A 106627-nucleotide genomic window follows, 5' to 3' on the forward strand; every position below is an offset into this window, starting at 1 on the left:
TCAATGTGGCAGGCACCAAGAGATTTCTTTAGGCAGTCCTTGTACCTTTTCTTTGGTGCACCTCTGTCACGGTGGCCAGTGGAGAGCTCGCCATATAACACGATCTTGGGAAGGCGATGGTCCTCCATTCTGGAGACGTGACCCATCCAGCGCAGCTGGATCTTCAGCAGCGTGGACTCGATGCTGTCGACCTCTGCCATCTCGAGTACTTCGACGTTAGGGATGTAAGCGCTCCAATGGATGTTGAGGATGGAGCGGAGACAACGCTGGTGGAAGCGTTCTAGGAGCCGTAGGTGGTGCCGGTAGAGGACCCATGATTCGGAGCCGAACAGGAGTGTGGGTATGACAACGGCTCTGTATACGCTTATCTTTGTGAGGTTTTTCAGTTGGTTGTTTTTCCAGACTCTTTTGTGTAGTCTTCCAAAGGCGCTATTTGCCTTGGCGAGTCTGTTGTCTATCTCATTGTCGATCCTTGCATCTGATGAAATGGTGCAGCAATTTATATAGCAAAAGATTTAATGCACCAACTGGACCATAACAGGTTCACCTTTGTTGTTGAATGGTATTCAATCATTAACTAGTTTACCCAACATTTCAGATGTGAGTGAGCAATTCCTTTGCAAAAAAATCCTGCACACAGCACTCTTACCCTCAGGATTAGAGCTAATTATTCACATTGTCAGGATTCTCATTTATTATAACCAAAACAAGTGTACACAAGATGCCATGTATCAAAAAAGGGGGGGGGGGGGGGGGGATGGTGATGAATACTGCGTTAATTTGTAGGTCTAAAGTAGCATGTTGTACTAGTGGCAGTCTGAAGTAATCAAATAATGGAATGGAATTCTCTGAAGTAGTGACAAGTAGGCAAGATATAGTGGATGTTGCTCATTTGAATTTTCAGAAAGCTTTTGACAAGGTGCTGCATGCAAGGTTAACAAGACAGGAGCCCATGGTATAACAGGAAACATACTAGGATGGGTAAAGCATTTGCCAGCTGTTCATTATGTTCCACAGGTGTTAATGTTGGACCTCTTTATATTGTTCCTCAATAATTTAGTTTATGGTATGAATAATGGAGGAGCAGTTAGTGTTGAGGAAACAGGGAGACTGCAGAAGTACTTCAGATTAGGAAAATGAACAGAGAAGTGGCAAATAATATAAAGTGTACAGTCATGCACTTTGATAGAGAGACAGACTATTTTCTAAAAAGAGGAAAAATTTCCCAGATGCAAAGGAATCTGGGAGTCCTTGCACAGGATACCCTGAAAGTTAACTTGCAGGTTGAGTCAGTGGTGAAGGCAAGTACAATGCTGGCATTCATTTCAAGAGGAAGAGATTACAAGAGCAGGGATGAGAGAGCTCAGGAGATTCACAAGGATGATTTGGAGAATGAAAGGGTCATCACGTGAGGAATACTTGACAGCTCTTGGCATGTACTCATTAGCATTTAGAATGAGGGGATCCCATTGAAACATTTTGACTGTTGAAAGGCAAGGACAGTAGATGTAGGAAAGAGGTTTCCCCATGATGGGAGAACTGAGCTCAAGGCGCAACTTCAGGATCAAAAAGAGCCACTTAGAACATTTGTATTTCTTTAGTCCGAGGATCGTGAATCTGTGGAATTTGTTGCCATAGATAGTTGTGCAGGCCAAGTCACTGGGCGGATTTAAGGCAAAGTTTGTTAGGTTCTTGATTAGCCAGGACATCAAACCTTTGAACAATTCTATTAATTTTGATGTACGAATGCTTTAAATAAATGGTCACACCCCAAATTTGCTATAGGGCTTTATGCATTTTGACTAGTCAATTGGCATCCTATTAAATTTCATTGGGATTGCTTACACATTCAATAAAAGCTGACATGTTTGAAATACAAATTGTTCTACTTGTACAGAAAGTTTAGAGTAAAAAGTTAGTTTCTGTAAGTATAATTTTTCACCTTTTGAAAGTGATTAAAAGTACGTTAGTGGTTGCGCAATTCTGGAGATTAATGCAAAAGTCAGGATTAAGACCCAAGTATACACCAGACAGATCCTGAAACTATTCCACTTGTTTAAAAAAAAAGACAAGGACACAGTTCTAAGGCTCAATAATTTCATGAAACAAATTCACTCTCATCTGAATTTCATCAAGAGTGAAAACCTGCTAGTACAGCGAGAGCAAGGTTTAAAATGGATCACAGCACCAGCTTTATCACAAGGGCAATACAGATTTCCACTTTGACGAATGCTGCAGTGCCCACAATATATGGTGAATGAGCAATTTGGCATCGGTTCTAAAGTAGTTACATCTTACTTTTATGAAGTTCCTGAGAAACCATTCATAAACCAAAAATTCAAAGCAAAGACCCATTGACAATCAGAGACTATTTACAGAAAAGCAAAAATGGGTTTCTTCGTACAAGCAAATTTTTGTAATTCTAGTGTTTGCAAAGCAGGGTTTACCCGAATTCTCATTTTGAATTTGTACATTAGAAGTCCATAAATGCCAGTAAAGGGAAATGTCAAGACCCAAATGTAAATTAGAAAGACTGAGGGAGAGGCTACCTTTTTGAAATTAACTTTATTTTACAGCAATTATTACAATATCAATTGAAATTCATTGTACACATTACAAAAAAACAAACAAGTTTATACTTTGGGTCAAGAAATGACAGAAAATTAATACAAAGTATGGTTTAGAAACTGAAATCTTGCTATGTGGATCCATCAGCAATTGTCTTATACACACTGTTGATGGAATGTATATTTGGAAATATTGGATTATTTCGACAACAGCAGAATATAGTCAAGTTATTTGTGCAACCTGAGGTAAATTAACCGAAGTGAACAATCCAAAGAACTGACTTCAAACTATGTAAAATAAATTAGTGGGGAAAATAAACACCATACATAACAGATTCTCCCCTTCTTAACCAGTCCAAGTCAGAATTCAACTCCAATTTTAAGGTCAGGTCACAAATGAGAACTGATACAATCATCCATACTTTTTGAACAGCAATATCATTTTTGGAATTCAGGGTCACAATTTCATTTGCTGGTAGAAATGTTTATAGTACACATGAACACCATACAAGTTGCAGTCTTTAAAAAGGCTACCATGCTATTAGTGGGGCTGTAGGGAACCTAACATAATCACAGATTAAAAAGGGCAAATTGAGAAATTCACCAATTTTCTACAAGCCCAAGTTGAAATAGTAACACCAACATTCCAGCATCCAGAACCAGACAAAGTGGTGGCTGCAGGCAGTCAGAAGAATGGTTATTGCACTGCAATGACTCAAAAATAGCACCTTTTCCATTCCTTTCTGGCTTAAAGATTGGGATTAGATGAAGTTGAAGGTTCCTTTTTATAACTCCCTGTAGTTGGTTTAGTGGAATTTTTAACCACCCAGGAATGTTCAAGAACACCTGTCAGAGCTAGCCGTTGATTGGGGTTGTGTTTAAGCAATCTACTAATGAGATCCTTTGCACCCTCTGAGAGGAATGATGGAAAGTCAAGGTCAACCTGAAAAAAAAAGTTTTACCTGTTAGCAATCTTTGAAAAGTAATACAAAATATTCCTGCACCATCAATTAAACAACTTATTTTTTCCATGACTAATGTTTGCCACTGAATTCTTCTTTTAATCATCCAAAGACCTCAATTCTTGAATTTTCATGCAACTTCATTGACAACTCAAATGAGCATATTGCACATTAGATTTGGATATGTACAGAAAATAACATACCATTAAGTACTATTCAAACAAATTCAAACAGAAAAAAAACCACACTCCAATTTCCCCCTTTCTGGTCAGGAATATCAAGAATCCACCCAAAGCAGGTTTCTGATTCAGTCCCTTAACTGCAAGAGGAGCATCCATTGAAACAAAGTTAATGAGATGTGGCCTTAAAGCATGAAATGTAACACTGTGTATTTGAAATGAAATCAAAGTGCAATTATTATCAAGCCTGCTCTACCATTCAATGCAATCATAGCTGATCTGATACACCAACCTTTTCCTCATATCCCTTAATTCCCTTACTATATAGAAATCTATCCAAGCTTGTCAAATATATTTACTGAGGTCACTCCATTACTTCAATGGGCAGGAAATTCCACAGAATCACCATCCTCCATCTGAAATTTACTACCCTGAATTTTGAGGCTTTGTCCCTGGTTCTGGTCTCCCCTACCAATGGAAGCAATTTTCAAAATTGTGTTTCATCAAATCCCAGTGAGTATAATCCCAGACAACTCAATTTTTCATCTGTCCAACTCCATCCCTGGAATCAACCTGGTGGAATCAACCTGGTGAACCTCTTCACTGCCTCCAAACCCAGTACATCCTTCCTCAAGCAAGGAGACCAGAACTGAACACAGTACTCGAGATGCAGTCTCACCAGTACTTTCTACAGTTGCAGTACAGGTACACAATCCTTTATCCGGAACCCTTGGGGGACAGTGTGCTCCGAATTTTGGATTTTTCCAGATTTCGGAAAGCCCACCCGAATTGTGCTGCTGTATCCACCCCCACCTCCTTCCAGTCGCCTGACCGCCTATCTCCCCACTTACTGGATTTTGGGGCTTTCTGGATTTTAGATGTCTGAATAAAGGATCATGTATCTGTACAACCTGTTCCCAAATTCAATCCCTCTCACAATAAAGGCCAACATTCCATTTGCCTTCTTGATAGCTTGCTGTGCCTGCAAACCAACCTTTTGTGATTCATGCACAAGACATTCCAAGTCCTTCTGCACGTCAACACGCTTCAATTTCTTGCTATTTCAATATCCTGACCTTCCATTCTTCCTTCCAAAGTGGATAACCTCCCATCTGCCAACATTGTACTCCATCTGCCAGACCCTTGCCCACTCACTTAACCTATCTATTTCTGAAGACTTTCCACATCTTCTGTTCAATTTGCTTTTCCAATCAATTTAGTGTCATCAGCAAACTTTGATTCCTTCCATTCTGTCCCCTCATCCTGATACGGCAAAAAGTTGCGGGCCCAGCACCAACCCTTGCAGCACACTGCTCACCACTAATTGCCAACCAGAAATGCATTCTTGCACCCCAACTCTGCTTTCTTTTAACAAATCCTCTATCCATGCTAATCCATGACCACAAATTCCACATATCCTCATCTTCTGTTTTAAAGTGTGTTTAAAAAAAAAAATGCAGCACCTTATCGAACACTTGAAAATCCAGGAAAACAATTTCGACCTGCTCTCCTTTATCTACCATGCTTATTATATCCTCCAGTAAATTTGTCAAACAGAAGATGCCCATTTCTTTTTTAGTGGTAACTTCTAGCATTTTCCCAACAACAGATGCTAAACTGGCCTTTAGTTCCTTGGCTTTTGCCTACATCCTTTTCCTTGGCTTTTGCCTACATCCTTTTCCTTGGCTTTTGCCTACATCCTTTGAATTTGCATGGCATTCACCATCTTCCAATCCACCAGGACCTGCCCAGAGTAGAGAATTCTGGTAAATCACTACCAAAGCCTCAACTGTAACTTCTGCCATTTCTTTACCCTGGGATGCAACCCATCAGGACCAGAGGATTTATTTATCTTTAGACACAAGTTTTCTGAGTACGACCTCTTTAGTAAGTTATTACATCCAGGTCCTCACCTCCCATCTAGTACATCTGTTCTTAGCATGTTCAACATGTCTTCCACTGTGAAGACTGACAAAATAGTCATTCAAAGCCTCAGCCATTTCCTCATTATCCAATATCAATTCTCTTTTCTCAACTTCCAAGGGTCTTTACAGTCAGTTTTTATATTTTGTGCTAATCTTTTCTCAGTCTACCTTCCTTTTCTTTATAGCTTGTTTTGTGGTTCCTTGTTGCTTCTTAAAGGTTTCCCAATCTTCTGGTTTTCCACTGCTCTTGGTGACTTTGAACCCACAAGCTTTAAGTTTGATGCCTTCCTTTATCACCTTGGTTATCAAAGGCTGGCAGTTACTGTCCTTTTTTTTTAATATAAAAAGAATACAATTTTGTTGAGCACCATGAAAAATGTTTTTTAAGATCCTCCACATAGCCCATGTTCTCAGTCTACCCTAGCCAACTCCTCCCACATTCCCATGTCATTTCCTTTGTTTAGATATAACACTTGTTTTAAACCAAACTATTGTACCCTCTATTTGTATAATAAATTCATTCATACTGTGATCACTCTTTCCAAGAGGATCCCCAACTATAAGATCGATAAATTTTACTGTCTCATTGCACAGCACCAGATCTGGTTCAGTAACATGCTGTTCAAGAAACCCATCATGTATGCATTCTATGAAGTCCTCCTCAAGGTTGTCTCGACCAACTGGATTCACCCAATCTATATGCATGTTAACATCTTCTGCAGTAACTGTTCCTTCTTTACGTGCCTTCGATATTTCTTGGTTTATTGCATGTGCCATTGCAAGCTCACACCAAGACACAAGAGCAACTTGTCCATGAACTACTCTTTGCAGACAATGCCGCTTTAGTTGCCCATTCAGAGCCAGCTCTTCAGCGCTTGACGTCCTGTTTTGCGGAAACTGCCAAAATGTTTGGCCTGGAAGTCAGCCTGAAGAAAACTGAGGTCCTCCATCAGCCAGCTCCCCACCATGACTACCAGCCTCCCCACATCTCCATCGGGCACATAAAACTCAAAACAGTCAACCAGTTTACCTATCTCGGCTGCACCATTTCATCGGATGCAAGGATCGACAATGAGATAGACAACAGACTCGCCAAGGCAAATAGCGCCTTTGGAAGACTACACAAGAGTCTGGAAAAACAACCAACTGAAAAACCTCACAAAGATTAGCGTATACAGAGCCGTTGTCATACCCACACTCCTGTTCGGCTCCTCTACCGGCATCACCTACAGCTCCTAGAACGCTTCCACCAGCATTGTCTCCGCTCCATCCTCAACATTCATTGGAGCGGCTTCATCCCTAACATCGAAGTACTCGAGATGGCAGAGGCCGACAGCATCGAATCCACGCTGCTGAAGATCCAACTGCGCTGGGTAGGTCACGTCTCCAGAATGGAGGACCATCGCCTTCCCAAGATCGTGTTATATGTCGAGCTCTCCACTGGCCACCGTGACAGGTGCACCAAAGAAGAGGTACAAGGACTGCCTAAATAAATCTCTTGGTGCCTGCCCCATTGACCACCGCCAGTGGGCTGATATCGCCTCCAACCGTGCATCTTGGCGCCTCACAGTTTGGCGGGCAGCAACCTCCTTTGAAGAAGACCGCAGAGCCCACCTCACTGACAAAAGACAAAGGAGGAAAAACCCAACACCCAACCCCAACCCACCAATTTTCCCCTGCAACCGCTGCAAACGTGCCTGCCTGTCCCGCATCGGACTTGAAAGCCACCAACGAGCCTGCAGCTGACGTGGACATTACCCCTCCATAAATCTTCGTCCGCGAAGCCAAGCCAAAGAAGGCATGTGCCATTGTAATGTTATTGGGTGACCTATAGATAAATCTCATTTTTTCTCTATTGTTCTTAATCTCTACCCAAATAGACTGAACATTTTCCTCCCAAGATCTTGATTCATCTTTCACTTTTGCTGCAATCTCATCCTTAACTAAGAGTGCTACCCCACCTCCCTTATTACCCAATACCCTTGGATATTTAATTCCAAATCTGCTCCACTCAACAATAGTGTTTCTGTAATGGCCATTAAATCATACCCCCCTTGTACTATTTGTACCACAAGTCCACTGACCTTTTGTATTCAGATAAAAGTGCCCTTATACACAATGAGCTTCTAAAATTTGGTAATCTTTGCCTCTTTTGCACTCGACTTATTCTCTACTCATTTATCTCTAACTTTTGTTTTTTTACCTACCCTCCTCATTTACTTCATCCATCTCTCTAATCTGTTAAACCCACTCCCCTACTATTTAAAGTTCTGTCCACAGATCTAGTTGTTCGATTTGCCAGGATCCAGGTTTCATCACTGTTCAGATGGAGCCTGTCCCTTTTTAATGCCACAATTAAAATTAACCATACTTTAATCTAATCCCATTTATGGGAAACTGAATACAAAATTATCTGAGAACTCATGGGTTTGGTCAATGAGAAGATATCCAAATACTGCAAAACCATTTGTCCCATTTACTTACTTTAGAAATTTTCCGAAAGGTTGTCTGACGATCAACTGCTTCAAATGGAGGATGACCAACTAAAAATTCATAACATAGAACACCAAGGCTCCAAAGGTCAACATTCTCATCATGCATTTTGCCCTCAATCATCTCTGGTGGCAGATAGTCCAAAGTGCCACACAGTGTTGATCTCCTAGAAGTAGGAAAAATAGGTTTCAAACAAAGGACAAAAATAATTAGGCCAAATGATAAGCAATTCACTTTTCTTATTTGGCACAAATATCAAGACACAATTCAATAATTCTGACTTCCAAATCTGAAACTCTTAAATTAGTAGCAGAAGTTGCAAAGCAGAAGTTTCCATTTTTCTCTCATATCCAGCTAAAGTAAATTACAAGTCAAATTCAGTAAAAGAACTGAAATTAGTCTGATCCTTGAACAAAATCCTACATGCGCAACAGCATAGCAGGTGATGTTTTAGTTCTTATCATCTACACAGAAGAGTTCAATAGAATAAAATTAATGAGTGAAGTTGTACAATTTTTAAAACTGATTAGCCAAGGCAATAATAGTCCAGTAGCTATGGAAATCTACCACAAAAGGTAGCCTTGGAAATTGGTCAGCAAAAAGCCAATCACACAGCATTAATAGCATGGATCACTCAAGGTAAGGAATTACTAAGTGCAGATGCTGGGATCTTGAGCAAATAATGAGAAGCTGGAAGGATTGGGGTCAGGCAGCATCCATGGAGAGAATGTCAACTATTTGGGTCAGGAACTTTTATCAAGACCAAGCAGAAAAGGATGATATCAAATACAAAGAAAAAATGGGAAATATGTGATCGGAGAGAAGGCAAGAGCAGAGAGGTTAGAGAAAAATAAGATGGGAATACAAAAATGGAAAACTAGAACCAGATAGAGATTACTGAAAATTGAAGAAAGTTTATGCTGCTCTTCAAATATATACACTGAGGGGGGTGGAAGAAGCTCAAGCCTGAAATGTTGGTAATGTATATCTTTTCTGTTTGACCAAAGTTTTTCCAGCTTTGCGTTTGTGCTTCCATCACAGTGCCTGCAGACTTTCAGGTTTTACTCACTCAAATTTACAATTGAGGTGCTTTTTTTCTTCAATGCAGAGCTCTCTAGTTCCCGTCAGCTTTGTGGAATTTATCCTTTACATTAGACTTCATTTCTTCCAGATCTTGAGAGTAGCCATAGGCAAACAGGGGAGGTGTTGAAACTTTCTTTGGTACCAGTCCCAAGCACTTCCTGTTGTACTTTTCAAATTTGACAATTTGCTGCTAACTACCATCCTTACCTTAAATTTACCTGGACTCCTAATCATGAATCCTGTCTCCATCTCAAGATTATAAACTAGCCACATGCAATTATTACAAACTCACCAACTACCTGGATTATATTTTCCAAATCCTAAGCCAAATTTGCTTCTGGATAAGGCTTTCCACTCAACATCTGTAAATGTTCTCAATAAAATTGCATTCCTCCAACTGCCACTGATGAAGTCCTTGCTTACAGCTTCTCCAGATCAGGGACAGAGTCCCTTTGGCCTTCGCAACCCACCTGTCTCTACATCCCACAAATACCTCAACTTCAGTGCAATTGCATCACTAGCCACATCTTCTCCTCACTGCTATCAGCTTTGAAGAATCAGTCTCCCCATTCTGCTCTTTCAATCCTCTTTCCTTCCTTCTAGACATTGGTACTTGTGATTACAGCAGTAAGTGCCCAGTCTTGTCCCCACAATTTCCCCCTCACCTTCAGCCATGGCCATGAATTGACCTTGAAGGTGAGGCAGAGCTTCATCTCACAATCTACTGCACCTCTTCTCTCTTTTTGGCTTGGCTTCGCGGACAAAGATTTATGGAGGGGGTAAATGTCCACGTCAGCTGCAGGCTCATTTGTGGCTGACAAGTCCGATGCGGGACAGGCAGACACGGTTGCAGGGGAAAATTGGTTGGTTGGGGTTGGGTGTTGGGTTTTTCCTCCTTTGCCTTTTGTCAGTGAGGTGGGCTCTGCGGTCTTCTTCAAAGGAGGTTGCTGCCCGCCAAACTGTGAGGCGCCAAGATGCACGGTTTGAGGCGATATCAGCCCACTGGCGGTGGTCAATGTGGCAGGCACCAAGAGATGCACCTCTTCTACACCGATGCAAATTAGTCAACCACTTTGCCAATCACCTGTTACAAGTCCAGCTAGAACCATTCCAATTCTCTTTCCCCACCCTCCCCACCCCCATGTGTTTGCTCTGCCTCATTCATTGCCAAGTAAGGCCAAACTAGAGGAAATTGTTCTAAAGCAAAGAGCATGATGACTTCCCCCACCCCCCAAATTTTAGGTAAACACCTCTATATGGTTCTATTGCTTTTTACACTCATCCTTGTTTTTCCTGCTTTCACCCCCTTCCAGTGGTCTCACCTTGTTGCTATATTTCCTCTTCCATTGAATTCCCTATCACATTACCCCCTCCCAAACTTCCTCTACCCTTTTCTCCCCAATAAACGTACTTTCGTCTAAAGGGCCCAGACCTAAATCACTGAACAATTTTCTCCATGGATGCTGCCTGACCAAGTCCTGTCAACTTCCCATTGCTTATTAAAAAGATTCCACCAACTACATTTGGTTTCTGCTATGCAATTCCATGGATAGTGTCTGGCCCACTTTCCCTCCAACATCTCAGAATTAGATAATGTTGGAAAATTCCTATATTATTTAAAGCTCATTCATTTTCAGATGGCTTGTATATACATGAGGACTAGTGCCTCAGTTTGAGGTAAAGGAATTACTATAAAGGAAATAGGGAAGTCAGAAATCTCCTGGGGCCATGGAAAGAGAAAATAGAATTTGCCCAATTATGACAAGCATGAAATATTGCAAATGAGCCATATTAGAATATCAATCCCTGCAATTATTTGGAAATTAACTGGAGCACACAAGCTCCAAACCAGAACAAATGCTGAATCTCCTTTAAGAACAGAATTGAACATAACCTGATTGAAATGGTTACACTAAGATACATTTTTCATCCACGCATTCATGATCTAGAGAAATTTCATAAATGCTATATACATACACTCACACATACAAGTGCACAACAGATTAAAACATTTGCTTAGTGCAAGATACAATATTGTTTTAGAAGATGTCAAGTTTCTCTGGAAAGGATTACAGTAGAAAAACTGAATGACAAATTTAAATACAATACTGCACCTGGACCCTGGAGCATGCACAGACCATCCAAAATCTGCAATTTTCAGTTCTCCATTCACTCCAAGCAGCAAATTTTCTGGCTTAATATCCCTATGAATCACTTTCTTTGAATGGCAATATAGAAGTGCATCAGCCAATTCTGACATATACTGCAAAGAAAAAAATCAATTATCCCACCAATACCAAGTAGCCACAAACATTTACAAGTACTTTAAAATCCGTTATCCAAACAAGCAACCAGCAAAAATTGTAGAAAAGAAATGGCTAAAAATATGTAAGTTTAGAATTAGCGCCCCCAAGTGGTCAGTTCACTAATCAAGAAACCATAAAATTTACCAGTCCCCATAGGTGCTGGATATTGGGGGTTTACTGTATTTGAATCATTCAAGAAAAATGAAAACACATTTGGTTCACTCACTGTGATTAAAGGTGAACCTTTTCTGGTATCATGATTATTACACATTACAAAAACAGAACAATTTGATGTTAGTCAGATCAGAATCCAAAGCAAAAATTGCCTGCAGACAAGGCATAAAATAACTAATTCAGTTCCATTTTCGTTGAATGGAAACCCAGAATATTTTACTTAAAGGGATTTGTACACTTCTTGAAGTATGCCAACCAGAAATGAACAATGGTCCATCTATTAGATGATGGCAAAGATTTATCATTAATTTCAAATATTGCAGGAGTTAATAAAGTCATCCATCCCATGAATTTAAGTATCAATTTACTCACATAGGTCTCTGCTCCTGCAGTGTTCAGAATAGCAAGTAATCTTTGTACTTTATTTATGTTCTACCACAATGGACTACTATATTACCAATAATTTTGTCTACCATTTAAATGACCATCCCTCTATCCTATACAGTCATGCTGCATCATTATCCATCTGCTAATCCTGATCAAGGGGTTAACTCAAAACATTGACCAACCATCTTTGTATGGATTCTACCAAATCCAGAGTCCCCTCAGCTCTTTTGTTCACATCATACTCTAGTCCAGTGGTTCTCAACCTTTTTCTTTCCACTCACAAACCACTGTATTCCCTATGCCATAGGAAATAAATCTGTGATTAGTAAGGGATTGCTTAAGGTGGTATGTGGAAGAAAAAGTTTGAAAGCCACTTCGAATCGTACCTAATCGACTCGTTATGAGCAGCTTCGTTACTCCAAAGGAAATGGGCCAATGACCATTTTTCTCAAGCAAAATATTTCAGTAACAATTGGGTCTAGAGCACACATACCACCTTAAGCAATCCCTTCTCATCAGAGCACCAATGGCATAGCGATAACAAAGTGGTATGTGAGTGGAAAGAAAAAGGTTGAGAACCATTGCTCTAGTCCTTATTTGCATATTTCAAAATGTCCTTGGTGCTCCTGAAGTTAGGAAACTGAGGAAATCTTCACCTCGCTTCATTAAAAATCAACCAATTGCTCAAATGTTGAGATCAAGAGCATTCACGACGAAGTACATGAAGATCCTCTTCCAAAGCTAACATGCATATGGATCAGGCAAATTGTATGTTTGGTTTTATTCAGAGGATTTAACTACAATCTAAAATTGCTTACAAGAAATACCTAAACAATTATGTTTTAGCTTTGGTGTCACACCACAGGGTTTATTGGATTGGGCAAGGAGAGGTGAGTAATTCATCATTATGTACAGAGGGACTGCTGTGAAAATTTCGGCTGGTTTCTGGAAATCATGGGTGATCAGCAACCAAGTTACACAAAGGATAGAATATCGATCTATTCCAGAGGATAGAATAGCAGGGAACTTCAATGAAATGCACAAAATTCATGCACTTGACAAGGATGCAGCAAGGAGATTTTCCCTGGCCAAGTTGGGGTCACTCTTAAAATGTGGGATAAATTTCCAAATTGGTAACCCTTAATTCTCTACCTCAGCATATTAAATAATTTAGGGATACAAGATAGGGCAGGAAAATGTCATTGATCTTCCGCCATCTTGTTGAACAGGCCTATCTATGTCTGCACCCACATTTTAATCCATGCTGTTTAAACATAAAGAGACACCAAATACATTTTGAAAATCTTTTTAAACACAAATCTGAATTCCTAGGCATCAAAATATTGCATCCCATTTTACTAATGCTGTTTATCTTCCAATTTGAAGAGTTTGTAGATTACGAATTCATTTTTCTCTACCACATTAAACAATGCCGAAAATGCCCGTTAGTAGAGCAAACATTACCTTCAACTGGTGATTACTCAAATTACAGCAACTTTAAATTTGCCGAATAACTGAATGTCCAATGAGATATCTGAATCCCATGAAATCAAATCTGACTGCATTTTTCCAGGTTATTTTAATTAGTAATGTGCCTCAAACAGGTTTAGGCATTGAACCTTGCAAATTTCCAAACCAAGCCCCTTAGCACTGTACTAAAGCTCAAGCTGGATTTAATTTATGACCAGTTGCTCAAAGGCCCAAAAACATACCACTGAAGCATTTAGTGAGCAAAGGAACCAAAAGAATGTAGTTGCCATGCAGTGCCATCTGCATCCAGCCATGATCCAGCTCAGGAGTGATGACACCATGAATATTTAAGCTTGCTTCCAGAATAGTTTAAAAATCAAATACATCTGATCATAAAACACAAAACATGAGAAAAATGCAATCTTGTCTTAGCCAATTGCTTTAATAGCAAGCACATGTATCAGTCCAACAATTGCTCAAATACAAATGGTCAACTCGTACCGTAGCACTTCGCCCATCATCAAATTTTCCACATTTCTGCAGCTGTTTGTAAAGTTCACCATGAGGAGCATACTCCAAGATCAAATAAACTTTGGAAACATCATGGAAGTAGCCAAAGAGTCTTAAAATATTGGGATGCCTGTGGATAGAAAATCGTCATGACTAAAATGTCAAACTGAGGGCAAGATCGAAGTATGCAAAAATACAAAGGGAAAGTGTTTAATGGATGAGGCAGGAACAATGTAATTTGGAACAGATTCACAGAAAAAAGCACAGATGTGTAGGATGTTTAGGGACCACTTCCACAGGGTTCTGGATAGGACTGGATAGGTTCTGGATAGGACTTCATTAGCAAGCACGTGTCCCATCTATGTGCAAGCACGTGTCCCATCTATGTGCAAGCACGTGTCCCATCTATGTGCAAGCACGTGTCCCATCTATGTGCAAGCACGTGTCCCATCTATGTGCAAGCACGTGTCCCATCTATGTGCAAGCACGTGTCCCATCTATGTGCAAGCACGTGTCCCATCTATGTGCAAGCACGTGTCCCATCTATGTGCAAGCACGTGTCCCATCTATGTGCAAGCACGTGTCCCATCTATGTGCAAGCACGTGTCCCATCTATGTGCAAGCACGTGTCCCATCTATGTGCAAGCACGTGTCCCATCTATGTGCAAGCACGTGTCCCATCTATGTGCAAGCACGTGTCCCATCTATGTGCAAGCACGTGTCCCATCTATGTGCAAGCACGTGTCCCATCTATGTGCAAGCACGTGTCCCATCTATGTGCAAGCACGTGTCCCATCTATGTGCAAGCACGTGTCCCATCTATGTGCAAGCACGTGTCCCATCTATGTGCAAGCACGTGTCCCATCTATGTGCAAGCACGTGTCCCATCTATGTGCAAGCACGTGTCCCATCTATGTGCAAGCACGTGTCCCATCTATGTGCAAGCACGTGTCCCATCTATGTGCAAGCACGTGTCCCATCTATGTGCAAGCACGTGTCCCATCTATGTGCAAGCACGTGTCCCATCTATGTGCAAGCACGTGTCCCATCTATGTGCAAGCACGTGTCCCATCTATGTGCAAGCACGTGTCCCATCTATGTGCAAGCACGTGTCCCATCTATGTGCAAGCACGTGTCCCATCTATGTGCAAGCACGTGTCCCATCTATGTGCAAGCACGTGTCCCATCTATGTGCAAGCACGTGTCCCATCTATGTGCAAGCACGTGTCCCATCTATGTGCAAGCACGTGTCCCATCTATGTGCAAGCACGTGTCCCATCTATGTGCAAGCACGTGTCCCATCTATGTGCAAGCACGTGTCCCATCTATGTGCAAGCACGTGTCCCATCTATGTGCAAGCACGTGTCCCATCTATGTGCAAGCACGTGTCCCATCTATGTGCAAGCACGTGTCCCATCTATGTGCAAGCACGTGTCCCATCTATGTGCAAGCACGTGTCCCATCTATGTGCAAGCACGTGTCCCATCTATGTGCAAGCACGTGTCCCATCTATGTGCAAGCACGTGTCCCATCTATGTGCAAGCACGTGTCCCATCTATGTGCAAGCACGTGTCCCATCTATGTGCAAGCACGTGTCCCATCTATGTGCAAGCACGTGTCCCATCTATGTGCAAGCACGTGTCCCATCTATGTGCAAGCACGTGTCCCATCTATGTGCAAGCACGTGTCCCATCTATGTGCAAGCACGTGTCCCATCTATGTGCAAGCACGTGTCCCATCTATGTGCAAGCACGTGTCCCATCTATGTGCAAGCACGTGTCCCATCTATGTGCAAGCGAAGAAATGAAGGGTAATGAAAGTAATGAGATAATGAGATCAGTTTAAGGGTAAAGGAGGCAATGTGTGCCTAGAGACAGAGAAGGTTCTAAATTAATACTTTCCTTCCTATTCAGAGAAAAGGAACTTGGTCAAGATGAGGTCAGTACAGAATAAGCTTGGGTATTGGCCCATGTTGAGATGTGGAAAGAGGAATTGCTGGATGGTCTTGAAAAGATTAACACTGACAAGTCCCTAGGGCTAGACAAGCTATACCCAAGGTTGCTGTGGGAAGAGGAAAGAGATAGCTTGGGCTTTGGGATGATCTTTCCATCCTCCACCACAGGGGAGGTGTCAGAGGATTGGAGAATGGCAAATGTAGGGAGAATCCTGGGAATTCTTTACTAGCGAGTCTTAACTCAGTGGTGGAAAAACTATTTGAGAGGATTCTCAAGAACAGGATGTATGAGCATTTAGAGAGGTCGTCTTCTCAGGAAGAGTCAGCATGACTTTGTGAGGGGCAAGGTCATGCATGCCTCATGAGCTTAATGGAGTTTTTTTGAAGCATTACTAAAATAAATTGATAAAGGTAGAGCGATGATACCATGTATATGAATTTTAGGAAGGCATTGGACAAGGTCCCCAATGATAGACTCGTTCTGAAAGTAGTGAAGTACAGGATCCATGGAACCTCGGCTATGTGGGTTTAGAAATAGCTTGCCTTCAGAAAGCAGAGTAGTAGTGGATGGAAAGTGTTGTGTGTGGAGGTCTGCAGGAATCTGTTCTGGGACCACTACTCTGATTTTTAAAATAAATGACCTCAATGAAACAGAAGGAAGGGTCAGTTTGTTTGCAGAGGATATGAAGGTTGGAAGAGTTGTGGATAGTATTGCAGGTTACAAAAGAAAAAGGATGTAGCGTTGGGTTGAAAATTTAGAGGAACACCATCCAAATCCATGCATCTCTCAATATTACAGCACAGGTTGATAGGATAGTTGAGGCCTTTGGGACACTGGGCTTCATTAGTCAGTTCCAGAGCCTTGTCATGTTGGAACTCTGCAAATCTCTAGGGACCACAGTATTGTGTTCAGTTCTAGTCGCCTCATTAAAGGAAGGATGTGGAAACTAAGGAGTGGCTACAGAGGAGAATTACCAGGATGTTGCTTTGATTGGCCTTTTGAGGCCTTTTCACTTTGGAGTGAAGGAGGAGAGGTGACTTAAGAGGCATGTCTACAAGATTCTGAGAAGTATGGAGAAGGACAACCCCAGCAAACACCAGAGGACATCTGTACAAAGTGAAGGGAGGAAGGTTTAGAGGAGACACAAGGGCTATTTTTTGTTTCATTTTATTTATTTAAACATTTGTGGGTGCCTCAAATGCCTTGCCAGGGGTGGTGGTGGAGGCTGAAACATTGGAGACATTTATGACAGTCATATGGATTAAAAAAAACAGGATTATAAGATAGGAAGGGTTTAGTGTTTTTGGTAGTAATATACTGTATAGGTCAGCACAACATTGAGGGTGAAGGGCCTGTACTGTGCTGTTGTGTTCTACGAGATAGTCTTTCTAACCCCTCTCCCCTTCCCAGTTGAATGCCAAATACTCAAGACGATTTCAAGGCAACAGCAGAATGTCTAATAAAATGTACAAGGCAATCTTCTCTTTGGGTTATGTGAGGTGTCTGAAACATGCCATGGGTGGCAGAAGTAGATATGATAGCAAAAGTTAAGAGGCATTGAAACAGGAAGAGAATAGAGGGACACAGATCATGTGCAAGACGATAGAATAATTTTATTGGCATCCTGGTCAGCAGACTTGGGCTATGCGGTTCTGACCCAAAATTTCAATTTGCAAGAGATTCCTTTTTGACCAGAAAGCTTCCTTTAAAGTGGGAAATTTTCAAATTTAGTTTAGAAATGTAGCTGGGTGTAAAAATGGCAACCTTATTGAAGATATCCAGTAATCTAATAAACTACAAGCACAGCTATCCAGAGATTTGTGTGAGAAGCAGACTATGCCAGTAAACAAATGATACTCCAAGTTCACCACAACCCATCAAACAGTGTATATGGAGACTTTTTAAACTCTTAAAATCAACAGAAACTATAATTCTACAATTCAATGGTCAATATTGTTTTAACAGGAAGAATTTATGGAAATGTACAGATTTTAAAAATGAAACAGCATCTACTGCAAACTTTCAGTGAGACTTGCTAACTAGCATTAGCCATGATATCAAAGTTTCCATACAAGACAACAATCTGTTTGATCCAAACAATATTATGCATAGTACCTCCTCCATACCAGTCAAGCAGATTTTTAAAACTTGAATGTTGCTGTTCTGTCATCATTTCCAGTTCTTTGCAAACCCAGTTGAAGGAATATATCCAAGAAATTAACAGTTTAAACAAGATTAAAAGGGACAAACCAGTTGTAAGAAGTAGGCATTCAATTCTCAAATTGCACTGGAAATTCAAATCAACATTGCTTCCACTGATTTCTGGTGTTTTAGGTTAAAAAAAACAAAAATCTTCACCCTACTCCATTTAACAGTACGGATATCCTGATCTCTAACATTGCAGTACTCTATTTCACCATCGGGTGCTGGATTACAGAAGGTTTTGAACATGCAGAACAGACGAAATGAAACTAAATTTCTCAGATAAACAGATTAGCATTACAGAATCTGAAAACAGTTAGCTACAATGGATCACGAGTAGCAGGTAATACAACTGATTGCTGGTCAATTATAAATCAACATGGACTAGCTAATACAAATGACTGCTCGAGATTAGAAGGAATTATTTTAAGTATTACTCAAGGATAAACAAATAGAGACAAGTTTTCTGAACTCTGCACAGACTCCTTAATTGGAGTTTAGGTATTGATAAAATAGGCCCCAACACGAAGATGTCACCCAATGCATTTTAAAAAAAAACTTTCCAGCAGTAAATTCTCAGAAACAAGATCCACTTTGAAAAATATTCAAATACAAATTGAATAGTTCATATCCACTTAAGATAAAAACATGCCAGCAGTTTTTTTTCTACATAGTTCATTAAATGATCTCTGCAGAAAACTATATGGAACTTGTGGATCTTAGTATTTAGATGGCAAAACAATTCCAGAAGTGTACCTTCTGGAAGACATTGGGGATGTGAGTTTTAGACTGATCCAAATATCAAATTCAGCTTGTGAAGACTACCTTGTCAGTAGCCAGGAAGTGTACAGCATTTATATGGCAGTCCAACTACCAACTATTACTCGATGGAATATGGAAATACAGAGCTGCGTTCCCCTGAAGAAAATAATGTATAATTTAAGGAGGAAATATGACATTCATTAGAGTGTGGCAACCTTATCTGAAGGACATAGGTACAAAGATATAATTTCACTCCTTCAGAATAAAGAAAATTAAAACAATCTATCCCAGCAGGGAAACGGTTGATTTTTTTTGACCCTTGGCCCCTTTTTATTTAAGTACCTGCGGTTTTTAGTTTTTCACAAGGGTCATTGACCTCAATATTTTGTATTTGCACAATTTCTCTAACTTTATTCTCTGTTCTATTGGGTCTTGGGGAGGAGAAAAATGGACTGTTATACACAAGTGTTGAAATAAAGTGCATTGTTGTCTGAATCTACGAGTCTTTGAAAATCAAAACTAAAATATTCAAAAAAAGCAAAACGTCTAGATATGTTGTAATTTATAACAATCGTACAACCTCAGAACTATACCTGAGATGTGATTGAATTTCAACTTCTCTTCTGAGTTGGTGTTCCACACCAGCTTTCTCAAGTTGAGATTTGAAAAGCACTTTTAGCGCCAAGATAAATCTGGACTGTCGTTCACGTGCCAAGTACACATTTCCAAATTTACCTTTTCCAAGTGGACGCCCAATATCAAAGTCATCCAAGCACCACTGTTTTCTTTAAAAAAAAAAGCATTGATCATAATTTGGAATTGTACAACACTGCTTTAATTGTGTTACTGAGAATAAATTTTTATCTCAAAATTAGAGGCATAATCCACTGAGTACTGAGTATCCACATTTGAGAAAGGTCTTAAAACATCAACAAAGTATATCAATGGGCCCCACAGGAATTACTGAATAATCACCCATTATTTCATTCACATTAGCATCCATCTTTGCAAATACACCAACATTTCAAACATCAACTCTTAAATTATTAAACTGCAGTGTCCCAAGAATGCATTACACAAACTTCGTTGAACCAGTTTCCCAATAACTTATTCCAATGAAGTAAAAAATTGATTTTCTGAACGCATAGTCTACAACCAATGCTTTTTTTGAATCTACAATCCGATTGGACTTGGCTGCAGTGGGTGTAATAATTTGATGACAGGTTTCGAGCCATGTTAGAGAATGTTAAGTTGGTAATTTACATTGAAAATACAGTGATCAAGGTTGTTTTAAACATGGTTAAAAAAGAGAACAGAAGTGCTGAATTATGGAGAAAGATCAGTCATGGAACAACAGCAACAATTTTAATCTTTTGATATTCATTCAAGTGTTTGATAACCGTAGGAAAGAAACTGTTGTGCGATTTCAAACATGAGAATGTTCTTCCTGATAGGACCTTTGACATGTTGACTGTTTTCCTGAGGCAATACGTATAGACATAGTCAATAGAGGAGATAATGGTTTACGCAATGACCCAAGCTGTATTCAGAGCTCACTACATTTTCTTACAGTTCTGGACAAAGCAGAAGTTGAGACACATCTACACAGGACAATTTCTATGGTGCATCTCTCAGAAGTGGCAAGAGACATTGGGGACATGCTAAATTTTTAGGGTTGAAGTGGAGGTGTTGGCTCACCTTGGCTGTAAGCTTCAACACAATTGAACTAGGACAGACTGATATCAAAAACAAAATTCTCCATCTTTCTCTTCTAAAATGAAACTGGTTGGTGGGGTGGCAAATTACAGTAGGTTAATATTCTCCTTCCACAATCACTTACAATGCAGGAAAGATACAGCATGATCTACAAGGTGGGAAGACAGACGATGAAATCACACCACAAAGATAACTCACTTTTTCTTTTCACTTCCATTTTGACGATCAACCGATTTATTCTCTGCATTTTTACCTATTTAAAAAATTCAGAGGAAGCTCAGAAGTAATTCACAAAAGTGCCTAGAAAATTAGATTCTTTAATCTCCTTCCAAAATAAAATCTTAAATCTTCATTAGATCTTTATTTGCATATCAAAAGGAAAAAGCATCTTCACATGCACTCAAGCAGGTACCATTTAGAAGCTAGTTCAGACCAAATACACAAATTTTAAACAATGGTTCTACTGACCATTGCCACTTAATTATATCAGATAAAAATTCAACTATTTGAATACCTCAACCCATAAAGGTTATCTGGCCTATGCATTTGCAGCATAGTTTTAAAATGAGAATTCCAACATCCACAGCATTTTGCTTTTGTATTAACACTGAGCTTTTTTTAATAACAAAATTATTTTCCACTCCAGGACATATGAAGTGGCTAAAATTTGAGGATAAGGTTTTACAAATCAAAATGGGTCCCAATTGCTAGAGCAGTTAAACACCAAAATATAAACAACATTTGGCTTCCTGTAAGAATACAATGCAACACTGCTTCGAAGCAACAGGTACTAACTTTTGAAACAGGCATCCATGACCAAACTACTTTGATTCAGAATCCTAATGCTTCTGATAAAGTATATTTAAAAAATAATGTAGACTACAATAGAGGCCAACACAATGGAATCACAGTCAGCTAGATTTATGGAACACTGCCCTGCAGTCAATAGACTATTTAAATTTGTATAACTACGAAGTTAGATTCAGTTTATATTCAGTCACTTACAAGTAAAAGACTTCCATTCATTGGAACATTAGAAATAAGTTATAAAACTTAAGGATGTCCTGGTTAGCAGAGTGGCTCGCACAGCACTGTTACAGCGCCAGCAATCAGGACTCGCATCCTGCACTGTCTGTAAGGAGTCTTGTGTCTAAGTGAGTTTCCTCCCACCATTCAAAAAAAAATGTACTGGGTGGGGCAAAAGGACCTGTTACTATACATCTAAAAATTTTTGAAATTGATCAATGCTCAGATAGCTTGTTTTAAATAATTGAATTCCTAATCAGAAATGGGAAATCAGTTAGCTTATCAGACAAAAAATATAAAACATTAGAGAACAGTCAAACACCAAGGGGAAAAAAATCAAATTAATGCAAGCCTGTAAACTCAGTATGGTTTTAGGAAACTAAATTCATGTTTAGTAAAATGTTTGAGAAAACGTTGTGGAGAAGAGAATCAGATTCCCAGAAGACATTGGATTAAGAACCTCAAACTATTTTGCAAAATTGAATCTTGGATGCAAAGATAGATTGATGTGCAAAGATGGGCTGATTTACAATTAACATTATATCTTCAGGTTAAGATGCAACCAAAAGTAATAAAGATCAATACTGCTGCACTGTAGCATGCGAGCTAACTGAATGAACAAATGAGACCAGCAGTCAGTGGGCTCATTAGAACGGAGGTTTATCGAGTCTAGCATGCTGCCCTTTAAGGTCTTCAAAGGTCCCAACCCCCACCTATGCACCAGAAGCCATGCAGACCCCGAGCCTGTCGGAAAAGACCAACTGCGCAACACCATCTTTGACGCAGCTGCTTCACGTTGCACGCGTTCACCCCGACCAACTATGTCCGCTGCCACAGAACCAACCATTTGCAATTCAAGTGACAATTCAAGGTCTGGTTGCTGAATCTGTGACAAAGCTAGGAAACGAGTCCTCAAATGGCCTACAGGTAGGTTAAGGAGATGATCGATATCTGGCACACGTAATAAAAGCAGGAAAAATTCAAGTTGTGCATCTCGCTGGAAACTAAATGTCTAAAAATGTTGATGAGCTACAAGAAAATGGCAGTGCTGTCAGAGCACTTAACAGCAGTGTTACTGCAGACCCATGGGGAGTTAGGAGCAGAGATAGTGCTCCCGCTGGGTCTAACCAGCCAGTCAACTACCGCCAGCTCCGCATAGGCCTTAAGCAGCCCGTTAAAGGAGCAGATAGTAGTTTTATTTAAAACCCCATGACCATGGGGCCTGTGCCCATGGTCAGCAGCAGCCTGAGGGGTTGTAGACTTCAGCAGAGAAGACTGACGCAGGGCACCAGATAAGAGGAAGTCTGATAAGAAGCAGAGAACAAAACCCACAAGACTGTGACCACTGCAGTGGACCAGTGAGGGGTTCTACAGCTGAAAGTCCCATGCACGCAGTGGGCTGCTGGCAACTCGAGGCGAAGAGCCCATGAAAGCTTTGGGCCGCTGAAGACTGGCTCGAAACTAGTTGAAGGGATATTGAAACCTGGTTGCAAGGGAATGCCAATGGCACTGAAGGGAGTGAGAGATTCGGATCTGGAGCTCAGGTTGCAAACGGTTTTGACTGTAACCGTGTGGCTGTGGAGGCTGCAGAAACGCTGGAGGTGAATCTATCGACACAGTGACTCTTTTGCTTCTCTGACTGTAAGAGGCGCTTCCGGCAATTTCTGCCAATGGTGAATCTGCCTGCCTTACAGCAGACAAAAACAATTTCATGAACTATTACACTGCTTTATTACTATGACAATAAATTGAATCTCGAGATGGTTACATCCAAATGCTCCCCCTCTTCCACATCCCCCTGCCTCATTTCCTCAGCACAACGTCAAGGACTGAAGGGTCCGTACTGAACCAACACACACATAGCTAAGAAAAATAGAGGGTTATGGGTGTGAAGTAGGGAAGACTTAGATTGTTAGAAGATATTGTGGGCCAAAGGGCTTGTTCTCTACTGTAATACTCCACGTTCTAAAGCAGTGCTTTCATACTCCTGCCGCATCACCAAAAAGCTGCAAACCTGGAAAAAACTATTTCCTGCAATCTCATGTAAACAATCATTGCAGAATAAACAGGGCCAAATTTGACACAAATAAACAAGATTTTTCTCACAACCACCATGTAAAGGTGGAACACGACCTTTCCCTTGTCGCTGACAAGGCACTTGGCAAGTACGACCTCCATATATCCCAGAGTATTGCAGTCTTCATTGGAAGGCAGATCCAATCACAGCATTAAATCGAGGCACTGTGGATCATCCACAAACACAATAGTTATTGCAAATTTTTGGGCCTATAAGTGTGTTATTTAGAGAGGGACTTTATTGAAACAGATCTTGAGTAACCTTGACAGAAACTGGATGCAGAAAGATAAAACCATATTACACAAGAACAGGCTCTTAGGCCAACACATCCATTTCAGCTCCTGGCATATATTCTCCACATTCCTGTTCCCTGCATATTCAGGTTTATTCGGCAGCCTCTAAAAGGGAGCTGAAAATAAGTCACCTTTTTAATAAAATGGTCCAATTTGTTTTAATGGATGACAAAATATTGTCCTGTTAGTTTTAGAAACTGCCTAGAAGGGTGAGGAGTCTTTGAAAAGCAGAGGTAGATAGCTTCTCAAAAAGGTGTAAATTATCAACAAAGTATCTCACAGAGAAAGGACAGGGCCAAGAGACCCAATTTTGTTACATGCATAACCATTCAAATTATATTCTATTGCATGATCTCAGGCAAGGCAAGAATGTCACCTTTACTCCTCTCCTTCCCACCCTCTACCTGTTCAAACCATAAATGGATAAGATAAAGTCCCATTAACTGCTGTCAAAGACACTCCCCACCTGCTCAAACCTATGTTTCTTGGCCAAGTTCATATCCATATCATCAATGCCTGTTGTGCAATGTGCTTCAGCTTTCAGGCTAAACAGAGTATTATCAAAATCATACTCAAAATTCAGTAGACATTGCCCTCATTAATCATATCCATTACCTTAAGAAATAATCAAATTAAATTTTTCCCTTTAAACTATTTTCCCTCAATTTCACAATTTCCAAAAGCTTTCCCATCAGTGAGATTAAATTTATTTTATTTAGACATACAACATAGTAACAGAATCTTTAGCTCATGAGCCCTTGTTGCCCAATTATACCCAAATAACACACCCCCCCTCCCCCGTACATTTTGAACAGGAGGAAACCCAGGGACACTTTGAACACAAACTCCTTACCGACAGCACCAGATTAGAACATTGGTTGCTGGCGCTGTAACAACATCGTGCTAATCATGACGTAAACCATCCCACCGAAATGCCAGTTACTGGATTTATCCTTAATGAATTGAATATGTGTTGCTCTCATCCTGTGGTACCACCTCCTCCTTAAACAAGTATTGCAAGATCAATCAATATTTCATTTCAGTGTTTTGTAAAAGTCCAAAAATGCATCCTATCCAACCCTAATGACTTATCAAGTCCAGCCAATTTCTTCCATCACCTCAGTGAATTAAAGCATCTAGATATTAATTACCTTCATTCTTGCTTTGAACCACTTTCTTCTTCAGCAAAGGAAATATATACCAGTTCATTAACACCACCATCAGCATTCATGTGCAGCTTCCTATGAATGGACTGGACTATTGCCTTAACCATTAAGAAAAATTTGAATCCCCACATTGGCCCCTCATTTTTCCTTTTTTTGCAATTTGCTTGGACATCACTGGTATTTACCACTAAATGCCAGTTTTTTGTTTCACCTTGAACCTATCATCCAGAGAGCTCTATATTTGTCCCTCGTTTTTCCATGAGGCTATGCCTCAACTCTACTTCAAACAGCTAGGCCTGTCATTTTTTTTTTAATCCAAAATTACCAAAGTCATTCTTGTCCCATTGAAAGTGGTGTTCCTCTGCATCACTTACTTTGGATTGGTCCTTTATTTCCATCCTTTATTGAAGTACCCAACCCACCACATTCCCCAATCCAGAAGTATTCCTCATTGGAGCATAAATATACTCTTCCAGAAAGTTATCTGGGACACATTTCAAGTTTTTCACCTTTGACCTCCAACCCACTCCCATTTTATTTTAAACTCTTAATTCTCCTGGACTTTCACTTCTCCAGAGATATACCACTAGAAGATTTCCTTTCCTATTCTCTAACAGCTGTTGTAACATCCCCTCTCTAGCATTAATTCCTCAATCAATCTGTCTGCAAGGAGTTTGTTCTCCCCGTGTCTGCATGGGTTTTCTCCAGGAGTCCAGTTTCCTCACGCCCAACAAAACCAAACCAGGGTGTAGGTTAATTGGGTGTAAGTGAGCAGCATAGACTCGAGGCCCAAAGTGGCCTGTTACCTTGCTGTATGTCTAAATAAAAGTAAATAGCACATATTAGGGTATTTCTTGCCCTTACCTTTCTAAAGTACCAATCATCCTGAACACCTGACAAGCACCACTCATACACAAGTCAACCTCAAAGCCCTTCACAAATTTGGGCAATACACAATTTGGCAGATATTCCAATACTGATTTTGCTGTTTTAAGCTACATTTGATACAAGAATGCCTTTTTTCCCCCCAAACATTAACATCTGATTTAATAATGTAGGTTAATTTTTCCAGCAGATTGCCATTTTGCTGCAATATTCCCGTAGCACAAAGCAGATAGCTCCATTGTGCACATCTCTGGACTTTTTGTACCCTACACTTATAAAAGAGCAATGTCAGGCTTAAAACACCCATACAATTTTTCTTAGCTGAATCTATGAAAAAGGCATTCATTTCACTCAAAAAAAAATCATGTGCTAACCCACACTTACATGAAAAAATATACATCAATTTATAAAAACATCAGAACTAACTGAAATGTTGGATCACAATGAATTAGCTCCAAAGAACAATGCTCAACTGGATAAATATCCAAGTTGTAACACAAGTTGATACAAAACATCTTATTCCACTTTTAACAAGGAGAAATATACTCACCATTATTTGGAACTTCAACAGACTGCGTGGTGGTTGGATTTCTCGTTGGTTCACAAATTTGCTGAACCTTTTGGCAAGCCTGCTTCAAGTGTGGAGTTACTTGCATGACATGTTTCATTTGATCAGCTGGCACTTGGCCCTTGGTTGAAACTGGATTGGCAGGTAAATTTCGTGCTCTAAGAGGTGGACGTTGCTGGCCTACATTACAAGTAGAGACCTTTTGTTGAGCTGGCAAACTCTCCAAGGGTGGTTGATTCTGCAAATTTCGCTGAGATTCCACAAAACGTTTTGCTGTCATCTTTCAAAAATAAAAATATTTTTGCTGAGAATGATGCACAATTACACTTAAATACCAGCTCCTCCTACTACTCAAGTGACAGGGTGTTGATCAAAAATAATTTTATGGAGCACTTGCTGAAAAACCCCAAGGAGCAGTCTCTTCACAGCTCTTAATAAATTTGTTCAATGTTTGTCAATGTGGTAGGAATGACATGACTCGAAAGGAGAGATAACAATAACTATTTACTACTATTTTCAGACAAGCGGGAGCTCTGTACAGGGGGGGGCCGTACAGCACCTGGATTCCGCTGAACTCAAGCCTGCCAATCTGGAACTCACGCACGAGCAGACCACTATCGCAAATAGTGGCTGTAGCACAATTGCAGCAGGTGCTGAGGAACTAGTTGACAAACAGATTTCACAAATTTGAACTCGTATTGTCAAAAATGGAATGCAAAAGAACCATTCTTGATCCCACAATGCAATTGCCATCCAGAACTCAAATTGCCTTGGCTATGATGGTATCCCAAAAATGCAAATCTTCACCTTGTAGAAAATCATTAACAGATAAAGTAATCCCATTCATCTCTCTTAAATCAAGCCAAGAAACTAAATGCACTTCACTCTACCAGTGAGCTTTGATGGCCAAGATATCAGAAAGGAATATTAATTAAATGATACCCCACACGAATTTATCAACAGCTTATGTAAAAAAAATACCTTGCCAGCTCCTTGTGTTGCGAGTTTCTCCATCTGTCATCAAAAAATCCTACAAAAAACAGGAATTTGCAATTATTCCTTACAAGACCCAAAAATCAGCATTTATTTTTAAAATAAACAGACTACATTCTTTATATCGATCAGTTTAAAGTTGATAGTTATGGTAAACAAGCCAGCAGTTTCGAGTGCAAATCAGCATGCTGAAGATTAAAAAAGGTAACCTGAGATTTTAAAATTAATTGGTATGTTTTTGATGGAGCTGCTGACATTTAATTGATAGCCAATCCATACTGTTTGGAAGAAAAATGTATGTTATTTTATTCATTAAAAGGAAAAGCATATAGACAAAAGATTTGTTGGAAAAGTACATCGTCAGTACAGAGTCAACAGATTCAAATAGATCAAGTGGGCAAGAGTCTGGCAGATAGAGTACATCAGTAAATTCAAGGCCATCCATTTTGGAAAAAAAAAGGCCAAAGATCTGCTTCCCCCAGAGTGGAAAATCTTGTGCAATTCTCTCCTCAGGTAGTAGAGGCCACCTCAATGTATACCTTTAAGACGAGCCAAACGCACACAAGATCAGCCAGAATTTTATTGAATGGTAGACTAGACTCAACAGAGTAAATGGTCTATTCCATATCTTATGCTTCTTACGTAATCTGGAAAGGAGTAATATAAACTGGAATGGGCTTTAGAATTCTTAAATTCTACAAGATTAAAACTACATAATAGTCAGTTTTGATCAACAAGGTAACAAAAAAAATATGGTTATAATATTCAGCTATTTATTCAAAGCCAAGCAAATAAAGGTTAAAGCCTACTAAATACTATACTGACTCAATAAGTTGACATTTCAAAGTTAGAAAGGCCAAGGAAAAAGGATAAGTGGAAGATCATGCATTTCAGAAAGTCAAACCCAAAGGCTGAGAACAGTTAATTGTCAGATAGGTAATAGTGTAGAGCAGGGGTTCCCAACCTGGGGTACATGTAACCCCAGTGGTACTTTTGCACTTTTCAAGGGGTACACTGGGTCTGAGATAATAACCACGACTGCACAATACATGGTGTTGTAATCTGCAGTCAGATTGCACAATGTTTTTTTTAATCCTTAATTTTTAGGGGTACACAGGAACCTATAAAAATGCCCAAGGGGTACAGAGGAACAAAAAGGTTGGGAACCCCTGGTAGAGGGATGTTGGGGATTTTTCTCTTTGAAACAGAGAAGGTGACTTGGAGGTGTGAGAGATGGGAAAACTGATCTAAAATTATGAACATGAAGGAAACTAAAATTCATACATCAGTTAATGGCTGTAACAAGTACAAACAGGATGAACTTGGGGATTAGGATGCAGGAAAGCAGTCAGCACGATTAACATAAGAATCTTCTAGTCTTTGTGACAAGACCATAAGACTAAGATAAGGAGTGGTAAGGAACAATAGAATGTAGGAAGTTGAGGTAACAGAGGTCTACAAGATTCTGAGAGGCATAGAGAGTGGTCAGTTTCCCCCAGGGTACCAATAGCTCTCTGAACCCTTCTCCATTAACAATGGCGTGAAGCAAGGCTGTGTTCTCGCACCAACCCTCTTTTCAATCTTCTTCAGCATGATGCTGAACCAAGCCATGAAAGACCCCAACAATGAAGACGCTGTTTACATCCGGTACCGCACAGATGGCAGTCTCTTCAATCTGAGGCGCCTGCAAGCTCACACCAAGACACAAGAGAAACTTGTCCGTGAACTACTCTTTACAGACGATGCCGCTTTAGTTGCCCATTCAGAGCCAGCTCTTCAGCGCTTGACGTCCTGCTTTGCGGAAACTGCCAAAATGTTTGGCCTGGAAGTCAGCCTGAAGAAAACTGAGGTCCTCCATCAGCCAGCTCCCCACCATGATTACCAGCCCCCCCACATCTCCATCGGGCACACAAAACGGTCAACCAGTTTACCTATCTCGGCTGCACCATTTCATCAGATGCAAGGATCGACAATGAGATAGACAACAGACTCGCCAAGGCAAATAGCGCCTTTGGAAGACTACACAAAAGAGTCTGGAAAAACAACCAACTGAAAAACCTCACAAAGATAAGCGTATACAGAGCCGTTGTCATACCCACACTCCTGTTCGGCTCCGAATCATGGGTCCTCTACCGGCACCACCTACGGCTCCTAGAACGCTTCCACCAGCGTTGTCTCCGCTCCATCCTCAACATCCATTGGAGCGCTTACATCCCTAACGTCGAAGTACTCGAGATGGCAGAGGTCGACAGCATCGAGTCCACGCTGCTGAAGATCCAGCTGCGCTGGATGGGTCACGTCTCCAGAATGGAGGACCATCGCCTTCCCAAGATCGTGTTATATGGCGAGCTCTCCACTGGCCACCGTGACAGAGGTGCACCAAAGAAAAGGTACAAGGACTGCCTAAAGAAATCTCTTGGTGTCTGCCACATTGACCACCGCCAGTGGGCTGATAACGCCTCAAACCGTGCATCTTGGCGCCTCACAGTTTGGCAGGCAGCAACCTCCTTTGAAGAAGACCGCAGAGCCCACCTCACTGACAAAAGGCAAAGGAGGAAAAACCCAACACCCAACCCCAACCAACCAATTTTCCCCTGCAATCGTGTCTGCCTGTCCCGCATCGGACTTGTCAGCCACAAACGAGCCTGCAGCTGACGTGGACTTTTTACCCCCTCCATAAATCTTCGTCCGCGAAGCCAAGCCAAAGAAAGAACCAATAGCAAACACACAAGGACATCTGCACAGTGAAGGAATTAAAATTTAGGGGAGACGTCAAGGGTGTTTTTATTCTGCCCTTCCCCCTCCCCCTCCCCCTCCTCATGGGTACCTGAAATGCTTTGCCGGTGGCTGAGATTAAGGGGACTTAAAGCAACTCATACAGGCACATGGAGGAATCAGAATTTATTGCCACGAACAAGCCACAAAATTCAGTGTGGTGAAAGAAAAATGGAGCATTACAAGATAAAGAGGGTAGGAATATGGCAGCACAACATCAAAGTTTCTATGAAGAACTGAAATGCATTTAAACTTCAGCAAGCCACTGACATGCACAGATCTGCAGAATCTTGAGCAGCTAACGACAACTGTCATTTATTTGGAATTTCGAGTCACAAGGGATATTTAAAAGGGACATTATTGGGTCAAAGGTTATGGGGCAGGAGGAGGGGAAACCCCATCAGCCATGACTGGAACAGCAAAACAGGGCCTCATTCTGCTCCTACGAAGCAAGGAATAGGATACAACAATGTCGAGACAGTATTAGAAGGGGCCACTCGGTAATAATTATTCCTGCCTAAAGAGTGGCCCACAGGCGAGGGTTTTTACAAACCCACTAAACCTAATCACAGCCCCGGCCCCCCCCCCTCTCTCCCCCGCCCCCCCCCTCTCTCCCCCGCCCCCCCCCTCTCTCCCCCGCCCCCCCCCTCTCTCCCCCGCCCCCCCCTCTTTCCCCCGCCCCCCCTCTCTCTCCCCGCCCCCCCCTCTCTCTCCCCGCCCCCCCCTCTCTCTCCCCGCCCCCCCCTCTCTCTCCCCGCCCCCCCCCACTCTCTCCCCCTCTCTCTCCCCGCCCCCCCCACTCTCTCCCCCGGCCCCCCCTCTCTCCCCCGGCCCCCCCTCTCTCTCCCCGCCCCCCCCACTCTCTCCCCCGCCCCCCCTCTCTCTCCCCGCCCCCCCCACTCTCTCCCCCGCCCCCCCCCACTCTCTCCCCCGGCCCCCCCCTCTCCCCCGGCCCCCCCCCTCTCCCCCGGCCCCCCCCCTCTCCCCCGGCCCCCCCCCTCTCCCCCGGCCCCCCCCTCTCTCCCCCGGCCCCCCCCTTTCCCTCTCCCCTCCCCCCGAGATGAGCCGAGTGATGCTGAGACCGGGCCGCTAGCCTGTTTCGTTAGGCCGGAGTCGGTTGGGATGTGGTAGGCAGAGGAGGGAGCCTCTCGACCACGCAGCGAGCGAAACAAACCCCCCCCCCCCCCTTACCCCTTCCCCCTTCCCCTCACGGGAGGGGGGGGGGGGGGGGGGCGCCAGGCCCACCGCGTCCAATGGAAGCCCAAGCCCCACCGCCGCTTACCGCCCGCCGCTCCGTCTGTCGTTTAAATTCAAACCCGCCGCACTTTCAACCCATTTAACAAGCCTCGCGCTCCCATTGGACGGAGCCGCCGCTTTGTCCGCCGGCGATTGGTTGCTCCGAACGTCCGCGTCCGCCGGCGAGAGGGCCGTCAGACCACGTGATTGGCTTAACTCGTTCCGGCCCGGAACAGTTGCAAATTGTTACTCTCCCCGGACTGTTGGTCGCCTGCGATAAAACTGCCGCGACTCGTCAGGATGGTACTGGGTCCAAAAAGGCAGCCCCCACCAACCCCTACCCCTTACCTTAACTGTTCTCCTTGGGTAACAGGTTAATCAAGCAATGAACATTTTCCAAATGGAAATAAAACTAAGGGAAGTACAATCAAAGTCACGAAGTTGTCAATTAACTTTCGCACTGGTTTATTTGCCTGGATTTCTGTGACTTTTTTTAATGTCTCTGATTGCCTGAAGTGTTATCTGACTGACAGTGATCCACCATTTTGTTTTTGAAAACTTACTTTAGTTTTGCAAGTTCATTTCCATGATCACCACAAAAAAAAATCCTAGAATCTGACCATACATAAGCTTATTTTCACTTTAATCAGCATTCTCTTGTGAAATCCAGGACTCGATTTTACCTCTTTTAAAATTATTATTGAATACTAATCTCCTCATCCCCAAGTCTACAAGGTAAAGTAGGAAAGCCTGATTGATAGTTGAAAGCATGAAAAGCAAGATATAAATGTAACTTTTAAAAAACATTTAGAGATACAGCACATCATACTACTATGTAGAACAAAGTATACAATACAGGCCCTTTGGCCTACCATGGTAAGCTGAGCTATGAACACCTACTTCACAACAATCAAATCCTTCCCTACCTCACACCCATAATCCTCCATTTGTCTACCATCCATGCACCTATCTAAGAGTCTTTTGAATGCCCCAGTTGTACTGGCCTTCACTACCCTGGTCAATGTCAGAAATAAAACTTCTCACACATGAGTCTCTTTAAAACTGATGACATGACAAGCTTTATTTACAAGTCTGCAGAGTTGGACTCAACTGGTTTCTCACCAGTTAAGCCCCGATACATACAGTGCATTGATTTTTATACCCTTATTATTTGCCCTTCCCCTTCTTATTAATACTGTTTTAATTGGTTAGTATTACAAAAACATTCTAAGTATAACTGCATTATTAATTATTACGTTCGTTACGTACGCTGTGAACTCTACATTCACTAAATTCTGTTTCTCACACTTCTTATCAATCCTTTGTCTCCTGCATGTCTCTCACTATGACCATGAAAAGATAGGTTTAAAAAAACATATTCAGCAGATCCTTCTGTCCTTGACTGCTAGTAAACTCTCTGTCCGTTCTGGCTTCCCTGTTTATGATTAATCATCACATTTTAACTTAAGTCTTTTTAACCTAAATTCTCTATATCACAATCCACCCCTTTCTCTCTTTAAAATGTGTTGAATATATGTATAGATATGAATGGGGATTCTAAGCTAGGGAAGAGAAATGTTTTATGATACATTAATCTCACGCTGAAATAAAAGTCTTACAGGGTCTCCCATTCCCCCTGGTTGCATAGCTTGTTCGACCATGGAAATCACCAGGCTGCGTAGACAGGGAATAATACAGGGCAAAATAAGTAGGAGGAATAAAATACCTCCGATGACCCACAAGAAGGTACGCCACCAGGTTCCTCCAAACCATTTGTCCATCCAATTAAATTGTGGGAAAGGATGCCAGGTTTGAACCGGTACATGGGACAATGTACGAATATCATCAGCGATTTTACGAACGGCTTTTCCATTATCATCAATCTGTAAGCAGCAGTTAGTCAAATTAAGCTTGCCACATACACCTCCTTCCATGGCTAGGAGATAGTCTAGGGCTAGACGGTTCTGATATATAGCAGAGCGCATTTGACCTTGCTGGGATGCAAGTAATTGCAGGGCTATAGCTGTTTGATTTGTAACAATTTCAAGCACTGCTTGTAAGCGAATTATACGATTTAACATATATATAGTAGTACGATAACCCCAAGATCCATCTTGAGCCCATGTAGCGGGACCATAATATTGAATTATGCGCTCTGGAGGCCAATCATCTCTCCATTCTCCCAAATGTACCGTGGTAGAGCGGGGTTGACGATGTAATGTATCAAAGACCTTCACGCCTAATTTATGACCGTGATCGTGGGGTAGAAGGAAAAATTCTGGGCGGATTATTCCTAGGAAACAAGTTCCACTCCACTGTGAGGGAAGACGAGTATAAGCTTTATTACCACATACCCAGAATAATCCATTTGGGGATACTCCATACCCCCTTTCCCAAACTCTTTTAAGAATGGGATTTGATTGGTATGGTCCTGTGATGGTGGAAGTGGTACAATTCCAAAACTGAATACTGCTATTAGACAGGGGTAGGCAATTAGTTTTAAAAACAGTGGATAAGAACCAAGTCTGAGGTTTAGGAAACCAAGTGAAAACACCAGGCGAAATGCGAATCCATACAGCCTTGCAGGGACTTTCTCCTACTGGGTATTTGCCGGCTCGTGAGAGACAATAAAAACCAGAGGGGACGTTAGAGAGAGACCAGGTTTCTCTTGATCTCGTTCGGTTAGTTGTCCAAATCCGGGAAATCATGGTCAATGAATTGAGGGGTTCTCCCCACCAAGGCCATTGTTCTGACATCCGTGGACCCCCGCAGACCCAACAATTGGTTACATTAAAAGTTCCTGCAATTTTAGTTGCCAGATCTACAAAAAGGTTATCTCCCCCAATTGCATTACCGAAACTTACATGGTTATTTGGATGGACTCGAACTAAGTCCGGCTGTCTTAAAGGGACAGGCAATTTCGAGTGTGGAGTGTAACTTTTCATTGGAACAGTACGTTGGTGTATGCAAAACCAGAGTCCATCAGGGCATGGTGGGCTTGAGTCACCTTTCCAACCGTTAAGAGGGAAAGGAGTGGTATTAGGAATCTGTATATAATGACCTATATTATTTCCTTCTTTTTCCACACAAGGGATATATGGATGTTGGGTGGTATTTTCTGCCCAGCATTTCTCAGGAACTGAGGTATGGGAAATGAAATTACCTTCCTTTCTTCCCCAAATGTGGTCCTGAAACAGGACCACTGTATCTCTGCATTTCTTACATTTCACACCTGATAAAGACATAGGCAAACTAAGAAAAATCAAAGAATATAACAATAACATTGTGAATTAAGTCTTTTTGCGAAATCGTAAGGTAAGAGGTTTTTCTCCAGGAATACAAGTCCAATCTGAGTTCGTATCAGGGTCCTGAGGCGCCTCTACAGGTCCCTTAAATCTGGATGCGTGTGTCCACCCCTTCTCTCTTGTTCGTGCTGCAGCTTCTGTAGTTAAGAGAACTTGGTATGGACCTTCCCACTGGGGCTGGAGTTTTTCAGTCTTCCAGGTCTTGATGAGAATCCAGTCTCCTGGTTCCACTTTGTGTAAAGAAAAGTCTAGAGGCGGTGTTTGTGCCAATAGTCCTCTCTTTCGTAAATCTGTAAGAGAGCGTGACAGTGCCTGTAAATAGTTCCTAACAAATATATCCCCTTCCCCCAAGGTGGGACACCCCTCAACTGTACTCCAGAAGGGAAGCCCAAACATCATTTCATAAGGGGACAGCCCTACATCTTTTCGTGGGGCAGTACGAATTCTCAATAAGGCCAGGGGCAGACACTTTATCCAAGGCATTTTAGTTTCCACCATTAACTTTGTCAATTGGATTTTTAGTGTTCCATTCATACGTTCGACCTTCCCTGAGCTTTGTGGATGCCAAGGGGTATGTAATTTCCAAGAGACCTGTAATGCATCACAAATCAATTGCTGGATTTTTGAAGAAAAATGTGGACCCCTGTCTGAGTCTATAGAATCCATTATACCATATCTGGGGATTATCTGCTCTAGGAGGAGGCGAGCTACTGTAGAGGCTGTAGTATTTATTGTTGGGAAGGCTTCTACCCATCGGGTAAAGTGATCTATTATCACCAACAGATATTTCCATCTTTGAACTTGAGGTAACTCTGTGAAGTCGATCTGGATACGTTGAAAAGGGCGTATGGCTAATGGTTGACCTCCCATGGTCCCTGTCCTCATTATCTTCTTATTAATTTTTGTGCATAGGTAACAATTTTGCACCTCTTGTTGGGCCAAGGTGTAGATTCCCTTACACACATATTCTCGAAGCACTGTGTCACATAAGGCTTGGGTGCCCCAGTGGCTCTGATGATGCAGGTGTTTTAAAATATTGCGAGTTATTTCTTTATTTAGAACCATTCTTCCATCTGGTGTTTTCCACGTTCCATCAGGTAACTGGCTTGCGCCCAGCTGATCCATGTTCTTTTCTTCCTTAGCAGTGAAAATGGGAGCTGTCTTTATGCCTTGCCTTATTGGGATTAAAGTCAGCAAACGGACTTCTTGTTGCATGGCTGCTCTTTTGGCTTCTTCATCAGCCAGTCTGTTTCCAATTGCTGTCGGGTTATCTCCCCTTTGATGGCTTGGTATGTAGACCACTGCTATTTCTTGGGGTAATGTTAAGGCTTCTAAAGTCAGAGTAATCATCTGTTCGTGTGCCAATTCCTTTCCTCTTGATGTAATTAGACCACGCTCCTTCCAGATCTTACCAAAGGTATGCACTACCCCGTATGCGTATTTGGAATCTGTGTAAATCGTTCCAATTTTCTTTGCCAGTATTCTGAGGGCTCTCTGCAAGGCATATAGTTCACAGGATTGTGCTGACCAGCTTCCGGGTAGTCTCGTGGATTCTACTACTTTCCAAGTATTTCCTTCTATTATAGCATACCCATTTCTTCTCATTCCGTCAACACATCTGGCGGAGCCGTCAATGTAGAATTCATATCCTTCTCCCAGCGGAGTATCGCAAAGGTCTTCTCGGGTCTTGGTCTGAAGATCTGTCAACTCGACACAGTCATGCTCCACCTCTTTCTCTGTTTCACTGCCGTATAAAAACTGAGCTGGGTTGCAGCTATTAATTTTTGCAAACTGTAAATCTTCTCCAACCATTAAAATGGTTTCATACTTTAATATGCGAGAATCAGTCAGCCATCGATGGGCAGTTTGTGTTAATAAAACACTCACAGAATGGGAGGTGTACACAGTCATCTTTCCTCCAAAAGTAAGTTTACGTGCTTCCTCTACCAACAGAGCAGCAGCCGCTACTCCCTGGATACACGTCGGCCATCCGCGAGACACTGGGTCCATCATTTTGGAAAGGAAAGCCACTGGGTGTCGCTGACCGCCTTTTTCCTGTGTTAAAACTCCCACAGCTGTCCCTTGGTTATGAGTGACAAATAGCTGGAAGGGCTGTTTTAAAGAGGGCAGAGTGAGCACTGGGGCTCGTGTTAGGCGATGTTTCAAGTCCTCGAACCATCCCTCCTCCTCCTGGGTCCATTTCAATGGATAGTCATTTTCATTTGTCAGTTTATCATACATAAACTTCACCAAAGCTGAGTAGTCCTCTATCCATAACCTACAGTATCCTAAGAGTCCCAGGAATTGTCTTATTTCCTTCTTATTACGGGGTAAAGGCATTCTAGTGATTCCCGCAATTCGTTCAGGGGTAATCCGTTTCTGTCCTTTACTTATCTGGTGTCCCAGATATATCACAGTTTTCTCAACAAACTGTAACTTGTTTCTGGACACCCGTAGACCCTTTTTCCCCAGATAATTCAAGAGTCTAATGGTCTCTCCCCTCATTTCTTGTTCCTTGGGTCCTGATAATAGTAAATCATCCACATACTGCATTAGTTGGGAATCATCAGATTGTGGATAGTCCATCAGGATTTGTTCTAGCATTTGTCCAAATAGGTTTGGAGATTCAGTGAACCCTTGGGGCAATACAGTCCACCGAAACTGTCTCCGTCTACCTGTCCATGGATTTTCCCATTCAAACGCAAACATATCTCTACTTTCCTCTTCTAACGGACAAGTCCAGAAGGCATCCTTCAAGTCGATAACACTAAACCACTCATGGTCTGGGGGAATCCGACTCATAATAGTATAGGGATTAGGCACCACTGGGTGGCGGGTCTGAACAATAGCATTCAAACTTCTTAGATCCTGAACTAGGCGATAGGATCCATCTGACTTTTTTACTGGGAGTATAGGGGTGTTATAAGGTGACATGCATTCTTCTAATAGTCCGTCTCGTATTAAAGTCTCAATTACCGGCTGTAGCCCTTTTCTCCCTTCCAAAGAAATAGGATACTGACGTTTCCTTACCGGCTGATGACCTGGTATTAATGTGACATGTAAAGGTGGGATGTCCAGACCTCCTCGATTTCCCTCCTTATACCAGACTCTCTCGTCAATCTGCCGTTCATCCTCTTCCTTTAAAGCGCAGAGGTGGACTCGCACTTCTCCGTCCACAGGGAGAGCACCCAAACCTAGGAGAGCCTGTAAGTCCCTTCCTAGGAGGTTAAATCCAGCCGAAGGTAATAACAAGAGGTCTTGTACCCCTTCTCTCTCTTCCAGTTTCACTGTTACTTGGGGAATTATTGATACCATTCTGGGAGCCCCTTCTATCCCAGAAATTGTCAAATTACTTTTTATAGGCTCAGTTCCGATTGGTACAGTTATTACACTACTTCGTTCCGCTCCTGTGTCCACCATAAACACCACCTCTTCTCCCTTGGGACCAATTTTTAGTTTTACCAGGGGTTCCCTCTTATATTTGGTCCCTAACATTTGGAACCCCTGACACCCCTAATCTTCTTCCATAAGTTCGAGGGCACGCAATTCCCTCTTGTATCGGGGGCATTCCCTCTTAAAGTGTCCTTCCTCATTGCAGTAATAGCACTTAACGAACCTCCGGGGTCTTCCCTCTCTTGGATATTTTGGATTGTTTAGAGGAAGGTTTTGTTTTCTTTCCCCTCTGGATTCAGCATTCATCTGTCGGATAGTCTGTACCATAACCTTTGTCGCCTTCTTTTGATCTTCTTCTTCTCTCTGCACATATACTTTTTGTGCCTTTTTTAACAGTTCATTTAGGGGTTTTTCACTCCAGTCCTCCTCCTTTTCTAGTTTCTTTCTAATGTCTTGCCATGATTTGGAAACAAATTCAATTCGAATAAGCTGTTCACCCATTGGTGTACTAGGGTCCACACCAGCATACTGTTGGACATTCTTTCTCACCCTCTCCAAAAAATCAGTAGGGGACTCATCTTTCCCCTGGTGGTTCCCAAATGCCTTGGTAAAATTGTGACCCTTTGGCACAGCCTCCCGTATCCCTTTAATTGTCTACTCTCTATATTGTCTCATACTTGCCAATCCCTCGGGTGTTCGTTTGTCCCACCTGGGTTCATTTAAGGGATATTTTTGTTCATGGGGTCTAGGGTCCCCAGGTTGTTCATATTCCCACATGAGGAGGGCAGCCCGTCGAATCATCTGCCTCTCCTGGGGTGAAAATAATGTTCCCATTATTGCCTGCATCTCTTCCCACGTATATGTGTTTGGTCCCAAGAATTGGTCAAGCTGTTCAGCCAGTCCTATAGGATCTTCCAATAACTTTTTCATTTCTTTCTTAAATCCCCGCACCTCTGTACTAGTTAGGGGAACATTCACATATCCCGTTCCCCCTCCCGGTCCTCCCATAGGAACTTCTCTCAGGGGATTTAGGTTTATTGAAAACTTTGATGGTCCTGGACCAGTCTGGGATCTTGTCCAGGGTCGGTTTACCGGTGGAAGTTTAGGGTCCGACTCCCTTAATTCATCTTTTTTTTTCCCGGCCCCCTTCGGGGCAATCAGATTCATCACCTTTCCCCTCCGGTAATAAGCTTTCCTCGGGCGCAGTAGGCACCGGGGGAATATAAGGAGGGGGAAGGTTGTCCAGAGGTTCCCATTTCTTTTCTCCTGCCACTCTCAATTTAAAACATTCTGTTAAGGATCCTGGCCAGGGAACCCAACAAAATGCATATGCTGACTCTTCTTGATTCACCTTTGGTCTCGAATTTACATATATGTTTAATGCTTGTCTAACCCAATCCTCATCAGATCCAAATTTCGGCCACCAAACCGAGGAACCTTTAATAGGTTGTTTTGACCAAAGGAGACAATATTGGACCATCTTTTTCTTGTTTTTGTCCCGATATCTTTTACTATCCCAATTTTCAAACATTCTCCCCAAAGGGCTGTCAAGGGGTACTCCCAGGAATTGTCCTGAATTTTCAGATGAGCCCTTAGATTTTGATCCTCCCATTTTCCCACCTAGATCTGTTTATCGTTGCTGAGGACCCTCTCGTTCTGGACCCTACTCCCTTCCTCTCAGACGCCTCGTCGGAGGTGCTGTCCCTCCTTCGGTTACCACTGAGGTTTTCCTGGGGTTGACCCCTCTCTTCTCGGCACTTCGTCGGAGGTGCTGTCCCTCCTTCGGTTACCGCCGAGGTTTCCCTGGGGTCTATCCTAGAGTCCCGCGACAGGGTCCTCACACCATGACAAAAGATCTATACTTAATCTATTCCGTTAGGTTTTTATCCAAACAGGTGTATCCCGTTACACCTGTTACCCAATCCCCACACCACAATCGTAAGTCGTCACTTACCGGTGTCTTCCCGGGGATTGAATCGTCACCCTTCTCCTCTCCGTCTTGTCGTGTCACCCTGTCCGGATACCACTCGCTCAAGCCGCCCGAAGCGACGAGCAAGGGACTAGGAGCCGCTGAACTCAGCGGGGTGCACCGCCTCCGATGTCCCTCTTCTCGCCTCCCCTCACGGCCGGAGTGTAGATCCCGGACGAGCCCCCATTTGTCAGAAATAAAACTTCTCACACATGAGTCTCTTTAAAACTGATGACACGACAAGCTTTATTTACAAGTCTGCAGAGTTGGACTCAACTGGTTTCTCACCAGTTAAGCCCCGATACATACAGTGCATTGATTTTTATACCCTTATTATTTGCCCTTCCCCTTCTTATTAATACTGTTTTAATTGGTTAGTATTACAAAAACATTCTAAGTATAACTGCATTATTAATTATCACGTTCGTTACGTACGCTGTGAACTCTACATTCACTAAATTCTGTTTCTCACACTTCTTATCAATCCTTTGTCTCCTGCATGTCTCTCACTATGACCATGAAAAGATAGGTTTAAAAAAACATATTCAGCAGATCCTTCTGTCCTTGACTGCTAGTAAACTCTCTGTCCGTTCTGGCTTCCCTGTTTATGATTAATCATCACATTTTAACTTAAGTTTTTTTAACCTAAATTCTCTATATCACAGTCAATGCATCCAGACACCAACCACTCCGTGTGGGGGTGGGAGAACCTTACTTCTGACATCTCCCCTAGACTTTAGTCCATTCATCTTAACAGATGTCCTCTGGCATTTGCTATTATTGTCATATCTATGCCCTTCATAAGCTCCTTTCACGCTTAAAATTAATGCACCAGAAATTAGCAGCTCATCGGCCTAAGAATGGTCTAGTGTGAAAGAAAAATTGAATTGTTCCGATATCAGATTTTCAAACATCAGATCATAATACATTGATTTAGGGCAGGTCCACCATCGCTTGATGCGTTGTGATGTCACCAGGGGAGGGTTGAATAGTCCTAATCCCGGGATGCTTCCTTGCAAGCGTGAATGCGTGCCAATGTCCCAGTTAAGAGTGGTCAAGTGTGAACAGCAAAAATGCCATTCCTATCCTGGGACACTGAGCGACCGATCTAGTGGGATGCAAGTGTAAAAGGGGCTATCTTCTTGTATACCTCTATTAAATCATACCATATTTATACTGCCTCTGCTTGATGTTCTTTGTGTTTAGAAATCTATCCATTTCTTTCCAGTGATTTGACCAACAAAACCCAATGTAACCTTAAGGAGTAACATCTTGTTTTCTGAGCACATTGCAAGCTTGATATCAAAATCAACAACTTCATGAAGCTTGATTTCTCCTCATCTCAGACCTACATATTTCAACGCATACCCTCAGACTGTGATCTCGGATTCTTTACCTCACATTTACCTCCTCCCCAGCCAGAAGAACCATGCTACTCGCATTTAGTCCTGTCATACTTTTGAATGTTTCAGTGAGATCCTCTCTCATTCTTCTGTCCAATGAATAGTTGCTTAGTAATTCAGTAATTCCTCATATAAAATCCCTGCCATCTCAGGATAAAAATAAAGCTGAAGATGCTGGAAATCAGAAATAAGTGGAATCTGTTAATTTTCTTAAATTTTCTAGTCCATGTTCAAACTGACAGAACTATCTTTGGCTTCCTCAATTGTTCCAACAAGCCCCAATGGAAGCTTGAGGGAAAATCTCCTTGACTTTGTTAATGTATATGACAATCTTTATGACGCAAAATCAAATCCAACAACTTTAGGAAATTTGCATTCCTTGCCAGTTCCTGTAACATTCACAGTGTTTTTCCTTCTACATGCACGGCCTGATCTGCTGGACATCTCCTGTAGCTCTAAATCTTACAGATCTTACATATTCAATTGCTTGTGTGCTCTCTCTCTCTCTCTCTCTTCCTTCATCAACAGCTTAAAACTTTGGTTCACTTGACCATAGATATTCCCTTTATCCTACCCATCCTCTCCCTCCCATTCTTTCTGTAGCTTAAAATTAACTTGTTTTTGATTTTTTCCAGTTTTATTAACAGTTTTTTGATTGGAATCATATGCTCTATCTTTCCACAGAGGCAGCTTGATCTGTTTTTATTCCATAATCCCAGGAATCAATCTGGAACCTTTCTTCAGTAAGGAAAGCAAAAGAATGCACAATATTCCACAATATTTAAGAGGGAATTAGATATATTTCTTCAGTATAAGGGTATTAAAGGTTACGGAGAGAAGGCAGGGACGAGGTACTGAACTTTAAGAGCAGCCATGATCTCGTTGAATGGCGGAGCAGGCTCGAAAGGTCGAATGACCTACTCCTGCTCCTATCTTCTGTTTCTATGTGTGACTTTACCAAGGCCCTATGTAACTGTAGTGACATTTTTACAATGGGTTCAAAACATATTGCAATGAAGATGAATATTACATTTGCTTTTGTAAGAGCTTTCAATATCTGCATTTGTGTTTTATATTAACATTTCCCAACCCACTATGATTTCAACAAATACTCTGGTTTTCCTACTGAGTAAATAAATTCACAGCTGATGAGATGTGCACCCCAGGAAGGATAAAATCAATAAAGAGGATGAGAACAGACTGGCAAATGCAAACAGCGCATTCAGCAGGGCTGTACAAGAGTAAGGAACAACAAGCATCTGAAGAAAGGCACAAAGTCACTGGAGTGACCACCCTCCTGTACAGCTCCAAGTCGTGAGTCACCCACCATCACCACTTACAACTCCTTGAGTGCTTCCACCAACGCTGCCTCCGCACCATCCTCAACCCCCATCGGAGTTACTTCATCACCAACACTGAAGTCCTCGAACAGGTGGGGGTTACCAGCCAAAAAAGAGGTACAAGGACTCTCTGAACAAATCCCTTGGTGCCTGTCCCATGAACCATGACCAGTGGTCTGCTCTAGCCTCCGATTGCGGGGCCTGGCAACGCACCATTTTCCAGTTTGTCTCCTCCGAGAACCCACGTAGGGCTGGCCTTGACAAAAGGAGATGGAGGAAGAACCGTGATACACCATCACCAAATCCAGAATAGAATTTCCCTTGCAGCCGCTGCAACCGGGCACGTCTGACCTCCACTGGCCTCATCAGACACCAGTGAACCTGCAGCAGATGTAGACGGCCCCTTCCTAAACCTTCGTTCGTGAAGCCAAGAAATCACATTTAACAAAGTTATACTGCACCTGCCCTGTGTTTACGCAGTGATTCATTCACCTTAAAGTACCTCTGTATCTGTATTAATCCAACCCTGTTTTGTGCTGTTTAATACATTCGAATCCCGTGTAATAATCATTGATATGCAGTGCGAACAGCTGGATCTCAAACCCTGATTCCAGTGCTACCCCACGAGTCACTGCCTGTCACTTGAAGTCCCACTTGTTTCTATTTTCTGTTTCTCTTCTTTATTTTTCAATGAATGCAATTATTCCCCCAATCCCATCAGCTTTTTGTATGCCAAGCTCTTGTGTGTGAATTTGTTGAAGACCTTCTGAAAATTCAAATAAACCACATCCATAGATTCTCCTATTGCAACCTCAAGAAAAGGTCCATCCAGTAGGTTTAACAAGCACAATTTTCCTTCTCCCTGAACTCTGGTTGCAACTTATCGTTGTTTATAGATTCTGTTATATAGAGAATTTAGGTTAAAATGACTCAAGTTAAAATGTGATGATTAATCATAAAAAGGGAAGCCAGAACGGACAGGGAGCTTACTAGCAGCCAAGGACAAAAGCTGAATATGTTTTTTTAAAAACCTATCTTTTCATGGTCATAGTGAGAGACATGCAGGAGACAAAGGATTGATAAGAAGGGTGAGAAACAGAATTTAGTGTATGTAGAGTTCACAGCGTACGTAACGAACGTGATAATTAAAAATGCAGTTATACTTAGAATGCTTTTGCAATACTAACCAATTAAAACAGTATTAATAAGAAGGGGAAGGGCAAACAATAAGGGTATAAAAATCAATGCACTGTATGTATCGGGGCTTAACTGGTGAGAAACCAGTTGAGTCCAACTCTGCAGACTTGTAAATAAAGCTTGTCGTGTCATCAGTTTTAAAGAGACTCATGTGTGAGAAGTTTTATTTCTGACAGATTCTTAACTGTAAAAACTGTTGCTGCATTTTCTATATTATCACGGTGACAGACTGAATAATGTAATTCATCATTGCCATTTGGTTTAGGATGGGCGCCAATATAATTGACCACCATTTGTTTATTGCATAGCCTTTCAAAATAATTGGAGATTATTACTTGTTTGTCGAGCCGGATTTTGTCCTGATGTTACAAAACTTTAAATGGGTATAGATCAAGCATTTACTTCTTTTCTTGGATTTTGCAATTATGTTTCCCCCCCACAAAGTCAATTTTGGATAAAACTCTTGCATTTCCCAATTCTTGGTTGAATAAATCTCCTGCCAACATGAAGACAGCGGCTCGGCGTCAGCTTCTGCAGAGATGGGATCCGCCTTTAACGAATGAAAACCGAAACTGACGAGGACAGGAAGTGGCGAACGGGCGTCGCATTATAAAGGAGGGCGAACCGGGAGGCTGAGCTGTCGCAGCGAGAGGACCTTTTACAATCCACCCAGCGGGCGGAGCGACAGTCTTGTGCTTTGTTGACTTCTCGCTCGTTCAGTTCCATCCCCGTCTCCCATCCCCAGGCGATGCAGAAGTGAGGGAGGCAGAAACTCAAGGAGGTGAGCGTCTATCGCCGCATCGCGACCACTCGGACGGGCGAGAGACTGTGTTGCCTCCCGGAGCGGGGAGGCTCGTGTTAGGCGAACCGAACGTCGGGAACAGTGTAGTGAATGGATACATTTTCGTCTTTTCACGGGCAGCGAGGAACTCCTCCCTTCCCCACTGGTCAATCCCCTCTGGGCAAAGTCCTTCAGGAAGTAAAATTACACCAACATAATCCGGAAGGGGATCTTTCGATCGAAGAAACTGGAGCGAAAGGCTGGTTCCTATCAGGCGAATTGCTTTACCGTCTCATGTATCACCCCCACCCCCCAAGCTCTTCCTTCCTCAGTGACGACCATATCTTCCCTAACACGGGAAAGCCTTTATTTCGAGAGATTGTTTGGCTCCTTTCCTTGCTTGTCCGTCTCTTCTCAAAGTGATGTCACAAGGTGGGCGGAGATGAGTGACCTATTTATTTCCGAAATGCTCACCCATTTTCCATCGTATCTTTAAAAGAAAGATCAAGTTTTGCGAAATAGTCTTGTGCAAAAAAAAACCCTAAAATTGCTTTGACCTGATTCAGCATGCACCCAAAACCAGAGGGAGGTCTGCACTTCTGAATTTATACCCTCGTACCAAGTGCTTTGCACGTTTTTAAAAAAAACCTCATCTCATCTTGAAACGAGGGAGGGGGTGACACCTTTCGCTGTTGAAGATTTTCTTGATAGACCACATTTTCAACCCAGCGGAATGTTGCTCCAAAGTTACTCAATTCCATGCCTGACCTAATATCGTGGTGAGTTCGTTAGTAAAAAGCATGGACGTAACGTGACCGATAATTCCGTCTTTGACTTCGAAACTCACTGGCCTTTCCTGCCCGTTTGCTTTGAGGACGATTTGGAGAGAGCCACCAGGAGGTAACGGGTCGAGACCGATCTGTCACTTCAAAGTGGATGCAAAGTTGTGATTGGGCGAGCAATGCTAATCCATACATTGTTACCATGGTAAAAATCACCATGTTACTTATCCCATTGTGATGCACGGTGGGGACAGTAAGCAGACACACTGAACAACAGGCTTTATTCTACCCAAAGACTTCTGCTGCAGTCAGCTGCAACTCCCAGTGACTGACCTCGAGGGGCTGGATGTGGCTTACAGCCCAACGGATGATTGGCAGCCCACCCCTGCAGTAGGCCAGAGGTGTATCACCACATTCACCCCCTTCTGTAAAATTGTCCCGGGTGGGGGGGGTGGCAGGAGTTACCTCCAATGTTCCACAAGCCACAAATGTATGTCCTTTATTTACAAATTTAGAAGGTTTGGCAGCCTTCGGAGTCTCTGTGACCATTACAGGGTTGGCTCCTGGTCAAAGGTCAAAGGTAAGCGGGGGCTAGTCGGGGAGGGGGGCAGGGGCTGGAGTGGCTGGCATGGTGCAGCGTGGTGGGGTGGCTGGGGCGGCTGGAGTTGGAGTATGTGTGAGGCGTTGGATGGGTGGGTGGGTGGGGCCGGATGGGGCCAGCCCCCAAGGTTTGAATGTGTTCGGGGTGGGGAAGGCGCGGCAGGCTGACGTGGCCCTGGGTGCCCCACAGCTGTCTGGGGCAGGGGAGGTGCGTCGTGCCGGCGTGGTCCTGGCGTGATGAAGGCTGCAGTGGGTGCTCTATTGGTGCCAGGTCTCTGGTTGAGATTGTGTCCTCCCTGCCGCTGGGGTACCTAATACAGGCGTAATTATGGTTGGCATGTAGGAGGAACACCTGCTCGACCAGGGGGATGGCCTTGAGGGCCCACATGTGTCCACGCTGGAGCACTGGTCCTGGGGACATGAGCCATGCTGGGAGTGAGATCCCTATCGCCGATATCCTGGGAAATGAAAACAGGCTTGTGTGAGGATCTCATTGGTAGCTGCGCACATGAGTGGCTTGATGGCATGCAGCACCTCGGGGAGGGTGTCCTTGGACCAGTCCTTGGAGCAGTCCTTGGACTTGAGGGCAAGGAGGACTGCCTTCCATATTACCCCATTTTCGCATTCTAACTGCCCATTACCCCTCGGGTTGTAAATAGTCATGCGACTAGTTGCGATGCCCCTTGCAGTCAGGTGCTGGTACAGCTCCTCGGTCATGAAGTTGTGGATGAACGCGGGGTAGCCGAACATGGTGAAGATTTGCATCAGCGCCCTGATGATAGTGGCTAAGGAGGTGTCTGGGCATGGGATGGTGAAGGAAAAATGGGAGTACTCGTCTATGACAGCGAGGAAATAGACGTTCTGATTCGTGGAAGGCAGGGGACCCTTGAAGTGTATGCTGAGGCTTTTGAAGGGCCGGGTGGCCTTTATGACATGGGCCTGGGACAGGCAGAAGAAGCGGGGCTTGCATTCCGTGTAGACCTGGCATGCCTCAGTTATGGTCCTGATGTCCTGGACGGTGTATGGGAGGTGTTGGGACTCGATGAAGTGATAAAGGCGAGTGACACCCAGGTGGCAGAGGGACTCGTGCAGGGCTTGCAGCTGGTCATTGTGGAGCGATGTACATGTCTGGGAGAAGGCGACAGGGGAGTTGTTAAACTTTCCCAGTTGATACTGGATGTTGTAGCTGTACGTTGCTAGCTCAACTCTCCAGCGCAAGATCTTATCATTCTTGATCTTGCTTTTGTGGGTGATGTTAAACATGAACGCTAGTCAGTGTGGAGGGTGAATCTCCTGCCAGTCAGGTAGTGTCGTCAGTGGCGGACTGCTTCCACGATTGCCTGGGCCACCTTTTCAAAGGTGGAGTGCCCCAGCTCAGAACTGTGGAGGGTCCTGGAGAAGAAGGTGACAGGGTGCCCCTCCTGGTTAAGGGTAGCGGCGAGGGCCATATCGAGGCATCGCCCTCCACCTGGAAGGGGAGTCCTCGTCCACGGCATGCATCATGGCATCCGTGATGTCCTGCCTGATGCGCGAGAAGGCTGCCTGCGCCTCAGGTGGGAGGAGAAAGGTGGTGGCCTGGACCAGTGGGCGGACCTTGTCCGAAAAGCAGAGATCCCACTGTGAGTAGTATAAGAAAGGCCAAGGCACCTGCGGAGGGCCTTGAGCATGTGGGGGAGGTGTAGCTCCATTAATTGGTGCTCCATTAATCTGTCGGCTGCGCAATAGAGCCTACTTCTGGTGGTTATCAGCTCGCAGACTGGTGTGAGGTGTGCAAAGAGGATGGGGGGACGATGTGCATCGTGGAGAGGCTGCAGGTTGGCCGGGGCTGGTTGAACAGCACACTGTGGGGGTAGGGGTAGGGCCCCCCCGAAGGCAAGGGTGATGCTCTGCAATGGCATTGAAAGTAAGCCCAGGAGGACTGGGGTGCAAAGTTTTGACGTGACCAGGACCCTGAACCTGGTGTATGTCTCTTTCCGCCCCCCCACCCACAGTCAGATTGGCGGAGCAGCACCTGAGGGTATTGATGGTTCAGTCCTGGGCGGCGAAGGCGATAGAGAAGGTGGTGGGTGGATTTTGAGTTTCAGAGAGCGGGCCACGTTCGGGTGAATTAAGCTCTCAGTGCTGCCTCTGTCGAGTAGGCACATTGATCTCCATCATGGAGCACCCGAAGTCGTAAGGGATGTCTCTGGACAGCGTGGTGGCTGCGAGGACCATCTCCGGGTCCGGGTCGCAGTTCCTCGACGGTGGAGGCAAGTTGCGGCTGGTGTTGTCCTCTGCAGGCGTGGAGTCCGTCAAGAGAGGTGAGTGTAGGCTGGTGGCGTTCTCCATCGGTGTGGGGTGCGGTGATTGATGATTGGCAGAGTCCACAGGCATGGGGTGCATCGGGAGGGTGGCCTTGCCAGCGCCTGTGTTGACCACATCGTCGTCAGTGCTGGTGGGGTCAGCAGTTTGCGCGCTGTAAGCCTGGGAAGCCTTGAGTGGCTGTGGGGCCTGCCCCCGCCCGGCCCAAGGTGGCGGTGCCACGTGGCGATGGATGGCGACGGCATCGCTGGCCACCTTTGGCTGCGCAGGTCGCGCCAGAGGAAGTGATGTCGTTGCGGGCGGCGGAGGTGATGTCACTCTGCAAAGTGGAAGTAACATCATTGTAGTCCGTGGATGTGGCATCTTAGTGGGGCAGACCTTGTGCGGCTCGGGGCTGGTCTGGACACGTGAGCATGTGGCGATCGTTGCCGGTGAGGTCGGAAGTAGGGCTGCTGAGGCTGGGGAGGCCAGAAGTAGCTGCGGGGGCAATAGCATCACCCTGCAATTGCACATGGCTAGGACCAGGATGGAGGGGTGTTGGTCGTAGAGGGCCGCTGAGCTGTCGGCAGGCTTGGAAAGGCATACTCTAGCATAGTGGCCTTTCTTGCCGCAACTCGAGCAGAATTGGTTCATGGCCGGCAATTTCATCGCGACCGCCGATCTGACCTACATTGAAACCCACAGTATTTACAAGAGTGTGGGGTGCCCTCTTCAGCGATGCACTCATCCACCAGCTGGTTTTGGGCCACGCTGCGGTCATAGTTGTCCACGAGGAGACCTGGGGGAGTCTGGAGTTGAAGGCTTCAGTGTGTAGGACTGCTGCCTCTAGGGCTCAGATTACCTCCTCAGTTTTGTCCAGGGAGTAAATATTGTCCTCCAGCAGCTTCTGCCTGACGGCCCTCAAGTGCAGACCTCAGACACAGGTGTCCCTGATCAGCCTTTTAGTTTACTTTTCTGTCACCCCAGGTTTGGCCATGGATGGTCGGGCCAATTCACACGGGGCTCTCAGGTAGGACTCAGCTGTCTCTCCGAGCTGTTGGGCCCAGATACTTAGGAGGTACTTGGCGAAGACTGTTTGTTACATGGCCTCCAAGGTGTTCGTCGCCTCCGGGTACTCTGTGGAGTCTTTCAAGGACTGAAAGGCTCAGGGACTGAACTTCGAGCAGAGCAGGACAAGCTTTCTCCTGTTGGAGACTAGGACGTCGGCGTGTGCCTCGATGATTGCTTCGACCATGTGCCTCCAGATTTTGAAGCGTGCTTGCGCTTCCGGGTGATGTGGGTTGACTTCAAGGCTCCCGGCACTTAGGAGCTGCTCCATAGCAGCTAACATTTTAAGTAGAATAAATTGTGATGCACTGAAGTGACATTAAGCAGACACAAACTTCGAAAAGACTGAACAACAGGCTTTATTTGACCTAAAGACTTCTGCTGCAGTCAGCTGCAACTCCCAGTGACTGACCTCGAGGGGCTGGATGTGGCTTATAAGTCCAGCGGATCATTGGCAGCCGACTGGGTGGGGCTTGATTGATTCAGGTCGGCTGATTGATAGCCAGCCAGGTGTGGTCTGTCCTCGGGTGCTCTTCTGACGGTACACCTGTCGACCCCTGCACTAGGTTAGTGGTGTACCACCACACCCATATACTGTATGCTTTCAGACGAATGGGGAAAATGACCTCATTGAGTCTTATTCTGGAAATTTTGTTTCCATGCTCCACCTTGCAAATTGCCAGTGGGTTACAGTTCCCTGCCAAACTGATGATAGCTGATGCCCTGCAGGCATTTGTGTGTCCATAACTTTGCTTCAGTGATACAGTGTCTGAGGTCACCAAGGATTCAGTGTCTTTTAAATTGGTTTTGATTGCAAAAGATTTCAGCTCATCGGTTTAACCCCTGTCTTTTCTGTGTACTCACGGACATCAATGTGTGGCTGGGAAATAAAGGAATTGTCTTTGGTGCTCCATTGCACCTCTTGGTACTAGCCAGTAGCAGTCTCAACCAGAACAGCAAGCTGGCTGCCCACATCGCCCTCTGGTGTTAACGACAGGGGATGCTGCTGCCCGCGACTGATCTGTTCTGAGTAAAAAATAAAGATGACTTCATTTCTACTGTTATTTCAATGGCTCGCAATGATTCTAGCAGCACGTCCAAGACACTCAAGAGTCGATTCACATACACTTCCTAGGATAAATTAAAACCTTTGATTAACCAATCAGGTTCATGGCACTATTTTAAAAATGACCTGTCAATTTCAGAAAAGCAAAATCAAAAGAAGTAGATTATTTTGGGGAGCTAATTCACCCTACAAACCATACAATTTGAAGGAAGTCAAATGCAAATTTTCTTGAAGGTGTGTGAGAGCACATACTTATTATTTGGAATAGTTAGCTAAAATGTCAGAGGGCAGGAACTTGGGAGTTAAGAATAAAGTGCAGATTTAAAGATCTAGGTAAGAATAGTCTTGCAATTAAACATGAGACTGAAGAACTCTTTTATTCTTGCTGCCGAGTTCATGAAACTAGTTTTCATGATGCTTTTGTTTCGAGCCAAAATAGAAAAAAAGACTGATGTGAAGTGAGAAAGTGGTACAATAGTAATATTGCTTTTCTTATTTTCAAGTTATTTTATTTTTGCAGTGGTGAGTTCTCTCGTGCAGCTCTGTATCACAGATACAGTATGTTACAGGTATGACTATGACTTAATGATAATATGTTACAGGTATGACTAAGATTCTGAAGATTCTGTTCTACCAAGATACAGTATCCGCCTTTGTATACTTTATTTGAGGGAAGGATTTCGGTATTGCAATCAAATGTCATAGTGACTTGAGACTTTTTTTTCTCTAATTTTGAAGATCTGTTTGGTGCAATGAAAAGATTGTACCCATTATTTATCATCTTTTGGTATTATTCCTAGTAAAATCATAATACTTTCACAGTGTGTTAAATATACACAGCTAATATGAAATGTTTATGTATATAACTTTGGCAATTGCAGTACAGCTTCATTGGAAATCTTGAAAACTGAATGAAAGATGATTTAAATTGCAACATTTTACATCCATTATAGGATCGTAATTTATTCAGATTTGAACCAGACCAATAAAGATTCAAATTTGAGGTCTGATTTGCACTCAGTTTGCTCTTTCCATCCAGGATACCATGATGGATTTTGCAAAAGCACATTATTGCAAATGGTGAATATCTGAACTAAAAGAAAATGGTGGAACAGATTGGGTAGTTTCCTTGGAAACTGAGAGTTGCCATTTAAGCATCGACAGAAATTATCCAGAAAATTGGAGGTGTTTATCTTTGGCCACAGCAGGCACAGTGTGGGGTAAAAATGTCAACACTGATGATAAATTTGGTTTGAGAGTGATAATCTTTTGCTTTTAAGTAATCACCATCTTGGTTGTGTGAGATACGGGATGGTAGCTGTGGAAAAGTTCCTTACGAATAATCAATTTCTTAAGGGGGGGGAACGAGCTGGGCTAGGGGAAAACAAAATGTTAACTGCACCATGTATGGGAAAACATAACCATAAAAATAACTAAAAATGGAGTGACCTAAATATAATCTGTTTAATAGTTTGTGTTATGTGACTGGTTAAAGTGTTACAGCACAGCACCAAGTCATAATTGCCCCCTTGTATTTCTCTGGGTTTGAAATTGTTTTGCAAATGCATCAAGTTATAGCATTTGTCTTCACCCAGTTTGCCCTATTAATAGAGATGCTTGCGTCAGATATTTTGGAGAAATAAATCATAATTGTCATTCAGAGGCTTGTAAATTGTGTAACTTTTAGGCCAATACATTGTTGAAAATGAAATCGATTTAATGGAGATAAAGGGTTCTTTAATATATAATGTAAGAATTAAATAAAGCTAGAATTAAAATTTTCAAAAGTTTGATATTATTGATGATCTGCACAAATGAATGTGTGAGATACTTCATATTACTGCTGTAATTAAAGAGTGCTGATTTTTGAAGGATTTTTGTTAATGAATTATTTAATGCAATATTAAAGCAAACATCCTCAACCTTGCAGTTTTATTTTAAATTGGTGTAACCATGACAACACTGAAAAAAACTTTTTTTGTAATGATTGTTTGCTTTTTCACACTTATTTAGGAGATTTTTTGGCCAAGAATGAGCTGTATTTTAAAAAAAAATCCATCTTTACTCATGTCCACATCTTTTCTGGTATTGTGGGTGGGTGGGTGGGTGGTGTGTGTGTGTACTCAGAATTTTTAAAATTCAGTTATGGAATAGGTGAGGTGCCAAGTCATCAGAGATCTCAAAACTCAAGAATTCTGGTAGAGTTGCTTTCAGAGAAATATTCCATCATACGAATAACTTTTTCACATTTCCCCTTTTGTGCATGGGAGTTATCATTGTGTTTTCCACAATGATTTCACAAACCCAGGCCTCTGCATTTCTCTGTTTAGATGAAACTGGTTAAGAACTAAAAATGCTGCTTTCTTGAAATATCTTTAGCCACGTGACATGACATCACTACTAGTTTCATTTCTTCATAAAGATAAGTCAACAGCAAATGGTCTTCTGTTTAACCAGATGTCTTTTTAATTAGTCAGCTGTTTCTCTTCAGCAAACATTCATTGTCTTAGGATTTCAATGGAGAACAATAATCAAATTGCTTATTGCTCTGAAGTAGTAGCCAAGCTGTCTCTTTGAATAAATCAGTATCCACTTGATGGAGCCTTGGTGTCTGCTTTAAAATAATGTCATGTTGTTCCATGTCCAAACACACCTAGTAACTTTACTAAGATGTATATATTTTAACATAAAGATTAATAATAACATAATCCTGTCACATCTCTAATGCATTTTTATATTCTGAACAAATTATGAAAGGAAGCCATGCAAAGCATGCAGAGATCACCATTGCTTCTGGATTATGTCACAAGTCATTTGCTGAAGACATTTTCAAATCATGGCATTGAGAAAATTTTCACCATTTCTTCTTCTCCAATTGTTCTAGAATATAGTGGAGCAGTACTCTGGTGCTGTACTAGTTGATTTCAATCTCTGTTACATTTGAGGTAGAATCTTGTTAATCCATTGATTCCTGAGGCAGAGAAAGAGGAGAAAAGAAATCCTGTTTTTTAATCATATATCTATCAAGTCACCATGCCTAGCTATCAGTATCAGGCACATCTGTATTGTGTGTGACTAGGGTGCCTAATGTAATTATGTAACATTGCCATTAGCCATTTGTGAAAGCATTTTGGAGAATGGATGTTTAAAGTCTCAGAAAAATGAAACTTTTTTTTGATATTTACAAGTTAGGCATTTTGTTCAATCTAAGCTTTCTGATCTTCTTCAAAGTTCAGAAGTAATATTTTTGATTTGCAGTTCTCCCAGCATGGATTAATATAGTATCCATTATTTAAAATAACTTGTTAGATTTTAAGAACCGGCTCAATAACTGAGGTTAAGACCAAGATTGGATTTTCACTCTTAATTTGATCAACGAATCCACATTTTCTGCACAATATTTGTTATATGTCCAAAGTCAAATTATCTTGATTTTATGCTGATGTTGATCCACTATATGATAAGTGTAATATCTTTGAAGTTTCAAAGATATTTTTCAAACTTTATGAATGATTCTAAAGATCAAATTAGAAAGAACCATGCCCTTTGATTGCTTTTTGTTTTTTCCTCGAGAAGAGAATATATTCTTGATTTCAACCCAAGAGAGAATTTTAGTTTTTATCTCTGATAGCCAGACGAGCAATTTTAATGAAATGGAACTTGACTCTCCACCCACTCATGCTCAGTGGTTATATGATGTAATGTCCTATTTAAGCTTGGAGAAAATTAGCTACAACATTAATGATATAAAGTTTCAATTTGACAAGATGTGGGGCCCATTCACAAGTTTTGGACATCAAGTCTTGGTGTCTGAAGGTTGCTATTTGATCCATATCTTTACAATTTTACAAGTTAACCTTGCTTAGAGGGAGGAAGGAGTTAGATTAGTCAGGATTTTTTTTTGTTTTTACTTTTTAGATTAATTAGTTAAATATGGGTTTAAATATGGTTTATCATGAATCATATCATTAATTAAGATAGAATTTACCATTTGTTACATAAAGGGATTGTTAATTTTGTCTCATCTATTTTCTTTCCAGAATTATACTGGTATATATTGAGAAAGGGATAAACAGTTAAATACCTTATTTATAGAATTTGATGTCTTAAGGAAACAATTAAAATAAACAATTATGATAGGCTTTTGATTTACATTCTATGTTTAATATGTGATATGTATATGATATGACCAGTTGTTTGTTATTATTAGATGACTTTGTATGTAGGATTTGTATATTAAACTCAATAAAAATATTTTTTAAATAGAAACATCTCATGGTGGATGTCGTACACACTGGCAAATATGAAGTACCAGAGAAGGTCAACCTTAAATGTGTCACAACTGCTAAAACTAGAGTTTGTAATCCTTTAAAGCCCTTTCCTTGTTAGGGGACTTTTATATTTTTGGGTTTAATATTTACAGCATTGCGCATTATAAAATCAGGTGATTATGTCGCATTCCAACTTTGCTCCCTTTTAAACAGAAGCTAATAGCACTGGACCACAATTTCTTTTCCCTAAAAGGTTTGCTTCCTCAAAGAAAAAAGGGATTATGATTGACAACTTCAGTTGGAACAAAAATAATTTCAGATTTGCTGCTTTTTTTTTCCATAGGAAGTTGGAGTAATGTTAAGTGAACTTTTATTGGATTGAGCATGTTTAATTACATTATCACGTTGACACATTGTGTTACTTCAACTGTCCAAAAACTGATTTTCTTTTGTATTATGCACCTGAGGACTCTCGTGTCAGTGTTCAACAATTGCTGCCCAGTATTGATGGATTCTTGTTGCCCTGATACTGCTTTTCCATGGTTGCAATGTCCTGGTGAATGAAATGTTCCACCATGTTTGTCACTGACTGCACCAAGATCAGCAGGGAAGAAGTCTAAGTGCAAATGCACAAAATGAATTTTCAATGACATTTTACATTTTGGTTTTTGATGCTTAAAATATGATAGGAAATCACAAAAATAGGTTTTATCATTTAAAAAAAAAAAAGGTACGGGATAGGAAAATTCTAAGGTGGTATTTGTGACCAGCAGCCCAAAACCCATAAAATGTACCCAAATATATTCAGGAAGCAATGTCTTCATTGTCTGGTGTAGTTAGTCATATACTATTGAAGCCTGCTGTATTTTTGTCATGCAATACAATCCTTAGTGAGGAACATGCATGTTGGCATGCGTGCCTTTCACAATTTGAACAGCACAGTATGATTTGCATAGATGAGCAATTTTCATATTGATCTGTCAGCCTGCAGTAACATTATATATGAAAGAAAACCCCTTTATTAGCTGATATCAGATTATCCTATTTCAGTTGCTGCCTGGTATTCCAGGAAGCATTCCCATTAACGTGAAAGGGAATGGATCCATAATTGGGGGGGAGAAATAATTCTCATGGTTTTAATTGTACAATGGACCAACTGTATTTTTCTGAGGCAGAAAACATTGCTGATTACAGAATGAAGAGGAATTAATTTTTAAAAAATTTACAGAGTCGTGTAAAAGAAACTTATTTGGTTTCACGACCATGTACAGCTCCTTTCTGTATAAAAAGAATTGCAAATACTGTTGGAAAAAGGCAGATCTATTTAAAAAAAAAAAAAAATCTTATTGAAATATCACAAGGTATTTTCCAACAAATTATAGATTTTATTATTTAATGTAAACTTTCTCTTTTCCACCCCACACTGCTGGGATAATTAACGCATTGAGTAAGTCAACATCTAATTCAGGAATGCCCAGGATCCAATTTCTGGGGAATGCAGTCAGATGCCAATTTTTGTGCATGGATTGAATGGAAAAATTAAACAGGAATCCAATTATTTATCGTGATCCTTTGCTATCTGCTAGAAGTCTACGCGCATGCAGTTTTGGTTGCGACCTGAACTCAATAAGGCTCTCGTGCACTTTTAAGAAATAGATTGTTACCACTTACAAACCTTGTTTTAGTTCTAACAAATGAAGGCTACACAAATCTCAATAACAAAAAGGAAGCTGAAGACTCATCCTGCATTGCTGCCTTTCACCTGAGTTGTTGCATGCTGTCTTCTTAGAAACCATTACTTAATGATATTAAATTGAAATAATGTGTCGTGGCTTGATGTATTTTCAGTTTGAGCCATTTCAATTGGATCCTGGTCACTGGTGGAGGGGCCAAGAAGTTGAAATGGCCAATCCTTTCAGGAAAACAGCTACAACAGAACAATCAAGACGGAATACTAGGAGAGGAGATGGTAAGAAGCTTTTTTTTTTTTTTGAAGATTGCAGATATTTCTGGATATCTATTTCTTGGATTAATTTTTCTTCTGTCTTTTACAATGTTATTTTATTGCTCTTTCTTTATGTCTTTCTGAAGTATTCACCATTTACCAAAGTAGGAAGGCAGGTAAGTGACCTGCTTCCAAGCTATGATTATTGCTGCTTGAAGCTGGATTAATTCAGAGTTATGGTGTGAGTCTAGGCAGAAAGATAATGCTATGAGTGTTCCTGGACTTCAGGGAAAGAGCTGAGCAGTGGAGATTAGGTTTGGATTAATATAGGCTGTTGTGGAGGGAAGCAATTTGTAAACCCATGAGCCACCGTGATTCTGCTACCAGATTTCAGAGACCATTTTTCAAGGGTATATGATTAGTGTAGGGTATATGGTCCATTCCTGAAGTTAAAGTGCAGTGACGTGATTAGTGATGGACTTTTACATTAGTCTGTAAAAGAAAGAAAGATAATCTTAGGGGGTCTCTACTGAGACTCTTTTGGATTGAATGGTCAGGAGCTAGGGTGATAGTGTAAGAGGTTGGCATTCATTGCTGAGGTGAGGAACAATCACAGAGTTTTAAGACTCTGGAATTCTCTGTATTGGGGTCCAATGATGCTGGTGTGGAATATTCGTGATTGATAGATTAAGTGCATGAAGGGAACCGAGGATGATTCCATTTGGATATTTTTAAAAAATGGTGGCCAAGATGTAGAATCTGCCAGGCCTTTATGGAGAGGAGGAGCAAGTTTGAGATGCTGACTGGCCTACACAATCCTTGTTCTGATGAAGCTGTTTCTGAATGGTTGGCTGCATTTTATTCTGATTCTTTCTTCGGTACCAAGTAAACAGACCTCAGATTACAAACACTAATGCTCTTTTGGGAACAACTGAGATTGGGAACCAGCTCTATCAGAGTACAGCAGCACAATGTTAAATTTAACTCTATTTCAAAGGCACAGGTTTCAGCTAAATAATGGCATGGTCAATTTCTTGAAATGTGCAGAAATTTATTTTCCGTCAAGAAAATCAGCCAGTCGGTCATGAATAGTTCTCTTTATTCTGATGAATAAGTATTTATTCTTCTTGCTTGGACTTCAAGGGTTTTTTTTTTTTGTTGTTGCATTATTCCCTTGTGCTCATCCTTCATTTTCCATCCTTTTATTGCCAATTTCTCCACCTCCCCCACCCACCCCCCGGGATTATCAATAAGATTGGAACATTCGATTTGGAGTAAATAACTGCAGTCTAAGATTTGAGTTTGAATGAGTAAACCAATTCATTAAAATGCCTCTCTTGCTATATTATCACAACATGGCCGGGAGAAGATTCACTATGAGCAAAATATGCTGGCCCACATAAAATGTTCAGGAGTCAGAGAGTCCCAGAAGGTTGAGAGTTGCAGTGGTGACTAATATGATAGAAGTAGTGGAAAGCAAAAGACTGCATTTGGGTTCATGTATCACCTTATTGTGCAGTCTTTGAAGGATGCTTTCTGATCCTGGCACTTGTCTTGACTCTTGTTTCCTCTTATCCTCTTCCTAGTGTCTTTCTAGCAGCTATGGTAAGCGCTCAGGACTGGATCGTGGAATTAAGTTTAGCCAGTAAAGAAGTGGTTTTATTTTTCTTCAGAGACCATCTTAACAGTCAGCTTCCCTACTTTGTTTAGGGAACTGTTTTTATAATTTAAAAAAAAAAATCCCATAGTACTGCGAGAAAAGTTTTCTTTGCTGCCTGGCCAACATGCACTGCAATAAATTAACATGCTCTTTCAAACAAAAACATGCTGGGAAATCTCAGGAGGTCAAGCAGCATCTGTGGAAAGAGAATCCCTTTGTCAAACAGTTATTTTATTTGTTTTATGTTTCCAGCATCAACATTTTTTTTATTTGCAATTTCATTCACTTTCCTTTCATCGGTTTCTTTTTGTGGGACAATACTTTACATAGCAAGGCTCTTGTGTTCACTAACCAGACAAGGATCAGCATACTTCCAGAGGCACTCACTGGCTGTGAAACATTCCCAATGATTTGAAAGGTCCAACACAAAAGTAATCTTTATTCTTTTGCTTTTTCTCTATAATGAAACCCAGGCTATAATTTTAGAATAAGCAAGCACTTATGAAGACAATACAGTCAATAAACAAAAGAAAACTGTACATCAGAGACAACTGTGTGATCAGCTGGTAAAGTTGAATGGTATACATTGCTTACCTGGGATGCATTTGGAATCCAAGAAAGAGACTATGACAATTTAGAGCAGTATTTTGGTGGTAAATGAATTAGTTCCAGCACTATTGACTGCTTCAAGTAAACTTTATATTCACTGGTTAATAATATTTTTCAAGAGTTTGTTATATGCTGGACCTCTTAAATTTAAGGACGTATTAGGCCTGAGTAACAAATGATAACACAACAGGTTCTGGAGCATGCTTTACAATTAAAATAAATAGCCTTCAGTAGAGCTGATGACATTACCAAATTTAATAGTGACATTTGGAATTTATAATTTCCTTTTCTATTACCTTTAGCATCTGCAGAGCGAGCTTTACCATCAAGATATTTCTGTAATCTGGATGAGAGAAGTGCCACAGGACCTGCGGGTCGTAGAGGTGCATCACAATCCAGGAGGGCCCTTTCAACTCCCAGGCCAGAGGTGCTGCTGCCCTCCAGAGAGTTTGGAGGAAGGAACCAAGCATGCAACTTGAACACCAATCCCAGGCATACGGAGGAGAGGCCAAATGCTGCCAGAGCTGATCGAAACCCAGTTGGCAGAGGCCCTGGCATTCAGGGCAATCGTCAAGGCTCCCAGCAGGGTAACGAGGATCAGCACCGCCAATGCAGGCGTGAACCGTGGAGAAGAAATGACCATTCTGAAGGAGACAGGGGAAGACAGGTAGAAATGCAAGGTAACCCTCACTCTCGGAGGAGGAGTTCTCATGATGAGCATGTGAAAGACAAAGAGCACCATGTGAGAAAGTTGGGTTATAAAACAATGCAGAATCTTTTGGATAAAGAGCCATCTGAAATTATTATAACATTAGCTTGTAGCTCTGGCCTGAAAGACTTATTAAACCAACAACTGAACATTGCTTTTATCCAACTCATTTGCAAAGTTTTGTGCAAGGGTTGCAGGTCTAAGACTGACCGTCAGAGCATTCAGCATCTCCTGGGCGTGGTAAGGGACTCATTGTTTCTGAAGGTTCAGTTACCTTGGTATCTGGTTCAGATGGGTACAGATTCAGTGCCTTCCCGTAGAGGGCAGTATCCTGAATATATTGAAAGAATTCTGTTCTTGCTTGAGGAGTTAATAAGCATCTTTCCAGCCAGTTCAATTCAAGATGTGTCCATGCTAATTTTGTTATTGGACCCTACAGTAAATACCTTGCGTGCTGCTGGACATTCAATTGGTGAAGAGATTGAAAATAAATTGGAAAAGGTAAAACATGTAGTTCAGCACCTACAACACAGAAAACGAGATGGAACACTCAGAAATGACACTCTGCTGATGCTGGACAATCAAAAAATTAATCCTGAAGACAACTATCGAACAATGACCATCTATCCCACTTACAATGAGGTACATCTTGAAGAGAAGCCATTTCTTCGACCTAATCTCATTACCGAAAGGTATGCAAATGCTGAAGTGTATCTTGATACCCATTTTCGTCTTCTGAGAGAAGATTTTGTGAGACCTTTGAGAGAAGGTATCTTAGACTTGCTTCACAATTATGATGGCAAGCGCCTGACGAGGAAAAGATTTGATGACATCAGAGTATATTTTAATATGCGCATCATAGTCCCACTCTGCACAGCTAGTGGTGTTGGGTATAAAGTCCAGTTTGATACCCAGCCATTGAAGTCTGTCCGGTGGCAAAACTCGAAGCGTCTGCTGTATGGTTCACTTGTGTGTATGTCAAAAGATAATTTTGAGACCTTGCTCTTTGCCACAGTGTCGGCTAGAGATCCAAAAAATCTCAAAGAAGGCATTGTCTATCTATCATTCAATGCACGAAGCCGGCCTTTGCTAGCTGAAGTTAAACCTTCAGATTGTTTCTTGATGGTAGAAACAACGGCATATTTTGAAGCCTACCGCCATGTTCTAGAAGGACTGCAGGAGATGCAAGGAGAAGATGTTCCCTTCCAGAAGTATATTGTGGAATGTAATACGGATGTTAAGGCACCAAGATATTTGAATTTCAATAGTCACTATGACCTTAAACCCTTAATGAAAGAAAAAAACAATCCATCTGAGGAAACTAGCCAGATGCCATTTGATCTTATTTCAATGAGCACCAAAACTGATGTCCTCAGTCATGCTTTATGGCCTTCAAAGGAAGACCTGAACTTGGATGAATCACAGATGAAAGCTCTGAAGATGGCACTGACTCAGGAAGTAGCCATCATACAAGGACCTCCTGGAACAGGTATACTTAATAAGCCATGTTTTTAATTCTAAGTTTAATGCGCTATATGTTTTTTAAAAAAATGAGAACTGTATGTGCATATTCTACTCCCTTTCCCATATTTCCTCTCCCTTTACTTTCTGTTATAGAATCCTATGGAACCAAACTTCTGTGGGCTTCGTGTGAGCCATGGACCTGTGATGTACACGTGGCTCCTGTAGAATATAAGTGCACATAGATGGTTACATGAGATGGTCACAGTCCTGTTCCTGTACTTTGATGGGACTACATGCTTGGTGCACTTTTTTTTCTCTGACCTTCCAATAAGGCACAATGAAAAATTCCAGGCCAGAGTTAATTGGAGATGAGAGAATGAGGCCTGATGTTAGTAAATGGGGGCCTGGGGTCAGGTTTGTGAGTATGGTAAGTATCTGCAGCTTGGTTGGGATCCTGGGGTAGCTATATACATAGCCAAGGATTGGGACCAGAGCACTAGAGGGCTAGGGCATAATAGGGTATGTCAGGAGTGGAATCAAGACAGGGTAGGTAAGGAGGGGCTGCCAGTAAGGATCAAGGGTAAAGCTGAAGGATCAAGGGTAAAGCTGAAGGATCAAGGGTAAAGCTGAAGGATCAAGGGTAAAGCTGAAGGATCAAGGGTAAAGCTGAAGGATCAAGGGTAAAGCTGAAGGATCAAGGGTAAAGCTGAAGGATCAAGGGTAAAGCTGAAGGATCAAGGGTAAAGCTGAAGGATCAAGGGTAAAGCTGAAGGATCAAGGGTAAAGCTGAAGGATCAAGGGTAAAGCTGAAGGATCAAGGGTAAAGCTGAAGGATCAAGGGTAAAGCTGAAGGATCAAGGGTAAAGCTGAAGGATCAAGGGTAAAGCTGAAGGATCAAGGGTAAAGCTGAAGGATCAAGGGTAAAGCTGAAGGATCAGGGGTAAAGCTGAAGGATCAGGGGTAAAGCTGAAGGATCAGGGGTAAAGCTGAAGGATCAGGGGTAAAGCTGAAGGATCAGGGGTAAAGCTGAAGGATCAGGGGTAAAGCTGAAGGATCAGGGGTAAAGCTGAAGGATCAGGGGTAAAGCTGAAGGATCAGGGGTAAAGCTGAAGGATCAGGGGTAAAGCTGAAGGATCAGGGGTAAAGCTGAAGGATCAGGGGTAAAGCTGAAGGATCAGGGGTAAAGCTGAAGGATCAGGGGTAAAGCTGAAGGATCAGGGGTAAAGCTGAAGGATCAGGGGTAAAGCTGAAGGATCAGGGGTAAAGCTGAAGGATCAGGGGTAAAGCTGAAGGATCAGGGGTAAAGCTGAAGGATCAGGGGTAAAGCTGAAGGATCAGGGGTAAAGCTGAAGGATCAGGGGTAAAGCTGAAGGATCAGGGGTAAAGCTGAAGGATCAGGGGTAAAGCTGAAGGATCAGGGGTAAAGCTGAAGGATCAGGGGTAAAGCTGAAGGATCAGGGGTAAAGCTGAAGGATCAGGGGTAAAGCTGAAGGATCAGGGGTAAAGCTGAAGGATCAGGGGTAAAGCTGAAGGATCAGGGGTAAAGCTGAAGGATCAGGGGTAAAGCTGAAGGATCAGGGGTAAAGCTGAAGGATCAGGGGTAAAGCTGAAGGATCAGGGGTAAAGCTGAAGGATCAGGGGTAAAGCTGAAGGATCAGGGGTAAAGCTGAAGGATCAGGGGTAAAGCTGAAGGATCAGGGGTAAAGCTGAAGGATCAGGGGTAAAGCTGAAGGATCAGGGGTAAAGCTGAAGGATCAGGGGTAAAGCTGAAGGATCAGGGGTAAAGCTGAAGGATCAGGGGTAAAGCTGAAGGATCAGGGGTAAAGCTGAAGGATCAGGGGTAAAGCTGAAGGATCAGGGGTAAAGCTGAAGGATCAGGGGTAAAGCTGAAGGATCAGGGGTAAAGCTGAAGGATCAGGGGTAAAGCTGAAGGATCAGGGGTAAAGCTGAAGGATCAGGGGTAAAGCTGAAGGATCAGGGGTAAAGCTGAAGGATCAGGGGTAAAGCTGAAGGATCAGGGGTAAAGCTGAAGGATCAGGGGTAAAGCTGAAGGATCAGGGGTAAAGCTGAAGGATCAGGGGTAAAGCTGAAGGATCAGGGGTAAAGCTGAAGGATCAGGGGTAAAGCTGAAGGATCAGGGGTAAAGCTGAAGGATCAGGGGTAAAGCTGAAGGATCAGGGGTAAAGCTGAAGGATCAGGGGTAAAGCTGAAGGATCAGGGGTAAAGCTGAAGGATCAGGGGTAAAGCTGAAGGATCAGGGGTAAAGCTGAAGGATCAGGGGTAAAGCTGAAGGATCAGGGGTAAAGCTGAAGGATCAGGGGTAAAGCTGAAGGATCAGGGGTAAAGCTGAAGGATCAGGGGTAAAGCTGAAGGATCAGGGGTAAAGCTGAAGGATCAGGGGTAAAGCTGAAGGATCAGGGGTAAAGCTGAAGGATCAGGGGTAAAGCTGAAGGATCAGGGGTAAAGCTGAAGGATCAGGGGTAAAGCTGAAGGATCAGGGGTAAAGCTGAAGGATCAGGGGTAAAGCTGAAGGATCAGGGGTAAAGCTGAAGGATCAAGGGTAAAGCTGAAGGATCAAAGGCAAGTACTATTCAGGACTTCAAAATGTCCCCATCCATTACTGCATTAGAGAGAAAGTGATTGTGAATGAGGAGTGATCAAATTTCTCCTGCATGATGATCAGCATTCAGTGAACATCTGATGTGGACATTGGTATAGGAATGCTAGAACGAATCCCTCGGGGAAGTACCTAGTGAAGTAAAATAACCCCTTTTTTTAAACTACATTGTGTGATTGTGCAATACACAAAAGTGCTGGAGGTACTCAGTAGACCACTGCAACCCCAGCATCAGCAGACTTTCTTGTTTTAACATTTGAACTTCTCAACCAGTGCATGACAAGTCCTCCAGTGTTTGATCGTGTCACAGAGCACCTACATGGCCCAAATTATACCTGTGGGAATGGAATGAGGAAATGTCTAACCAATTTGGTTTTAATGTCTTCACTCCCACAGTAACTTGTCAGCTTCTTTCAGCACTTTGGTGAGTGTGAGAAGGCAATGAGCCAATTCCCTTGTTCCTTTCCACTCTGCAGAGATATATTGCACAATGGTTTTTAGTGAAGAATTGGGCACTCATATAAATCAGGCAGGTTTCTTGTCCTTGACAGGAGGTGGGAGTAAATAAATGTTGAGAGGCCTTCGAAAACTCTGGACAGAGTCATTGTTTCTGATAAAACCACTCTGACTGAAGACACAAAGCTGGTCAATTACCTCCTGATTCTAGGAGTAGAGATGTTTGTCCAGGTTATTTAAGCAACATCACAATCTCTCCAGTAGTGGGCACCTCCTATTCTACCTCTCCACCTGCTTGCCCCAAGGTCCTGTTGAAATCCTCTCTCATTGGTTCACTTCCAGCCAATGGGTTACTTCACTCTGTGCTATTTTAACCAATGGCTTGATAACTTGCTGCCTCCTTCTGCTCATTTTGGTCAGTGAACTGGCCAGATGGAAGTGAGTGAAGTCCAATTGTGAAGATTTTCTCTGCCTCAGGCTGATGATAACAGCTGGAGCTGACATTCACAGAAGATGCCTGGGTCAAACATTGCTCCTGGGCAAATTATTTCCCCTTAAATGTAGATTAAACATTTCTTCTTTGGCTGATCCTTGGAATGGAGAACAATTTGCTTGCGCTCTGCTTCATGGTTGTTGAGATGGCTGGTCCAGGTCAATATGAGAACTGATGAGCCAGGAGGTGGTTGACATGTGAGAAGTTTGTGAGATACTGATCTTTCCACTGCTGATGCATTTGCTTCTGGGTGCTCCCAACGTACAGTGCTATCCTAATTTTTCCTCCTCCACATCGAACAGTCATTAACCAGAGATTCTCTGGAGAATAATCTAATCCCATGCCTTTTGAAAGTAATCTAATTTTGAGTGTTGTAAAGTCCGAGAAAACATTTGTCAGGGCACTTGAATTCTTGAGAGCATTGTTTGATTAAATGGTGACCAGTGCTGCCAGGTTATTTGCTTGTGGAAGATTCTTCCATGCTGTTCACATTGCCCAACATTTTCCAGGTGACTATTGATAAAAATCAAAGCCGAATTCACCCATTGTGGACGAAAGCACACATGATTGTTCCAGGGCTTTTAGAAGGAGTGACCTGATATCCCAGATCAAACCAATGTTTCCTACACAAAGAAAATAAGATAAAGTTGTATGTCGTCTCGTAATGAATGTTTGTGTTTCTACTGGAAAATGAAAAAGTAAATAGATGTTTCACTGACAAACTCTGTTTATAATCTGTTGATATTTAAACTTTGCTGAGCTGATACCAATTCATCTTTTGCAGGCAAAACCTATGTAGGATTAAAAATTGTACAAGCCCTATTACACAATGAGAACATTTGGCAAATGCATCTACAGAAGTGTCCAGTTTTAGTGGTGTGCTACACAAATCATGCACTTGACCAGTTTCTCGAAGGTAAGATTCTACTCTTCGTCCACTTGAAACTTGTTTTCAAATTATTTTGCATCAGTGTTGTATAATATTATCTCTGCACTTTTGTGGGCTTGTATATATTAACTAGACAATAATGAAAAGTTCCTTAACCATTGTTTCCATATGTATAACTGAAGAGTAATGGTTGTGTAGTTGGAATGATATGCAAAAGTCTGCAGATTGTGTGATTATAATAAAAATACAGAAATGCTGGAGGGACTCAGCTGGTCTCGCAGCGTCCATAGGAGGTAAAGATGCATTACTGATGTCCTGAGCCCTTCCTCAAGATACGAGTCAAAGAGAGACATACCTGTATTCAAAAAGCTGACGGGAGAAGGAAAGAATGGGAGGGGAGGAGTGCAGAAATGCAGACAAATTGGATTGGATATGATAAGGACAGAAGAGAGGAAAGGTGAGAATTGATTTTTTTTTTCTCTCTGTAAAAGGAGACAGAGGGGAGAGAGAGTGAGAAAGAGACAGACAGAACCAGGGGACAGAAGAAGCAGTGAAAAATGGGGGGGGGGGGGGGTGGTAGTCTAACAGAAACCAGAGAAGTTCCTATTAATGGCGTCTGGTCGGAGGATGCCCTGACAGAATACGAGGTGCTGTTCCTCCAATTTGTGAGTGATCACAGTCCAGTAGTGCATGCAACCATGGACAGACATGTCTGCAAAGGAAATGGTGTGGGGGGGGGGGGGGGGGGGAATTGGAATGGGTGGCCACGGGAAGCTCCATGCTATTGTAGCAGACTGAGAGATGTGCATGACAAACTATTTCCCAGTCTGTGACCAATCTCTTCAATGTAGAAGAAACCACAATGGGAGTGCCGGATGCTGTAGATGGGCCCTGTAGATTCACAAGTGAAATTTTGCTTCATTTGGAAGGACTGTTTGGGGCCCAAAATGGTGGTGAGGGAGGAGGTGTGGGCACAAGCATTTCCTGAGGTCACAGGGGTAGAGTGCATTTGGTGGGGAGGGAGGAATGGGCGATGGAGTTTTTAGGGTGCGGCCTCTACAGGAGGAGGAGAGGGGAATATGTGTCTGGTTGTGGGATTATGTTTTTATTTGGCATTATCATTTGTTACATTTTAAATAGTAAAAATAATAATGAACAGTGTGTCATAACTCCACTTATATGAATCAACTGCGTAATGTATTCATCACTTGTGACTGCTATCAAAAGTGATGTACAAAGCTTAACTTGGTTATTAGTTGAAGAATTCTGAATTCACTACATAATGTATTATGTCTTATTGGTAACATAGCTGATATTGAGGTAAAATCATGCGAGACACAAAAGTCTGCAGTTGCTGTAATTTGAGTATATCTTGAAGAAGGGGTCAGGCCCGAAATGTTGGCTTTTTAAAAAAAACTTTATTTATTCGTTCAAAAAACAAATTAGTACATGACATATACAACAATTAACCATAAACATGAACATTATTTTTTATATATAGAAAAAAAAAGAAAAGAACCCCCCCCCCTTCAGCCAACTCTCCTAAGGAGAGCCATAAAGGAAAAAAGAAAAAATATTAAAGAAAAATTAAATATACATATTAAGATCTAATCAATGTAAATTGAAATGTAAATATTCTGAATATAACAACCACTTTTTAATAAAAAAACTATAATTATCACGCGAAACGTATGTAATTTTTTCCATTATTAAACAATATTTCATCTCATTATGCCATCTATTAATATCAATCATATTTGTATCTTTCCACGTACTAGCAATACACTTTTTCGCTACAGATAAAGCTAAATATACAAAAGCAAGCTGAAACTTATCTAATCCCAAGCCTTTCAGAGGTTGCAAACTACCCAATAAAAATACTGTTGGATCTAAAAGTATTTTAATCTTATACAGGTATTCTAAAAAATGATTGAATTTTCTTCCAAAAAGATTGTATATGTATACATGACCAAACAGCATGAAAAAAAGTTCCAACTGTATTACCACATCTAAAACACAAATCTGATTCATGAAAACCATACTTTTTTAATTTTTCAGGTGTTAAGTAAAATTGATGTAAAAAATTATAATCATTGCATTATGTGCATTTATCAATCTAGTTACACCATCATAACAGATATCTAACCAATCATCCTCAGAAAAAATAAAACCAATATCCGCTTCCCATTTAATAAAAAGATGAAAATTTACCCTCTTTAAAACAATCTCCCAAATTTTTCACACCTTTAACTCTCCAATTCAATAAACTTTGATTATGTATTGAAAAAGAAATAAGTTGATTATTATACAACGGAGTCAAAGCCGATAATTTATCCCTAGAGGCTATCATTTTATTTTTCTTTATCCATAACTTCATTAAATGTTTTAGTATAGGCACATTATATTGTTGTAACAAATTTATATTCCATCTAAACAAAAATTGATGTATTTCAAATTCAGAAATATTTTCCATCACAATTTTGGCCCAACTAGGAGGCCGTACCAAATCCATCAATGAACTAATAAATTTAAGTTGGGCTGCTTCATAATAATTTTGAAAATGTGATAAATGTAATCCCCCTTACTCATATTTCCAAGTTAATTTATTCAAAGCTACTCTCGAAAATTTACCTTTCCATAAAAACTCCCTAACCATTTTATTCAAGTCTCAAAAAAAAATATTATCAAGTAAATACGGAATAGATTGAAACAAATATTGTATACGCGGAAAAATATTCATCTTAATTGTATTTATTCTACCCAATAAATTAATAGGTAAATCTTTCCATTTAATCAAATCAGTTTTATAATCAAATTAATTTTATACTCTTCGTCTAAAACTTTCATACCTTGTATCTGTGTATTTTGTCTTATCAGCTGTGCTAAAGGTTCAATCACTAACGCAAACAAAGCTGGTGATAAAGGGCAACCTTGACGAGTTGATCGAGTCAATTTCAAAGGTTCCAAAATCAAACCATTCATCAATACTCTAGCTATCAGTTTACTATATAGAGCCCTAATCCAATCAATAAAGAAAGGACCAAACTTAAATTTCTCCAAAACTTTAAACAAAAAATTCCATTCAACTCTATCAAATGCTTTTTCTGCATCTCAAGATATCACCATCGGGTGAACTAATCACGCGCAAAATATTATCTGAAGCATATCTATTCTTTATAAAACCTGTTTGATCCATATGAATCAACTTAGGTAAAAATTTAGCCAATCTATTCGCTAATATTTTAGCTATTATTTTATAATCTACATTTTTTTTTAAAATTTTTTATTTTTCACACCATAAATCACATTAGCCATGATATACACTATTTCTTTTTATTTTATAATCTACATTTAACAACAAAATTGGTCTATATGAAGGATCTCTCTTTTTTTGGGATTACTGTAATTAAAGCACTAGGACAAGACTCGGGTAATTCAATTTGACGTAATATATCCCCAAACACTGTAGATAAATCATCATAAAAAATTTTATAAAATTCTACCAAAAATCCATCATCACTGGGCGATTTACCGTTCGGCATTTCCATCATAGTCACTTTAATTTCCAAATCAGTAAATGGTTCTTCTAACTCCTGTATATCTGCATCCTCTAATATCGGTAAATTCAACTGTGATTAAAAAAAGATCAATCGATCCAGTTTTTTGTTTTCCTTCAGATGTATATAACTTTTTATAAAATGAACAAAATTCATCATTAATCTCATGAGGTTTATGTAATAAGAGAATTTAGTCTAACAGCATTAATAGTCCTCGAAATCTGTTCTTTCTTTAATTGCCACGCCAATACCTTATGTGATTTCTCTCCCCATTCATATTACCATTGTTTAGTCCAATTAATCACACATTCAAATTGATAAGATTGCAAAGTATTATATTCCAATTTCAACCTAGATAATTCTATTTTCTGATCTTCTGTAGCATCTTTCTGAAATTCCTTTTCTAACTCATCAATCTGTTTCTCTAATTCAAGACTCTTATTTAATCGATTCTTTTTTATTTTAGAAGTATAACTAATTATTTGTCCTCTCAAATAAGATTTCATAGCATCCAATAATACAAACTTGAACAGAATTAGAATTTTCTTTCAAAAAAAATTAATGTTTTTTCAAAAAAATCAATAAATTCCATATTTTTTAACAACTGTATTAAATCTCCAACGATAGGGCACTTGAATTTTCTCAGATGTTGCATTTGTAAAATATAACAAAGAATGATCTGAAATCACCCTACTTTTATATTCCACTTGTTGTATTTTCCCTTGTAAGATACTAAAAAGAAGTCATTCCTTGAAAATGATTCATGTCTAGATGAATAAAAGGAAAAATCTTTCTCTGTCGGATTAAGATGTCTCCAAATATCTACTAAATTAAGATCTTTCATCAACGCTTGAACCTGAACTGCCATCTTAGATTTCTTAACTTCTTCAGAGATTTATCTAATAAAGGTTCCAAAGCACAATTAAAATCACCACCAACTAAAATATTACCATTAGCCTGACCCAAACATAAAAATGCATCTGAAATAAATATTTCATCATCTGCATTTGGGGCGTAAATATTAAGTAAAGTTCAAAATTCAATAAAAATCTTACAATTCAATTTAAGAATAATCCTGCCTTTTCCTCCATTGATTGTAATTCAAAGGATAAATTTTTATGTATCAAGATTGCTACGCCTGGGGAGGAGTCACGTGATGGAGTAGTGGCCGGACGGTGAACTCCAGCCCTCTCCAGAAAAGTCGGGAAAAACAAGAGAAAATACAAAGGCACAGAAATACAAGTTAAAGAAAAGTGAGTATAAAGGTGGAAAGAAGATGGAGACAAAAGGAGAAAAATCAAAATCAACGGAAAGAAGAGAGGAAGAGAAGACAACGGAGGAAAAAGGTGAAGGCCTTACCTGTCCGAAGAGGCCCGCTGTGGAGAGAAGACCCCACTACCTCAGGTCGGTAGAAAAAGAACTACAACAATGGCTCACAGAGCCGAGTAAAAGTGCGCAACCGCGCATGAAAAAAAACACACCGACGGGAGGGGGGACCAGCTGGGGAGTCGATCTCCACAGCCGGCAACGACAGCTGCAGAACACCTGCAGCAAGAAGAGACCACAGAAGACAATGGAAACAAGAAAGAAGAGGAGGAAAGGGCAGCAAAGAAACAGCAGATGACCAACCCAGAGGAAGAAGAAGAGGAAGAATACAGTGAAATAGATAAAGGGAAAGGCAAGGTAAAGGATATACTTGCTCTTGTTAGAGGATACATGGAGTCATTTAAAGAATGGCAAACACAGGAATTCAATGATTTAAGAAGAAGAATAAACAACACAGAAAAGAAAATAAATAAAATGGATATGACCTTAAAGGAAATGGGGAAAAAAATGGACAAGATGGAAGAACGGGCAATAGCAGCAGAAATGGAGGTAGAAGACTTAAAAAAGAAATTGGAGGAATCTAATAAAAAAACTAAAGAGACACAAGAATTACTAGCCCAAAAAATAGATATAATGGAAAATTATAACAGAAGAAATAACATAAAGATAGTGGGCCTTAAGGAAGATGAAGAAGGCAAGAATATGAGGGAGTTTATAAAAGAATGGATCCCTAAGGCCCTAGGATGTCCAGAACTACAGCAAGAAATGGAAATAGAAAGGGCACATAGAGCATTGGCCCCTAAACCACAACCACAACAAAAACCAAGATCTATTGTAGTAAAATTCCTAAGATATACTACAAGAGAAAAGGTACTGGAGAAGACAATGGAAAAAGTAAGAGAGGGCAACAAACCACTGGAGTATAAAGGGCAAAAAATCTTCATTTGTCCAGATATAAGCTTTGAACTCCTAAAGAAGAGAAAAGAGTTCAATACAGCAAAAGCGATTTTATGGAAGAAAGGATATAAATTTACACTGAAGCATCCTGCGGTATTGAAAATATTTATTCCAGGACAACAAAACAGACTATTCTCGGATCCAGAAGAAGCACGAAAATTTGCAGAACAATTACAAAAATAGACTGAGGGATGAAGACGGGTAATGAGAGCAAAAATGATCACGATTGATATGTATGTGGGTAAAGACAAAAATAGACTGAGGGATGAAGACGGGTAAGGAGGGTAAAAATGACCACGATTGATATGTATGCGGGTAAAGAGGTATAAGAGTGAATAGAGACAATGGGCATATGTGAAAGTATCTGTAATTAGAGGAAAACATAGAGAGTATAGACAAGAATTAATAAGGGAAGGTAATGGAATAGAGAGAATAAGGAGGGAATTAAAAGAGTGACCTTTGTGACATATAAAAAGCGAAATCTTTTCTGGGGGGGGCTGGGTGGGGGAAAAGAGCGGTCACTGCAAAATCAGTTGACGCTTGCGAGTGGATTCGCAAAACCAAATGGAGAGGGGAGATGTGGTTGTCCGACAAGGGATAAAGGGCAACTCAGGAGGGGAAGGGGAGATTGGGGATAAAGAAGATAGAAATAGGAGAATAAGGAAAAGGTTGGATGTTGTAGGAATGTTGTCTGGTAAAGAGTTGAAAATAAGAAAACAGAAATGGAAAAGGAGGAAAGGTAATGATGGAAAAACGGAAAGAGAAGATAAACAAAATATAAAATGGCTACGCTGAACTATATGACTCTAAATATTAATGGAATACATAACCAAATTAAAAGGAAGAAACTACTAAATTTACTGAAAAAGGAAAAAATAGATATAGCATTTGTCCAAGAAACACACTTAACTGAATTGGAGCACAAGAAATTAAAGAGAGATTGAGTAGGACATGTAACAGCAGCATCGTATAATTCAAAAGCAAGAGGAGTGGCTATATTAATTAGCAAAAATGTGCCATTTAAAATAGAAGAGGAAATAATAGATCCAGCAGGGAGATATGTTATGATAAAATGCCAGATATATTCAGAGCTTTGGAATCTACTTAATATATATTCACCTAACGAAGAAGATCAAAAGTTTATGCAAGATATCTTTTTGAAGGTAGCTAATACGCAAGGGAACATACTAATAGGAGGGGATTTCAATCTGAATTTGGATCCAAATATGGATAAAACGGGGAAAAAAATTAACAGGAAGAACAAAGTAACCAAATTTATAATTAAATCAATGCAAGAAATGAAACTTGTGGACATATGGAGATAACAAAACCCAAAAGAAAAGGAATACTCATACTACTCGACTAGACATAAAACATACTCAAGGATAGACCTATTCCTGTTATCAGCCCACATTCAAGGGAGAGTTAGGAAAACAGAATATAAAGCTAGACTATTATCGGACCACTCACCCCTGTTATTGGCAATAGAGCTAGAGGACATCCCTCCAAGAATGTATAGATGGAGATTAAACCCCATGCTACTTAAAAGACAGGATTTTAGAGAATTTATTGAAAAACAATTAAAAATGTACTTTGAAGTAAATACGGAATCAGTGGAAGATAAGTTTATACTATGGGACGCAATGAAAGCATTCATTAGAGGGCAAATAATAAGTTATGCAACCAAGATGAAGAAGGACTATAATCAGGAAACAGAGCAGTTGGAAAGGGAAATAATAAACATAGAAAAAAAATTAGCAATAAAGGAAGATACAACCAAAAGAAGAGAATTGGCGGATAAAAAAATAAAATATGAAACATTACAAACATATAAGGTGGAGAAGAATATAATGAAGACAAAACAGAAATATTATGAACTAGGTGAAAAAACACACAAAATCTTAGCATGGCAGCTTAAGACAGAGCAAACTAAGAAAATGGTATTGGCAACAAGGAAAAAAGACAAACAAATTACATATAATCCAAAAGAAATTAAGGAAAACTTCAGAGAATTCTATGAACAATTATACCGAACCGAAAACGAAGGGAAAGAAGGGAAAATAGATGAATTTTTGACTAAAATTGAACTACCAAAACTACAAATAGAGGAACAAAATAAATTAACAGAACCATTTGGAACAGTAGAAATACAAGAGATAATAAAAAATTTACCAAATAATAAGACACCAGGAGAGGATGGACTCCCAATAGAATTCTACAAAACATTTAAAGACCTAATAATACCGCCCCTCCTGGATGTAATCAACCAGATTGATGAGACACAAAACTTACCAGATTCATGTAAAACAGCAATAATTACAGTGATACTAAAACAAGGGAAAGATCCACTCTCACCAGCGTCATATAGACCAATATCTCTGCTAAACACAGATTATAAGATAATAGCTAAACTATTAGCGAACAGATTAGCAGAACAGGTACCGAAAATGGTAAATTTAGACTAAACTGGATTTATCAAAAAAAGACGCACAACAGACAATATTTGTAAATTTATTAACTTAATTCATGCAGTAGAAGGAAATAAAGCACCGGCAGTAGCAGTTGCTTTTGACGCAGAGAAGGCCTTCGACAGAGTAGAATGGAATTACTTGTTCAAAGTATTGCAAAAATTCAGTTTACCGGAGAAGTTTATTAATTGGATTAAAGCATTATATGAGGGACCGTTAGCGAAAGTGACAGTAAATGGACATGTATCAAAGCAATTTAACTTAAGCAGGTCAACGCGGCAGGGATGCCCACTATCACCATTATTGTTTGCGCTAGCTATAGAACCACTAGCAGAATCGATAAGAAGAGATAATAATATAAAAGGAATAAAAATAAAAGACAGGGAATATAAAATCAGTCTGTTTGCGGATGATGTGATAGTGTACTTAACAGAACCAGAACTATCAATAAAAGAACTATATAAGAAATTGAAGGAATATGGAGAAGTGTCGGGATACAAGATAAACGTAAATAAAAGTGAAGCAATGCCTATGAATAACGCGGATTTCTCAAAATTTAAGGAGGAATCCCCATTCAGATGGCAAACGCAGGCAATAAGATACCTAGGTGTGCAAATAAACAAAAATCTAGGCCAATTATATAAACTCAATTACAATCCACTAATGAAAAAATTACAGGACGATTTAGAGCATTGGAAAGAGCTACCACTAACACTGATAGGAAGGATAAACTGTATTAAAATGAACATTTTTCCAAGGATACTATACTTATTTCAGGCATTGCCAATACAACTGACAGAAAAATTCTTCAAAGAGTTAAAGAAAATAATAAGGAGATTTTTATGGAGAGGGGGGAAACCGAGGATAGCACTAGATAAATTAACAGAATGGTATAAACAAGGAGGCTTACAATTGCCAAACTTCAAAAATTATTATAGAGCCGCACAATTAAGGTACCTATCAGATTTTTATCAAACAAGGGAAAAACCAGACTGGACGAGACTAGAATTAGATAAAATAGGGGAAAAGATACCTGAACACATATTATATAAATGGGACGAAAAATTGGTACAACATAGAACTTCTCCAGTATTACACCATCTCCTCAATATATGGAAGAAGATTCATGCAGAAAGAAATAAAATAAATTACCAAATACCAAAACTAATATTGACGCAAAATAAGCTACTCCCTTTTACAATAGACAACCTTGCCTTTAGAAAATGGGAAAAAAAAGGGATTAAAAGAATAGAAAATTGTTTTTCAGGAAGTAGATTCTTATCCTTTGAACAAATGAGAGATAAGTACAATATAACTGGAGATACAGCGCTGGCATATTACCAACTGAGATCCTACTTGAAAGATAAATTAGGAAGCAACTTGAGTTTACCAGAGGGAAGTAACCTTGAATATGTGATTACAGATACAATGTTAATCAAAAGATTTATAAAAAATATGTATATTAAACTGCAAGAAAAGGAGAATGAGGAAACAAATGGTAAAACTAAACAAAAATGGGAACAAGATTTAAATATAAAGATAAAAAAGGAAACATGGGAGAAGTTATGCTCTGGAACGATGAGAAATACAATGAATACGAGGCTGCGTATGATACAATATAATTGGTTACACAGACTATTCATTACACCGCAAAAGTTAAATAAATGGGACCCAACAGTATCTGATAGATGTTTTCGATGTAAAAAAGAAAGGGGAACAACAATTCATGCAATCTGGACATGTGAGAGAGTAGAAAAATTTTGGGATGATCTCAATCAGATATTAAATAAAATAACAGAAAACAATATACCAAAGAATCCAGAGATCTTTCTCCTAAGTAACATAAAAAATAAAGAATTTGGAATTGACTTGGAAGATGCACAAAAAAGATTTGTCAAGATAGCCCTAGCCGTAGCAAAAAAATGTATTATGTCAACCTGGAAATTGGAAGATAATTTGAAAATACAACAATGGTATATAGAAATGAATAAATGTATTCCATTAGAAAAAATAACATATAGTTTAAGAAATAATATTGAACTATTCGAACAAGTATGGGAGCCTTACATTAAATACAATAGCGAAAACCTACCGGGAACAAACATTACCTAAGTTGATGGAAGGAGAAGAAAAGAAAAGAATGGACTCAGTAGAATTTCTGGTGTATTTTTGTTGAATGACAACATTGTCTAACTGAATTAATGCAACCTAGATTGTATACCTAAAATGGATGAGGGGGGGGGGTGGGGGGGTGGCTTGGGAGGAGGGAGGAGGGAGGGGGGAGGGAGAAAAAGTCACTGTAAATGTGTGGAAAAGAAAAAGTGTATATCATGGCTATTGTGATTTATGGTGTGAAAAATAAAAAATTAAAAAAAAAAAAAAGATTGCTACGCCTTATGTCCTAGAATTAAATGAAGAAGAATATACATGCCCAACCCAGACCCTCTTTAATTTCATACTTTCTTTCACGTTCAAATGTGTTTCTGGTAAAAAAGCAATATCAATTTTCATTTTCTTAATATACGCCAAGACTCGCTTTCGCTTAATCGAACTGTTTAATCCTTGAACATTAAAAGTAGCAAACCTCAACTTCGACATACCTACTATTATTATTAAATACCAATAATATCTTTATATGAAAACTCAAATCAACATATATAGGCCGTCCAATAGGAAAAAAAATCACAAATTAAAAGCTAACTAAAATGAAAATAAAAAAAAATAAAGAAAAAAAAGGAAATCCCCCCCCCCCCCCAAAAAAACTACTAAAAGGTAGTAATCCCTAAACAAAAATTGGGTGTGGGTCACCCACCAGTGGCTGATGACTAGTAAAGAGCTTGGAGCAAATCTGTCCCTCCCCAGCCAAACAATCTTTGGCTTGGCTTTGCGGACGAAGATTTATGGAGGGGGTAAAAAGTCCACGTCAGCTGCAGGCTCGTTTGTGGCTGACAAGTCCGATGCGGGACAGGCAGACACGATTGCAGCGGTTGCAGGGGAAAATTGGTTGGTTGGGGTTGGGTGTTGGGTTTTTCCTCCTTTGCCTTTTGTCAGTGAGGTGGGCTCTGCGGTCTTCTTCAAAGGAGGTTGCTGCCCGCCAAACTGTGAGGCGCCAAGATGCACGGTTTGAGGCGTTATCAGCCCACTGGCGGTGGTCAATGTGGCAGGCACCAAGAGATTTCTTTAGGCAGTCCTTGTACCTTTTCTTTGGTGCACATCTGTCACGGTGGCCAGTGGAGAGCTCGCCATATAACACGATCTTGGGAAGGCGATGGTCCTCCATTCTGGAGACGTGACCCATCCAGCGCAGCTGGATCTTCAGCAGCGTGGACTCGATGCTGTCGACCTCTGCCATCTCGAGTACTTCGACGTTAGGGATGTAAGCGCTCCAATGGATGTTGAGGATGGAGCGGAGACAACGCTGGTGGAAGCGTTCTAGGAGCCGTAGGTGGTGCCGGTAGAGGACCCATGATTCGGAGCCGAACAGGAGTGTGGGTATGACAACGGCTCTGTATACGCTTATCTTTGTGAGGTTTTTCAGTTGGTTGTTTTTCCAGACTCTTTTGTGTAGTCTTCCAAAGGCGCTATTTGCCTTGGCGAGTCTTTTGTCTATCTCATTGTCGATCCTTGCATCTGATGAAATTGTGCAGCCGAGATAGGTAAACTGGTTGACCGTTTTGAGTTTTGTGTGCCCGATGGAGATGTGGGGGGGCTGGTAGTCATGGTGGGGAGCTGGCTGATGGAGGACCTCAGTTTTCTTCAGGCTGACTTCCAGGCCAAACATTTTGGCAGTTTCCGCAAAGCAGGACGTCAAGCGCTGAAGAGCTGGCTCTGAATGGGCAGCCAAACAATAAATAACATCAAAATATCATAATGACAAAAAAAAATAAGAAAAAGAAAATTCTTCTTTTCATTCAAGAGATTCCAATCTCGAAGATCCCATTTCAGAAGAAGTTGGACTCTTTCCATTCCCGCTTTTCCCATTTCTGCTATTTCTTTCGTTTCCAGAACAATGAGATTTTTCTTTAGGAGACAATGGTGGACTACGTCTTTGACCTCTTATATCTGGCAATAAATCAGCAAAAATCATTGCTTCACAATCATTCTCAAAAAACTGAAATTGATAGTCTCCATAAAACACCTTCAACACTGCCGGGTAGCGAAAAGTAGACTTATAACCTTTACACCACAAAACTTCTTGAACTGGATTAAATCGACGTCGACGTTGAATGACCTCTTGACTCAAATCAGGATTTAAAAAAAAACTCTGCTATTCTGAATCAATAACAGAGTTTGTCGTTGTCTCGCATTTTGCACTGCTAGTCGAAGTATTGCTTCTCTGTCCAAATAATTCAAACATCGAATTGTTATCGGTCTCGGTGGTTGACCAGCTGAGGGTGTTCTTCTTAGAGCTCTATGGGCTCTTTCCAGTACCAAGCCTCCAGAAAAAAATTCTTGCCCTAATATTTGTGGGATCCAGTCTTTAAAAAAACGAAGAGGATCTTGTCCTTCTATACCTTCTGGCAAACCAACGATTTTCACATTATTCCTTCTGCTTTGATTCTCCAAGTGGTCTGTTTTCCTCTCTAGCTCCTTCTCGTGTTCTCCCAATTCTATGACTGATTTTTCAACCTTCAACACTTTTTCTGTGTTAGAAACCACTTGTTGTTTACAGTCCGAAAAAGTAGTCTGAAATTTAAAAATTCTTCATGAGATGCATCCACACGTGCTTTAACTATATTCAATTCTGAACTTATCATTTGAACCATCTCATTCATTAAAGGCTGAATAACTGCATTTAGTTGCATAAACTGTAGATCAGAAAAACTCAGCCCTGCTTTCTCTGACGTAGTGGCAGAACAAGGTAACTGCAGCTCCTGCTTCAACTCAACAGAAGGTAGTTTAAAAGTTTTACTGCGGGTCTGGACTCCCAGTGACGGCACCCCGACTTCCTCAGGGGTCGCTGCTGGTCTCCCCCCGCATCTCGTTGTTTTTTCACAAAATCACGAAGGAAAGTGATATCTTCAGGTTGAAATGCTTCCTGATGCATTTCCAACAATGAAGTCGTCTTCCTGCGTGCTCCCTCTGTTGAAATCGAAAGGCTTTCCAAATCGGGATCCACTTCTTGGGAACACGCGCTTTCTTCCAGAGAACGGATAATTCCAGCGCCATCCTTCACTTGGTGAGTAGTAGACATTTTTTTCAGCCCCCACAGGCAATCTTTGAAGTTTAGACACTGAAGAGATTAAACCTGAAGGTGTATCAAGTCGTCTCGGCCTCAAATCTTCAGCGCTTCGAAAATGTAACTTCTTCTGCACTTGAGGTTTAATCTTTTTACCATTAATGGCCATAATAGTTCCTTAATACTTTAAACTAACATTTTAAAAGTTTAAACTTGAAAACAAAGGGTTAAAAAACGGGTACTTAAAAGTCTGGCCAGAGAGGTCGAGATTACATATCTAGACTCTACGCCATCTTGCCACGCCCCCCCCCCGAAATGTTGGCTTTATAATCTTTTATCTCCTATGGATGCTGCGAGACTTGTTGAGTCCCTCCAGCATTTCGATGTTTTTAATAAAATCTTGCCATCCAGCAGCCACTGCACACTAGTGTTAAGTGCTCATTAAATTTGGAAAAGTGAATTGTGAAGATCCAGCCTATTTTTCAAATCAAATTTTTTAAGACGGAACTGACGTAGCTTGCAGTTTCAGCCCAAGTGATTCTACTTCAGATAACAACATCATGTTCATTAAACAACTATTTTATTTTAGAGAACAAAACTACTTCATTGTTCTGTATTGTTATTTAAAATATCGCAATGATAATAACCATGTTTCCAGTTGAAATTTTCCCAGCCCGTTCGGAACCGCACTAACTTTCTGCTCTGTCTTTTCCCATCAGTTGAGAGCTTTACTTGGAAATTCCATCATAAAGGCCATATTTTTAGGTAATAATAGGACCAAATTAAAAAAAAAACAATTGCTAAACATAATCAGGTACTTCCTTCATGTGATTCTCCATGCACACGAATGCTGTAAGCTGGATAAGACCATTAAAAACAAAAGGAGATCGCAACGGAAGGATTGAGGTGTTCTTTCCTGTTTAAGATCCAGCTCTATGTGGGTTGCTACTGGGGAAATTGTGGTGTCCCTTATCCTCCAGCTGAATTTCTTCTTTATACCTTTGCCAACATTGAAAGTTAGTCTTGCACTTGTACTCTGACTCGAGGAACAATATAGATCATGTAACAATGTGGATTTCAGGAGCTGGCATGAAATCTCCCTCATGCCAAAGCCATGCTTTACACCGTTGCTGTTGTGTGTGTCCGTGCATGTGCGTCCCTGTTTGTTTTTGTGTGTGCATATGCTCTCCACTTGCTTTGACTCCCTCCCCCACCTTGTAATTTTTTTTTCTTCCGCTTCAGTTGGTCTCTTCTGACTTGTGAAGCTTCCAAGCAATCTTCCTTTTTTTTTTTGCCAGTTGTGAGGATGAAAATGAAGTGCTGTTCCAGAATAATGGTGAGATGGTTAGTCAACTGGGTTTAGTTGTGTGCTGTGACAGCAAGGATACCACACATTCAGGAACAATTCTCCAGATTAACCGTAGCAAGTATTCAGGGTATTTGGTGGAAATTCATCAAAGCTGGTGTTTTGGGAATCCTTTTATCTTCATTTTGCTGGAATGTGCTCCTATTTTCACCATCTTTTGTAATTGAGCTTAAAAGATGTCGACTGCTTAATATCACGAACTGATGGTAAATAAGAGAAGGCACCAAATGGCTCATGATTAAAGGAACGCTTGGCAATAAGGTAGTATGATCAACCATACCCAAGGCTGAAAGCAGGCCTGGAAAATGAGGATGGATACTTAAACAATGTTCAGTCTATCACAGGCTGCCAGGAAGGACTGTTTGTGAACTACTGTTTGTGTTCACAATAGTTTCACTCTGCTTATTATCCAGAATTAAGGGAAGAGTTGAAGGCCAAAGCTAACTTAGCTGGACTGATCTGCAAAATATTACCTGTCTCGAGATTAGACTGGGGCATGATCCACATTTTGCCACAATGTAAGTGGAAAGAAATTGTTCCAAGACTTCCATCTTGGGGGCAACAGTTGATTTCATTGGCGGCTCCATTATCCGCGCACTTCAGATTTCAAGGAATTAGAGGCTAGTCCTTGAGGGTACTGACAAAAGAAGATAGATTTGACAGCAGATGATGAGATCTATTGAGAGTAACCAATGAGGACTAAGGTAAGTTTACCTTGACAATAAACTCTGCATAAATGAGTCTGATTTTTGGTCTCAGTAGCTGCGATCGTTGAAGAAAATGTGTACAATTTTATTCCCAGTAACAAAGTGTGAAACTACTTCCTTTGGAATCAATGCAGTGTAAATTCATTTGTCTGAGAGGATATCGTGTAAGAGTAGCCTTTATTTGTTGATCAGAAGAATGATAGCTGATTTCATTGAGGTATACAAGACATTGAAGAGGATATTGAATTGTATTGTGGCATTGAGGAAAGCATTTGGCCCAGTCTACATTGGCAGCTTTGAAAGACAGTCCAATTAGACTCCACTCCCTATCTCTTTCCCACTTCCTGTCTCTTTTGTTTCTTTCTAGTTTCCTTTGGAAAACTACCATTGAAATTGCTTCTATCATCATATCATCTAAATGCAAAATAGTGCAATGCTAGAAAAAATGGTGGAAATGCTCAGCAGCATCTGTCGAGAGGAGCAATTATTATGAAGCAGGTGCTAATTGAACATCATCAACTGCATACCCATATATACATGAGCAGGTGCATTATTCAAGCTGCCGCAGCTCTAACGTTAACCTTCCCTTTCACCAGAAGAATTAAATTTAAGGAAGCATAAGATTTCCTTCTTGTATGTTTAAGTAAATGATCAATGTTTGTTGCTGGAAATGATCCTGTGAGCAATAAATTCCGCTTTCCTCTTAATAGTTCTCTGCAAATCCAGGATTCAGAGACAGCATTAACAAGGCCTCTTGATGGCCTCTACTCCTACTATCTACGGTTCTTGGGTTTTCCAATACATCTGCCACTTTAATTTTGATCCTTGTGATGAGGTTATGCATGCCTTTGTATTCATTCATAGCATATTGGACCAAGTAAGCCAGGGGAAGTAGATTTCCTCCATGTATTCTATCAACTTCTTTAGTCATCCAAACAATTCAATTGGATTCCACACCAGAGGTATTTAGAGTCTAGATTACAGTCCTGTTTACATCATGTAACACCTTTTTACTCAATTAAAATTCCATTCCACAGCAAATACTGTCTATCCTCCTTAAAGTGAGGTGCCAGAATCAAATGCAATTTGTTCAGATAATCTACCCCATCCCCCACCACCTTTCACGAAATTTATTTTTCCATTGCCTTTACACATATAATTCAATAGGAGTACCACTAATAAAGTACAGGATGGCATAGAATGCCAACTCAGAATATTAGTAAGGGTACAACAGGTCTTTAAATGAAGATAGTATGATTGTATTGAAATGTTGGACAAAGCTCCACCTATGTCCAGCTCTGGTTGAAAGAGGAGATCCTTAGCTAAAAGAGTTATTGTTTTCTTTGTTCAGGAATCTATGGATTTTTGCACACTGGTCTGGTCAGGGTAGGTGGAAGGAGTAACAGTGAACTACTGAAAAGATTCACCCTGAAGGAACTGAGGAACACCAGAGATTTCAGAAGAAAACTCCCCCAGCACCTGCGAGGAGCCTATTATGAAGTAAGGTTGAGCTTTAGTATGTATTTGAATTCTCAGATGGTGTCCAATGACATGATTGTTAATTAATCCATACTACTGGGGAATCTGAATTTGAAAGTTTGTACAAATTTTCTTGAGCCATTTTCAATTGACATACTGCCTCTGTCCACATAGTAATCTCCACCCCCAATCCCATTGCTTTGCCATTTGACCTTTCATCCATTGTCTCCAATCCACCAGTGTCCAGCCTGGCCATTTGTGGTATTTCTGATTAGGAGATGGTCCAGAATTGAAGCGAAGTGCTTTGACCCCTATGCCATTCAAGTAGGATCATTTGTAGGGTAATTGGAGAATCCAGAGGGTGGGGTAAAAGGAGATTGTCAGAGAGAGAACACTTTCACTTTCCCCTCACTGCTTTCTTCTCTTTATTTTGCATTGTAATTGCACCTCTTTGCTAGTCTATAAAGCAGTGCTGAAACCCCATGTCTTGTAATGGATATTAATAACATTTACATGAGGTAAATTATGGAACCAGAGGACACGACAGGACAGAAACAGGCCCTTTGGCCCATCCAGCATGTGCCAAATGATTTTTCTTTTAATATATTTTTGAGTTTAACAGTTAATACTCTATGTATGAAGTCTTCTAGTCAATGGCACAGAACATGTCATATATACAAAACACAGATAAATTGTAAATCAGAAATATACCCGTAATTTTTTACGTTTCCTTCAAAACATTGAGTTCTATATCCGTTCCTCATAAAATAACAGAATTAGTATCAAATGATTTTTCTGCCTAGTCACATCATGACCATAGCCCTCCATACCCTGCCCATCATGTATCTATCCAATCTTCTGTTAAATGCTAAAATTAAACTTGCATCCATCTTTCACTGACAGTTTGTTCCACTCTCTCATCTCTCTCTGCATGAAGATGTTCCCCCAAATGTTCCTCTTAGACATTTTGCCTTTCACCCTTAAAATATTTCCTCTTATTCTTGTCTTCCCCCAACCTTAATGGAAAAAACTTGCTTACATTTAACCAATCTATAATCCCTTATAATTTTGTTGATCTCTATTGAATCTCCCCTTTTTCTCCGACACTCATTTAGACATGCATGAGCCCATGTCGCCCAATTACATCCAATTACCCTACAACCCTTAGCAAAGTTTTGAGTGGAGGGAGGAAATCTGAGCAACCAAGAGGAAACCCACGCAGATGTGGGGAGAACCTACCAACTCCTTGCAGCGTAGGATTGAAACCTCTGTCCTGGTATCAGCGTTGCGCTAATCGTGGCACCCCACTCCAGAAATTTGTAATCTCTTCAACCTTTCTCCGTACCTCAAACTTCTCATGTCCCAGCAGCATCTTGGTAAATTTTCTCTGCCCTCTTTCAGTATTATTAATATCTTTCCTATACGTAGATGATGAAAACTGCACACAATTCTCCATATTTGGCCTTACCACTGTCTTGTACAAATTCAACATAACATTTCAATTCCTGTACTCAAAGCTTTGATTTATGAAGGCTAATCTGCCAAAAGCCTTCTTTGTGGCCCTATCTACTTGTGACACCTTCCAAGGAATTGTGTATCTATTCTCAGATTTCCCGTTCTACCACACTCTGCATTGCTCTGTTTACCTCTTGTCCCACTCGAGTTTGTCCTCCAAAAATATAATTATGAATTATTCTAGGTAACCAACCAGATGAGGGAATCTGAGGAAAATATTTGCTCTGCAGCAAAACACTTGGAGTGCTCAACACGAGGAGTTATTCACGAAAACTATTTGGAAAAATACATCTCAAGAGCGCACTGGAAAAGCTTGCAGAGTGGAGGGGTATGAATACTGATCATTCTACTATTTTTCACCTTTTCAAAATGAATTTTTCAAATGTATGAATCCTTACAAATTATCATCACATTGGGCATAGAAATTTAATTAGAATATTTTCTGAAGCTGCCATCAGGAAACGTTATCTTGATGTGTGTTTCCATTAACATCTGTTGCAATGAAAATTTGAGTTCTTCAATGCAAATCTATGGAGGGGAGTTGAAATGGATCAATGGTCCTGGACATCCTTCCTGTTGGGACCCATTTTAAAATGTGTGTTTTATGTGGCTAGGGCAAGAAGTGTTTTCAGCTTGAATCACTGATTCTGGTTCTCTTTCCAGAGATGTTGCCTGGCCTGCCGAGTATTTCCGACGTTCTCTCTTTTTGCAGATTTCAAGCATTTGCAGATTTTAAAAAAAATTCACGACCGTAATTTTGCATGTCTTACACAATATTTTAATTTTGTAGGGTGGTCTTCTATTGGCTGGAGTAAATTATTCATTGATCTTAGAATGGTTGGGTCTTGGCTTTATGGGTGTGAATGAAATTCCTGGAACATCACCTCTGAAGATGGAAAATACAGGTACTAAGGTGTTCAGTTTTTAATGCAACTCATAGGTTGTGACCAGGCCACAAATAATGTATTTTTTTTCATTTTCCTTCACTCCCAGCCTGCTTTTTGCAGTACTTTTATCTGCTTAATATAACACCTTAATGACAAAAAAAAATTGATGTTTTTTTTTAAAATGTGGCATCCTACTAATAATTGGCAGCTGGAGTACAGGTACACAATCCTTTATCCGGGCATCTAAAATCTGGAAAGCTCCAAAAACCGGCAAGTGGGGAGAGAGACGACAGCATAAGTCGGGCGGGCAAGTGATCGGCAGCGTGAGTTGGGCAAGTGGGGGGGGGAAACACCGGCAGTGCAAGTTGGGCGGGCAAGGACGGGGGAGGGAGATGGCAGTGCGACTGGATGGGGATGGGGGTTGATATGGCAGCACAATTCAGGTGGTGTTAAATCTGGCTTTCCGAAATCTGGAAAAATCTGAAATTTGGAACATATTGTCCCCTAGGTTGTTATTTTGGGCAGAGGGACGGGTCAGTAAGTTTGCAGATAATACGAAGCTTGGAGGAGTTATGGAAGTGTTGAAGGCTGTCATAGGTTGGGTGGAAAAGTGGCAGATGGGGTTCAATCCAGATAAGTGTGAGATGCTGCATTTTGGTAAGTCAAAATTGAAGGTAGAGTACATAGTTGGTGCTAGGATACTTAACAATGTGGAAGAACAGAGGGACCTTGATCTCTAGGTCACTGCTCTGGTTGATCGGACAGTTAAGAAGGCCTGGGGTATGGTATGCTGGGCTTCATTAATTGGGGATTGATGGTCATGAGGTAATTTTTCAGCTCCATAAATCTCTAGTGAGACCACAATTGGAATAGTGTTCAGTTCTGGTCACATCATTACAGGAAAGATGTGGAAACTATGTAAGGGGTACATAAGAGATTTATCAGCATGTTGCCTGGATTGGAAAATGTGTTTTATGAGGCAAGATTAACAGAGCTGGGGCTTTTCTCTTTGGAGTGAAGAATGATGAGAGGTGACTTAATAAAAGAATACAAGATTATGATAGCCAGAATTTTTTTTTCCCAGGACAGGAATAGCAAACACCAGAGAACATCAGCAGAAAGTTTAGGGGAGACATCAGCAGTAAGTGTTTTACACAGAGAGTTGTGGGTGCCAGGTGGTAGTGGAGGTTGGAACATTAGGAACATTAAAGAGACTCTTAAACAGGCACATGGAAAGGAAAATAGAGGGTTATGAGGTAGGGAGGTTTATATGGGGCGACACAACATTGTGGGCCGACGGGGCTGTACTGTGCTGTAACATTCTTTGTTCATACTTCCATAGTTCTACTTCAGTGGATGATCCGACAAGTGAGTTGGGGGAAAAAAAATCCTCAGAATTGGTTGCCAGTAGCCTAAGTCCTGATAATCTCAAATTTCTATCTCAGCTACTATATTTAGATTGGTTGAAGATCAAGGTAAAATGAACGGTTATCCTGTAGTATTGTGACACAGTAGAATTGGAGATGCTGTTCTTTTTACCAAGTCTCAGGATCAAGAATGAATTTGGAGGATTTTGCAGATACAGTTGTGGTGGTTGATGTTATTGAGATGTTGGCCCTTGTTACTATACTGATTAGCAAAATGGTCTTTGACAGACCTCCACCTTTCCTAATCATGGAGAAAAATGGTTCCTTTTAAAGACAAATTTACAATGGGAGCAGATCTGATAAGATGTGTTTATTAGGGCAAAATAATTTGCGTCAATATCCTAAAACCATTTGTGTAGAGAAACACACACACAACCATTATGCCTGTGATTGTGTTTAAAGTGCTCAGTGGGAAATCCTCATCCTGGGGATTTTGATGTAGGCCAATGCATTCTTGATTATCTTGTAGTCTGTTCCCATTGTTTTAATTTATTAAAATTTGGATGTACAACATGGTAACAGACCATTTCAGTCCACGAGTTTGTGTGCCAAATGGACACCCAGTTAACCTACAACCCCCGGTACATTTTGAATGGTGGTAGGAAACCGGACCCCCCCAGAGAAAACTCATGCAGACATGGGGAGAAGGTATAAACTCCTTAAAAGTAGTGCAGGATTCAAACCCTGGTTCCGATTGCTGACGCCATAAAGCCATTGCGCTAACCGTGATGCCAACCATCCTGCCCTTGTGGGCTGGTTTGCCTGCTGCCTTCACAGATGGTGTTTATGTTGCTCTCCTTGTAATTTAAAAACCAATAATTACTTGTTGTTCACATTTAAAGCCAGTTTGAAAGCTGATTCTTGTTTGCATCAAGGACTACTATATCGTGTATTTTCTTCCACTTTCTCTCTTTAGTTTAATCTTTACACTTGTTTAAAAAGCCTGTCTAAATGGTTCTCTCTCATTCTTGTGAATTCAATGAAAGTCCAAAAACCCAGATGGCTGAAATCTGAACAATTCAAGGATCTGGATGTCTCAAACTTTTTTAAATTTAGTGGGTTTTTGTGTGCTTGTATGCATAGAAGTTGTGGAAATGACTGAATAAATATTTCTTTACTTTTTTGTACATTGTGTTATGGAGTATGAAAAAATGGTTAGTTAATAAACTATCAAAATCTACCTGTTCATCTCTTCTTTATTCTCCTTAAATTTGAATTTTAAAAGTACTGCCTGAGAATCCCGTAAGTCTGGACCAGGCCCTTTGATCCTGCTGCACCATTCAGCAAGAGCATAGCTGATCTAGTTTGTATTCTCTCTGCAAACCCTTTCACATTCTTGTAGCTTAGTTGTCTTTCAATCTACCTTACATATATTCATTGACTCCACCTCTGCACTGTCTGGAGAAGAGAATTCTCTCTCATGGTTATCATAAATGGACAATGTCTGCTTATTCTGAAAGGATGTTTATTGTTCTAAATATTACCTCCAGGAAAGACATTCTCTTGGTATCCACTCAGAATCGCTGAACAGACTCGTGCTGCTGTTGTGTACCCCTCCCCCCCCTTGCTTGTCCAACTCACACTGCCATCTCTCTCCCCACTTGCCGGTTTTTGGAGCTTTCCAGAGTTTAGATGTCTGGATAAAGGATTATGTACCTGTACTCCAGCTGGCAATTAGTATGAGGCCACATTTAAAAAACAAACAATTTTTTTGTCATTAAGATGTTATATTAAGCAGATAAAAGTACCCTAACCTCTGCAAGAAACCCCTTCATTGCAGGTACAATACTCACATTCTATCTCATCTGTGCTCAATAACCTTTTTTAAAAAAAAACTCCCTATCCAATAAAGTCCAACCTGCCATCAGCCTTCCTTATGACTTGCTGTACATGTCTTTTTTTTGTGTGTTATGTTCTTGTACTCTGTGAACCTGTTGTATTGCAAGCTTTGTAGTCTGCTCCATTTAAATAAAATTTATTTTTGCATACATTTTCCAAATGATTTCACTATTGGCATCCCATTCTTCATTGAAGGTAAATCTGAAAATGACCCAATTATCCCAACGCTCTTTATTCTGTGGGTTAGCCTTTCCCCTGTTGATATCTGTATATTACCTCTAATTTTTCCCTTGTGTCTTGTGCAGAAATCCTTAATATGGCACATTATCAAGTGTCTTCTGGAAATCCAAGCATGCTCCACCTATCTGCATTTTTTTTTGTATTCACTGAGACCTCAAGAAAATGTTGTTGAAACTGACTTCATAAATGCACATTATTTTTACTTGTTTGCCACATGTCTTAATCAGTGAATCAAATGTACAATCCGCTCAAGAGAGGAGGCCTGTTTGGAGTTTTCACATAATGGTGTTTGGATAGGAAGAGTTCTGGTTCACTGTCTCCACATTAGCATTTCAGGATTGAGCAAAGAAAAATTTCTGCAGAGAGTTGTAATTATTTGCAGTTCGTTAATACTGAAAATTGTGGATGGTTGGTCAAGGTAAAGATGGAGGGATGTTTGGACTTGCAATTAGAATCAAGAAATTTGGGAGATGAGCTAAACAATTAATAAGAACCGTATTGACTAGTAGAAGACACTGAAGGACTGTTTTCTGTTGCTATTTCTCCTGTTCAAAAATATTTTTTTTTTAATATTTAAGATGAACAGGAGGATGAAGATGAAGAGGAAGAGGAAGAAGAGCTTATTCATATTCCTGAGGAAGCAGAGCTCATTCAGGCAGAGAGAGTAATTGAAGGCAATGAGCTGAAAATGAGAACAAAGAAAGATGAAGCTGATATCACTGAACTGGCAAAAACATTGCTCGCAATGAATCTGAACAACCAAGGAACTCAGGAAGCAGGCCAGATGAATGAAGGTGGCTGGATGGTAAGCCTATATTTTCCCTTAAGTTGTAAAGGAATGAAGTTGCCAACCCTAATGTCAGCAGCTGACACTAATAATGCATTAGTGCAAATTGTGCATAGTGTGGGGGAGGGGGGGGGTGTGGTAGGTGAGGGTGTGGGTTAAAAAATGAAGACACAAGACACTGCAAGAGTCCCTACTCAAAAAGTGGCAATTCCTTTTCTCCCTCTCATTTTACTTCACCCATTGAGTCCCTCAAGTATCTTTTTATTTTGAGGGGTCAGAATGGCCTGAGCTCATTGTTTTGGTCAGATGCTGTGTGACTAGCGCATGCACCTGAATAACTCTTTGGTATTTCTCAGAGCTGCTTGCACTTCAAAGAAACCTTTCATGCAGCTCTTCAATCCTGCATGATGTTCTTGCTTTAAAACAGCAACCACGTGAGCAGAAGAAGAAAATGAAAAGGAAAGCAAAGGGTGAATTGCAGAAAGGTGGTGTTATGCCTGCAGAGGAGGGGAAAAAAATTTTGAATATCTGGCTGCTTTCTCTCCAGGATAGATGGTGTCTTTACAGGTAAGAGGATGCACCCTACACTTTCAATATTCCCTGTCCTATTCACAATGAAATAGTTTGATGTTGTAAATCTAAATTATAAACAAGAAATGCTGTAAATATTCAGCAGGTGTGGCATCATCTGCAGAAAGAGTGGTATTACAAATATTTTGGGTCGATGGCTCGATGAAGAGTCACTGATCTGAAGCATTATAATTATTCCACCTTTGTAGATGCTGCCTGATCATCCGACCATTGCTAGAATTTCCTGTTCATATTGTTAGTGAGAGATGGTGCAATGCTGCCTTTTGGGTTTTGTGGCCGAAAGAATTACTCCAATACAGTGGATGCACTGGACTGCCTTTGCAAGGACCAAGGTATCCAAGGACCAATATAGTTAGGGACCAACAATACCAAGTATAACCCCTCTCCCTCTGAAGAACAGGCACCCTACATAACCACGGCTAAGGTGGAGGATCCTATCTAGAGTGAACCCAGGAAAAGTAGCAGGACCAGCTGACTGAGGTCCTAACAAACGTATTTAACATCTCACTGCAGCAGTCCACTGGCCCTGCAAGATTCAAGGCAGCCACCAAGGTGCCCAAGAGAGCAACAGTACTAACTGAACACCACCCAGTGGCACTGACCTCATACATAATTAAGTGCTTTGACTGGCAATGGACACATCAAATCCCTCCTTCCAGTGACATTGGATCCATTCTCGTTTGCCTACTGTCCAAACTGGTCCATAGATGATGCCATAGCCTTGACCCTCCACTCATTCTTGACCTACATAGCGAACAAAACCTCCTATGCCAGGGTGTGTTCATTGACGTCAACTTGGCATTTAACACTATCATACCTTATGCTGATGGTTACACTGTCCTCAACACCCCTCTCTGCAACTGGAACCTGGACCCAAAGACCATAGCCAGCTTAGGTTGGCAGCAAAATCTCAAGTTCCATTGGGCTCAGCACTGGCCTACCTCAGGGCTGTGTGCCTAGCCTGCTACTGTTCATGCTGCCGACTCATGGCTGCACTGCCAGACTTAGTTTGAACATAAATATTAAGTTTGTAGATGATACAACCGTAGTTGGCCTCATTGGCAACAATGATGAGTCAGCTTACAGAAAGGAGGTTGGGAGGCTTGTCAAATGGTGTGAGAAAAACAAGCTGAGTCTCAATGTGAACAAAATGAAGGAAATGATGTGCACTTGCACGAGGATTAAGGTCTGCCACTTTCCATGACACATCGAAGGCCCCATCGTGGAAAGAGTTGAGAGCACAAGGTGCTTGGTGTACATATAGCAGGTAACCTACCCAGGACTTGCAACACCTCCTTATTGGTCAGGAATGCACAGCATTGGTTGATTGAAGAGGTAGAGGGTGAAGAGTGTTCAGATTGATATGCTTTGTGTGAGGGATGATCTATCTTTGGGTTAGTGGGTAGTGAAAATCTGGACAGAAAGGTAACTCCTCGATTCAATGGATAATCAGCTATGCATCATGGAGAGGTACCCAAAATCGTGTGTGGCAGAGAAGTAAGTGGTGATGGGGTCGTGGGGTTGGTGCTTATTGGAGTAGGTCGGTGTCTGTGGTTGCAAGGGATTTGTCTGTCAGAATTCCAAATTAAAGTTGTCCCTGGAATGAAGAAGAAGAGTTCTTCAGTATAACATGATGGTGGTTCTCCTTCAATGTGAGTATTGTACCTTCGTAAAATTTCCAGCAGGTCACAAAATATGATGATGCTCTTATTTCACTCTGTGGGAGTTGGATGGTGTAGGGAGTGTGGCATGGCAATGAAAATCTTCATTGGCAATTGAATTTCTCTGCTTCCATGTTTTAGGTTAAACAAAGGCATTTGATCTTAAGATTTCATTTGATTTTTTTCCATCCAAAAAATATTGATAAGTAGAATACCAGTTAAGCCATGTGATTTGAAAACCATTTGTTATTCAGATTAGGGAAGAAGGTAAAAATTCATCAGGCATGCTACAAAAACTCTGCATCAGGGATAATTGTACGTCATTGAAAATTCAGTTGAATTTAATGGTTGGAAATTGTGTTCCCTGCAAAATGCTTATTTTTTTAAATTTCAAGCATATTGTAGTGTTTTTACAAGGCCTCATTTCCCCAGTCTTTCCTGTTGCATCGATTTGGGAACCTTTCAATGGGTTGCTCTCTGATGTTTGCCAAGGATCAGAGTCCTTAATGAGTTGGCCTCCAGGGGACAAAGGGCAGCCATGTTTATGTTGAATGCTGGAGGTGGTTCAAGATGCCAAATCTTTGCCTCCAGCTTCTAGTTCTTGCAATCATGGATTTGAGAGAGAATTGAAATGTTTATTGACATATATACTGAGATATGATTAAAATCAGGTCATACTAAGATTTAAAAAAAAGTGCATAGTGTTTACACAGAGAAGTACAATCAAAATGACTGATCACGGTGAGGTTGGGTTTAAAAGATCAAGAGATCATCTTTTATTCATGAAAGATCTGCTCAGGAACCTGAGAACAGTGGGAAAGAGACTGTCCTGAAACTAGTGATGTGTGTAACTTCTGCCCACTGGGAGGGGGGAGAAGAGTGAGTGGCCGGAGTGGGATGGGTCCTTTAATATGTTGGCTGCTTTCCCCAGGCAGTTAGAAGTTTGATGGAGATGAAGTTGGATTGTATGAGGGCCTGAGCTGCATTCAACATTCTCTGCAGTTTCTTCATGTCTTTGGTAGGGCAGTTCCCATTCAAAGCTGATGCATCCAAATGTCTTCATTGAGGACATGCCAAATTTCCATCAGCCTTCTGAGGAAGTTGAGATATTGATGTGCGTTCTTGGTGATAGTGACAGAGTGGTTCAATGAGGACAAATAGCGGGTGAACATCCCTCAGACTGAATGTTTTGCAAATTTCTGTGATGTTTCCAAACAAATTTGCACGCTGGTAGTCAATTACCAAGTTCCTTTCCTCTCCTCACCCGCTTCCATCAAATCTAGATCCACAGAGTGGCCACTTACCAGGTGTCGCTGGGCAGAAGGACATTTTGCCTCCCAGTGATGGTTATTTCTTCTCCACATATCTGCAAAAATAGTCGCAATTAATTTAGATGTTTCAGTTGTCCATCCCAGAGGCTGTCACAGATAGAGTTTCATTGGCTTTGAGGCATCCCCAAGTGGGGGGGGGAGGGGGTGCTGCAGTGGTGTAGGACATGGGAATCTGTTACTCATGGGAATGGAGTGGTAATTAACAATATTCATAATGATTTTCATCAGGAATTAATCCAGCTTTGAAATTCTAGGTTGTGGTTGTCCATGTATCAGATGGATATAAGGCGACACATCATTGTGCACGAGCAGCTTTACCAAGCAGCAGCTGACAGGCTGACAGAGTTGAGGCTCCAAGAAGACCTCTGGGTTCTAAAGGAAGCTAAAGTTGTCGGAATGACAACCACAGGTTTGATCTCTTTCAGTCTATATTAGAGTGTGAATCATTTGAAATAATCCAACTGAACACAAATTGGCTTGAACTACCAGGATTAGAACCAGAGAACACTACAGCACAGAAGCAGGCCATTCACCCCATTGAATCAATGCCAATCTATTATTTTCCTTGGTCCCATTGACCTAGATCATAGCCATCCGCCCATACACCTCTCATCCAATGACCTATCCGAATTTTTCTTGAATGTCAAAATTGAGTCTCTGCACTCTCTGCGTGAAGAAGTTGCCCCAAATATTCCCTTTGAACCATTCGCCCCTGATCCAAGTCCTCTAGTTCTTGTCTCATTGATGGGGAATCTCTTGGAATTGTGTATCAAAAAATGTAAACTTGTGTTAAATGTGGTTTATTGCAGAAACATTTTTCTTTGTCCACCTAATAAAGGTAACTAAAGATTGAGTTCGGGCAGCAAAGTGTCTCAGTTAATAGAGCCATTGCTTCACAGTGCCAGAGTTCCAAGTCTAATCCTGAGTTTGGGTGCTGTCTTTGTGGAATTTGCACATTCTCTTTGGCTGTGTGGGTTTCCCCTGGATGCTCTGGTTTCCTCTCATATTCAAAGAAATGCAAGTTATTAGATTAATCGGGCACTGTACATTACACCTAGTGTGTGGTTGAGTGATAGTATGTGAGAGGAGTTGATGGGAATATGGGGAGACTAGCATGGGAAAGGAGTGGTGGTGGATGGATGCAGTAGGCCAAAGGGCCTCTTTACATACTGTATTGGTCTTTGATTCCTGCTTCAGTGGCAAGCTTGGATTTGAATGCCCCCTTTTCTGCTCCCACCACTAATGGCTACCTATTCCCCATTTGTTGCTGTCTTACATAACAATGAAGGTTAACTTTCCTGTTACCCATTCCAGTTAGCCATCTCCTAAAATAATCAGGTCTAGGTTGAGCCTAATGATTGTTAGGAACCCTCCTCTTCCTCCAACACTCCCCGCCCCAGCCTTCCTCTCCTCCCCCCAATGGAAGAGGCCTTTGTTGTGGCCTGTTTCCTGTATGGTTCCTGACATGGACTCTGGGAACTGACTTTCTAATGGAGACAAACACATTAAGATGTGGTGGGTGATGGAGAAGGAGTGGGATCTGTCTCCCTTTAGTTGAACATGGACTCGAACAGAATGAGTCTTTACCATCCCACATGACGCCGTTTGGCAGATCGCTCCTGGTACCCACTAAACATTCTGACTTCCCTAAATGGTTAGCACACCTGTATTTGGCTGCAGCTGTCAAGACATGAAGATATCTGCTCTGCGGATTTTGCACGGTCTCAAGCAGTAGATTGCGGAGCAATCCATTATTATTTCATGTTGATGGACAGCATTGGGAATCTGCACAGCAGGATAGCAGCAGCCTTTGCATGGTGTTGGCCTCTGCAGTCCCCATCCAAGTCCCTTGAATTTGCTGTATGAAGTTAATTTTATCTTCTATCTCAAATAAACTAGAAACAAATAGCATGCAAATTGAGTTGTATGGCTTCACTCAAGTTGTTCATTCAAACAGGTGCAGCCAAGTACCGAAAGGTTCTCCAGGAAGTACAGCCCCGAATTGTGGTGGTAGAAGAAGCAGCTGAAGTTCTGGAAGCCCATTTAATAACAACCCTCAGCAATGCCTGCCAACACCTCATTCTCATTGGAGACCATCAGCAGGTTGGTTTCATTTGTTCCTTTTTGTCCTTTCAGTGGTGGCACATTTTTACGTCGTCATTGACCTTTATTTAAAATTTCCTTGCCTTTGCTCTTTTCTAATTGTCAATGCGCTACACAATCATGAGAGTGGTCCAATTGTGCCTTTGGTCTGGAGTTTAGCAGATGAAGAGAACTGGACTTCTGTGTAACTTATAGAGAATGATCACTTTCTTGTGTATCCCACAGACTAAAGGTTATGTGCTGTTAAATGGACCAAATACTAGCTAACAATGTAGAAATGATTATTTAATGTTCATCAGTCTACTGTCCAATGAATCTTATGAATAGAGACAATATGATTTGGGACTGTAATATAAACTGGTGACTATATATTAGTAAAATTTTGTACATCTTTCCATTGCCATCTCTTTTTCTGAAACTTAATGGCCCAAAGATTCCTTCTCACAACACTGGAAAAAACATGCAGTGTAGTTGAAAATAGACAAATATCAGGTTCATTCCCACGTGCAGGAAGGAATTTCAATAAATGGCTTTTGAGTAGGATTTCCATTCACCCCAGAAACATTTTTCCATTATAAAATTTCTTCCAAATGATGCCAAAAATAATGACCAATCTGAATTTCAGCCTTGCTGGTCTAACAATACAATGGTTTTCTAAACCTGCAACACCAGAAGATTTCACCATCTGCTTTTTTTTTCTGGAGCTCCACAATTAAAAGGGTCAAAATGTAAAACTGCTTCCCAAGACTCTGCATCCTTCCTGCCCACAACGATTGCATTTATAAGCCTGTCTTGCTTATTCATCCACTTTTCCATCCTCCAAACTGGCATCCATTGAGTTTGCTACTAAATTATTGGACAGTATGAGATCACCCTTGACATTGGAGGCAGTTAAAAGGAACGGGCACTTCAGTGCTAATCCCCCAGAATTTACTGCTACGCAAGCTTATAGCTAGATATGTGGAACAATATCTACATGGGATCGGCTTCACTGGTATGGTATGGGAGCATTGTGGCCGTATTACTGGACAAACAGCCTTTTGATGTGAATTCCAATCCCTTCAAGATAGCTGGGAAATTCAAAATGTAAATAATTTTTAAAATCTGATAGTTATTTTAAAAATGCTAGTTTCAGTCATGGTAACAAATAAACAATCAAATTTGTATTAAGAATGTTTCTGGTTCATGAATATTCTCAAGGGAAGGAAATTTGCCTTCCTTGTCCCATTTGACCAATGTTGGGTCTGAAATTCGGCAATGTTCACAACATTTTACAACTCTCTATAGTTCAAGAGCAATGATGGCATTACAAGTTCCATCCTGTACTCTTGAACCTACTCTTATCTGTGGAAGCAGAGTTGGTTTTGATGTGTCTCTTTTAAGAAACATTTTGGCTATTATCAGAATTAGCAGACTACACTTAAGGCCCTTCCCACATATCTCTCTGTGTGCTCTCCCATCTAACTTGAAGTAGCAGCTCTGTTCAGTATGACCCTTTAGCACTTGGCTCCCAAGGTGGTGGCAGCTGGACGGGCTGTGATATAATAAACAGTGCAACAAAACAACCCATGACTGGCTAAAAAAACACCCAACTCCATCTACAAGTTTGTGGATGACTCCACCGGATCTCAAAAACAAGTCAGGATGAAGGAGAGAGAGGGGGACTAGTCACTTGGTACCCCTCTCCCTCAATGTCAACAAGATTAAAGGTCTGATTATAGACTTCCAGAAAAAGGGTGAGCATACTTCATGTCCATAATGTTTCCCAGAAGGTACAATTCTGGATGGCATCTTAAATTTCCATGCTCTGTGCCTTTGGTGCTGAGCAAGAGATCGTAGACAGCTTTAAGCTCATTGAAGTAAATATCTCCAGCGATTTATCCTGGTCCACCCATGTTGAGGTGACAAAATTTTGAGAAAGTTCAAAACTTTGGCACGTCACCTGCATCTGTCACTGCAAATGCACCATTGAAAGTATCGCGTTCCAGTGAATCACAGCATGGTATAGGAACTGCTCCACCCAAGAAGGTCAGAAACTTCAGAGAGATGCAAATGCAGCTTAGACCATCAAACAAATCCTCTGACCCTCCATCAACTCCTACTGCCATGTAAAAGCAGCCATCATATAAAAAGATACATCCCACCCTGGCCACATTCTTTCTTCTCCTATCAGGAAGAAGATTGACAAGCGTGGGATCTTGTACCACCAGATTTGAGTACAGTTTCTTTCTCGCTGATATCAGACTACTCAAGTGAATACAAATAAAATATTGTTGCCTCTGCACTGTACTAATTGGCCTCCCTCTGTAACTCTTTCAACAATAGTATATATTGTCTATTTTTTTCCATACCCCTTCCCTCCCTCCCATACTCTAATACAACAAAGAAAAGATTATATAAATTAAACAAATACAAAGAACCAAATCTCGGTAAAGTCACAAACCCTTAATGGAACTTATGAAAAACCCAAAGAAACCTAAAATATATATTTAAAAAAAAAAGGAACAAAATGCAAAAGCACGTCATCTGCACCACAACCCACTTCATTGATCTCAATCATTTCATTACGGGCACGGATCGTTGCATTTCCTTTATTCAGATGGGGTATAATTATATCTGAGCACCAGTGTGCTGCAAATAGGGTTGCCACACCCTAACAATTGTGCCATATCTCCTCAAATTATACATGATTTTCTCCAGAGGAGTACAACTTTTCATTTCCATATTCCATCGTGTAATATTTAGTTGGGAGACTGACTTCCTGGCTACTGATAAGTCGACTTTCACAAACTGAATTTGGTACCTGGACGGTTTAAAATTCATGTCCATAATGTTTCCCAGTAGGTACAATTCTGGATGGCATCTTAAATTTTCAGGCTAATTTTTAAAAAAAATTTCCCTCTCTGATTCTCTTATTTCCACAATCTTGAAGTGTGTTTGTTGCAAGATCCAAAGAGCAGATAAATTGTGGCAAGTTCAACTAAAGAAGCAAATTAAGAAATTGTACTATTTTCAAATATGCGATTAAATAATCTGTTAAAATTACCCCATGTATGTGCCTTGTTTGTCTTCTTGTGAAATTACATCAACATTATCAAAATCCAAACCGCATGGCCCTAAACTGACTTCTGTCTTTGGATTCTACTGTAAAACAGAGAAGGGCAAACTGATCAAGTTTGATTGTATATTCTTGCTAAAGATTTTTTTAATCCATTTCCAAAATGTCACTTAAAGTATTTTAATATTTATAACCAGACTGAATACTCAGGTGTCATGATGAAATCCATAACATTAATAATCATTTTTAATTTTGAAATGGAAGCATAAAAAATTTGCAATTGATGACAGGCCATTAATTTTATTAACTGACTGTTGAAGAAGATTTGACATGTGCATATTAAACAAATATTCTGGCTTATCTGATATCTGCCAAGGTGCTTCCTCCATGTTGTTCCTTTGTCTGCTCCAATGCTCCTTGTGAAGCGGCAATTCGGAGGATGTCAAATGCGAGTTCTTTTGTACTATGTTCAATAACCAAAATAATGTGAATTTGTTTTGAAACTCAAGGTCTTAAAAAGAATATTTCTGCATAAGATCTACTTTTGTAATGAGGATAGAGGTTACAACTCTGATAACTAAATACGCTGGGTTGTGGATTGTTGGTGATCACAGTTGCTAAGTGTGAGGTGGCCTTTAAAAAGCCAACACTCTGTACCTCCAGTTAGCTTTGAGAATGTGATTTAGGCATTGGTATCAGATTATGTAAATTATCCTATGTGTTATGTGCCATTTTTAACTTCAGTTATTAATATTGTGTTTCCTTGACAGCTTCGTCCCAGTGCAACAGTGTATGATCTAGCGAGAAACTTCTCCTTGGAAGTTTCTCTATTTGAACGACTCATAAAAGTGAATATTCCATTCGTACGTTTGGATTATCAGGTGAGAATAGATGAAGTGCATGGCAAACGTTTTCATTGTTTCTGGAACACAGTCATTTTACTGTTAGCAGTTTCTATATGTGATCAGAAAGAGAAAAGTCATCAGTTTTTGGATGATACAAACCCCCCCCCCCACACAAAATCTATTATTTATCCCCAATAACTTTCTTTTATACAAAAATTAAAAAAAAAGGGGAAAGCAAGAGATTGTGCAGCTCTGACTTGCATTAAGACTACAGTAGATCTTTCACCTCCTCACCCTTCTCATACAGTAATTTGTATCCCTTTCTATTGATCTCTGTAGTGAGACATCACAGCCTGTGTAAAGAATTCCAAATGTTCACTACCATTGTGTATCACTACATTTCTTCTTGTCTCAGTTCTGACTGGCTGATCTCATACTTTGAAGCTCTGATACTTTAACCTGAGGCAACATCAACCTTGCATCTGTGCTGTAAAGCCTATTTAAGAATATTGTATATTTTAATGACAGACAGTGCCCAGTGCACCCAATCTTTCTCCAGTCAACCACTCTTCATCCCAAGAATCTAATGTAGTAAATCTTAACTAGATTCCTTCCAATGCAAGTATTTCCTTCCTCTGTAAAGATTCTAGACTGTAAACCATATTTGAGATGTGATATCAGGTCATCATTTCATTGCAGAAATTATTCTTGCATTCAAATTTTCATGCAATAAACAAAACTGTTTACCTTGCTAATTACTTGATGTGCCTTCAGTAATTGATGAACAAGGGCATTAACGCCATCTTTCAATCAGGAGGGGCCGGCTTAGGTCTATATTCGGGTTGTCTGATTGACAGCTGGCTAGGTGGAGTCAAACCTTACAGAGATCGCCCCCTGCAGTAGGCTGGTGGTGGTATCACCAAAATCTAAAAGTGAATGTAAATATTTTGGGTGTTTGAAATGAACTAAATCTCACCCCTACAAATTATTCCCATCTGCAATGGATGTAAGGAGAAATAATTGAAATAAATACAACCTCTTAAATTCTTGTTGGTTAGTGATTAAAGTTAACTTACTTAAAAATTCCAGGTACCTGTACTCCATTTCCATTTATAGAACTTGCATTTTAGTCTTAATGCTACAACAGTAGAGTTGGTTGTCACAGCTCTGCAACAGAAACAAAGACCAACAACATTGAGGGTGTAATAATGTCAGCAAAAGCCTACCAGGTACTGATGGTTCCTGCACCAATTTTGCAGCGAAAGAGGAATACCTTAAACACATGTAATAAGGTGAAGTCATATTTTGCATTTCACCTTTCACTTTGTATGCCTTGTCTGACCAGCCAGGATTACTTTCTCACCAATATTCACATCACCCATGTATGATTCTCCTTTGATACTAATTCCCACAATTCTTCCCCCACATCAGATCTGAAGCAATCCCTCTGCTTTACTCATTGCCATTACAAAACTCACCTATCCCCAGCACCGAGTATCTCCCCATAACATCGACTTTTTCCTCCCTTTGGCACAGTTCCCAGGAATCTTGTAACACTCATCTTCCTTTCCTGGTGCGAGCCTTGGGAAATGATCAGAAGGGGAGAAGTTACGTGCTATCTTGTGAGGAATGGTTGAATGAGCTACGTTTCCGTCTGCTGGGGTGTACACCATGTGGAGTGATTTGATTGAAACATGCATGATATCAGAGCCTATCCTGTGCTTTATGAATTTCTCCAAAAAGCTTCTTCACCAGCGATATTAAACGGACAGGCTTTTATTTGCTGATTTCATACTTCACTTTGAGTCCAGCAGAGCAACATTTGCCATTCTGGCAGCAGCCTATGTAGAAAGAGTGGAAGAACATTAGTTGATGTTGCAATCTGAATGGACAGGATATTGAAAAGTGAAACAGGCCAGAGAGTCTGAGATGCCCACTTGTGCTTCAGCTTCATATGAATACATTTTTTTAAAATTTAAAAATACAGCACGGGAATGGGCCCTTTTGGCCCACAAGCCCAAGTTATACCCAATTGACCTACAAAACCCTGGTACGTTTTGAACAGTGGGAGGAAACTGGAGTCCATGAGAAAAACCCACAGAGAACATAAAAACTTCTTAAAAATGACACTGGTCCTGATTATTGACACCCTATGCCACCCCAGAATATAAATTCTAATTCTGCTTTTATTATTACCAGCATCGCATGAGACCAGAAATTGCTGAGCTTTTAACTCCTCACATCTATAAAGAGCTGGAGAATCACCCATCTGTAATGAATTATGAAAATATTAAGGTATGAACATTTTTTTTGTGATTTCTCCTAATGAGGGGGGATGAAATGAATGACAAGAACTGCCTTTGTATCTTGGTCATTGCAAATTTACCAGCAAATCATTGCAATAATAAAAGGTGGCGCGGGTGGCGCGGAGTGGGCGGGTGGCGCGGAGTGGGCGGGTGGCGCGGAGTGGGCGGGTGGCGCGGAGTGGGCGGGTGGCGCGGAGTGGGCGGGTGGCGCGGAGTGGGCGGGTGGCGCGGAGTGGGCGGGTGGCGCGGAGTGGGCGGGTGGCCTCCCAATTGACCCTGCTTCCACACTTTAAATTGTCATCTGAAGGAACAGAAATCAGAGTAGGGTATGAAATTCCCAGACTTATTGACTTGAAATTGGCCCGGGCACTACTTCAAGTGTGAAACAAGTCAACCCCCAAGCAATACACATCCAGTAATTGTTCCTCTAAACTCTAAAGAAGAATGGCAGCATCTGCAAAAAAAATCATGTTGTTCTCTCAGTCTCCATAAACTTGCACTGAATAATCTTCTTGTCCAAATTATGTTGAACTGTTTTAGTTGACCACGATCTTCAGTAAGAAAGAAAGTCGGTACATGTGAACAATGTACAATGTGTATGGCAATACACTAATTATTACTGTCATTTTTAGTTCTGAAGCTCTTCTATTTTCTTCTCCAAACTTTATCCACAGGGAATTTCAACAAATTTGTTCTTCGTAGAACATAATTACCTCGAAGAGGAAATCCGGGAAGGCAAAAGCCATCAGAACCAGCATGAAGCTGCCTTTGTTGTCGCACTGTGTCATTACCTCATCTGTCAGGATTACTCACCTTCTCAGATCACTATCCTCACCACCTATACCGGGCAGCTTTTCTGTCTGCGCAAAATGATGCCTTCTGAGAAGTTTGCTGGTGTGAAGGTTCACGTGGTTGACAAATATCAGGGGGAGGAGAATGACATTATCCTGCTTTCTCTGGTGAGAAGCAATGAATCGGGTAGAGTTGGATTTTTGCAAATAGCAAACCGAGTGTGTGTGGCGCTGTCAAGGGCCAAGAAAGGTCTTTATTGCATAGGAAACATGAACATTCTAGCAAACGTTCCCCTTTGGAGCAAGATAATGCATACCTTGCACGCTCGAGGTAATATTGGTCAATCACTGTTGCTAGCTTGCCAGAACCATCCAAAAACTATGACTTCTGTGTCCAAAAAGGAAGATTTCAGCAAAGTTCCAGAGGGAGGCTGCAGCCTGCCATGTGAGTACAGGCTGGATTGTGGGCATGTCTGCACAAGAGCATGCCATCCATATGATGTGGACCACAAGCAATTTGACTGCTTGAAACCATGCCAGAAAGTAATCTGTGATGCTAGACATCAATGTATGAAGTTATGCTATGAGAAGTGTGGTAAGTGTCAGGTAAAAGTGGGTAAAATAATTCCCAAGTGTGGACACTTACAAAAGGTGCCCTGTTTTATGAAACCAGAAGAGTTCTCTTGTGAAGAACCCTGTTCTAAAATTCTGAGCTGTGACCATTCATGTACTGCGACTTGTGGAGAAAAATGTGCACCATGTAAAGAGATTGTATCAATGACCTTACCATGTGGTCATGTCCAGCAAGTAGAATGTTTCATAAAAATGTTTGGGAACCCTGTTCCTTGCAAACAAAAATGCAGGGCCTACCTGGATTGCAATCACAAATGTTCTGGATGTTGTCACCTTTGCTATGAAGGTCGTTTTCATGAAAGTTGCAACCAACCATGTAAGCGTTTGCTGATCTGCTCCCATGAGTGTTTGGAACCCTGCACCAACGAATGCCCTCCATGTCAGCGGAGATGTGAAAACCTCTGCAAGCACAGTAAATGTGGGAAGAAGTGTGGACAATTGTGTACCCTTTGCATGGAGCCTTGTGAGTGGGCTTGTGAGCATTACAAGTGTCAAAAGCGCTGCTCAGAACCATGTGACAGACCACCTTGTAATGAGCCTTGCAAGAAACTGCTGAAATGTCAGCACCCTTGTGTCGGACTGTGTGGTGAACCTTGCCCAGATAAGTGTCGTGTGTGTGACCATGCTGATCTCACTGAGATTTTCTTTGGAACTGAGGATGAACCTGATGCCAGATTTATTCAGCTGGAAGACTGTCGCCATAGTTTTGAAGTGACTGGTTTTGACCATTACATGAATGGGGACACTGAAAGCAGTGATGTGGTTATAAAGTTAAAGGAATGCCCAAAATGCCAAAGACCCATCAGAAAGAGTCTTCGTTATGGAGTAATGATAAAAAAGAGCCTCTTTGAAATTGAAAAAGTAAAGAAAATTGTCCAAGGGGATGAAGGAAAAAAGAAGGAAGCTGCAAGAAATTTAATCTCTCTATTGAACACCCACGGCATCATATCACAAGCGTTTTTGGATGAGTACCATACCTTGCTCTCTTCATTAAACTCATCTACAATGTCACTACACACACTGACGGTCATTGAAAATAAAATTGCATTTCTTTCCAGGCTTGCTAAGCTTAAAAGTCAAGAAATTAATTTAAATTGTTCCATGAAGCAAACGTTTAACTCTAAGTTACTTGAGTGTCTGAAATGGATAAATAAACATCGAGCAAGGTTTACAGCACAAGAGCTTAATGACTTGCAAAGTGAAATTCAAAGACTTACATTCCTTGTTGACCTTTACGTCCGATACAATAAGGCATTGGCATCGAACAAGAAATTAGATTCTTCAACAGAAAAGACAATTGCATCTGTGAAACAAATCCTTGAAGGCACAAAGAAATTCACTGAAGAAGATGAAAAGTTTGTTGAAGAGAAAATGAAAAAATTGAAGGTGGCTCTGCCTCAAACTGGTCTTTTTATATCTGAACCTGAGAGAGAAATGATAGTCAAGGCAATGCAACTACGTCAAGGCCATTGGTACAAGTGTCCAAATGGACATGTCTATGTTATTACAGAATGTGGAGGTGCAATGGAAAAAACCAAATGCCCAGATTGTGATGCATCCATTGGGGGTACCAACCATACTTTAGTGCAGGGCAATCAAGTGGCTTCAGAAATGGATGGAGCTCGATATGCTATCTGGTCAGATACTGCAAATAATATGCTGAATTTTGGAGAACTTGCAGAATTTTAAGACAATGAACAGGAGTGCTCATTCATGGTTATACATAAAATCTTAATGTTGAACCCAGCCATTCTCAGCTTGGGCCATCATATTGGCGCCGCAACACATTTAGGGGAGGGTGGTGGGCAGTTTGGACTGAAATAATAGAATATTTTGGGTTTTCTTAATATACTCAGTAGAAGTACTGTATGGAAGAAACCAACTAAACTTTGACTGCTTCACATGGATGGGGGCCTGTAAACTGAGCAGAGTTCTAAGGGGGCCATAGCCAAAAGAAAGCTGAGAATGGCTGGTTTACATTATTGAACACTGATTTTTTTTTTCCTGTTGCAATGCATGGATATCATGTTTTTTTGATGGGTTGAGCCCTCTTTTATTCTTTGCAAAATAAATAAAACTGAATTACAATATGGAATATTTTAAGTTCTGCACTATATCTTAAAACAATTATTCCAGAATAATTGGAGATCAGACTTGTATTTGAAATGTGTTTAATCCAAAATTAATTTGTGGCTTGCATATATTTCATGAAGTGCTCTTGGTAAACCCCAAACCAAGTTGGGAAAAATTGATGGATCTCTCTTATTAATTTCCCATTCACATTATTCTCTAATATTATAGTTTGTTTCTACTTGTCATTAGAATGGGGCATGTGATATTTTTTTCCCTCCTGAAAGGTAATCAAGTTAATTGCAAAAGTGCACATTTAGTATGAAGAGAAGGACTCTGTTTGTATAGTTGATTTTAATATTTACAAATTATTGTCACTGGCCTTCAAACATAGTAAAATTGCAGCCATCAACTCCCAAGGAGCAGAGAATGCTCAGGAAATTTCCATGTAAATATTAGCTATAATCCTACATAGGAATGGGGCTTTCAGAGGACCCTTTGGAAACCTGTCAGGGGAAGCCAATCTCCAGCCTTTTCAGTGGGATATTTGGCTACCATACTCAATCTCAGCATCTATCTCCTCTTCACCTCAGTAAGAGAAACCAATCCACAAGTGAATGAGATGCTAAGGAGACCATGTGATTATGCTATGAACTCTCAAAGAAGAGAATTGGCTTTTTTTTTAAACAGGCAAGCTTCATCCTCCTGCATACTTATCAGGAGACTCCTCTTTGCTCTCTTTCATGATGGCGAACAGTTTATAAGCAGCAAATTGTCTTTGTGAATTAAATAATGAAATTTGGTGTATAAATCAACATTAATTGGGTACATCAGGAAGATCCAAGCTCAGTGATGGTGTAGCTTATTTCTTTAGTACAGTCTTAAGTTCATCTAGGCCGAAGATCTCAATCTGTGGTAGAGTTGCTGGACTCTTGCTCCATGTTTCATTCACTGAGGGTTACAGTTGGGTGAATTCTGATGTTAGCTTTAGGAGTAACAGCCCAATGCTTTATTAAGTTTAAAGTAACATTAACTCTTGTTAATAGTGCTAGGAACTAACTATCCAAACCTTCAGACATTAAATGGAAAACTGGATGTCCAGTGGATTGAGAAATAACCATAAATACACTAAAGTATTGGGCTAAACTCATTGGGTTTGAATTTATATTGTTTATACCTTGGGATGTGGATTTCATTTCAAAACAATGGCTGTCAGTGTGGTGAATGAATTTTAATGATAAGTTGCTCACCTTCTATCAATGTTATCTTTGTTCACAGACAAAGTGAAAGACTTGCTTTGTTTTAGAGTGTGGTTGTATGAATGATTTCTAATAACATTTTTGTGGTTTTAATAGAAAGCTAAAAATCAAGTTTTGCTTTGCAAAAGATGAATTTGTTAGAAACCTTTAAAGCTGTTTTGTCGCATTAAGCTATTACTTAGCATTGTCTGTATAAAATATTCTATGTATATGAGCAGATTGTCTCAAAAATGTAACT

The 106627-nt window shown here is 40.9% G+C and overlaps 2 protein-coding genes across 10 annotated transcripts; one reads left to right on the forward strand and one right to left on the reverse strand.

The window, feature by feature from the left end:
• Nucleotides 1–2546: 2546 nt before the first annotated feature.
• On the reverse strand, nucleotides 2547–31839 carry LOC138735938 (aurora kinase C-like). Of its 3 annotated transcripts, none has more exons than XM_069884619.1 (10): nucleotides 31757–31839; nucleotides 27688–27736; nucleotides 26689–26986; nucleotides 20890–20944; nucleotides 19569–19760; nucleotides 14048–14186; nucleotides 11324–11472; nucleotides 8118–8292; nucleotides 5802–5960; nucleotides 2547–3510 (listed from the first exon to the last, which is right to left on the reverse strand). In XM_069884619.1, exons 2-10 carry the CDS (start codon nucleotides 27718–27720, stop codon nucleotides 3316–3318), a joined length of 1395 nt encoding a protein of 464 aa, XP_069740720.1. In that variant the 5' UTR covers nucleotides 27721–27736; nucleotides 31757–31839; the 3' UTR covers nucleotides 2547–3315. The 3 variants fall into 3 exon arrangements, with proteins under 3 accessions (XP_069740720.1, XP_069740721.1, XP_069740722.1); XM_069884620.1 differs by lacking the exon at nucleotides 31757–31839 and adding an exon at nucleotides 31666–31689; XM_069884621.1 differs by lacking the exon at nucleotides 5802–5960 and having other exon boundaries at nucleotides 31757–31833.
• A 13052-nt stretch (nucleotides 31840–44891) lies between these two features.
• On the forward strand, nucleotides 44892–105163 carry LOC138735937 (NFX1-type zinc finger-containing protein 1-like). Of its 7 annotated transcripts, none has more exons than XM_069884612.1 (16): nucleotides 44892–45098; nucleotides 49748–51463; nucleotides 57014–57134; nucleotides 57257–57286; nucleotides 59682–61577; nucleotides 65903–66034; nucleotides 82919–83067; nucleotides 84746–84889; nucleotides 85352–85466; nucleotides 89533–89759; nucleotides 90169–90308; nucleotides 93579–93733; nucleotides 95282–95427; nucleotides 99256–99366; nucleotides 101530–101625; nucleotides 102311–105163. In XM_069884612.1, exons 2-16 carry the CDS (start codon nucleotides 51455–51457, stop codon nucleotides 104747–104749), a joined length of 5910 nt encoding a protein of 1969 aa, XP_069740713.1. In that variant the 5' UTR covers nucleotides 44892–45098; nucleotides 49748–51454; the 3' UTR covers nucleotides 104750–105163. The 7 variants fall into 7 exon arrangements, with proteins under 7 accessions (XP_069740713.1, XP_069740717.1, XP_069740714.1 ...); XM_069884613.1 differs by lacking the exon at nucleotides 44892–45098 and adding an exon at nucleotides 46120–46460; XM_069884614.1 differs by lacking the exon at nucleotides 44892–45098 and adding an exon at nucleotides 46120–46460 and having other exon boundaries at nucleotides 51415–51463.
• The last annotated feature ends 1464 nt before the right edge of the window (nucleotides 105164–106627 follow it).

This window comes from Narcine bancroftii, chromosome 6 (assembly GCF_036971445.1).
Source record: "Narcine bancroftii isolate sNarBan1 chromosome 6, sNarBan1.hap1, whole genome shotgun sequence".
NCBI lineage: Eukaryota > Metazoa > Chordata > Chondrichthyes > Torpediniformes > Narcinidae > Narcine > Narcine bancroftii.

What these genes read in the sequence shown, in the direction of transcription:
- LOC138735938 (XM_069884619.1), bottom strand. Translation starts at nt 27,720, where the DNA reads ATGGAGAAACTCGCAACACAAGGAGCTGGCAAG. An exon ending in GAAATTCAATCACATCTCAG is followed by an intron (nt 14,187 to 19,568) that starts GTATAGTTCTGA and finishes TTCTATCCACAG; the next exon opens with GCATCCCAATATTTTAAGAC. An exon ending in AAGCTATAAAGAAAAGGAAG is followed by an intron (nt 3,511 to 5,801) that starts GTAGACTGAGAA and finishes TTTTTTTTTCAG; the next exon opens with GTTGACCTTGACTTTCCATC.
- LOC138735937 (XM_069884612.1), top strand. An exon ending in TTACCAAAGTAGGAAGGCAG is followed by an intron (nt 57,287 to 59,681) that starts GTAAGTGACCTG and finishes TATTACCTTTAG; the next exon opens with CATCTGCAGAGCGAGCTTTA. An exon ending in GATAGATGGTGTCTTTACAG is followed by an intron (nt 90,309 to 93,578) that starts GTAAGAGGATGC and finishes TTGAAATTCTAG; the next exon opens with GTTGTGGTTGTCCATGTATC.